A 144,179-nucleotide genomic window follows, 5' to 3' on the forward strand; every position below is an offset into this window, starting at 1 on the left:
GAGAGAAAGATCCCTGTGGCCAAAATAGAATTGCCACATCCCTCCCTTTCTCCCTCCCTCTCCCCCATCCTCTCATATAGACAAGCTATAGAGTTAGAGCCAAGTATAAATATATAATTCTTCCTTGATCTCACCAATCAGGGATAACCAGTTTTAATATCTAGTCAGGAGCTGCTTCTACAACTCAGATTTTTATGTGTATGAAATAAAGATTTATTGAGAAGGACTGAGTTCACATTGTCTTTAATCAGCATAAACTGTGGGTGCTAACCTCAGTCTGTTTCTCCTCATGCAAAGCACTTTCATTGGCTCTTAGTCATTTCTTCTACCCTCCTTGAAAGGCCATCTGCAGCCCAGCTCCCTGACCTTGGGGCTTTGTCTATATGCAGCAGCTATGTTCTCTGAGTAGGACCAAATTTCTCCAGGACACTGCGAAGAAGTTAGAGGGAAGATGGGGTCCTTTCTGTGTGAGAGCTTTGAGTCTGAACTGAAGAAGAAACCCTGACTTGCCCAGTGCCGCAAGCCTTCCTGGGTAACCTCATCCTCAGGTAGTATTAGTGCAGAGCACGCTCTCTCACCAAGGACAATTGGGTGCTCCCAAGCCCTTGTTTGTATCATTGTGATGATTGTAGATATCATTTCATTTTGTTTTATGACACAAGTGATAGCTGCTCCTTACAAATAATTCAGTCATGAAGAATTGGCCAGTGCCACTATCTTTGTCATTATTTAAATCCCAGTATAAGTTAACCCAACTCTGGGTAGACTTAACGCTTGGCGATAATGGTGTTGCTAGGTCCACTGAGGGGGGCTACAAGGCATCCCCTCCTGTCCCTCCACGCTCCCCTTCCTCACGTTAGCAGAAAAAAAAGGATGTACCTTTTGTACATCCATTTGCCACAGAGATGACTGTCAAGAGTGGAAACTGGCAGCTGTGCCCAGTGTGAAGTGGAGCAGGTGTCAAGGTCAAGGCCCAGGTGGTGCATGGGCCGAAGGTGAGCTCTGTGCAGACTGTTCAGAAACCCAATGGGAGAAGTATGGGAAATGCTACCTGAGCCAGCTGTGAATGGGACGCACAGACACGAGGCGACGATAAAGCTGTGGTGAGGTGGCAGCTGTGGCTGTGCGGTGGGTGGGATGATGACTCGGCCCATTTCCAATACCTGGAGGAAGGAAAGATTCAGGGTTACATGCTGACCACAGGTGTGTGCTCCAGAGGGAGACAATGGTGGCCAGGAGTGCTCTGGCCTTCTGGCCTCGGGTACCAGCCCTGTGGATCTGGGGATGCGCCCGACCTGGGAGAGTTACTACCCGCAGCCATCACCCTCACCTGAAGTTGGGGGAAATCCCAACAGCCAGCCTTGTGTAGAGAGAGCAGTAGAGGGTGCATGAGGGGTGTCTTTGTTGAGCCCCAACAGCTTGTGCAACCCGTCCCCACCCCATTAGATGGTGGGGAGGAAGCAGGTTTAGAGGTTCGTGAGAAACTCCTAATACTCTCAGTGTCTCTCAGTTAGTAATGCGCTAAGCACCCTTTCCCAGCAATCTGACTTTTGGAACTCATCCTAAAGGTATATTCATCCAAGTAGACTGCAGTAAATACACAACAGTTGCAAAAGTGAAAACTCAAAAGTGCCTGTGTGTTCAGCAATGTACTTGCTCATATGAATTACAGTAAAACTAGACCATGGAAGTTTTGCAGCCCATGAAGAATTAGATAAATTAACATGTATTGTTATAGAATGATATCCGTTAATTAAAGTTAAGTAGTACAAAAAAGGCTTTAGAACACTCTAGTGTGATTCTATGGTTTTAAGCAGATACATGACTGTGTATGTATTTATGTTGATTTGCTCATGGTCTTTTTAATATTGCAAGTAAAATTAGAATGAACATCTTATACTTGTGCTGTGGCATGCTCTTCTCATACTTTCTTAGGATGTATTCCTGGAAATTGAATTGCTAGGTGAAAGGAGAGTGGGCGTTTAAACGTTTTTAATGTGTATTGCTAGATGACTCAAAGAAGTGAGAAACCATTTTACACTCCAGCTTGCGTACAAGAAGTCCTGTTTTCTTCCAACCTTGCAATTGTTGGGTGTAACATTAGTTCTTTTTCTGCTATTCTGATGGACACTAGTATCTGAATTTGCATTATTACAAATAATAAGCTTTAACATTATTATTCAAGTAATGCATGCTCATAGTAAAAACAAAAAGTAAAATTGGGAAGAGAATTAAGAATCAATCTTATAACTCGAGCATCCATTAAAAACCTCTCTGCCATTTTAGTGCATATAGCTACATATATATGTCTCACACATTCATTCTAGATTATCATCCATGCTGCAGCAAACATCCTCATGGATCATTCCCTACCCACTTCCTTAGTTATTTCTTTAGGAAAAATAATCATACATATATGAAAAGGGGCTTGAGAGTATTTCCAACTTGTCCAACATCACACCCTTGTCAAGCTATTCCAGGCATTAAACCTGTGACTTTTTGCTCCCATTGCCTTTGCTTGTTTCTTTACGTTGCTGACTGCTGGTTCCCTTGAATCCCTTAACTCAAGGAAAAGCTTAGCAACCCCATGACCATCATCCATGAGAGGTGATGTGGTGTAAGTACCCACGTGTGCGAGATGTAGCAGTCCCTGAAGGAACATAATGAACTAAGTCATGGAACCTGGCAGGCCCTGACATGCTTGGCAACTTCAGAGGTCACTGAGGCTGGAGACTCAGGCTGTGGGTGAAAGGAGGATCTTTTCTTTGGTGTTCCTGACCAACAGTAGACCACAATGAGTGCACAAGTAGATTGTAAATATAACTATTCTGTGAGGTAATTTTTTGAAATCACTGCCTGGTAAACATGAAGGAAGTTTACATGATTGCAAAGGAACATTCATGTAAATCTCATTGATAAAGTATATGATTTTAAACTTTGACTCCAACAATCTGCAGACTCCTTCAGATACTACACATGGACATTTAGTTGCACACACACTCACATGTATTCAGATAGCTATTACTTAGTGGTGGCATATCTGGGCAATTCACCTGAAGTGGTGGAGAGGAAGGAAGGTTCTTGACAGCTCCATCACCCGAAGGAGTTACCCTTTTCCCTCCCTCTTCCTTATCCAGAAGCCTCCAAGTTTGCCTTTCTATGCCAACTGATCCCAAAATTTTAATTGTGCTTTCAGTCTTTATTGATGGTGTTCAGACTTCTCACCTGGCCTAGAAAGCTCATCTGCCTTTGGACTTCTCTCTCAGGTGAGTTTACTCTTAGGCACATATCCCCCAGTAGTCAGGCAATTAATTGGTAAGGGTACCATGGTCACGCTGGCCTTTGCTGGCTCTTATGCCCCTGCCTGTATGCCTTTGCCAAAAATCAGTTGTCCATATATTTGTGGGTTTATTTCTGGACTCTCTGTTCCATTGATCTATTTGTCTGTCTTTATGCCAATACTACACTACTGTGATGTAGTTTTATAATAATTCTTGAAATCTTGTTTTGTCTAATCTAGGTTCTTTGCATATCCATATAAATTTTAGAATCAGCTTGTCAATTTCTACAAAAAAAGAAAAGAAAGAACTGCTGGGATTTTGATTAAGAGTACGTTAAACTTATAGATCAATTTGGGAAGAATTGCCACATTAACAATTTGGAATTTTCAGACTGATGAACAAGATATAATCTCTCCATTAACTTAGGTCTTAACTTTTAAAAAATAAATTTATTTATTTATTTTTGGCTGCACTGGGTCTTCATTTCTGCGCGCGGGCTTTTCTCTAGTTGCAGCAAGCAGGGGCTACTCTTTGTTGCCGTGCGTGGGCTTCTCATTGCGGTGGCTTCTCTTGTTGCGGAGCACAGGCTCTAATGCACGTCGGCTTCAGTAGTTGTGGCACGTGGGCTCAGTAGTTGTGGCTCGCGGGCTCTAGAGCACAGGCTCAGTAGTTGTGGCACACAGGCTTAGTTGCTCCACGGCATGTGGGATCATCCTGGACCAGGGATCGAATCCATGTACCCTGCATTGGCAGGCAGATTCTTAACCACTGCACCACCAGGGAAGTCCGACTTAGGTCTTAATTTCTCTCAGCAATATATTGTAGTTTTCAGTATACAGATCTTTCACTTCTTTTGTCAGATTTACTCCTGTGTATTTCATGTTTTATGCTCTTGTAAATTGGTTTTTATTTCAATTTTGATTGTTGTTAGTATATAGAAATACAACTGATTTCTTTACATTGAGCTTGTTTCCTGTAACTTCGCTAGACTCACTTGTTGGTTTTAGTAGCTTTTAATTAGATTTAATCACGCTTTCTATGAAAATGATCATGTCATCTGTGGATAGACAGTTTTACTTCTTTATTTCCAATCTGGATGCATTTTATCTCTTTATCTTGCCTGATTACACTATCTAGAACCTCGAGTACAGTGTTGAATACAAGTGGTAAAAGTGGACATTCCTGTCTTGTTCCTGATCTTAGGGCAAAACATTCTGCAGTGTGACAGTCATATGGGTATTTTCTTCTTTAATTTGTTAATATGGTGAATTTCATTGGTTTCTTTTCAAATATTAAACCAGCCCTGCATTACTGAGATAAATTCCAGTCAGTCATGATGGAACATATTGTTAGAGTCAGTTTGTTAAAATCTTGTTTAGAATTTTTGCATCTATATTTATGAGGGATATTGATCTGTAGTTTCCTTTTCTATTAAGGTCTTTAGGTGGTTTTGGAATCTGGGAAATTCTGGCCTCATAGAATGAGTTGAGTAGGAAAGTATTCTTTCCTCTTCAATATTTTGGAATCAGTTGTGTAGAATTGGTATTATTTATTCCTTAAATGTTTGGTAGACTTCTCCAGTGATGTCATCTGGGTTTGGAGTTTTCTTTATGAAAACATATTTTCACTAAATTTTAATTTCTTTACTAGATAAAGAGTTATTCCGGTTTTCTATTCTTAACTGAGCCTTGGTAGTGTGTATCTTTCAGATTGTCTGTTGTATCCTTGCTGATATTCTGCCTATATGTTCTATCCATTATTGAGAAAGGGATATTGAAATCTCAGACTATAATTGTGGATTTGTCTATTTCTCCTTGCAGTTCTATCAGTTTTAGCTTCATGTATTTTTTTTTTTTTTTTTTTTGCGTTACGTGGGTCTCTCACTGTTGTGGCCTCTCCCGTTGCGGAGCACAGGCTCCGGACGTGCAGGCTCAGCGGCCATGGTTCACGGGCCCAGCCGCTCCGCGGCATGTGGGATCTTCCCGGACTAGGGCACGAACCCGTGTCCCCTGCATCGGCAGGCGGACTCTCAACCACTGCACCACCAGGGAAGCCCAGCTTCATGTATTTTTTAGCTATTATTAGGTGCATAAACATTTAAGATTGTTAAGATGTCATGAACATAAATGTAAAAGTCCTCAACAAAATATTAGCAAATTGAATCTAGCAAGATATAAGAAAAATAATACACCACAACTAAAAGAGGTTTATTCCAGGAATACAAGGCTAATTCAATATTCAAAAATCAGCCAATGTAATCCTCCATATTAATAATCTATACAGAAAACCACATGGCCATGTCAATTGATGCAGTAGAAGCATTTGACAAAATACATCCATTCATGATGAAAATTCTCAGCAAACTAGGACCAGAAACTCTTTGAATTTGGTAAAGGGTATCTACAAAAGAATCTACAACTAGCATCTGTTGAAACACTAAATGCTTTCCTCCAAAGATCAGGAATGAGGCTCACATGAGAATGTGAAGCTCTCAGGGGATTCCAAGGGACTCAGCCATGTGGGGTTCCCACCCTCTTGCAGGCTTTTCCTCTAGGAATACCACTAGGTTCACAAGAGAATCCAGAAAAGTTCCCCTGTGGTGCTGGCGGCAAGGGGAGGAGAACAGCCTCTGCCAAAATCCCCTCAGACCCATTTCCCGTCTCTCTTACAGAACATAAAAGCTTAATCTGCAGGTACTGGTAGAATTCTACTGCAACTAGGGGAAAGCAATGGAAACCATCAAGGAAACTTGGCCTATCATCTTCCCTATCATCCCTAAGTAACAAAAGCTTCCATCTTCAGGAGCCAGGGCATCAAAGCTGTAGCCAGAGTGCATGGGTGGACACCCATGCAGCTGGGAGAAGCAAACGGGAAGAAAAGCTCTACCCATGGAGGAAGGAAAGGAACATTCTAAAGGCCACTCCACCAAGACACACACAGTGCTTGCCTAAGAATGAGGCTTAATCAAAACACCAGCGAAGACATTTTCCTCCCACCCCTACTTCCATCAGAACCTTTAACATATTAGCTACAATTATTTTGTCTGATAATTTCATCATCTGTGTTATATCTGAGTTTGGTTCTGATGATTGGTTCTTTAGACTGTTTCTTGCCTTTTTGTATGCATAATAGTTCCATGTGGAAAGTGTGACAGGTTGTATAGGACAGTAGATACTAAAGTAAATATTTTGTATGTTTGGAGAAGAGTGCAGTTATTTCTCCTAGGATTTTAGTATGGGTACTTCTCCTAGGATTTAGTATTAATCTAGTAAGGATTGTACTAAGTTTGAAGTTTGTTCTTGCTATGGTTATTCTCTCTGTTCAGTGAGAGATGTCTGAAATCAGTGGGATTCTGTTTCCAAAAGTTTAAGGCTGAGGTACTCAGGGGTCTGTGTTCGGCATGTGAGGTCTCTGAACTTTGAGAGGATCTGTGTCCCAACTTTTGAATATGAGGTATTTGGGGTCTGTTTTCAGAGTGCAAAGTCTGTGAAATTTTAAAGGGTCTGTGTCCCAAGGATTCAGTTGGAGTTATTTGGGGGTCCATAGTCAGGGTGCAAGGCCACTGAAACTTTGAGCGTCTCTGTTCTAAGATTTGATTCTGAGGGGTTTGGAGGTCTGTGTTCAGGGTGTGAGCTCTCTGACCTCTGTAAGTTCTGTGACTCAAGGTTTTGACTCTAATGTAGTGGTTTGTGTTCACAGTGTGGAGTCTTTGAGGATTTATGTTGCCGAGGTTTGAATCTCAAGTCATTGTGGGTCTCTGTTCAGGGTGAAAGGTCTCTGAAATCTAGGGGGATCCATTTCCAAAAGTTAAGTTTCATGTATTTGGAGTTCTGCATTCATGGCCTGAGGTCCTCTGTACTTTTAGAGGATCTGTGTCCCAAGGATTCAGTTTGTTATTTAAGGGTCTGTATTCAGGGTTTGAGGCCCCTGAGATTTCCAGTTTCTGTTCCCAGGTTTTAGTCTTAGGGATTAGGAGGCTTGAGCTCAAAGGGTGTATGGCCTTTGAACTTTTAGAAGGTCTGGGTCCCACATTTGGATCCAAGGTATTTGGGGGTCTGTGTTCAGGAAGTGAAATCCATGGATTCTTTGAAGGTTTTTGTTCCAGGATTTTTGCCCAGGGTGTTTGGAAGCCCATGTTCAAGGTATGAGGTCTCTTATCTCTCTAAGGGCATATGTTATATGTTTTGAGTCTTAGGTACTTTGAGGTGTATGCTAATGTTCTCTGAAATTTTTCAGGGTCAGTCCAAGTGTTTGACTCTGAGGTAACTGTTGGTCTGTGTTTAGGTGTAAGGTCTCTGAATTTTTTTCAGGGTCTACATTGTAAGGTTTGAATCTGAGGTAATTGGGGACCTATGATCAAGTTGTGAAGTCTTTGAAATTTTAAGCTTGGATCCCAAGTTTCAGAGGTATTTTTGCTCTGCATTCAAAGAGTAAGGTTCTTGAATCTTTTTAAGTTCTGGGTTCCAAGTATTTTTGTCTGAGTTTTTAGACATCCCTGTTCAGGGTGTGAAGTCTCTGAACTCTTTGAGGATCTGTATTCCAAGGTTTAAAATCAGAGGTTCTCAGGGTCTGTGATCAGGGTGTGAGAGGTGTCCAAACTTATTAACTGAGCTCCAAGGTTTGATCTGAAGTCTTTGAGGGTCTATGTTGTAAGATTTGAATGTGAAGTACTTGTGGGTCTCCGTCAGTTTATGAAAGTTTAAATCTGAGATATTTGGGGGTCCGTATTTAGGAAGAAGGGTGTCTGAAATTTTGAAAGTCAGATTTGAATGTGAGGGATTTGGAGGTCAGTGTTATGTATGCACATTCTCTGGACTCGTTGAGGCCTGTGTCCCTAGGTTTGAATATGAGGTATGTGGGGATCAGTGTTTAGGGTGTGAGCTCTCCAAATTCTTTGAGGGTCTGTGTTCAGTGGTCCTGGGGTTTTGTGATCAGGATGTGACAGGTGTCCAAACTTATTAACTGTCTGTGCTCCAAGGTTTGATCTGAAGTATTTGGGGGTCTGCGATCGGGGTATGAGGTCTCTTGGTGCTTTAAGGGCATTAGTACCAAAGTTTGATTGTGTTCTATGGGGCTTTGAGTTCAGAGTTAGATGTTCTGAAACACTTTGATGATCTACCTTCCTAGGTTTCAGTCTGATGTTACAGGGGATCTGGGTTTGTGCGTTAGATCTCTGAAATCATTGAGCATCTCTGTTTTCATGCTTTGAGTCTGAAGTGTTTGGAAGTCTATGAGCGGGGTGTGAAGTCTCTGAATCTTTTGATGGTCTCTGTTGCAAGTGTAGAGTTTGTGGTATTAGGAGATTTGTGTTGGGGATATGAAATTTGTGAAAACTTACATTGACTATGCCCCAACGTTTGAGCTGGAGGAGGTATTAGGTGTCAGTGCTCAAGCTGACATCTCTGTCTGGAATTTTATGGGGTCTGTTTCCCAAGTGTTAATCCTGAGATATTTGGAAGTCTGAGTTTAAAATGTGAGGTCTCTGGGCGTCCCTGGTGGTGCAGTGGTTAAGAATCCACCTGCCAATGCAGGGGACACGGGTTCGAGCCCTGGTCCAGGAAGATCTCACATGCTGTGGAGCAACTAAGCCCGTGTGCCACAACTACTGAGCCTGTGCTCTAGAGCCCACGAGACAACTACTGAGCCTGCGTGCCACAACTACTGAAGCCCGTGCACCTAGAGCCTGTGCTCTGCAACAGGAGAAGCCACCACAATGAGAAGCTCACGCACTGCAACAAAGAGTAGGCCCCGCTCGCCAGAACTAGAGGAAGCCGATGTGCAGCAACAAAGACCCAGCACAGCCAAAAATAAATAAATAAATTTATTTTAAAAAACAATGTGAGGTCTCTGGAGCTTGAGTGGGAGATGTTTATGGTCTTTGTTCAGATGTGAGGTCTGTGAAATCATTCACTGTCTATGTTCCACGGCTGAATCTGAGAGATTTGGGGTTCTGGTTTTAAGCTGCGAAGTCTGTGTTATCACTGCGGGTTTGTCTCCCGTTTTTGAGTATGAAGTATTTTGGACTAAGTGTTCAGAGTAAGGAGTCTCTGAACTCATTGAAGGTCTATTTTTCAAAGTTTCAGTCTGAGGTATTTGGGGAAAGTGTTCAGGGTATGAGGTCTCTGAACCCTTTGAGGGTTTGTGTCCTAAGATCACTTCCATGTTATTTGGTGTGTGAGTTCAGAGATCTTTTTTGAGGTGCAGTATCCTGAGATGTAAGTCTGAGGTGTTTGGAACTCTATTTAGAAAGTGATGTCTCAGAACTCACTGAGGGTCTGTGTCTTAACTTTTTAACTGATGTATGTGGGGATCTGTGTCTAGCGTTTGAGGGCTCTGAAATCATTGAAGGCCTTTGGTATAGATTTTGAATCTGAGCTTTTTGGAAGTTTATATTGAGGATGGGTGAGCACCAAAATCTTTGAGGGTCTGTCTTTCGAGGTTGGAATTTGAGATATTTCGCAGTGTTTGTACAGAATGTGAAGCCTCTGACTTGTTGAAGTACTTTTTACACAGGATTGAGTCTGAGGTGTTGGGTTCTGGGTTTAGAATGTAAATTCTTTGAATTCTATGAGGATCTGGGTACTAAGGGTCAAGTCTGGTATATTTGTAGGTCTGTGTTCAGGGTGTGAGTACTCTGAAACCTTTAAAGGTCTATGTTCCTAATTTGAGTCTCCCGTATTTGGAGTCACTATTCAGGTTGTAAACCTCACAACTCTTTTAGTGTCTGTGTTTTCATATTTTCTCTATCCGTGTTCCAAGGCCAAATCTGAGATTTGAGGTTCTGTATTCAGGGTTAGAAGACTGTGATATCGTTGAGGGTTTGTCTTCCATTGTCTGAGTATGAAATATTTCGGGGTCAGTGTTTAGGATGAGAAGTCTCTGAACTCACTGAGGGTCTATTTTTCAAAGTTTTTATCTAAGGTATTTAGAGCAACTGTTCAAGATGAAGTCTCTGAACTCTTTGAGGGGTTGTGTCCTAAGTTTGCTTCTATGTGATTTGGTATCTAACTCCAGGGCATGAGGTCTTTGATTTTTTTTTTTTTGAGATTCTGTGATCCAACGTTTGAATCTGAGGTATTTGGGACTTTGTGTTTAGAATGCAATGTCTCTGAACTTTGAGGGTCTGTGTCTTAAAGTTTTAGTTGATATATTTAGGGATTTGTGTTTAGAGTGTGAGGGCTCTGAAATCACTGAGGATCTTTGGTATATATTTTGAATCTGGGCTTCTGGGATCTGTATTCAGGGTATGAGATTTCTGAACTCTTTGAGGGTCTGTGTTGCCAGGTAAAGGTCTTAGGTGTTTGGTGCTACATGTTCAGGGTATGAAGTATCTGACTCTTTGAAGATTTTTTTTAATAGTATTGAGTCTGAAGTATTCACACAACTATATTTGGAATGTAAGGTCTTTGAAGTCTATGTCCTATGATAATGAAGTTGATGTATTTGCACACCTGTGTTTAGAGTTTTAGTTTTGTGAAATCTTGTGTGAAATCTTTGTGAGGGTCTGTGTTCCAAGATTTGAGGGTTTTTTTTTTTTTTTTTTTTTTTTTTTTTTTTTTGCGGTACACGGGCCTCTCACTGTTGTGGCCTCTCCCGTTGCGGAGCACAGGCTCCAGACACGCAGGCTCAGCGGCCATGGCTCGTGGACCCAGCCACTCTGCGGCATGTGGGATCTTCCCGGACCGGGGCACGAACCCGTGTCCCCTGCATCGGCAGCCGGACTCTCAACCACTGCGCCACCAGGAAAGCCACTTGAGGTGTTTTATATCTGTGTTCTGAGTGTAAGCACTCACAAATCTTTTAGGGTCTGTGTTTTAATGTTTATATGACATATGTGGGTTATTTTTGAAAGAAGTAAGTTCTCTGAATTCGCTGAAGGTCTGTGGCCCAAGGTTAGAGACTCGGGTATTTGTAAGGTCATGTACTGGGTATGAGGTCTATGAATTCACTGTAGGTCTGGGTTCCAAATTGAATCCCTAGTATTTGGAGGTACGTGTTCAGGTTGTGATGATGCAGAACACTCTCATGGTATGTGTTCCAAGGTTGTAGTCTGAGGTATTTAGGGTTTCTTTTCAAGGTTGGAGAGGTGTCTGACCTCTTTGAGGGTTTGTTTCCCAAGTTTGCTTCTGAAGTTTCTTTTGGTATCATTAAGTTCAGAGCATGAAGTCTCTAGACTTTAGAGGATCAGTGCTCCAAGATTCGTATGTGTGGTTTTTAGGTATTTACCTTTAGGATGTGAAATCTCTGAAATCTTTGAGGGCCTGTGATCCAACTTTAGAATCAAATGTGTTTGGGGGTCTCTGAGCATGGAGTGAGAGGACTCTGAGCTAATTAAGTGTGCTCCAATGTTCGAATGTAAGTTGTTTTGGGGTCTGTGTTCAGAGTGTGAGATCGCTGACTTTTTGAAGGTCTTTTATTTCATAGGGTTGAGTCTGATGTATTTCGTGTTCTGTGTTTAGAGTTTGAGGTCTTGAACTCTTTGAGAGTCTGTGACATAAAATTCTGAGTTTGTTGTATTTGTGGTTCTTCGTTTAGGGTTTTGGCCTCTGAAATCATTGAGGGTATGTGTTTCAAGGTTTGAGTCTGAGGTGTTTGGGGTCTGTATTCACAATAAGCATTTACAAATATTTTAGGGTCTGTGTTTTAATATCTAAGTATGAGGCATACGGGTTCTAGGTTTAGGTTGTGAGATCTCTGAGTTCTTTGAAGATTTGTGTCACAAGGTTGGAGTCTGAGGTGTTTGGTAATTCCTGTTCTGGATGTGAGGTCTATGAACTCTAGAAGGTCTGCATTCCAAATATTGCACTTGAGATATTTTGAGGTGTGTATTAAAGTTGTAGGGTGCAGAACTCTTTCAGGCTCTGTGTTCCAAGGTTAGCATCTGAGGTATTTGGGTTAGTGTTCAGAGTGCGAAGCCTGTGAACTCTTTTAGGGTTTTTGTCCTAAGTTTGCTTCAGAGGTTTTAGTGTCTCTCTTCAGAGTATGAGGTCTCTAAACTCTTTGGGGTTCTATGTTCCAACATATGAGTTTGTGGTGTTTGGGAATTTATATTTATAGTGTGAAGCCTCTGACTTATTTGAGGACCTGTGTTTCAGGGTTTGACTCTGAGATATTTGCAGGACTGTATTCATGGAGTGAAAGGAGTGTTAATTTATTAAGCATCTATGCTCCAAGGTTTGAATCTGAAGTATTTAGGGGTCCAGGTTCAGAGCATGAGGTGTCTGAACTCTTTGAAGTTCTTTTTTTTTTCATAGAATTAAGTCTGAGGTATTTGTGGTCTGAGTAAAGTCTTTGAACTTTGAGTTTGAGGTATTTGAGTTTGAGGTATTTAGGGTATAAGCATTCACAAATCTTTAGGGTCTGTGCTTTCATATTTGAATATGAGGTATATGGGTTCGATGAGCAAGAGTGAGGTCTCTTAACTTGTGAGGGACTGTGACCAAAATTTGAATCTGAGTTATTTGTGGCCTGTGTTCAGTTACAAGGTCTTCTGAATTCTTTCAGGCTTTGTGTCACAATATTCGAGTCTGAAGTGTTTGGAAGGTTGTGTTCTGGATCTGAGGACTATGAACACTTGAGGATTGGCTTCCAAATTTTGGTTGTGTGGTGTTTGGAGGTGTATGAACAGATTGAGTGGTCACAGAACTCTCTCAGAGTCTATACTCCCAGGTTGGAATCTGAGGTGTCTGAGTCAGTGTTCAAGGTGAGAGGTCTTTGAAACTTTTGAGAGTTTATGTCCTAAGTTTTCTTCTGAGGTCTTTTGGCTCTTTGCTCAAGGTGTGAGTTTTCTGAACTCTTAGGGTGTCTATGTGCCAAAATTTGAGTTTGTGGCATTTGGAGATTTACGTTTAGGATGTTAAGTTTCTGAATTCTTTGAGGGCCTGTATTCCAGCATGTGAATCAGATATTTGCAGGTCTGTTTTCAAGAAGTGAGATGTGTGTGAACTTATTGTCTATGCTCCAAGGTTTGAACCTGAAGTATTTGGGGGTTTGTGGTCAGGATGAGAGATCTCTGACCTCTTTGAGGGTGTTTGTCCCAGGGTTTGATTCTGATGTGTAGGGGTGTGAGTTCATGATTTGAGATCTCCAAACACATTGATGATCTGTGCTCCATGTTTGAGTCTGAGGTATTGGGAGATCTGTGTTCAGTGCATTCAGTTTCTATAATCATTGTCTGTATTTCAAGATTTTAGTCTGATGTGTTTCAGGGTCACTGTGCAGAGTGTTAAGTCTCTGAACACCTTGAGGATCTGAGTTCTATATTTTCTGAGGTAATGGGGAGTATGTGTTCAGGTGTGACATCTCTGAATTTTAGAGTTTATGTATTTCAGGTTTGAGTGTGAGCTCTTGGGGGTGTGTAGCCAAAATGTGAGGTCTCTGAACTCTTTGATGGGCTGTGTTCTAAGTGTTGAGTCAGTGGTATTTGGGGATTTGTGTTCAGGCTAGGAAGTCTCTGAAATCTTATAGAGCCTGTGTTGAGTTGGAGGTATTGGTTGTCATTGTTCAAGCTGTGAGGTATGTGAAATTTTATAAAGTCTATTTCCCAAGGGTTGAGCCTAAGATATTTGGGGGTCTGGGTTCAACACATTAGGTCTGAAATTTTAGAGGGCTGTGTCCCAAGGTTTGGGTGTGAATTATTTAGGGTCTGTGTCCAGATTGTGAGGTCTTTGAAATCTTTGCATACCTGTGTTCCACTACTGAGTCTTATGCATTTGGGGTTCTGAATTCAGGGTGTGAGGTCCCTTATCTCATTAAGAATCTGTCTATCAATGTATGAGTCTGAAGTATTTTGGATTCTGTGCTAAGGGTATGTACTCTATGAACTCATTGAGGGTTTATTTTTCAAGGTTTTAGTCTGAGGTGTTTGAAGTGAGAGGTCTCTAACTCCTTGAGGGTCTGTACCCTAAATTTGCTAATGAGTTTCTTTTTTTTTTTTTTTTGCGGTATGCGGGCCTCTCACTGTTGTGGCCTCCCCCGTTGTGGAGCACAGGCTCCGGACGCGCAGGCTCCGGACGCGCAGGCTCAGCGGCCATGGCTCACGGGCCCAGCCGCTCCGCGGCATATGGGATCCTCCCAGACCGGGGCACGAACCCGTATCCCCTGCATTGGCAGGCGGACTCTCAACCACTTGCGCCACCAGGGAGGCCCGCTAATGAGTTTCTTGATATCTCAGTTCAGGATGTGAGACCCTGATCTTTTTGAGGTTCTGTGTCCCAAGGTTTGAGTCTGAAGTTTGGGAGTCTGTGTTTAGACTGTGATTTCTGAGCTCTTTCAAGTTCTGTATATTAAAGTTTTAATTAATGTATTTAGGGAATCTGTATTTAGGATGTGAGGTCTCTGAAATCACTGAGGGCCTGCCATACGAATTTTGAATCTGAGCTGTTTGGGCATCTGTATTCAGGGTGTAAGAGCTCTAAACTCTTTAAGCCTCTCTGTCACAAGATCTGAGGTATGTGTTAGAGTGAGACTCTGACTCTTTGAAGTTCTTTTTTCTTGCAGGATTGAGTCTGAGGTATGTAGGGGTCTTTTTACAGAGTGTGAGGTCTTTGACCTCTTTGAGGATCTATGTCCTAAGAATCTGAGCTTGATGTATTTGCAGACCTATGTTAGGATGTACATTTGGGGAACACTTTGGAATTTTTCAAAGGCCGGTGTTCCAAGATTTGAGTCTGTGGTATTTGACAATCTGTGTTTAGACTGTGATGTCCCTGAACCCTTTGGAAGTCTCTGATTTGACTGATATATTTGGGGATCTGTTTTTAGGATGTGAGGTCTCTGATATCAATTGAGCGTCTGTGTTGCAAGGTCAGAGTCTGAGGTCTTTGAGGGTGTGTGTACAAGGTGTGAGGTCTCTGATTCCTTGAAGGTCTTTTTCTTAGAATTGACTCTGGGGTATTTGGGGACCATCTTTAAAGTCATTTTTGAAGTCTTTGAGGTCTGTGTCTTAAGATTTCAAATTGATGCATTTTCAGGTCTGTGTTTAAGATGTCAGGTCTCTGAGCCCTTTGAGCATCTCTGTTCCATGTTTCGAGCCTCTGGTGTCAGGGTCTGTGTTCAAGGTATAAGCACTCATAAATCTTTTAGATCTGTGGTTTAAAGTTTGAATGTGAGGTATTTGGGTTCTGTGTTCAGTCAGTGAAGTCTCTGAACTCATTAAGGTTTGATGACCCAAGTTTAAATCTCAGATAGTTGAGGGGATCTATGTTCGGGTTTTTAGGTTTCTGATCTCCTTAAGAGTTTTGTCACAAAGTTTGAGTCTGAGGTATTGGGAAATTCACGTTCTGGATATGAGGCCTATGAACTCTTTGAGGGCCTGAGTTCTAAATATTGTGTCTGAGGTATTTGGAGATGTTTTTTCAGGTTGTGAGACTGCAGAACACTGTAGAGTCTGTGTTCTTAGGTTGGAGTCTGAGGTGTTCAGGGTCTGTGTTTGAAATGTGAGACCTATGAACTCTTTGAGGATCTGTGTTCTAAAATCTGAGTGTGTGGCATTTGGGGGTTTGTGTTGAGGGTGTGAAGTCTCTAAATTCTTTGTAGGTCTTTGTTCCAAGTTTTGAATCAGAGGTATTTGAGGTTCTGTGTTCAGGGAGTGGGAGACGTTTTAATTCATTGTATGTTCTAAGGATTGAATCTGAAGGTTTTTGAGGTCTACGTTCAGATGAGAAGTCTCTGAACTCTTTCAATGTGTTTTTCCCAAGGTTTTATTCTGATGTATTGGTATATGCATTCAGGATTAGAAGTTTCTCAACACTTTGATGATCTTTGACCAAGGTTTGACTCAGGTAATGGAGGAAATCTGTGTTCAGTGCATATTGTCTCTGAAGTCATTGATGATCTGTTTTTCAAGGATTTATTCCCAGGTGTCTGGCATTCAGTGTTCAATGTGTACGGTCTCTGAACTCCTTGGCAGCCTGTGTTCCAAAGTTGGAGTGTGAGGTATTTGTTGGTCTGGGCTAAAGGTGTAAGGTCTCTGAGTACTCTGAGGGTCTGTGTTCCAAGATTTGAGTGTTTGGTATATGGAGATTTGTGTTCAGGGTGTGAGTTCTCGTAATTGTTTCAGGGTCTGTATCCCAAGCTTTGAGTTAGATGTATTTGTTTCTGAGTTCAGAGTATAAGGTATCTGAATGTTTGCAGCCTCTGTTCCAAGGTGTGAATCTGGGATATTTGGGTACAGTGTTCAAGAAGTGAAGCATTTGGGGCTAACACAACATTGTAAAGCAGCTATTCTCCAATAAAAATTAATTTAATAAAAATCAAAGCCCTTATAGGATATATTGATCAAGATCTAAAGAAATATTATTTAATATCTAACAGAAATGATTAACTCACACATGATATAAAAACTTATTAAGTCATTTTTGACAACCAAAACCTGCCTCATCTTTAGTTTGATGTCTTTTTAAAGATATACCTTTGTAGAAGAGATGAAGCACAGAATACTGTAAATGTATTCTTTTCTTACTCTTGAAGCTTTTCATATTTCTTGAAAATAGATTATAAGAGGGAGGGCGTATATGAATATTGGACAAGAGCTGACAGGAGAGATTAACCAAATATAAAAATGCTTTGCAGATTTTTATATGGCAAGCACAATAAGTCATGATTGAGGTCTATAATTTTACTAAGTTGAAATAAAGCAAGTTCTAAGAATTAAAAAAAGTGAAGCATTTGGAATTTGATGGGGTCTGTTTCATAAAGTTAAAGTCTGAGATGTTTGGGGATCTGTGTTCCGCATGAACACAGCTCTAAACTTTTAGATGGTCTTTGTCTCAACATTTGAATCTTACATATTTGGGTGTATGAAGTCCCAGAAATCTATAATGTCTGCGTCCCAGTGTTTGAGTCTGAAGTAACTGGAAGTCTGTATTTGGGATATGATTTCTCTGAACTCTTTGGGGGCCTGTGTTCCAAAGGATGAGTGTGAGGTTATTGAGAGTTTAGTTCAGGGAGTGAGGTCTATGAGTTGAGGGTCTGTGTTCTAAAGTTTGAGTCTGAGGTTTAGGTAACTGGGGATCTCTTTTCAGGGTGTGACCTCTCAGATCTTCAAAACTCTCTCCCAAGATTTGAGTTTGAGGTATTTGGTGGTTTGTTTTCAGGGTATAAAGTCTGAATTCTTTCATGTTCTGTGTTCCAAGGTTTGATTCAGAGGTAAGTGGGGAGTTTTCAGCGAGTGAGGTTTCTGAACTCATTTAGGGCCCTTTCCAAGATTTAAATCTGAGATATTTAGGAACTGTGTTCAGAGTACTACTCTCTGAACTTTTAGAGGATCTGTGTTCCAGGTTTGAGTCTGAGGTATTTGTTGAGTCTGTATTCAGGATATGAGGTCTCTGAAATCTTTGAGAGTATGTATTCCAAAGTTTGAGTCTGAGGTATTTGGGCATCTGTGTTTAAGTTGGGAGATCACTGAAATCTGTGGGGGTTTGTGTCTCAAGGTTTGATTCTGAGCTATTTAGATGTCTTTATTCAGAGTGTGAGGTATCTGAATTTTTTGAACACCTTTGTCACATCCCAAGGTTTCAGTTCTGTGTAACTGGAGATCTGGGTCAATGGCATGTAGTACCTGAACTCTTTGAGGGTCTGTCCTAAGGTTTCAGTCTGAGGTCTTTGGTGGTCCGTTTTTAGTGGGTAATGCCTCTGAACTCTTTCAGGTTCTGTATTCTGAGGTTTGATTCTGAGATTTGGTGGGTCTGTATTGGATGTGAGTTCTCTGAGCTCTTTAAGATTCTATGTTCCAAGAGTTGATTCTGAGGTAATTGGGGATCTGTTTTTAGGAAATGAGGTTTCTGACCTCATTTAAAGCCCCTTCCAGGATTTGAGTCTGAGGTATTTAAAGACTCTGTTCAGGATGAAGTCTCTGAACTTTTAGAGGATCTGTATCCCAAGATTTGAATCTGAGGTATTTGGGGTTTGTATTCAGGATGTGTGGTCTCTGAGAGTCTGTGTTCCAAGGTTTGGGTATGAGGTAATTGGGTGTAATGAGGTAATTCAGCGTGGGAGCTGTCTGAATTCTTTCAGGGTTTTTGTCCTAAGTTTGGTTCTGAGGCTTTTGGAGTCTAAATTTAGCATGTGAGGTGTCTTTGGGTTTCTGTCTTCTAAGTTTCTAATCTGAGGTGTTTGGGAGTTCATGTCAAGGTATGAGGTCTCTAAACTCATTGAATATTTGTGTTTTAAGATAGAGTCTTTGGTATTTGTTGGTTTGAATGCGAAGTTGGATGTGACGGGGTCTGTGTTCAGGTATGAGGTCTCTGAATTCTTTGGGATTCTGTGTCCCAAGATTTGTATCTGAGGTAACTGAATGAAGTGCCATCTCCTACTGAGAGCCAAGGGGTAGAGGGAACTTCAGGTTTTTTTACATCATAAGCAATTTCTAACATAGTGTCTGTAAATTAAAATATCCTAAATAAGACTTGCTTGATATAGATTTCCAGTATATCTTCCAAGAAAAAAAAAGTGTTTGTCGTAAAGCTATTCTAGTGGTTGTTTTTAAAATGCAGCACATAATTGACAGGAAAAGTGTTTCTGGGAAAAATATATTGTTTATAGTAGCACAGATATGTCTTCCATTAGCAGTTGTTTTAGAAGAAGACCTCTTGTGTATATCATATTTTTCTAAACCGAATTATACTCTGAGTACATTAAGAAAAAATCAGGACTATGTTTAAAGAACACCTCAAATGCCACATCCTGTACAAAACCTTCCTGATCTTATAGATGCTAAAAATGTTACCTAAAACCTTCCTGGAAATCCAACCCACCCACACACAAACACACCCCACCTCTATCTAAAGACAGACTGAATTGTTTACCCTTCTTCACTCCGGTGGCATTATCATAACACATATTTCATGTGAGACTTCATTTCATGCTATCTGCTGTGCCTCCTCCAGCTGAGGGCAGGGACAGGGACTGTATCTTCTCTCAGTGTCTTTGATTCCTACCATGGTACCTGACCCACAGTGGGTGGTAGATATTAATGCTGTTATTTTTTCATCCATTATTCTAATAAGTCATCTTGCCTTTAATCCTCTTTACTTCAGTCCACTCTGTCATGTCACTGACAGTGTTGATCTGGTTTGAAAAGAACTGTTCCTAAACGGAACTGTGATGGATGCTGTGATGCATCACCCAGATCCCACTTCAGTGAAGGGCTTAGTCCCTCAGCTGCTGTTGGCAGACAGCTGTCAGCCCCTTCAGGGATTGTCTCAACTGCAGAGAGCTGCTTCACTCAAGGTCACACTCTTTCCCCAGGTGGCCCATATTTAATGACTGATCAATGTGGAGGTATAAAGGCACAACCATCTAGACCCAACTTGGGATAACTCTAATGGGCTATTCAAGAGCTCCCCAAGGAGCCAGCCGTGGCAGTAATTGGGCCTGCATCACAGTTTGACTTCTGCCTCCACCCATCCTACCTACGTTGTCAAATTTGTTGGCTGAAAGTTGTTCATTCTGTTTTCTTATTATCCTTTTAATGTCTGTAGGGTCTCTGTTGATAACTCCATATATGTTTCTGATATCAGTGATTTGTTTCCTCTCCTTAGTCGTCGTCTTCAGTCTAGCTAGAGGTTTGTCAGTTTTGTTTATCTTCTCCAAGATTGGAATTTTGGCTTTGTTAATTTTCTCTACTGTCTATTTTCAGTAAAGTTGATTTCTGCTTTTTATTATTTCCTTCCTTCTACTTACCAGGTATTAACTTTGCTCTCCTCTTACTAGCTTCTTAAGGGGAAATCTTAGGTCATTGGTTTTATGTACTTCTTTCCTAATATCATTTAGAGCTGTAAATTACCCTCTAAGCATTCCTTTAGGTCAATCCCATGAATTTTGATCTGTTCTACTTTGTCATTTGGCTGAAAATATTTTCTAATTTCCCTTGTGATTTCATCTTTGACCCTTGAATCATTTAAAAGTATGGTGTGACCACCTAGAGGGGTGGGATAGGGAGGGTGGGAGGAAGGGAGATGCAAGAGGGAAGAGATATGGGAACATATGTATATGTATAACTGATTCACTTTGTTATAAAGCAGAAACTAACACACCATTGTAAAGCAATTATACTCCAATAAAGATGTAAAAAAAAAATTAAGGGCTTCCCTGGTGGCGCAGTGGTTGAGAGTCCGCCTGCCGATGCAGGGGACACGGGTTCGTGCCCCAGTCTGGGAAGATCCCACATGCCACAGAGCGGCTAGGCCCGTGAGCCATGGCCGCTGGGCTTGCGTGTCTGGAGCCTGTGCTCCGCAAGGGGAGAGGCCACAACAGTGAGAGGCCCGCCTACCGCAAAAAAAAAAAAAATAATTAAAAAATTAAAGTATGGTGTGTAACTTCCAGATATTTGGGAGTTTCCAATATATTTGGAGTTTCCATTATAATTGATTTGTAATCTAATTCGACTGTAATCATAGGATATAATCTGTATGATCATGATCCTTTAAGATTTACTGAGATACATTTTAGAGTTCAGTCTATGGGCTGTTGTGGTGAAATGTGCAATGTACACTAAAAAAAAGTATATATTCTGTAATTCTTGGATGGAGTGTTCTATAGATGTCAGTTAGGTCGAGATGGTGGATAGTGGTGTTCAAACCTTCTGTGTATGGTTTTTTAATTTGATCTAGTCATTCCATCAACTAAAGAAGAGTATTAAAATTTCCTATGATTTTGTTAATTTTTGCTTCATGTATATTGAGGCTCTATGATTAGGTGCATACATATTTATAATTGTTATATCTTTCTAAGGAACTGTCTCATCATTATGACATTTCTCTTTTATCTGTGGTAATACTATCTTCAAGTTTACTTTGTCTTATTTATAATATCCACTCCATCCTTCTTACGTTTTTGGTGTGCATAATATCACTTTTCCATTCATTTACTTTTAAACTCTCTGTATCTTTATATTTAAAGTATGTCCCTTGTGTGTAGCATTTAGTAGGGCCTTGCTTTTTATCTACTCTATGCTTCTCTATGTTTTAATTGAATTGTTTATACCTTAACATTTAATGTAATAATTGACATGATTGTACTTAGAGCTATCAGGTTACTAGGAAGAGAGGTTGTTCTGTTTGTCCCCTCTGGGTTTTTGTTTTGTTTTTGTTTGCTTGTTTATCTGTTCCCTTCCCCTTTCCTGCCTTCCTTTGGATTACTTGAATATTTCTGGTCTGCTGCAGAAACCCCAAACTAGGAATGGTATTTAGGATAGCAATGAACAGGCATTAACTTACCTGAACCAGTGAGAGACAGCAATGTGGCAGCATTCATCAAAATTAAAAAATGGTTACTCCACCCTTAGGGATATTTGTCTGTTTGTTTTGTTCACTGATGTTTTCCCAACTCCTAGAACAATCCCTAGCCACACAGTAGGTGCTCAATAAGGTGAACTCTTTGACTAAGCAATCCTACTTCTAAGAATGTATAATAAACCCTCATACACACACACACACACACACACACACACAGATGTGTGCACAAGACAGAAGGAGAAAACAACCTGTAAAAATGTTAAATGTCTATTAGTAGCCAATGCACTTGGAGGGTTAAGGAGTGCCAGAGGTTCATATTATACCATGGAGCACAAGTGACATGCAAAACAGAGTGAGGAGGATGGATCTGTACGGGCCAGAAGGATTTCTCCATGACACATTATTAATGGGGTACAAGTGGGTAATGCTCAGAGTGGGACTTTGTGTGTATGTGTGTACGTGTGCGATATGTGAGTGCAGAGAAAAATGTCTGGAATAAAATAACCATAACTGACCCAGTTTTCACCTGTGAGGTGAGGGAGAATGGGGTAGGTGATAATGGCCTAATGTAGTCCATATACTTAGATATTATTTGAAGCTTCTGTACTAAGCCATATTCATGTATTACCTGTGTGCATATTTATAAAGAGGAGGCACATACTAAAAACAATACTGGCATTACAGGGCTGTGTGAGATTGGGGATTTTAGGAGTGTAGAGGAACAGGGTCTCAAACTCATAGGGACATGTAACTATGAGAGAAATTTTTCATCTCGACTTCCATTTAGACCATGAGCCCTTTGAGAAAAATTCCTATTTTGGAGTTCTTTGCAAAACAGTTCTCTTGTAGTATTCTCCATATCCACAAAAGGTACCACCACCCATCTTATTACCCAACACAGAAACCTGGTCTCAACATTTTACACCTCCCTTTCCTTCACCCCAAGTTCAAATCCTTGCTGAGGTCTGTCCATTTCACTTCCTAAATACCTGTCTCATGTGCCCACTTCTTTCCATGCCCACTGTGGCCACTTAGTCCAAAGCATCTATTACTCTCTCTCCCTTTGCCAAAATAGTCTCGTAGTCTGCTAAGCCTGTTTTAGTTTATTTTCCCCCTAATAATGTGTTTTCTCACATTTGCATTCACTTCCATGTTTCTCTTTAGAGTGATCAAATCGAATCCTGTAATTGATAACTCATTGCTACAACAACTGGTATCATATTTCACTTTCTACTTATGGTTTGACAGATGTTGGGGGGAGAGTTGGGTCTATTTCACTACATATTGATTTCCTATTTTTCCTTTCTCAAACTATAGCCTTCCAAAAATCAAGAAAAGTGGTCCAGGTGATCACATCCTCAGCATTGCCCAGGAAGTAAAAAGTGCACTGGGTGAGGCTTAAACCCACGATATTAGCATTGCTCACAAGCAGTACTGCTTTATGTGAACTGCAGCCTAATCAAATGAGCCACTGGAGCCCGAACTGGGGAAAAGTCTAGGAAGCCTTGATAAAGACACTTGCCTTGACAGTGCACAGCCTCTCCTTAGGGACCTGTGTTTTGCCTATATTGCCCTGGCATTTTCCAGAACACTCACAGGCTTTTGCTGACATTCTATCCCCTCTGCAATCCTTCCCCGCACCAGCAGTCAGTATTGCATCTAAGATCTTTCTTTTTCTGATAATACTACCCCTGGTCACTCACTGATTTCTAACCTGACAAAGATGTCAAAACAATTTGCTACCCTGAAATATTTAGAGGGCTAGGAGAATGAGCCTTTAGAAAAATCGTTTTTTAAATTGTAAACAGAACAACGGATGATTAATGTAAACTAAGAAAATTCAAGGAAGTATTAAAACTGGGAAAAATTATAATTGGAAAATTATCCAGAGTTTCACACTCAAGAATACCATATAATATATGGTATAGTTTCTGTGGGGGAAGAAGAACTTTTTCCCTCCACCCTCTTAGGTTCTTCAACTGCAGCCCTGCAAATTAGATTGACAAAAGACAGATTAGCAAGAAAAAATAAACAGAAGTAATTAACACCTCCATCCAAACACTTGGGAGCCCTCAGCGATGACTACTCAAAGGGGCAGTTAGAATTTGGAGTCTATATACCTAACTTAGTAGGGGAAAGGGATATGGAAAAAGGGCACTTATGGAAAAGCAAATGACTTTTTGGAAAGATAAACGGGCCCTTAGGAGAACAGATGGGAGATATAATAGTCTTGTGATGATGTCTGTTTGGATGTGGACTTCTTTCAGAGAAGAGAAGATAAGAGTTGTTCCCAAGGAGGGTATTTATTACAACTGAGTTCTTTTGAGTTCTTTAGAGAAGCTCTACTTTGAAGCAGATAAGGGATTTCAGAAACCCAGATTCCTTCAGCTCAAAATAATTCTCATACCAAAGCAGCATATTTGGGGGTGGCATACCCTGATCCCCTTCATTTCCTTCTAGGCTTTTGATATGCATTGCTAAACACATGTCTGGCCCATAATAAGCATTAATGAGTCTGGGCTTTTATTCTAATATCCCTTGACTTCTCCTTTCTGCCTTTATTGCTTCTTACCCCCTCCCACTTACCTCCTCATCCCTCTTGCCCTTGCCCCTCACACTCTCATATCCTCCGCTCACATCCACTCAGGTGTTACAAGCTCAGCTCTCTTGGCTCTGTGTTCTGGGATCAAGAACCCTGGGCTACCTGCCGTGCTTCTCCCACCAGGACAGGATTCCTGTTTAATGAAGTGACTTCTGTGAAGTTCCTCCAAAAAAACAAATCCAATTTTAGTTTTGAGTAAAGAAGAGAATGGTTGGATGCATGAATGCACTTCAGGGATGACTGACTGGGGGCAGAGGTGCCTGCTGGGCTTCTGACTTACTTTAGAGGTGAATGGGGAACACAACACTGCAGGAGCTCACACGGTCAGCCCCCATCATTAGAGCAGGGATACAGTTGACTGAACTAGCTGATCTCTGCAGGGAGAGGAATGCAGGGAAGAGTCAGGGATAATGTCATTTATAGGAAGATCACAGATGCTCCAAGTTGGGTTCTAACTTTCATCACACTCCTGTGCTGAAGCCTCACCTCCTTAGTCCTGAAAACTGACCCAGCAACAAAGGCACCAAGGCACCTGAACCAAATCAGTAGCCAATGAAAGCACAGCACTCCAGGGAAGGGGCTAGATGTATGGGGGTTTCCAGAAATCCCCTGCAACTGGGCAGAACTGGGATGTGAATGTTCTTTAGGACCAGTCAGAGCCCAGGCAGGATCATGATTCATGTTCCACTCATCCCAGAGCCAGTGTCTGTCCAGGGACTCAAAATCTTAAGGCCAATTCAAAGTGGGCAAGCAGAGGACGATGGGGACTGAGATCCATGATAGGGGCCGCAGAGTAAGTGGTCACAAAGCTGGAGAGTGGGTGTCTGCCCAGGTGGAAGCTGGGAGGACAGGGTTGTCAGATTCCCATCCCCATGAGGGATGGTGTCAATTTCCCCTCCTCCCTGACCTACAGTTTACAGGTCCAGTGCAGCTCCTCCCCCCAGTGGATTGTTTCCTCCCTGTGTCCCCCCACACTACACTAGCGGAACGCTCCGTCTGCAGCTCCCTTCCCAATCACTCAGTGGAGTCCTCTGTCCACATCAACGCTCACACACCCTGGACTGTCCCTTAATGTTTTGCTATCACAGTACCTGGAAATGAATTGTCCCAAACTCTGAATATTTTGTCAAAATCAAAGGCCAAGTTTCCATTCCCTGGCCTCAGAACTTCCTGGGATGTGGTTGAGAGCCCCTTGCACAGGACTTAAGCCTGGGGCCAAAAGAGGAACCCAGCATTCCTGCCCCAAGGCAGTCAAGTTTCAGAGCCTTTTCACTGGCTGGGCCCTGTGTCTAGTCCACACAGCCCTGCACTTGGCTCATTGCCTACTCTTTTGGGGGGCTCTGTTCAAACCACCTCATCCTAGAATCTTTTCATGATCACCCCAAATGATATACAGTGCCCCACATCATCCCTTGCTGTCCCCTTAAGTATGTTTTATTTTCCCATCTTCCTTCTTCTACCCTCAGCCCTAGAGTAAGAGCCAGGTGCATTGGGGCCAGCCGAAGAAGGTCAGATTTCCACAGGATGGCCCACTAGAGGAGGACTTGTCTGGCCCTTTTACCAACAAGAACATGAACCACATCACTCGAGATTAGGGTTTATCTAGAAGTCCAGGGCCTAAGCCTGAGTGGGGAAGGAGGGCAGACATGGGTGAGACACAGTGGAGGCTCGTGCCTGCTCTAGAGATGGGAATAAAGAGATCCAGAGGCCAGGACTGGGTCCACTAAAGCCTTTGGGGGCTGGGGAACTGTGGGAAAAGCCCCAGAGAATCACCACTCTGTGGAACTTGAGACCTGGGGATTGGCACAGGCTATGGCAGGCAGGTGGGGGAAGGAAGCGTGGCCAGGGATATGGACAGATGTGGACCCCCACATAAACCCTCCCTGACCACCATGTTCTGAGGCACAGCCTTCCTCACAGGGGTGACCCTCCCTGCAGAGCCAGCTCCTGGGGGCTGCATGGTGAGGGCATCCCAGTTTACCTGAGTCCCCATCCACTCCTCCAAGAATAATAATGTCTTGTCACTCAGGGTCATACCTTTGTGTGGACAGGTCCCAGGTCCAGGGGTCTATTTCTGTAAGTCAGAAACAACATCTACAGGAATGGGGGAGGTTTGGTTTACTAGGATCTCCTCTCTCACCCCACCTTCTGAGGGGCCCAACATAAGCCCCTCTTCCCTCAGAGCCCAGAAGGTTTTCTTTCCCTTCCCTGACCAGTCTGGCATTCAGCCAAGTGCAGAGAGGCCCCCCCCCCCCGCCCACCTTTCTGACATGCTTCCATCATCTTGAAGTCTCCAGGCACCAGGGTTGGGCCTGCTTTCACCACCTCACATGGCCACTTTTCCACACAAGACCCTGGGCTCAAAGACTCCCCTCTCAGACCGAAACTCAACAATGATAATAATCTGACTGCTCTGCTTATCACAGAAGATGGGACAATCTGCTTGTTCAGGCATGGAGGATGAGGAACAAATGATGTATTTTCATCCTCACGGTGTGGGGGATCGTGGGCAGTGATTAACATGTGGGCTGTTGGGGAACAGTCTCCAAGGTGCACTGTTCAGTGAAATCACCAAAGGACAGACAGTGTGTCTCCACTTGGGGACAAAGTGGACTGGGAGTGGATGGTAACATGTATGCACACACTAATGTGTGCAGAGACCATCTCAGGAGAGACAAGAAACTGGTCACCATTGACACTGGTCAGGAAAAGGAAGTTTATTTTTACTGTACTGTCTTTTGGTGCATTTGTGGGTTTTGTTATTTTATTGAAGTATATTTGATTTACAATATTGTGTTAATTTCTGCCGTACAGCAAAGTGATCAGTTATACACATGTATACATTCTTTTTCATATTCTTTTCCATTATGGTTTATCACAGGATACTGAATATAGTTCCCTGTGCTGTACAGTAGGACCTTGTTGTTTATCCATTCTGTATATAATAGCTTACATCTGCTAACCCCAACCTCCCACTCCATCTCTCCCCACTCCCTTGGCAACCACCAGTCTGTTCTCTATATCTGTGAGTCTGTTTCTGTTTCCCAGATAAGTTTGTGTCATATTTTAGATTCCACATATAAGTGGTATCATATGGTATTTGTCTCTTTCTGGCTTACTTCATTTAGTATGATAATCTCTAGGTCCATCCATGTTGCTGCAAATGGCATTATTTCATTCTTTTTTATGGCTGAGTAATATTCCATTGTATACATATACCACATCTTCTTTATCCATTCATCTGTCGATGGATGAAGGTTGGAAGGATGGATTTAGGTTGCTTCCATGTCTTGGCTGTTGTGAATAGTGCCGATATGAACACAGGGGTGCATATATCTTTTTGAATTATAGTTTTCTCTGGATATAAGTGAATTTGTGTTTTATCCAATGTATATATGAGTTTATTACCTATCCAAATTATTGTCATTATTTTAGTCCTGACATCAACCTGATGAAACAAAAGAACCCCAGGTCATGCTACAAGAATATGAAAATCTTCACATAAATCCCTGCTTAGGCCCCAGAACCATCCCAGGACTGTTCTTGAGTCCACTGGATACCCCCACTCCCACCCTGACTGGGCCACAGGAAGGATCAGAAGAGGGCATGGGCCTCTTCTTTCCCAGATGGATGAATGGATGGATGTGGGCCCAGACAGGGTGGAGAGGGACAACCACCTGCTGGATAGACACAGATGTCCTTCAGAAGGGCAATGAAGAGCTTTTGCCCACACTGAGGAAAACTTTTCCCACAGACCTATGGGTGCTGATCTCTTCAACAGAGAGGTGAGGGTGAAGGAAACATAATTAAGGGACCCTCTTTGATGAAAGCCAATGAGGTCCTGGGCTGTGTGCCAGGGACTTCACAAAGCTTGGTCACACTTAATCTTCAGAACAGTCACTGTAAGGGGAGTGTGGATTTCTCTGAGTAAAAAATGAGGAAGATAGGCTCCGAGAGGTTAAGGCAACAGAGATGTCACAGAGCAGTGAGGAGATGTCACAGAGCAGTGAGGAGGTGATTGTCATGAAAATATTGTCCATCAGGAGCTGAAGACAAAGAAATTCGTGTCCTCCATTCAGACCCCAAAACAGCTCCTAGACCTCCTACCTTGAGATAAAGACCCTGAAGCAGCTTAGAGACTTCACATTATGGAAGGACACCCCCATAGACCTCACATTGTGGCCACAGATCCACAGATAACACAGAGACCACACACCCGGGACTGGACACAGGCCCCTAAACAGCTGACAGACTTTACACCCAGAATGGAAAGTCCCAAACAGTAAAGAGTCTTCACACCCTGGAACAGACCCTCGAGCAGCCTGCTAACATCACACTTTAGGTCATACATACCCAAAAAGCTCAGAAACCTCACATTTGGTACAAACACCCTCTTAGAGTTCGGCCATTTGACACTAAGGACATAGACCCCTAAGTATCCACAGACCTCACAACCTGGAGAAAAGATCCCCAAAGAGTTCATTGACCTCTGCGCCTAGGTGAAGACCTTTCAAAGGTCAGAGTCCTAAAATCCTGGACACAAATTCCCAAAGACCTCAGAGAGCTATCCAAGCTGCTGTGACAGCTCACACTTGGGACACAGACATTTGAACAGCTCAGAGAACTCATGTCCTAGATGCAGAACACCAAAGAACTCAGGGACCTCACACCCTCAGAACAAACCTCCAAAATATCTCACAAACCTCAACTGAACGGACTCACCAAAAGTTCAGATGCCTCATATCCTGGGGCACAGATCCCCAAACAGCCACAGAAAACACATACTGGAAAAAAGACCATCAAATACGTAGAAAGCTCACAGTGCAGCCTTATAGTTTAGAGCCCTTTACACAGAACCCCTCCAAGAGAACTCAGAGAATCCACACCCTGAACTCAAACCCCCTGAAAGCCACAGAACTCATACCCTAGGAATCAGATCACCAAACAGTAAATAGATCTTACATCCTACACACAGAACTGTATACAGCCTGAAAGACCCCCATGGAACTCAGGGACCTCACCCACAATCAGTCAAGAGACTCAGACAACTAATAAACTCAGAGACCTCGCACCCTGAATACAGGCCCAAAATATCTAAAACCTTGGAACACAGACAACAAAGATTTCATAGACTTTACACACTGAAAACAGACCCCCAGGTAACTCATATTAAGAACTTGAAACACAGGCCCTCCAACAACTCAGAGGACTCACATGTGGTTGAGCACAGACAAAAAAAAAATGCTTCAAATGCAACCTTGGAGTGCTGACCCTCGGAAAGGTCAGAGGACTCACCCCATGAATACAGTTACACAAAAACCTCAGATTCAAACCTTGGGACTGAGACCCCCAAAGAGTTCAGCGAACTCACACTCTGAACACAGACCCACAAATATATCAACTCAAATATTGGGATACAGACCCTCTACAAGTTCACAGACTTGAAATTCTGAACACAGACCACAAATACATCAAAATCATACCTTGGGACACACCCTCAAAGAGTTCAGAAACTTCACACCCTGAACACAGATCCCCAAATACTTCAGACTCAAACATTAAACCCAGATCCTCCAGAATTCAGAGAGACACAGAAAAAGACCCCCAAATGCTATAGACACATACCATGGAACACAGAACCTCAATAGTTCAGAGACATCACACCCTGAATACAAATTCCCAAATATATTGGACTCAGATATTAAAATATAGACCCTCAAAGATACTGGAGCTCTCACAAACCATACACAGACCCCTAAGTACCTCAGATTCAAACCTTGAAACATAAACCCTCAATAAGTGCAGAGACTTATACCTTGAACACACCCCACAAATAGCACCAGCCAAAAAGTAAAAAAGAGACCCTCTAAAAGTCATAGACTTCACACTTTGAATTCAGACACCAAATAATTCATGCTAAAACTTTGGAGCAAAGGTCTTATAAAAATTCAGAGACCCTCACACCCTGAAGTTGACCCACACATACCTCAGACTCAAACATTAGAACACAGACCTCAGTGAACTCAAACAAAACACACCCTGAATATGGACCCCAAGTACTTCAGACTCAAAAATTGTAACAGAGACTTCCAGATACAAACCTTGGGACTCAGACCCTCAAAGAGATCAGAGACCTCAAACCCTGAACAGAGGACCCCCAGGTATCTCAGACTCAATTACTGGGACACAAGGCACCAAAGAATTAAGAGACCTCACACCCTGAATATGGACCTGCATACCTCAGACTCAAATATTGGGATGAGACTATCTAAAAGTTCAGACACCTCAAACTCTGAACATAGGCCCCCAAATACTTCAGATGAAACCTTTGGTACAGACTCTCAGAGTTCAGACACTTCACACCTTGAATACAAACCTGAAAATACCTCAGACTCAAACATTAAAACATGACCCACAAAAATTTGAGGGATCTAGGGGCCTCCCTGGTGGCGCAGTGGTTGAGAGTCCGCCTGCCGATGCAGGGGATACGGGTTCGTGCCCCGATCTGGGAGGATCCCATATGCCGCGGAGCGGCTGGGCCCGTGAGCCATGGCCGCTGGGCCTGCGCGTCCGGAGCCTGTGCTCCACAACGGGAGAGGCCACGACAGTGAGAGGCCCGCATACCGCAAAAAGAAAAAAAAAAAAAAAATTTGAGGGATCTCATACCCTGAATACAGACTCACAAGTACCTCAGATTCAAGCCTTACAACACAGGCTTCAAAGACGTCAGACTTCAGAGACCTCACACCATGAACAGACTCCCTCAGGCTCAAACACTGGGACATGCTTAAGGAGTTGAGAAACCTCAGGCTCCAAACACAGATCCTCATCACCTCACTTCATACCTTGGGACACAGAGCCTCAGAGAATGCAGAGATATCAAACCCTGAAAATAGACTCCTAAATACCTCTGACTTATACAGAGTTGTGACATAGACCTTAGAGAGTTCAGAGACGTCACACCCTGAACATACACCACAAAATACTTAAGGCTCAAACTTTGGAACAAAGTCCCTCAATGAGCTCAGCAATCTCACACCCTGAACACAGAACACAAACACTTTAGACTCAAACTGTGGAACAGAAACCATCAAAGATTTCAGAACCTCATACCTTAAAAACAAATCCCCAAATACCTCAGACTCAAATCTTGGCACACAGACCCACAAAGAGTTTACAGACCTCACACCCTGAACTCAGACCCCTAATACCTCCAACTCAAACTAGTGACACAGACCCTAAAACTTCAGTCATTACACCTTGGAGACCCCACACTACCTCAGACTCAAAATTTGGAAGTAGACTCAATTATTTCAGAGATCTTACATCCTGAACTCAGAACCCCAAATATCACAGACTCAAACTTTGGTACACAGACCCTCTAAAAACTCAGGGACCACAAACCCTGAACACTGACCCCAATAACCTCATGCTAAAACCTTAAGAAAAAGAAATTAGAAGTTCAGAGACCTCACATACTGAACAATGACCCCCAAATACCTGAGATTGAAAGTTAAGGATGCAGATCCTCAAAGAGTCAAGGACCATATGCCCTGAACACTGATCTCCAAACGTCAGACTCAAGTAACGAAACCCAGATCCCTAGAGTTCAGAGACCTAACACTTAAAAAAAAAACCAAACACTACAGACTCATATCGTGGGGCACAGAACCCCAGTAGTTCAGAGACCTCTCACTCTGAATACAGATCCCCCATATGTCACACTCAAACATTAAAATATAGACCATCAAAGATTTGAGAAGCCAAACTACCTGAACACTGTCCCCCAAATACCTCAGACTAAAACCTTGTAACTCATACTCTCAAAGATTTCAGAGACCTCGCACTCTGAGTATGGACCCCCAAATACCTCAGACTCACACACTAGGACACAGTAAAAATCCAGAGACCTGACATCTTGAATACTGACACCCAACCTCCTCGTCTTCAACCTTGGGGCACAGGCCTCAATGCATACAGAGACCACACACCCTGAACACAAATTCCTAAATATCTCGGACTCAAACATAAAACCAAGATTCTCCAAGAGTTCTGATAACTAACAGTCTATAAGCAGACTGCCAAATACTACAAACTCAGCTCCTGGGACACAGACCCTCAATAATTCAGAGGCCATACATCCTGAATATAGATCCCCAAATGCCTCAAACTCAAATATTAAAAGTCAGGCCCTCATGAATTTGAGAGGCCCCATGACCAGAACACTGACACCCCACCAATTTCCTCAGACTCACACCTTGTAAAACAGACTCTCAGTGAATTCAGAGACATCACACCCTAAAACCACAAATACCACCAACCCAAACTTGGGACAGAGACCCTCTAAAAAAAATCTCTGACCTCAAACTTTAAGTAATTCACATTAAAAACTTTGGAACAAAGATTCTAAAAGTTCAGAGACATCTCACCCTGAACATTAGACCCAAATACTTCCAATTAAGGCTTTTGGACACAGAGCTCAATGGGTTCAAGCACAACACACCCTGAACAGGACTCCCAAACACTTCAGACTCAAAAATTGAAACAAAGACCCTCAAATAGGACAGAGAGTCCACTCCTGAACACAGAACCCAAATAACTCACAGTAAAAACTTGGTACAAGGACCCTCTAAAAGTTCGGAGATCTCAGACCCTGACTACAGACCCCCAAATACCTCAGACCCAAATATTGAGGTACAGAAACCTACAAATTCAGACACCTCACACCCTAAAAAATGCCACTAAGTAACCGACTCATAAAACCTTGCTAACCCCTTAAAAGTTCAGAAACCTCACACCTGGACCTCCAAATACAACACTCAAACTTTAAAACACAGACCCTCAAAAGTTTTCAGAGACATCACACCATTAAATATTGACTCTCAAATACCTCAAATTCAAACCTCGATACTCAGACCCTCAGAGAGTGTAGAGATCTCACGTTCTGAACACAAACCTCCAAAAACTTAGACAAAACATTTGGGACACACATCCTCAAAGAGTTCAGAGATTTTATATCCTGAACAGAGATGCTCAAATGCCTCAGACTCAAACCTTGGATCACAAAGTCAAACATTTCAGAGAACTCATACCCTGATCACAGATCCCAAAATACCTCAAACTGAAATCTTGGAATACTGACCAAGTTCAGAGTCTGTATTAATGAGTTCAGAGACCTAGCACTCTGAACACAGACCTCTAAGTACTTCAGAATACAGACCCTGAAAACTTGGAATACAGACCCTTAAAGATCCAGGGTCTCACACCTCGAAGTCAAACCCCAAATACCTCCAACCCAAACTTGGAACACACTCTAAAAATCCAAATACTGCACACCCTAGACACAGATGCTCAAACACCTCAGACTCAACCCGTCAAAAATTCAAGGACCTCACACCCTAAACAGAGGCCTCAAATAACGTACACTAAAACCTTGGAACAAAGGCCCTCTGAAAGTTCAGAGACTTCACAGACTGAACACAGACTGCAAATACCTCCAATTCAAACCTCGTCACCAACCCTCTGATAGTTCAGAGACCTCACGCTCTAAAAGAGACCCCCAAGTATGCTATATTCAAACCCCAAGAAATAGACACTCATAGATTTCAGAGACCACACATCCTGAACAAAGATCCCCCATTGCCTCAAACTTAGATCTTAGAACACAGATCATTCAGGTGTTTAAAATCTCAGATCCTGAACTCAGACCCCAAATACATAGACTCAAACCTTGGGACAAACATCTTCAATGATTTCAGAGACCTCACACCATAAACACAGACTGGAAATACTTCAGATTCAAACTTCGGAACCCAAACCCTTAATGAGTTCAGAGACTTCACACCCTGAATACAGAACTCCAAACACCATAGATTCAAACTTGGAGCACAGACCTTCAAAGAGTTTAGACACTTTACACCCTGAACACAGACGTTGAAATACTTCACACTGATACCTTGAAACACAGACCACCAAAGAGTTCAGAGATCTCACTCCTAAGCACAAATCCCCAAACAGCAGACAGACATTAAACATTTTACAATCAATTTAGAGACCTCATATTCTGAAATGAGGACCCTCAAGCTGCTCAGACAACTCACACTTTAGACACAGACCCCTGAACTGCTCAGAGATCTCATACTCTGGAGAAAGATGCCCACACAGCTCATAAACAGAGGTCTCCAAATAGCTCCGGGGATTCACTCCATCGAACACAGACACCCAAAGTGTTCAGACACATCACCCTCTGGATACAGACTCCCCAAATACCTCAAAGACCTCACAGTCTGAAAATAGATACAGAAACAGCTCAGAGACCTGCAGGCAGACATATCCTAGACACATACCCCAAACTGTCTCACAGATCACACACCAAGAATACATACTCCCAAACAGCCAGAGACCTCATACCTTGGGAGTCAGCCAACCAGTTCAGGGCACTCAAAAACAAAGACTCTAACCAGCTAATAGATCTCACACGTTGACATAGACCCCTAAACATCTCAGAGAACTCACACTCTGAGTTCAGAAACCACAAATCCTGGATGCAGAACCCACAAAGAGTCCAGAGACCTCCAGTCCTGCACACAGACCACACTAAATAGCTAGGAGACCCCAAACCCAGGATATAGACCCTCAAATAGACAGACAGCTCATATGTGAACACAGACCTGCCAATGGCTCAGATACATTGTGACACAGACTCTCCAGGAATGCAGAGATCTCACATCCTGGCATACAGACCTCCAAAAAGCTCAGAAACGTTACAACCAGGGACAAAGACATTCAAGGAACTCAGAGACCTCACACACTGAGAAACAAGCCCCCCAAACTGTTTAGAAACTTCACACGCTAAGAAATCAAAACCACAAAAAGATACCACCTCACACCTGTTAGAATGGCTATCATCAAAAAGTCAAGAGATAACAAGTGTTGGTGAGGGTGTGGAGAAAAGGGAACCCTTGTGCACTGTTGATGGGAATGTAAATTGGTGCAGCTACTGTGGAAAACAGTATGGAGGTTTCTCAAAAAATTCAAAATAAAACTACCCTATGATCTGGCAGTCTCACATCTGGGCATTTATCCAAAGGAAATGAAAGCAGGATCTCAAAGAGATATCTGCACCCCCATGTTCAATTACTGCATTATTCACAATAGCCAAAATATGGAAACAGCCTAAGTGTCCATCAGTGGATGAATGGATAAAGAAGATGTCATAGATGGATAGGTGATAGATGATAGATGACGGATAGATAGATAGATGATAGATAGGTAGATCGATAGAATTCAGCCATAAGAGAGAAGGAAACCTCGCCATTTGCAACAACTTGGATGGAACTTCAGGGTATTATGCTAAGTAAAATAAGTCAGAGAAAGACAAGACAAATATTATATGATATCACATATGTGGAATCTAAAAAAAGCCAAACTCAGAGAAACAGAGAGTAGAATGGTGGTTACCAGGGGCGGGGGTGGTGGGGAGAGATTGGTCAAAGGATACAAAATGCCAGTTATAAGATGAACAATTTCTGGAGATCTAATATACACCATAGTGATTATAGTTAATAATACTGTATCATAAACTTGAAAGTTGCTAAGAGAGTAAAGTCTTAAATGTTCTCACCACAAAAAAGAAATGGTAACTATGTGATGGGATGGAAGTGTTAGCCAACACTATGGTGGTAATCATTTTGCAAAATATAAATGTATTAAATCAACATGTTATACACCTTAAACTTACACAATGTTATATGTCAATTATATCTCAATAAATCTGGGGGGAAAAGAAACCTTATACCCTGAAAAAGATCCCCCCAAATCTCAGAGACCTCATCCACTGGAGGAATGATCCCCCAAATAGCCCAGAGACTTCACCTCCTGGAACACAAACTCCCAAAGCGTTCAGAAATGACATACCCAAGACACAGACCCCATAACCGTTTAGACACTGCAGACTCTGAACAGACACCCTTGAGCATGTCAGGGTCCTTACTACAGTCTGGAGAAAAAACTGCTAAGAGCTCAGGGACCTCACGCCCAAGAGAATAACAGTTGTCCACCACCTAGAACAGTGCTTGGTATACAATACGTGTTCATTAGGCATCTGCTGAGTGAACAAACTACCTTGACTCAGCAATTCCACTTCTAAGAATGTGTCATAAAGAAACACTTGCACACGTGCACAGAGCTGTGTGCACAAGCATAGGAGGAACAAACTGTTTTGCTAATTTTTAATATTATGATTGTTGTCCTTATTATGTATTGATGTGTTTTTCTCCCCCTTGGGATAGAGACCTCACTCCCCTTAGGGTAGGCCCTGTCTGTTCACCTCTGTGGCCCTAGTGTGAGGCCACAGCATGAGGATAGGGGCACTCATCACATAGTTCTAGAAAAGAAAGAAGGGAAACATGCATCCTCCTCCCTCCCAGATCCCCATTTCTGTCAGAAATGCCCAGTCCTGTGGCCCCTAAGAGATGGTGCCCCTGAGATGAGGTGGTGGCCCTGTCCCTTCTGTCAGTTTCAGAGACAGAGAGAGGCCGAGGAGGGTGTAGGTCTCCTGGGGAAGATATGTGGGGACACAGTACCTCTCAAGCGGCAGGTGGGAAAGAGGCCTGGGGTACAAGGAGGCCTCCACTCTGCACACTTGTAAAAAGATAGCCAACTGCGAAGCTAGAGGGAAAATTCCACAAAGGACCACTGTCACTACTAACAGCAATTGCAGTTTCAGAGGGTTTCCCAGACCACCCTCAGTTTCAATCATTTTCTGGAAGGGCTCACAGAGCTCACTGAAAGCTTGTTATACTCATGGTTACAGTTTATTACAGGGAAAGGATACAGATTAAAATTAAAATCAGTTAAGGGAAGAGATGAACAGGGCAGGATCCAGGAGGATATCAAATACAAAGCTTCCGGTTGTCCTCTTTTCATGGAATCAAGACAGCGTTACTCTCCTGGCATTGATGTGTGACAATAGCATGGAATTTTGCCAACCAGGGTACTCACCCAAGCCTTGGTGTCAAGAGCCTCCAATGGGGCCCCATCTTGTAGGCCTAGTTACCTGCCCACTTGGCTGATCTCAGTTTCCAGCCCTCAGGAGGTCAAGCTGCATGACCCAAAGCCCCCACCCTTCATCATGTTTTTGGTGTGGCTCAGAGTCCCCACTGTACATCACATAGTTATCTTCTGGCTGGACCAAGTCCCCCACACTAAATCACACTATTGGTGTGGCTCAAAGCCCCCACTCTAAATCACATAGTTACTATCTGTCCGGACTAAGACTCCCAATCGAACAAAGACATTCCTATCACACATGACATTCCAAGGCCTAGATATTATCTTCCAGAAGCCAAGGGCAAAGGCCAGACCTCTCTTGGGGTGAGGTTAAATTCTTTACTATACGACATCATACACTGTGATAATAATACATGGGAGGGGGCATCGTGGAGAGTTGTTAATAATGGAGAATCACTAATATCAGCTCATATTCATGAAGAATTTCCTACATACCAGAAACTGATCCAAACGCTTTACAACCTCTTAAATCCACAAACAACCCAATGATGGTGGATCTGTTAATATTTTGTTTTGAAGATGAGGAATACTGAGGTATAGAGAAGTTCGTTAAATTTTCCAGGCTCTACAGCTAGTCTGTGGGGGAAGCAGTATTCATATACTTTGTGACCCTGGGTGTTCTGCCCCTAAACAACCTCTATTCTGCCTAGAATAATAGTACCAAATGTCAGTCAATGGTGCCCACATGCCCATACTTTACATAGGATACCTCTAATATCTATGCTGTCATGAATAATAGCAATCTCATGGTAGAAACAGCTGTTTAACCTCTTCATGGACAGAACCTGGAGAGATTCCCTCACTCTCCTCCTTGTAGGACACCTCCACCACCATCAGAGAACAGCCAAGCCCTTTTAGCACAGCATTCAAGATCTGACTCAAGCCAGGCCTAGTTTTCTAGTTATTCCAATCACACTTCTCCTATATTCATTCATTCACTCAGCAACCTAATATTTATTGAGGGTCTTCTATATGCCATGCACTGTGCTACGACCTGGGAAGACAGCTATAAATAAAACAAAGTTCCTGCTTCTACAGGGTTTATATGCTGGAACAGGGGTCAGCCAATTTTTTTCTGTAAAGGGCCAGATAGCAAATAGTTTAAGCTAAGAGGATCATATGGTCTCTGTCACAACTGCTCAACTCTGCTGTTGTACTGGGAAAGCAGCCACAGACAATATGCAAAGGGACAAGTGTGGCTGTATTCCAATAAAACTTTATCTACAAAGACAGACAGTGGGCCAGTTTTGGCCAATGGCTATAGTCTGCCAACCTCTCTTTTAGAGACAGTTATTGAACCAGTATATAATAAATATATACCAGGTGGTGATGAGTGTTATGGAGAGAAATTAAATAGGGTGAGCAGGCAGAGACCGACTGTGGTGTGCAACTATTTTCCAAAGGAAGTGTCTGAGAAGGCCTCACCAGGAAGGAAGTATGAAGCAGAGAAACTTGAAGGAGGTTAGGGACTCAGCCATGGGGCTCTCTGGAGGCAGAGTGTCCCAGGCAGGGGAAGCATCCAGGATAAAAACCCTGAGGTCAGAGTGTGACTCTCTCTAGTATCACTTCCCTCTTGTCTCGGCTCAAATGAACTATCAGTGAGGCCTTCCCTGCCCACATTAAGTACATCCCTCCACCCCACAGTATGCCTTTTCTCCTGACCTGGCCTAATCTTTCTATGTAGCACTTGCTACCCTCTGATGTGCTATATACATACTGACCTACTCTATGAAATTTGGGACCCTGTTGGTTTTGTTCTCTGTGGTATCCCCATCACCTAGGACAGTACTTGGGCACATAGAAGGTGCTCAGAAAATTCTTGTGGAAAGTGGCCAGGAGCCAGGCACTTGGCACATGTCACTAAGGTGCATAGATACCCTCAGAGATGGGCATTTTACTGAGACTCAGAGAGGACAGGTGACTTGCCCAAGGTCATACAACCAGGACTTGAGAGCTCCAGGCTTTGAAATGAGGGCTTCCCGGCTCCAAAACCCACAAGTCCTGGATTATTTGGGGTGCCAGTGAGGCTTGAGGTGAGGTGGACCCCAACATCTCAGGACAAGATGGGCAGATCGTGTCTATCCTCTGAGAGATGGGGACCCATTCTATGGCTGATTTCAAGGGACACAAGAAATTTCCAGCAATTAGATCTCCACAGATCAGTTTGGGGGGATGTGACCCTCTGGACTGTGGGTGTGACCCTCAATCCCAGGGGATAGTCTGAAGGAAGTAGTCACCTACTACTTCCATGTAGTCATCTACATGGTCTAGGCAGCAAGATGTGGATGAGTTTACAAAAAGTCACATCACACCCACCTCTCATGATCTTTTCAGACAGTGAACAGACTGGCTTGTTGAGGAAGGGAACTCATATCTAAAATGTAGTCTTTTATGAAGTTTCTCAGAATAACCTCTTGGAGAGACAGATGAATTCTAGGTGAGGTGAAATTAGTGGATTTGTACCCATCATGTGGCTTCTGTAGAAGCCCTTACTCTCTCTCCTCCGTAAGGGTAATGGTACTAATAATACTGATAGTAGTAGTATAGATACATTATAATAGCTGATAGTTACTGAACATTTCCTCTGTGCCAGATCCTATTTAAGGTCTTTATACTTTCCATGTAGTAACATTCAATTTCTTCCTACCAGGACCCTTACATCTTGTAGCCTTACAAGGCTACATTTAAGAGGTGCCTTCTTCATGAAATCTGCCCTGATCATTGAGCTTGAAAGTGACCTCTTCTTCCTTTGAAAGTTTATGACATTCTCTGTACACCCCTTGGAACTTCTGGATACTTCTTAGTTATTTGTGGCATGCTTCAAAATTATAAAAAAAAATTTTTCCAAGACCTTGTCTCATACATTATTTTCCTTCACCAAACTCACTTGGTGCCTGGAATATCTGACAGTGTCTAGGGTTAAAGACCCTCAGAACATTTGGCCCATCCTCATGTTTCAATTCCCTTTATCTGTCAAATGAAGAGAATAATAGTATCATCCCAGTAGGGTTGTTGTGAAGAATAAATGAGATAATGTATATAAAATGCTTCAGATAGTACTTGGTATATAATTAACACTCAATATTATCTATTTGTTTATTATTGATCATATATTCAGAATGATGAATAAATGGAAATAATAATATACAGCAATAGACACTAAAACTTGAGCGCCTACTATGCACCAGAAGTTTTAAATAGAGTTTTTTTTTTTTTTTTTTGCTGTACGCGGGCCTCTCACTGCTGTGGCCTCTCCCGTTGCGGAGCACAGGCTCCAGACACACAGGCTCCGCGGCCACGGCTCACGGGCCCAGCCGCTCCGCGGCATGTGGGATCTTCCGGGACCGGGGCACGAACCCGTGTCCCCTGCATCGGCAGGCGGACTCTCAACCACTGCGCCACCAGGGAAGCCCTTAAATAGAGTTTTTAATGGAACTCTCCCCATGATATTTCAAGTCAGGTGTGATTATCACTATGTTTCAGTTACGGTTCAGCAAAGCTACATTCACCTAGTAAATGGTGTATTACTCTATAGCCTTTGTTTTCCACATTCACACACTGGATAATTTATGCCTTGGCCTGTCCTCAGAGAGGCCATGACCTTTATCAACGGATACCTAGGGACACCCCAGCCCCACCCCACCCTGTCCCATGTGTTAGAAGGAAGGCACTACTTTCCAGAGGTCCAGCCAGGTTAAATCCGAACACCCCGCACCACCCAGTTTACATTTAAGAATTCTCTGGGGCACTTGTTTAAAACATAGATTCCTGGCATCATCCTAAGTTCTCAGGAGGAACTTAGGAATCAGCTTTTGTAATAAACATCCTAGGTGATTTAATACAAACTGACTTCAAACCACGCTTGACGAAACAATGCAATGGGTGATTGGGTTATATTTAGGTAATTATCTGCCAGAGCTGTATACTCTGCAAGACTTCCCGAACATGAAGCCCAGATTCTGATTCAGTAGATTTGATGTGGGGCTTAAGAACTTGCATCGCTAACAAGCTAAGATGATACTCTGAGGAGCTTGAATAAAGCACTGTGCTCAAGAATCCCGGGTCAGGATTTGGAGGCTGTGCTAGAGTTCAGCTGGAAAGACTGCTATAATAGACTTGCCATGTCCTCCAAGGGAGTAACCATGGAGGCTGCTGGCAGGAATGCCAGGGGTTTCCTATTGTGCCTCCTGGAAATGCTCCATCTTACTCAGGACATGTGAATCAATCATAATGCACAGTGCCACCTTTCCTCTGTAAAGATGAAACAGCTGAACCCCTTTCCATCATCAGCAGAGACTGCATTCTAACTTATCAATAGACTAATGGAGATTGCTTGCCTCATATAACTACATCCACTCCTTTTAGCCAATAGCAACGAGTACTAGAAGCAATTGGTAAAGGTTGGAAGTACCACAATGGCTGAAGGATAGTGAAATTGCATGTGACTTGGATTAGGAACCAGGTGTGCCTAAGAGTTAGGGCTGAATCTTTGAAACCATGTGGAGAATTGGACTGGCAGGAGGGAAGAGGTAGTGTGGAAAAGGAAACAGGTTTCACAAAGTGAAGCAAAACTTCTTTATTTTCATCATTTTGTCCAGGACAACTTTTCTCTGAAAAAAAGAAAAACTGTTATACAAGTAATACGTATTTATTGTTAGAAGGAGAAGAGGAATAAGAAGATCCAGATCAATAAAAAAAGTTCATCCATAATTCCACCATGTATACTCAATATTTCAGAATGAAATCCTGTGAGTACATCGTCATTGCATCTCCATTTCCTTAGAAGTGACACTTCCAAGTTTAAGGGGTATGTACTCCACGTAATAACTGTTTGTACTTGGTTAACTGTCTGTGTCCTTAGCCCACTTTTCTATACTTTTTCTTCTCTGTTAGTAAAGATGCTTTCTATATTCAGTATCTTTGAAAATATGTTCATTGTTAACTCATCTGGGATTTATTCTTCTCTCATCCACATTTATTGAACAATGAAAAGTCCCACTTTAAAAAATCACATTATTGAATCCTCATAACCCTGTGAGGCAGGTACTTTCATTAGCTCAACCCTGCAGATGAGAAAATGGAGGCATAGAAAGAGTGAACAGTTTGGTGAGGAGTGGTGCCAGATTTTATTTTAGAAGCTATCAATAAACTTATTCCTATTAAATAAATGTCAAGCAGATCACTTTATTTTATCCCTCAAACATCATTGATTCCCATAAAGGAGCTGGAGCGTTCTGACTCTAGAGACCCTACTTCCCTAGGGAGAGCAAAGCCAGCAGCCTTATACTAAATGGCTCTTTCTCTCTGACAAAACATTTAAAATATATCATTTATCCCCCCCCCCAAAAAAAAGAGTAATAAGGAGGAAACAGTAGCTTCCTCCTTGGTAGTTTTTTTTTTTCAAATAAAAACTTGTAAATCATGATATTCAATGCTACATTATTAAAAACAAAACAAATGCATCTATGAGAACAGAAGAGGTACAGGTGAAATCTTTTAGAGTCTGCCAAGAAGACCTTCCTGATTCATTCCATAGTGTTCTTATCCTATTACCCTTTCTTTCTGGGGATATATTTTTCTATTATCTAAAACTTTTCTCAGCCCTACTGCCCTAGTCTGAAACCTTCAGTGATTTCCCTTGGCAATAAGGTAAGATCCAAACATTTTCAGTTGTCCTTCAAGGCCATTCACAATGTAGTCCCAACCTGCCTTTCAATCGGATTCTCCACCCCTCTTCAGGAACAGGGTTATGCATGATGTTACTTTTTCTAAGACACATCTTTTTCTACACTTCTGTGTTTAATGCAATAAAGAGATCAAAGGGATTTTAGAACCAAGGCTTTAAGACTTATCTAGTCCAACCGTGACATTTTAAAGAAGAAACTGGTGCCAGACAGTATAACTTGCTCCAGGTCATATAGCATATTAGAGGTTACAGGCAAGCAGAACTTTGGTTTTTCAACTCCTCTTGGAGCTGCTGCCTCCTAAACACATAATCTGTGCTAGGCAAATACTTGCCCATAGCTAGCAAGAGTCTGTGTGGGTGGGGCTTGACCTCCCCCCACTCCCGTTTCCACATCAACCAGAGCAGCAGCTGGGGGTTCATAGGGCAAAAAATAAAGGTTAAAAACCTTTGGTCTAACATCCGGATTTCCAGCTGGGAAGCATAGGGAAGTGTAGGAAGGAAGCACTCCCACTATCTTAAAGACCTAGTCAGACAATGGCAACCATCACTTCTGCTCACATTCCATTGGCAAGGAGTTAGCCATATAGCTCCATTTAACTACAGGAGGAGTAGTACATGTAGTCCCTAGCTAGGTAGCCACATGCCCAGCTATACTAGACTATGGAAAAGGGGAGAACAAATTTAGGTGGAAAATAACAATATCCACCACACCACCATAAAGACAATTGAAAGGCAGAAGGAAAACAGAAAACCTTCATGCAGCAAATATGGAAAAAGGTTGTCATCATTATGACATAAGTCTGTAGAGGAAACAAAAAAGAACCAATGCACCAATAAAAAGTGGGCAAAAGACATAAACAATATAAATGTCCTATAAACATGAAAATTAGCGTTGGTTGTAACATAGCAAATTTAAATGGAGGGCTTCCCTGGTGGCGCAGTGGTTGAGAGTCCGCCTGCTGATGCAGGGGACGTGGGTTCGTGCCCCGGTCCGGGAAGATCCCACATGCCGCAGAGCGGCTGGGCCCGTGAGCTGTGGCCGCTGAGCCTGTGTCTGGAGCCTGTGCTCTGCAACGGGAGAGGCCACAACAGTGAGAGGTCTGCGTACCGCAAAAAAAAAAAAAAATTTAAATGGAAACAATTAAATGTCCTTGTTTATCAATCTAAAAAAAAAAAACCCTTTGGTCTAGGTTTAGGGCAAGGAACTCAGGTAGCAGGATAATTCCACATCTCTCAGTCTCCTGTTGTTCATTACCTTGGAGGACACCCACCTCACACACACACACACACACACACACACACACACACACACACACACACACACACCAATTAACACTCCACTCGTTTTACAGATATGGAGTATAACTTGGTTGGAGTAGGAGATGGGGAGGGGGCCATATCTTGTTTTTAGTCACCTTGTCGGCACTTCAACTTCCAGATGGGTTTGTTCATTTTTAGAGCAGTCATCTTAGGATCTCAATGGTGTTACCAGTACTGAAGCCATTTCTGGAACACTTGTTTTTGAAACTGCCTTCGAATCCCAAAGCATAAGTATCCCAAATATTTACAACCGTGGCAAAAGGGTGTTTTTGACTATGAACTTTCATTATGGGAACTCTTCGGATGATGTTTAGATTCACATCTGGTCCATAGGGTAGGGAATCCAAAGATCAAATACCACTGATCCTTGAACAGGCTATGGCTGGAAAGGGCAGGGCTGATTTCTTTGTGTATTTCTGGAAACCAGCTCTGAAAAAGGAACACAAGGAAGGCTTCATGGTCTGGCTACAGCTTCTGAAAAATAAATACAGCCTCTTAACCAGACCAACTTGAAGGGCCAGCACTTAGTGAGTGGAAATGAGAAACATCTACACATAGGGCAAAGAACAAGTCATTTGAAGCCCAAGAAATTAGAGTTAGGATCGCATCACCACTGCTATCTGTGGGACCTGGATAGTAGCTCCACACATCTGCAACTCAGTTTCCTCACCTGTAAATTGTGTTCAGTAATTCTCACCTTGTGCGATTTTTAGGGAAAATGGACATATCATGTGTAGAGCATCCAGCTCAGCTCTTGGTCATAGCATATACACTAAATAAGTGGTGTATATTATCATTACTATTAGGGTTTTCTCTAAAGCTACCTATAGTTTGCAATTATATTTTTATTGAGCTTGTGTTCTCCATGAAAACAAAGGTTTCTGGCAAACATTTGAGATGCAAAAAAGTAAAGTGGATTTCTGGACAATTCTGGATATATGCCCAGGAGTGGGATTGCTGGATCATATGGCAACTCTATTTTTAGTTTTTTGGGGAACATCTATACCATTTTCCATAGTGGCTGCACCAATTTACATTCCCAACAGCAGTGTAGGAGGGTTCCCTTTTCTGGAGACCCTGATTTTAATCATCAAAGTCTACAGCCTGAGCTGTTTTAGAGAGGGTTTGTTCTCCCAAGTCACAGAGGTTTCAGGACCACACACACCCGGCCCAGAAGTGGGACACCTGGTGTCAGAGGCACCAAGATTTTACAGAAGAGCTAAATGATCTAGGATTAGGTGCACCACTCTCCCTCTTTTGGGTTTTGGCTGGCCCAAAACACTCAGAGATACATTTACCCCCAAAATTCTCTCTCACTTGCTCCATACAGCAGCTTTCCTTTCCTACCTGATTCCTAGTCTCACCAGTGGACCACAGTGCTTTGGCACTGCCTCCGGGAGGCCCAGAATAAATGTTACACTCGCCTGGCAATGACTCCCACTGCACATCTCAGGCAGATTAAACATCTATAAACACTACTCCCCTCGTGTGCCCCAAATCCTCCAACCTTTTCTGCCTAGCTTTTGGGGCCTTCCACAGTCTGTTTTTTTAATCTCTCCAAATCCTATCAATTGTTAAAATCCAGCTCAGTTTTAAAGATCTTCCCCTTTAAGGCCTTTTCAAGCTTTTACTGCAGTTGTCTATTAATTCTTATGACATCAACACCATAACTATCCTGCCTTGTTCACTGTCACTTTAAATGGAGTAGTAATCATTCCCATGCTGGATCTTTAAGTTTTTTAGGGATAGAAACCATGTTCTATAAACTTATATGCCCTTACACCAACCAGTACAGAACTGAGCACCTAGATAATGGGCAATAGAGATTTCATTGATTGAGTAATTGGTTGTTTTACCGTCTCTGGTCTCAGTGATCTCATGTGTGAAATGGCAGGACTGTGAACAGCATCTTCTAGCATTGATGCTCAATAGAGCTATGAAAAAAATCCCCAAACTTTTTTCAGGAAAAGATAATAAATCTTAGCCAGTGGCATCAGTTGGAAGGATCATGTTCTGAGCGTCAACGTTGATGATTTCATAATACTTCTCATCTTCCTTGAAACTCCAAAAACACTGAGTTACTATTTCTCCCTCCACCAAGAGTAGGACATATCAGAACCTCTGAGATGAAATATCACATCACCCAATTAAGGAGGCAACTTCAGGGAGCTTCCCCAAAATGTAGTACACACATTACAAGTTTAATAGTTTGCTGACGGGGCATCACTGTTTTTCACACAATAAGTAATGTGATGAATTCCAGATGCAGGAGGAACTGCCTCTGCTCAAATCTTTTCAAAAGGAGCACTGTACTGCCTCCGTGTAGTCTCAATGTAGGAGATTGGAATTCCTTCCTAGAGTTTGAGGACACTTGTGAAAAAAAATGAAAAATTTAAAAGGCACCTTTCTTCTGCAGTGCTCCATGCCTCCATGATTGGGTTGGACACAGAGCAAGTGCTTAGAAAATCTTGGCCCCACTAAGGGTAGAAAGAAGAGGACTGGAGATGGACAGAGAGCATTGAGGAAAGGTGCAAGATGCCAGAGAAATGTAATTTCCCTTTCTTAAGTTTAGCCCCCAAAAGGCCCCCTCCAACTTCAATTTATTTCTAACTGATCATGAGACATTTCTATTTTATTCTAATCATGAGAAAACATCAGACAAAACCAAATTGGGGGACATTCTACAAGATAGGTGACCACTACTCTTCAAAAATGTCAAGGTCATGAAAGACAAAGTCTGAGGAACTGTCACAGATAGGAGGTGACTAAGGAGACGTGACATTACTAAGGCAACAAATGCAATGTGGAATCCCAGATTGGATCCTGGGACGGAAAAAGTATTTCAGTGGAAAAACTGATGAACTCAGAAGAAATTTTGTAGTTTGGTTAATAGTATTGTATCATGGTTAATGCCTTACTGTTTTTGACATTTTAAAAACCTTTATATGATTATAAATTTAAATTAAAAATGCTCTTAATAGTTGATGCAGAGATAAAGATTTTGAGGAAAGGAACCTTAATTCTTCTTTGTTATTTTTTTTAATTTAAGTATAGTTAATTTACAATGTTGTGTTAGTTTCTGGTGTACAGGAAAGTGATTCAGTTACATATATACATATATATATTATATATATATACTTTTAATTATATATATTCTTTTTCATATTCTTTTCCATTATAGTTTGTTACAAGATATTGAATATGGTTCCCTGTGCTATACAGTAGGTCCTGTTGTTAATCTATCTTATATATAGTAGTGTGTATATGTTAATCCCAAACTCCTAATTTATCCCTCCCCCGCACCTTTCCCCTTTGGTAACCATAAGTTTGTTTTCTATTTCTGTGAGCTTGTTTATGTTTTGTAAATAACTTCATTTTATCACATTTTAGATTCCACATATAAGTGATATCATATGATATTTGTCTTTCTCTTTCTGACTTACTTCACTTAGTATGTTCATCTCTGGGTCCATCCATGTTGCTGCAAATGGCATCATTTCATTCTTTTTTATGTTACTGCCTTACTTTTTTAAAAAATAAATGTATTTATTTATTTATTTATTTATTTATTTATTTTGGTTGCGTTGGGTCTTCATTGCTGCACGCGGGCTTTCTTTAGTTGTGTCAAGCGGGGGCTACTCTTCTTTGGGTGCGCAGTCTTCTCATTGCAGTGGCCTCTCTTGTTGTGGAGCATGGGCTCTAGGTGTGCGGGCGTCAGTAGTTGTGGCACACGGGCTTAGTTGCACTGCAGCCTGTGGGATCTTCCCAGACCAGGGCTCGAACCCCTGTCCCCTGCGTTGGCAGGCAGATTCTTAACCACTGCACCACCAGAGAAGCCCTACTGCCTTACTTTTGATAAATATTCTATGGTTATATAAGATGTTAACATAAGGGGAAGCTAGGGAAAGGACATTAAGAAATTCTACTATTTTCACAACCTTTTTGTAAGTCTAAAACTATCTCAAGGTAAAAAGTTAAAAGGGGGAGCCTGAGACACACTGTCCCCAACGTCAAAAAGACAAAGGTTTCCCTTCAGACACCCTCTTTCCTGACACTTTCTCACTTCCTCTGTGAACCCAACAGTGACTCTTAAAGGCCTTTAGCTGCAGTAACAGCAAGTCAGTTCAGCAATCTGAAGAAATGAGCTGTTTGGACCCGCATTTTCCAAATCATTGAAACAAACTTTTTTGGAAGGCACTATTTCTAGAAAAGCAGTATCCATTTCTGTGTGTTCTTATACAGAGCATGGAAAACACCACTTAATTCTTCATTGTCCACACACGTTAGTATAAACATCTGCTTTTGTACAGTATATAAATAAAAGAGCTCTTGGGGCTGGTCCATGGGGAGAGCTAATTGTACTGTTGGGTATTTTGGTTCTGCTCTGTGGACCTGCACTTTCTCCTCCCCACCGTAAGGCTGCCCCAGTGGTCCTTTAGAGGGAGAGGGGTGGCTTTGAGGTGGCAGCTTGGGGGGTCTGATACCCCAAGGCATCCTTGCAAATCACTAGAGCACAAGTCATGTCCACCACTCTCCAGGTTTTCTGAGATGATGTTGTCATTGTCATTGTCATTGCCATCATTATCATCAGTGTTCTGGGAAGTGACAAGGGCCCACCCTGCAGAGGGCATGTTTTCACAAAAGAGAGCCAGTGAAGTGGCAGCATGAAGGGCCAAAAGAGTCTACAATGCAACCACCATCTGATATATTTGTGTGTCACTGAAGTTCAGGGATCACTGGGGCTAAGGCTTCACTGGGTATAGCAGCCAGAGCACCATGACCCTTGTGGGCTGTCCCGTTGGCACGCACAGATACTGCACACACTCCAGCTCTGTGCCAGACCTCTTTCTTAGACTTGGGAAATGTATTTGTCTCTAAAAAATAAAGGGCTGAATACTTAGTCTTAGGGTCGCTTCCATCTCTAACATTCTTGGAGTCTGCTCTTTGAGATAAATTTTTCTCTTTTATGTGGAATCCTCCAAAGCCATCAAAGAATCATTATCACCACTGCACGGTGCAAATCTCAGCTTTATCAACCAGTCCTCTCTCTTTAAAGTGCATTACCCCAGATCCCTCCAGGTCACACCCTAAAGAGCTCCATGTTGGGAGAAAATGTCAGTATAGATCAACAGCATAAATGGCTCTCTGTGCACCAAACCATTGGGCAAACCTCCTCTGGTGGCATATATGAGCTGTCAGCCTTGGGTGCCCATCCACACAAGGGGAGCTAGTGCCCATTCAATGAATCTCAGAAGCAAATGTGCCCAAGCTGCAGACTTTGGGGAATGCTTGAAGAGATTCCATCAATTTTTTTCCTTCCCTCTGTAGAAGTCTTAACTTGCTTCATCATGATTCCATGCGTAACCCAAAGCCAGATGAAGAAATACAGAAATTCCACCCTAAAAGCTCTTCAACCTACACATCAGCTGGGGCCACAAGGGAGTTCCAGAGAGAAGAGGTCAAGCAGGACCTCAGCAGACAAATTTACTGAGATCTAGAGCACAGGCTCAGGAAGGGGGGGCACCCCTTCCCCCACCCCACTACCAGGCACAAAGTCCAGGAGAACATAGGGCTATACTTCCCACCACCAGCAGGCTAATTTGACTCCTTTGCCCTGGCTTCAAGACCACCACATTCCTAGCCCACATTCTTGTAGCCATGAAGCAGAGGGATGGAGTACAAAGGGTATGGGGTTTGGACACAGATAGACCTGGATTTGCATTTTATCTCTGCCATTTATGAGCTGTTGCACTTTATACATGTTACTGAACAGCTCTGTGACTCAGTCTCCTCATTAAAATGAAGATAATAGTTTCTGACACAAGGTTATTGGGAGAATTAGAGATAATGCACACAAAGGTCCCAAATAACAGTGCTTAGGACATGGTAGTCATGGCAACCAATAAATGGTAGCTGTTTTTCTCTATTCCAAGTGAAAGAAACCAGACACAAAAGGACACATATTGTATGATTCCTTTTATATGAAATGTCCAGAATGGAGAAATCTATAGAGACAGAAAGTAGATTAGTGGTTGCCAGGAGGTGGGGGGCAGGGGGGATGGAGAGTGACTGCTAATGCAAACAGGCTTTCTCTTGGAGGCAATGAAAATGTTCTAGAATTATGTATTGGTGATGGTTTTGCAACATAATGGTTAGACTAAAAATCACTAAATTTTACATTTTAAAAGGGTAAGTTTTACAGTATGTGAATTGTATCTTAATTAAAAATTCTTGGGCTTCCCTGGTGGTGCAGTGGTTAAGAATCTGCCTGCCAGTGCAGGGGACATGGGTTCAAGCCCTGGTCCGGGAAGATCCCACATGCCGCAGAGCAGCTAAGCCCATGCGCCACAACTACTGAGTCCATGCTCTAGAGCCCATGTGCCACAATTACTGAAGTCCGAGTGCCTAGAGCCCGTGCTCTGCACAAGAGAAGCCACCGCAATGAGAAGCCCATGCACCGCAACAAAGAGTAGCCCCCGCTCGCGGCAACCAGAGAAAGCCCACGTACAGCAATGACCCAACGCAGCCAAAAACAAATAAGTAAAATTTTTTAAATTCTTAAAAATAAATTCTCTGTTCCTCAGCTTATAAATATGAATAGAAATGAGTTTTTTAACTGGGGATAACAGTAGTACCAACCTCAGAGGGTTATTGTGAAGATTAAATGAGTTAATTTATTAAAATATTTAGACTAATGCTGGCCCGCTAAATGTCAGCTATAATAATTGCTGTTATTGTCATTATTATGATCATCATTTTTATCACAAGTAGCATAGTCTAGTAGTCAAGATCAGTGAGGTGTAAGTCAAACAGACATGGTTTAAAATTTGGCTTCACAGGAATTCCCTGGCAATCCAGTGGTTAGGACTCCATGCTTTCACTGCCGAGGGCGTGGGTTCAATCCCTGGTTGGGGGAAACTAAGATCCCGCCAGCCGCGCAGTGCAGCCAAAAAAAAAATCTGGCTTCACATTTACCAACATATATTATAATAGTTAATGGTACAGTCATTGGATTCAGACTTTCTTGATCAAAATTCCCACTCCACATATTTATCAGTTGTGTGACTTTAGGCAATTTTCTCAACCTCTTTGTGCCCCTAGTTTCTTCATGTGTAAAATGTGTATAATAATAGTTTGTACCTAATGAGTTGCCATGAGAATTAAATGATGTATCCATTAGGATGTCTTTGGATTTAAGTTTCATAAACCTGTCTCAGTTTGCTTTAAACCAGGTAGATGGGAAAGAAAAAAAAAGGTTAGAAAAGAGAAAACTTAATACAAATCAAGAAAGTAGGGAGAAGACAGGAGAAGTTTATTTTCACCAGCCATTAGTTTGGGGGTTCTTCTCAGAGAGTTCTCTGCCCAAATTTTCCTCCTGGAGTGTTAAGATTGTTATTCCTATGTTTTTAGTGAAACTGCTTCGAAATTTTTGGTAATAGGAACTAAATAAAACAATACTACATATGCCTTATATGCTTGCTAATATCTCTGCTCTCTAGGAGTATAAATCTCATTGAGAAGACTCTGCAAAATATTTTAATAGTGCAACATTTCTGCCCAGTCAATGGTGTCATTCAGAAGAGCATTTTGGATAGCCCAATATGATGCCAGCAGACACTGTAATCAGCAGTTAATGCAGCAGGAAGCTAGAATCCAAAGCCTTGAATTGGAGATTAGATTCCAACGCTAATTGCTTTGGGCCTCTCATAACTTTGCCTGACTTCAAATTCTCCATCACCAAAATGGGAAATGAAAGCAGAATTCACTCTCCAGGTGGCAGCCTAAGTATAGAGGAGCATCTTATTACCATACTTATGATTATAGAATCACAAGATTGGATGGGTCTTTAGTAAAGATGAATTCATTCTCTGGATTAGCGGACGGAGACCCTAAAACAATGAGAGGAAGCCCTTCCCCAGGTCAGACCAGCTGGGTTTCAACAAGGGTTGAACCTACATTCCAGCCTTGTGTTCTACCATGATGTGACACAGACTGATGAGTTTGCGTCTTTTCCCCTCCTTCTGTCCATCATGGCAACTGATCTATCATCTATCTATCTATCATTATAACTTATGTAAACTTTATATATAAGTATATATATACACATGCTGAGTGAAGGGATCACCTGCACCAATTCTGTGTCCCCATGATAAATTCACAAATATTTGTAGAGCCTTTAATGTAAAGGTTGGTACTTGTCTCAAAATGGAAGGTCAAGATTCTCACAGCTTTCTTTTCAGCCTAATTTGGCAAGGATCAGGTTAGCAAAACAGGGTAAAAGTGAGATGGGGACATGAATATTCATTGACTTCTAACTTTTCTAAGTGAGAAGATCAAGGGCTTCTACCAAACCTGGGGATTGTTTCCCTTAAGATGCCAGAAGGAGGATGCGCTAGTCCAGGATCCAGTAAACACTGACCCACATGCCATTTTGAAAAGCCCACGAGATCTACACAATCAGAGTAAGAGAGGAGCATTTCTTTGCATTCCCTTTGGCCTGATTCCCATTCAGCCACCAGGGAGATGACAATCAGTGAGCTCACAGCATTGGGTGTGATGGCTTCCACAGAAGTCTTTGCTGCTATAATTTTTATATCTCATGTTACCTCATTAAGACAGGTCTAGTAGGGAATTTAAATTAGCCCAGCTTGGGACTTCCCTGGCGGTCCAGTGGTTAAGACTCCATGCTTCCACTGCAAGGAGCACGGGTTTGATCCCTGGTGGGGAACTAAGATCCCACATACCAATAAAAAATAAATAAATCAGCCCAGCTTTCCTCTCTATCACACATTCAATTCAAAAGTTTAACGAATATTTCATAAAGGTTTTCTTTTTTTTTTTTTTTTTTTTTTTGCGGTATGCGGGCCTCACACTGTTGTGGCCTCTCCCGTTGCGGAGCACAGGCTCCGGACGCGCAGGCTCAGCGGCCATGGCTCACGGGCCCAGCCGCTCCGCGGCATATGGGATCCTCCCAGACCGGGGCACGAACCCGTATCCCCTGCACCGGCAGGCGGACTCTCAACCACTTGCGCCACCAGGGAGGCCCAAGGTTTTCTTTTTGTAAAAAAAATATGACTGTCTTTTTTTAATATATAAATTTATTTATTTATTTTTGGCTGTGTTGGGTCTTCATTGCTGTGCGCAGGCTTTCTCTAGTTGTGGCGAGCAGGGGCTACTCTTCGTTGCAGTGCGTGGGCTTCTCACTGCAGTGGCTTCTCTTGTTGTAGAACACAGGCTCTAGGCATGCAGGCTTCAGTAGTTGTGGCACACGGGCTCAGTAGTTGTGGCTCATGGGCTCTAGAGCACAGGCTCAGTAGTTATGGCGCACGGGTTTAGTTGTTCCGCAGAATGTGGGATCTTCCCAGACCAGGGATCGAACCCGTGTCCCCTGCATTGGCAGGTGGATTCTCAACTACTGCACCACCAGGGAAGCCCAAGGTTTTCTAATTCTTAGTGACATGGTGAATAGCCTTTGACCTCTAAGTCAAATGACAGAAAAAAAAATTCTTCAGGCAGAAAAAATCGATTCTATTTCTGTTCCTAGATTGGTTATTACACAGTCACCTGGAGTCATGATATCAGAAGCTTTGCTGGCCAGAACAAAGTGCCAGTAATTTCTTGCATGATCAAGAGAAAATACAGCATCTCATTCCCTGTTTTTCCCCCAGGGGATTGTAACTGCAACCCCACAGTCCTACTAGCTCTAAATTCTCCCTTCCTTCCTTCCTTCATTCCTTCTTTCCATCCTCCTTTCTTTCCTTCCTTCCCTCCTTCCTAACCTAGTTCTGTCCATCTAATAACAATATACTAGTAATCCATTAGAAGAGAGAGAGATTACCAGATTAAAGCATTCATCAAATGATGTTTCAAAGCAACCTAGAGCTTTTAGTCTGCCTTGCCCTTCCTCACATCGCCAAAGGGCCAAGAATAGGCCCTTCCTATCCCCCCAGCATATTGTGGAACTAGATCTTTTATTTTTCTGGGAGACTATTCCACTGCTTGTAGTTTTCACTCTGCTATGGACTGAACTGTGTCCCCCCTTCCAAATTCAGATGTTGAAGCCCTAATCTCCAATGTGACTGTATTTGAAAATAGGGCCTACAAGAAGGTATTTAAGGTTAAATAAGGTCATAATGGCAGGGTCCTGATCCGATGGGTTAGTGCCCTTATAAGAAGAGGCACCAGAGAGCTCACCTTCCCTGTCTCTGTGCACTCACAAAGAAGAAGCCATGTGAACACACATCAAAAAATGTGGCAGTATGCAAGCCACATAAAAGAGCTCTTATCAGAAACCAAACCTGCTGACACTTTGATCTTGGACTTCCCAGCCTCCAGAACTGTAAGAAAAGTAATTTCTATTGTTTGAACCATCCAGTCTCTGGTATTTTGTTATAGCAGCCTTTCCCTCCCATCAGCCCCTGCTGCCAGGGGCTCCCTAGCGTTCCCAGAACTGCAAGCTCGTGTGTACTGTCTGTGTGCGTGGGAATGGCTGCCTCCTGCCCTGGCCCCTTGCCCTCCTCTGCCCTCCTCTGCCCTCCTCCCACCTGCACTTCTGCTCTCCTTGCCCTCCCTGCCTAAAATGACCACCATGAAGTCTGATAAGATGCACCTCAACTCCTTTCTGCCCATTTCCTTCTTAGTGGTGCCCTCTACTGCCCTGCAGATTCCTCTTTCGGTATTTACAGCCCTGAGTCAGAGGCACATTCCCAACTCTCCTTAGCAGTTTCCCTGAGCTCTACACACTGTATTCTTTTAACTTCACCTCACTCTTCCAATCCTTTTTCTGGCTCTTGTCCATACTTTGTCTAATTTGAACAAATAAATTACATGTATGGATGAAAAATGTCAAGTCTTTAAACCATCTTGCATCAGCAACTATAAGGTATAAGTACTCAAGCACTCACTGTACCCTCCAGTATAAGCACGTGTGTGTACATGCACACATGCACACTGGATTGTCACATATTTCATGGACAAGGTTAAAATGCTAAAGGCGTTCAGGTTTCTTTAATTCTACCCAAGTAGAAATTCAAAGAGAATCCTGAGTTCCACCTCTCCAATCTTGTCCAAATATTTCCCTTCAATGAGATTTTAGAAACTCATCCAGGGATTGGTTAACGATGGCAAAATGCATAACAGATCTACTTCCTGCTTATTACCGAGCATGACTTTGCTCCATTAAAAAGCATCAGATAGGAGCTTGAGTGGGCTGAGTAACACTCAGAGTCCTTTGTGAGAAAACCAGCTGGCTGTTCTGCTCTTGTTCCCAGCATTTAGACAGAGGTCCCACTGGTAAGCTCCTCTGAGAGGGATGGACTGAATCCAGAGTTATCTAAATGTCAGATGGGATCATTTTGGAAAATAGGCCCTTTAGCTCAGCTGAGGAGAGGATGTTGAATTCACCATCAAAACGTGCACACATTCCTTTCCCTTCAAAGGAGACCTCAGAGCTGAGGCACCAAAGTGGCCTCCAGCAAACAGGAGAATGCAAACAACCCCTACCTCTGTGTTATTGCCTTTGGTATGTAGACAATGAGCTGCTGTGACCCTGACAGCAGCCCAGGTCTCTCCTTGTTGATTTTGGCTGAGGGCCTCATAGGGATGAATCACTGCTACTTGGGCCCACTGTACATTTTAGCACTTTTAGATGCTATGTATTTCAAATGAATTTACTCTAGTGGCGAGGGGTGGGGTAAGCAACTGTCTATAGGACAGAGATTGTGAAGAGGTGGCCACCTCAGCTTCCCTCTGGCACACACACACAACCCAGAACCCTGCAGGCAGAGATACAGAGCTGTCCATGTGAGCCAGCAGGGCTTTGTTCTTATTTATCTTGCCCTCAAAATATGTACACTTAGTATTGCAACTTTTCCTTCCCGTTTGCATCTGTGAGTCCTGGGGAAAAATCATCTCTCTCTATTTATCATCTATCTATGAAAGCTGGTACTGGCTTTCTTCTTCCATTTCAATTGATAGATACAATGCATTAAAAGGAAATTAATGTTGATCCTATTTCACCCAAAGCAATTTCAAGAAACCTTTGGGTCAAAGAAAAATGTTGTCAGCTACTGTTTAGCAGCGTGGTAACTGACAATTTGTGTTCCTGGTGAGATGTAATTACCACACCTGCCATAGTGATTCAGGCCAGATCTTTCTGGGAGAACATTTATAGAGCCGTGTGTTTATCCTGCCGCCACGTGAAGAGGTCTATAGATGCCCCCCATATAACGCATCACAGTCGGTAACTCCATCATATGCAATCTGGGCATGGCATGGGACCATCCACGTGCAGATGCCAGCTCTGCCCGGAGCTGGGGAGAGAGACCAGATGGCTGCTGGGAGGCTTCCTGCCTCTCCTTATGCTCTAGACACACCCAGTTCGGAATGCACTAGCAAATACACATGCTAGTTTATCTGTACATATTGATTGTCCTTCCTTCAGGCAGTGTATTATCTTCCTGTGGCTGCTTTAACAAATTAACAAATTGTTGTTTGGCAACACAAAAAACAACAGAACTTTATTCTCTCACAGTTCTGGAGGCCAGAAATTCGAAATCGAGGTGTCATCAGGACCATGCTCCCTCTGAAGGCTCTAGGGGAGAATCGTTCCTTTCCTCTTCCAGCTTCGGGTGATCCCAGACATTCCTTGGCTTGTAGCAACATAACTCCAGTCTCTGCCTCTGTGTTCACAAGGCTTTCTCCTCTGTGTCTCTGTGTCTCAAATCTCCCTTTCCTTTTTCTTTTATAAGAGACATCAGTCATTGGATTTAGGGTGGACCTAAGATGATCACAACTTAATTACTTCTGCAAAGACCCTGTGTTCTTATAAGTTCATATTCACAAGTACTAAGGATTAAGGCTTGGACATATTTTGGGGAACACAATTCGACCCACTACAGGCAGCATATTTAAGATTCCATGTGGCGCACTGACTCATTACAAATTGCAGCCCTCCCAAGATCACTTTCTTTTTCTTTCTTTACGCCTCAGGAACTGAGACTGAAGACAGGAACTTCAGTGGGAACATGGGCCATACTCAGAGGTTTCAACAAAGCGGGGAGGAAAGGGAATTTACAAGGCCCTGCAATCTGGGCAGGCTGGAAACTCCACACTTGCTTCCACTGAATCCTATAAAATTGAGATTCCTGTGGCCAGACTGCAGACAAGGATACTGAGGCTCAGAATAACCCAGCCAAGTTCTGCCAGCAATCTGAGGGCAGGCCTGGGTCAGAGACTGGGTCTGTTGACCACATGACCTCCTGCACTGTGGGTGTTGCACACACTGAGTGGTACAGCCTCAGAATCAATGTCATTGATAGCTGAATAGAAGAACAGAGTCATTATTCACTTGTACTGTTGGCTTTAGATAGAGGTAGACCAGATGGCAGTGATGTGGCAGCACTGGAAGAGCTCTGGGGAAGACCCAGATCGTTCCCTCCCTGAGCTGCCCCACCAGCTTTTTAGTGCCTGCTTTTCTCTACAGGGAATAATCCTTTACAGTTCCTAAATACAGGTAAGTTTTCAACGAAAATCTTCCAGAGATCAGTAGTACCTGATCTGAAATACATGCCAAGGGTAGACCAGATCCTTTCCAGGGGCAAACTTGAACAGAGGAAGGAAAAATAGAAGAGGGCAAGGGCTGGCTGCAGGTCCCCCTGAAGAAGAAGGAGGTTGGGGACACTCTAAAGACAGACATTGGAAGTTCAGTTCGCCTGCAGCAGCCAGCTGGTGCTGTCTGGTCAATTCTGTGTGGGTGTATGGCAGCTGGGTGATTCTGAGTCAATCAGGTGCCTCTTTTTGCCTCAGGTCTCTAGCTACAAAGTAGGGTTAAACATTTCCACAGATTAGGGATCTAGAATGGCTTCCCTGGATGCTGGCTTGGGCAATGTTTTACATGGAAACACAGGTCAAATACATTGATCCGGGAGACAAAATCAAGTTAGGCCACCAAAAAGACATCGAAGAAGGGAACATATTTTTTTAACCAAAGCTTTTTATTTTTTAAATTTTATTGAAATATAAGTCACATAACAGAAATCTTACCATTTTGAAGTGCACAATTCAGTGGTTTTTAGTATATTCACCATGTTGTGCAACCCTTGCCACTATCTAATTCCAGAATATTTCCCTCAGAGAAGGGAACATTTTGAAAAAGAATTTAAATGTGTAAATATTTTCTCTAAATAGGAAAATAATGAGCAAGGTCTATGGAGAAGAAAATGCCAATTCCAGTAAATAAATTAACATATTCTTTAGGCAGAGCTAGGAAATCAGCAATATAGTTAAAGTCCCAGCACAAAAGTGTTTGAGACAATATTGCTAAACCACTCCCTGACAAGAGAATAACTACACTTGGAGCAGCAAGAAGAAATCTAAGGGGACTGGGCAAAAGCAAACAGGCTAAGAAATAAAGCAAGAGTGACTGCAGTCAGATATGTGGAAGAACTTCCTGACCATCATTGGGATAAAATGTTGATCCAAGGTACCCCTTGACCAGAGATACTCAGAAACAGGACACATATTTCTATTTGGTTTCCTAATTACACAATAGGAGTTTTCTCTTCCTCAGAATCTTTTAAGAGCAAAAATATCCTTCAATATATATTTGACCCTCCAAATTATATACATTAACCCATATTTGTTTTTAACAGTTTTACTTAATAATGACTGGTATTATTTGCCTAGTGTTATAGGTATAATGATTCTTATTTTATAGTAGTATTTACTAATATTTATAGAACATCTCTTAGATGCCACACACAAAAGCTCATAACCACCTGTAAGGCAGTAAAAGACTGAGATGCAATGTGCTCAAGTGATCCATCTCTCTCACGTGCCTAATCAATGATATGACAGGAAGTCAGTGCAAGTTTGCCTGATTTCAAAGCCCAGACTTTCTACTATGCTAAAGTGTCTGACATGCCCAAGGTTTACATTTACAGGTTGTGTCTTTCGAGCATTCTGTAAGCTCCTGGAGGGCAGAAGCTCTGCATTAACTTCTGTCTTTCCCACATCTGCCCCTCCTCCACATCTAATCATCCAGCCAATCGGGTTGACTCTTCCTCCTCCTAAATGTACATTGAAAATGTTAATTGCTCTCCACCCTCAACACCATTACCTTCCAGCCAGCCATCGCCACCTTCACAGGTGGGCATGAAGACCACTAAGTTTCTCTGCCTCCAGGCTTGCCTTTCCATAGTCAACTTTCCACGTTGAAGCCAGAGACAGCTTTCTAAAATGCAAATCTGCTCAGATCCACTCTTCCCTACAACTCTTCTATGGCTTTGCATTGCCTCCCAATGCCCTCTACTCTCATAATACAGTTGCAGGCCTTTTCCCTGCTGCTCCCCCAACCTGGAATGGAACTGCCCTTCTTCACAGGCTAATTAACCCCTACCTGTTGTATGAAGTCCTCATGGGTTCAGCTTAGACACCACCTTATCACCATCCTTATTTGCCCTTATTTGAGACTCCCTCTATACTCCTATAGCACCCTGTGCAGTCACACTGTATCTCACACATGGCTGTTGACTTGTTTCCTCCGTGCAGGACTAAAAGCTGTTCAAAGGCAGTGATCATGAACTTTTCATAAATGACTGACTCTCCAGCAGATACTCACAAGTCATACATTCTCAACAACTATATGAATGGAAAAAATGTATGGTAAGGGTCTGGACTCTAAATCAGTGCTTAATAAATGATCACTAACTAAATGAATGCATTGAAGATCTGCTCCATATTAATTGAGGATTCTCTTCTCTCTGGGCACTCAAACCTCACTTCAGACAGCAGAGCAGAAGTTCCCAGAAATAGAGGATGGGAGTGTTATTCCTCTACAAGCAGGAGAATGTTCCATGGCCACTACATAATTCTCCCTGTTGTTGTCTGAATCCAAAACTTTTCCTGAATAATTCAGGCTTTGGTTAGTCAATGTTAACAAATGTGCTAACTCCCTGTGACAACAGATTAATTTTGGTTTAAGGTTATGAGTACAAAGCAAGAGGTTTGGTACATAATGTGCATTTTAATGATGTCACAGCACAAAGATGAGGAAAATAATTTAATTTGCTTTCTCTGGAAGGTCAGTTCTCCCAAGGAAAAAAATTCTCCCTTAGGGTGTCCATGCCTTTCTTGGCATCTTCCCCTTCTGTTTTGCTCTTCTATGGCTCCTCTTGATCCTTGGGGAGGTGAGCATTTATATTCGAAAGATGATTAGATGATAATGTTGGGAATGTGAGAAAGTTGGTGGAGGTGGGCAGAGGACAATCAGTGCTGTTAAAAGGGAAAACAAAAGCATGTATGTTCCTCCTTTTGATTTCATAAGTGTTTCAGGATGTGTCTTTAAGAAAAGGAAATAAATGGCAACTTGTATGGCCATTTACATACTGCACTTGCCAGTCTTTGGGCACATAAAGAGGTTTCGTGAAAGCAGAAGATGGCCGAGCATCCAGCACAGCTGTCCACACGCCCCCTCTAAAGGACATTGTATGCTAATTGGTCTGACCCTCAGTGGTCAGCTATGCACTCCCTGGCCCTGCATTGGAAGCTCTGGGATCTTAGAAATTAGCAAGGTGAGTAGAACAGGAAGAAGAGGAGATCCAGCAATATGGGTGGGGGGTGACTTCAAATGGACTTGAGGACACGGGGAGGGGGAGGGTAAGCTGGGACAAAGTGAGAGAGTGGCATGGACATATATACACTACCAAATGTAAAACCGATAGCTAGTGGGAAGCAGCCGCATAGCACAGGGAGATCAGCTCGGTGCTTTGTGACCACCTAGAGGGGTGGGATAGGGTGGGTGGGAGGGAGGGAGATGCAAGAGGGAAGAGATATGGGAACATATGTATATGTATAACTGATTCACTTTGTTATAAAGCAGAAACGAACACACCATTGTAAAGCAATTATACTCCAATAAAGATGTTAAAAAACAAAAAAAGCAGTGAAAGCATGAGAAGGATCCCATATTTCCAGGAGTTAGCAGGGATTTTTAAAAATGAAGTACAAAAAATAAACAAAATGCTAGGGGACCAAATTTATTTACTGAAATGCATGACCGAGGTTTTCTGAAGTTCTTGTTAGTTCTTCAAGTAACATAAATCAAGCCCGTTGCCTTTTTTGCAAATTATATGGGACTATTATTCTTCTATGATGATTTCTTGAAGGAGAAAAATAAAATCCACCACTATTATTAGTCTATATAGTCCTAATCTAGCTAAAGTTACAATATGGCAATGTGTAAAGCACAGAAAATGCAATGGCAATGATCTTAAGAATAGAGATTGTGTAGACAAGACTGAAGTGAAAGGTTGGCAGCCATCCTTTCCTAACTTTGGAGTGAAAAGGACATTTAACATAGTGACTATTCAGGATGAAGGAAAAGCCCATCTTATAGAATGTTTTCTCTTGAAGGCTTCATTAAGACTCTTTACTGGTAGGTATAAATAAGAAAAAAATTAAAAAGCACTTTTCCACATTTGCATTTTGTCTAATCGGTTAAATGAGTAAAATTTGATTAATGACATAATGAGTGTCATTGGCCTTCAATTTGGTCGCATAACAACTTCAATGTCATCAACTCTCAGCTACTGATGGCAGTGAGAAATAGAAGAATCATGAAAATGGATCATACCCATACACCCTTGGGCATATCCATAACTGAAAATCCAAAACCTTATCCTTTTCACCATAGGTCAACCTGTGAGAAGGAGAATCCTGGAAGGAGGAATAGGTGGCCACGCACGACAGTATGATTTGAAGTTTAAGAGCCCCCCACTCAAGGGCATCTTTCATCTGGGGCCACCACGTTTGAAGTTCTAAACATCGAGTCAGTCTTTCCATCCCTCTATGTCAGAAAGACTATTGATAAAGAAAGCAGTTCCACAGGAAGATGATCAGGAATTCTTATCTAAAGCAAATAATTTGTAGTAGAGCTTTTCACACTCTTTGGACATAGTGGAATCTGAAAATGACTAACAAGAATCTGATTTTAGCACAGTCTGGTTAAACACTGAGCTAAAACCTTCTAAGCAGATTTTTCTAGACCCTTCCCAGAATCAAGGTTTCCACATTACACAATTCCAAGGAGTGGGATTAAGCCATAGTCTCTGTGAATAGCACCCCCTGGAGTTGTACAGTTCACAACTTGGGAGGCCGTATGTGGCATTCCCTTCCAGACCTCTCTGGTGAAAGAATGATGTTGACCAACCTGCTACAGAGATTTCAAAAGAGAACAGTTTGAACCACTGCAAATGCTTCCTAGTTAGAGGGGTTGTCATATAACCAGTGAAGATGATGAGTAGCACTAATAGGTCCTCTCCAACCTTCAGGGATTTTTTAAGTATTTTTAATCATCTTTGAGGTTTTCAAATCAATCTTTCAGGACTGGAGCTAACCCTGCCCCTAAGAAGACAAGGTAAAAATTACCACTGCTGAGATTACTCTGTTTGATCCTATAATGGTGAATACACGTAATTACATGTTTGTCCAAACCCGTAGAATGCACAATACCAAAAGTGAACCCTAAGGTAAACTGTGGACTTTGGGTGACAATCTGTTAACATAGGCTCATCAAAGCAACTCAGCCCAGAAAGTGGGAATCCATACTGCTGGGCAGCGGAGCTGGAATTACTGCCAGCAATTAAAAATTTAAGGATTAGAGAGAAGCCCTATTTGTACATTTTAGCCATTGATTTTGTGGAGGAGGATCCTGAAAGAAAATGGATGTCTGCAAATTACCTGCAGAGTTCAGTGAACAACTGAATGTCTCTTACCCCATCTCAAGTGATTGAAAATTCTCAGCACACCAAATTCTGTTCTAACCTGAGCTACAGATTGCTCTTTGGGGGAAGATATTTCCTAATTGTAGAACCTTTGGAAGAAACTAGACATTAGGCAAGGGGCTGAAGGACCTCAGATCTGTTCTTACTTTGGGGATCCTGTACTATATGACCCTAGAGAACTCCCTGCTATTAACTTTGGTGGGACCAACCCTCTCTTATGTAAAATGGGAAGTAATATCCATATCTACTTGCCTCACCAAATCATGGCTCAGTAGTTGTGGCACACGGGCTCTAGAGCACGTGGGCTTAGTTGCCTTGCAGCATGTGGGATCTTAGTTCCCCGACCAGGGATCAAACCTGTGTCCCCTGCATTGGAAGGCAGATTCTTAACCACTGGACTACCAGGGAAGTCCCTGAGGAGCTGATTTTATTTGGAATAGAGTGTGAAGTATAGGAGACCAGAAAATGCCACCCCAAAATATGACTTAGGAAACCAGAATATGTCACCCTAAAATATGCCTCTTTGGCATAAGGATTATTTTGAGAACAGCAGACACAGGATAAGCTCTGAAAACAGAGTAGACGTAACCGTTTTGTAAGGGACATTTACATTTACAAAGGAAATCTCCATTTGTAAGAGTGTCTCCCTCTTTGGATCCGGAAGAGAAAGATGACTAAATCATAAGAAATTCTTATCAGTGGAGAAGGCTCTGACTTAAATCTGCATATCAAACCTTATGCTAGTCTACTGTACTTTTCCTGCTCACCTCCCCATAACTGCACCTACACCTCCCTTTCTTTGGTCTTTAGTCGAATATGCTATTTAAGCCTGAGTTCTAAGCCATCTCTGAGAGTTGCTCATTTTTTCCTGGCCATCTCCTATGTATACATGAGGTATGCATGTTAATAAACCTTTGTTTGTTTTTCATTGTAAATCTGTCTTTTGTGGTGAGAACCCCAGCCAAGAACTTAGAATGGTAGAAGGAAAATGTTTTTCTCTCCTACAGGAGGAAATCATGTCTTAAGGTGTAGTCCAAAACAATAACGATCTTACTATCAGACAATTAAGAGAAGACTAATAATCTCATGAAATAATCACCAAAAGATAAAACAGCAAATCAGCCAGAAGTTTAACAGAGAGAAATAGGGAAATAGACAGCTCAAAGGTTCCCTATTATGATCATACTTCTCCCTGGGGGTCATGGAGGTGGTGCATATGTGCCAGGCTGCACCGACTAAAGAGCAACTGAAGTGGGCACTTGAGAGCTACTGGCCTCCACTAGAACATGTGGCAGAATGCAAAGCATTCCCCACACCAATAACAGATCCATCAGCAAAAGCCTAAACCCTCACTGGTGGAGGAGAGAGAAAAGTTTTCCTTGACCCTCTTAGGGTCCTTGGTTGGGCCTGTTAGTTAAACTGACAAAGACAGATTAAGAGGAGAGAAGCATACAAATTTATTTATTTAATATAAGTTTTAGGGAGTTCCCTTGGGGTCCAGTGGTTAGGACTCCAAGTTACCACTGCAGGGGGCAAGGGTTCAATCCCTGGTCAAGGAACTAAGCTCCTGCAAGCCATGTGGTGTGGCCAAAAAACAAAAACAAAAAAAATTTTACATAACACAGAAGGCTTCATCAGAAAATGAAAACCCAGAAAAAAAGACCTGAGGATTTTTATGCTAGGTTTGAGGAAGAGTGGACAGTTGTGGAGAAATATAATAGATCAAAGAGTATGAGTTAAGTGTAGTAAACTGGGAAAACTTAGCAGGGCCTGTTCAAATTCTTTTCAATTCCCTTTGTCTTTATAGACAAGGATGCTCCTTTCCTCTGGGTATAGGGAGGGCACCTCTCACATGAGGCTCTCATGACATACTTCAGGGAGGAAGGGTGAAGGGAAGGTCAGAGTGACATTCTTTGGGGTTTTTTTTTGGTTTTTTTTTTTTTTTGCGGTACACGGGCCTCTCACTCCTGTGGCCTCTCCCCTTGTGGAGCACAGGCTCTGGATGCGCAGGCTCAGCGGCCATGGCTCACGGGCCCAGCCACTCCGAGGCATGTGGGATCTTCCCGGACCGGGGCACGAACCCATGTCCCCTGCATCGGCAGGTGGACTCCCAACCACTGTGCCACCAGGGAAACCCAGAGTGGCATTCTTGTTTCTGCCTTTTTCTCAAATTCCTTCAGCTTTAAAATATTCAACATGCCAAGGTGCCATATTGTGGGGTAGCATGTTCTGATCCCCATTACTGGTCAAGGAGTATAAGCACAACCTCTAAATAATCATTGATTGAATATTAAGCTATGCTTTCCTGGGGCAACTTCTAGGAAGCTAGGCTTAAAAATAAAAACAAGGAGGGAAAAAAAATACTAAGCAGTGGCATCAGAGACTGCACACTGCAAGGGAAATATACTTCACAGAATTCATCCAGGAAAGCTATTAAACAAATAAAAAACAAAAACATCAAGAAGCCTCAGAGGGAGTATGGAGCTAATTAGAATCTAGAGTTATTACAATATATTATCTGAAGTGCCATATGCTCAACAGAAAGTTATGAGACATACAAGAAAACAGGAGAGTGTGATTTTTGTACATTAAAAAAAAAAAAAACAGGCAGCAGAAACCACCTTAAGGGGACCCAGATGTGGGACTTAACAGACAAAGACCTCAAAGCTATTATAAAAATGCTCAAAGAATAAAGGAAACCATGTGTGAACACTTAAAGTTCTATGACAATGATTCATCAAATAAAGAACATCAATAAAAAGAATTAAAAAAAAAAAGAACCAAATGGAAATTCTGGAGTTGAAAAGTACAATAACTGAAATGAAAAAAAAAATCACTAGAGGAGCTCAATAGTAGATTTGATCTGGCAGAAAAAAGAATCAGTGAACTTGAAGATAGATCACTCAAGATTATACAATTTGAAGGACAGAAAGGATAAAAGAATGAAGAAAAATGAGCAGAGCCTCAGAGACCTATGGGACACAATGAAGTGTACCAACACGCACATAATGGGAGTAGAAGAAGGGGAAATGAACAGAAAAATTATCTGAAGAAATAACCACAGAAAATTTCCTAAATATGATGCAAACCATTAATCTATACATCCAAAAAGCTCAACAAAATGCAAGTAGGCTAAACACAGAGAAATCCATGCCTAGGGGACTTCCCTCGCGGTCCAGTGGTTAAGACTTCACCTTCCAATGCAGGGGGTGTGGGTTTGATCCCTGGTCAGGGAGCTAAGATCCCACATACCTTGTGGCCAAAAAACTGAAACATAAAACAGAAGCAATACTGTAACAAATTCAATAAAGACTTTAAGAATGGTCCACATCAAAAAAAAATCTTAAAAAAATAATCCATGCCTAGACATACCATAGTAATAGTGTTGACAGCCATAAGCCAAAAAGAAAATCTTGAAAGCAGCAAAAGAAAAATAAGTGTACTCCACTGTTGGTGGGTATGTAAATTGGTGCAGCCACTATGGAAAACAAACAGTGTGGAGGTTCCTTAAAAAACTAAAAATAGAGCAACCATATGATCCAGCAATCCCACTCCTGGGTATATATCCAGAAAAAATGAAAATACTAATTAGAAAAGATACAGGCACCCCAATGTTCATATCAGCGTTATTTACAATAACCAAGACATGGAAGCAACCTAAGTGTCCATCAGCAGATGACCAGATAAAGAAGATGTGGTATATATATACAATAGAATGCTACTCAGACATAAAAAAGAATGAAATATTGCCATTTGCAGCAGAATATCATACTACATGAAGTAAGCCAGCCAGACAAAGACAAATATTATATGATACCACTTACATGTGGAATCTAAAAAATGATACAAATGAATCTATATACAAAACAGAAACAGACTCACAGACATAGAAAACAGACTTATGGTTACCAAAGGGGAGAAGGAAGGGAGAGGGATAAATTAGGAGTATGGGATTAACAGATGTAAACTATTATATATAAATTAGATAAGCAACAAGGATTTACTGTATAGCACAGGGGAGTATATTCAATATCTTGTAGTAACCTATAATGGAAAATAATCTGAAAAAAATACATATATATAACTGAATCACTTTGCTGTACACCTGAAATTAACACAATATTGTAAATCAACTATACTAATTTAAAAAAATAAGTGTACTCCATTCTCTTGGCAATGCATTGTTTCTCACTGGCCTTGATTCGTCCAGTCTTGGGTAGCTCCGAAGATGGGGCTCCACACACTAGCTGAAACATATGAACTTGTTCCTGGGTACTGTTTTGCGGTCTCTTCTGAGATGGTATCTACTATGGCCATCCTAGAGTTTTGATGCAGCCCTTCTACCTATTGCTGCTCTTTATGGGTTATGTAACTTGGGGCAAGTTGCTTATTAGCCTCTCTGAGCTCATTTTCCAAATCTCTAAGTGCACCTTACATCCCTACCTTGTTTCCTGTTGTGAGAATTAGAAACAATACGTGTGCAGTGTCCTGACTGTGGAAGTTACTGCAGAAATGATGATAGCTGATCTTGGAAGAGAGTAATTATTATGTGGTCAAGTTTGGTGTGGTGCTCCAGCAGATGAACACCACCAGAGAATATGCCAGTGCAGGAGTGCAAACCACGGACTGAGTGAACACCACACATTCATGGCCTCCAAAGGCACAGCAGTGCCTAGCAGCAGAGGTTGTGATAATTTGCCCTAACAATGACCTTTAGCCCTGCTCTGCTTTAGCCCAGGAACTGTCCTTAGGGCCTCCATTTGTGTAAATAAGCCATCTCTACATCTTCTCAATAAACCTGTCTGATAGGTATGGTGATGCCTATTTTAGAGGTAAAATAGAGACATTGAGACTCAAAGGCATGAATTAACCTACACAAGTGTTCACACAAGATGAAATAGTTAGAGCTAGACTGTAAGCTCAGAACCCTTTACTGGCAAATAAAACCTCTTTTCCCATACTCCACTGCCCCTCAGATTCACATTTATCCTGTAATGTGAATACCTCCTGGATGCCAAGCACTTGGGCTACCAGGACTACACTCTGTATTCATTTGGACATGTCCATGTAACATTAGGTTTTGACTTTAGCTAAGCTGTTAAGTGTGTTGATTTTTCTCTTGGTTTGGTTTGGGCTGTGCCCCCAGGAAACATACACAATCTGCTAAGAAGCAGAGCTCAGATGACTTCTTGGTTGTCTGTGACCCACCCCAGAGTTAACCTCCCCAAGATTCCAGAGGATCCAGTGTTAAGTAGTGGTTTAAGTTCTCAGAGCAACCTGTCACATGGATCAAACCCTAAGACTGCACCATGGAGTGACATTCAGAGTTTCAGAGTGGTTCTATGCTGCTCCAATGGGTGTTTTCTCCCATTATTGGTAGGTGCTTTTCATAATTCAGCAGAGAAATACATGTGAGACAAATAGGATAGCCCTCAGGTGAAGATTGGGTCCTTTTTAGATTCATTCTCATGTCACAGACCTTTACTAGACATAGGCCCTCAGGCTCAACCTGAGGACACAGAGCCTCAAAGAATTCATAGACCTCACACCTTGAACACAGACACCTAAATATCTCAGAGTAAAATATTTAGGAAACAGAACAGTACAGAGTGCAGAGACATCATACCTTGAACGTCAACCCCCAAATAACTCAGACTCAAGCGTTGGAACATAGACTATCAAAGGGTTTAGAAATGTCACACCCTGAACAAGACCCTAAAGACCTCAGACTCAAAGTTTAGGATACAAACGCTCAAAGAGTTCAAAGACTTCACACCTTGAACATGGACCCCAAAATCTCAGATTAAAAATTGAAAGAAAGACAATGAAAGAGTTCAAAGACCTCACATTCTGAACTCAGACCCCATATAATTCAAACCAAATTTGGGGGGCTTCCCTGGTGGTGCAGTGGTTAAGAATCAACCTGCCAAAGCAGGGGACATGGGTTCGAGCCCTGATCCGGGAAGATCCCACATGCCACAGAGCAATGAAGTCTGTGGGCCACAACTACTGAGCCCGCGCTCTAGAGCCCATGGGCCACAACTACTGAAGCCCGTGTGCCTAGAGCCCATGCTCCACAACAAGAGAAGCCACCGCAATGAGAAGCCCAAGCACTGCAACAAAGAGTAGCCCCTGCTCACCACAACTAGAGAAAGCCCGCGTGCAGCAACGAAGACCCAATGCAGTCAAAAATTAATTAATTAATTAATTAGTTTAAAAAAAGAAAACCAACTTGAGACACAGAACCTCTAAAAGTTCAGAGAATTTCTCTCCTTAAACATGAACTCCCAAACACCTCATAATCAAACACTGGAACACAGACTCCTGAACTATTTCAGAGATTTCACATCCTGAATATGGACTCACCAAATACCTTAGACTCACCCTTGGGGAAGAGACTCTCTAAAAGTTCAGAGACTTCATGGGTCCCCAACTGCCTCAAACTCAAAACTTGGGGCATAGAATTCCAATGAGATCACAGAACTCCCAGCCTAACCAGAGCACACTAAATACTTAAAACTTGGCACTCCAGAGGACCTGTGCAGAAGGGGAGAGGCAGAACATCCAAAGGAGGGCCTCTGGAATGTGGAGTTCTGGAGTTTGGAGCCATGTGGCTGACAGGGTCTTGGTGCTCTGGCTGGGTGTCAGGCCTGAGCCTCTGAGGTGGGAGAGCCGAGTTCAGGACATTGGACCACCAGAGACCTCCAAGCCCCACATAATATCAATTGGTGAGAGCTCCCCCAGAGATCTCCATCTCAATGCTAAGACCCAGCTCCACTCAACGACCAGCAAGCTCCAGTGCTGGACACCCCATGCCAAACAACTAGCAAGACAGGAACACAACTCCACCCATTAGCAGAGAGGCTGCCTAAAATCATAATTTCACAGACACCCCAAAACACACCACCAGCCACAGTCCTACCCACCAGAAAGACAAGATCCAGCCTCATCCACAAGAACACAGGCACCAGTCCTCTCCACCAGGAAGCCTACACAAGCCACTGAACCAACCTTATCCACTGGGGGCAGACACCAAAAACAATGGGAACTATGAACCTGCAGCCTGTGAAAGGGAGACCCCAAACACAGTAAGATAAGCAAAATGAGAAGACAGAAAAACACACAGGAGATGAAGGAGCAAGGTAAAAACCCACCAGATCTAACAAACGAAGAGGAAATAGTCAGTCTACCTGAAAAAGAATTCAGAGTAATGATAGTAAAGATAATCCAAAATCCTGGAAGTAGAATGGAGAAAATACAAGAAATGTTTAACAAGGACCTAGAAGAACTAAAGAGAAGACAAACAATGATGAACAACACAATATATGAAATTAAAAATTCTCTAGAAGGAATCAATAACAGAATAACTGAGGCAGAATGGTTAAGTGACCTGGAAGATAAAATAGTGGAAATAACTACCACAGAGCAGAATAAAGAAAAAAGAATGAAAAGAATTGAGGACAGTCTCAGAGACTTCTGGGACAACATTAAATGCACCAACATTCGAATTATAGGGGTCCCAGAAGAAGAAGAGAAAAAGAAAGGGACTGAGAAAATATTTGAAGAGATTATAGTTGTTTGAAGAAATTATAGTTTAATACTTCCCTAATATAGGAAAGGAAATAGTCAATCAAGTCCAGGAAGCACATAGAGTCCCATAAAGGATAAATCCAAGGAGAAACATGCCAAGACACATATTAATCAAACTACCAAAAATTAAATACAAAGAAAACATATTAAAAGCAACAAGGGAAAAACAACAAATAACACACAAGGGAATCCCCATAAGGTTAACAGCTGACCTTTCAGCAGAAACTCTGCAAGCCAGAAGGGGGTGGCAGGACATATTTAAAGTGATGAAGGAGAAAAACCTGCACCCAAGATTACTCTACCCAGCAAGGATCTCATTCAGATTTGATGGAGAAATTAAAACCTTTACAGACAAGCAAAAGCTAAGAGAGTTCAGCACCACCAAACCAGCTTTACAACAAATGCTAAAGGAACTTCTCTAGGCAAGAAACACAAGAGAAGGAAAAGACCTACAATAACAAACTGAAAACAATTAAGAAAATGAGAATAGGAACATACATATCGATAATTACCTTAAATGTAAATGGACTAAATGCTCCAACCAAAAGACACAGATTGGCTGAATGGATACAAAAACGAGACCCATATATATGCTGTCTACAAGAGACCCACTTCAGACCTAGAGACACATACAGATTGAAAGTAAGGGGATGGAAAAAGATATTCCATGCAAATGGAAATCAAAAGAAAGCTGGAGTAGCAATTCTCATATCAGACAAAATAGACTTTAAAATAAAGACTACTAGAAGAGACAAAGAAGGACACTACATAATGATCAAGGATCGATCCAAGAAGAAGATATAACAATTGTAAATATTTATGCACCCAACATAGGAGCACCTCAATACATAAGGCAAATGCTAACAGCCATAAAACGGGAAATCAACAGTAGCACAATTATAGTAGGGGACTTTAACACCCCACTTTCACCAATGGACAGATGATGCAAAATGAAACTAAATAAGGAAACGCAAGCTTTAAGTGATACATTAAACAAGATGGACTTAATGGTTATTTATAGGACATTCCATCCAAAATCAACAGAATACACTTTCTTCTCAAGTGCTCATGGAACATTCTCCAGCATAGATCATATCTTGGGTCAGAAATCAAGCCTTGGTAAATTTAACAAAATTGAAATCATATCAAGTATCTTTTCCGACCACAATGCTATGAGATTAGATATCAGTTACAGGGAAAAATCTGTAAAAAATATGAACACATGGAGGCTAGACAATACACTACTTAGTAACCAAGAGATCACTGAAGAAATCAAAGAGGAAATCAAAAAATACCTAGAAACAAATGACAATGAAAACACGATGACCCAAAACCTATGGGATGCAGCAAAAGCAGTTCTAAGAGGGAAGTACTGTACTTAACTGTACACTTAAAAAACTGTACACTTAAAATTTTATGTTACATATACTTTACCACGATTAAAAATATAAGTATTGAGCACTTTAACTGGATTATTCATCTCTGCATTATCTGCTTGATCGTTCACTTTGGACCAACCTATAGCTCCTCCTTAGTACCCTGTCAAGTTGCTTATTTACTGTCACTCAGAGGCAGCATCCATCCCAATGAGTGAGATTTAGAAATTGCAAAGACACTAACACGATTGTGGAGCATCATCTTTGTTTTTGTTTTTGTTCCCTTCCTTAAAGGCAAAGAACAGTGTGTAATGACAATAAGTAGACACAGATACTAAAAAATGAGCATTCTGGGAAAGAGGGGATTGTAAATTAGAGAATCTCTCCAGTTTAACCAAAAGAACCACGGGGGAATACTATTTCTATCACTTTTTCAATTGAGTTCAAATTCCCTTCTGTAAATGATCAAGATTTATTAATCTAGGTATACAAATACCCAGAAAGAATTACAATAATTATTTTAATTGTAACATTAACTCCCATTGCATTTCACACATATATAGTGCTTTACAATATTGTAGAGCTTTTTGTGTGACTTTAGTTCATTTAATTCTTGTATTTCTTCTAACAAGACGACAAGACTGAGTCAAATACCTCTGGCTTAGGATCAGTGCTTATGTGGGCATCTCTGGCTCCTGGGGTCATCATCTCTGCCCTGTGACCTCCAAAACATTGACCTCTGGTAACTGCCTGATCTGTCCTAGTCTTCTATCTTCTCCTCTTGACATTGACCCCTTATAGATTTGGTTTATACTACCTAGTCCCTATAATCTATAATCTGTCACAAAGTTTTACAAAATTTACCTTAATAGTCCATCTAGAGCCCTTCCATTACTCTCAGGCCTTTATCATTTCTCCCTTGTACTGTTATAACATCCTCCCAACTAGTCTCTCTACCTCTATTTTAGCCCCTGGATTTAGTCAGTTTCATGGCAATAAAAAAGATAGTTCGTTCAGAGTGTTTAAATAGAAAGACTTGAATGAATGGGCCACTCACAGAGATTTTAGAAGAGTTAAAAAGGAGCCAGTTAAGGGTGATGAGACATCTGGGGAATAGTAACAGGGAGAAGCCATTACCATCCCTAGATGTGAAAGGGCAAGGGGAGGAAGAGGTGTTTCTGGAACCCAGTGAGAACCAGGGTAGTAGAAGAAGGGCCAAGCAGACAGGAGCAGTGGCTGTAGGTAGAGAACCACAAACATGGATGGATCCACAGCCAGTCATGGAGGGAGTTGTGGTGGGGGTCAGATAAATACCCACAAACTCTCTCTAACCACGCTCTGATCTGCTGGTGCCCACTTCTTCCCACCCACCCATCCCCCCAACACACACACACACACATACATTGTCCAAAATCAAGCAGAAGTCAGAGGACATAGTGATTTAAAAAACATCTTCAAATTCTTTTGCATTCCTCTCATCAAGGGGTGAAATCTAATTTTCCTCCACTTAAATATGGGCTGGCCTTAATGACTCATCTCTAGCAAACAGAATGTGGTGCGAGTAATGCCACATAATTTCTAAGGCTAGGCCATAAAAGGCAATACAGCCTCTGCCTGGCTCTCTCTCTTGGAATGCTTACCCTTGGGACATAGCCATGCTATGAGGAAGCCCAAGCCACCTAGATAGGCCATCTGTGGGCTGTCTTCTGGCAAAAGCCCCTGCAGAGGTCCCAGCTGACAGCCAGTACAACTACCAGGTAAGTAAGTGAGGAAACCTTCAAGATGACTCCAGAAACAGTCAGCCATCTGTCTGGAACCACATGAGAGATCCCCAACTGAGAACTGCCTAACCAAGCCCAGTCATACCCCAGATGTGTGAGAGATAATAAATGATTGTGATCACTTTATGTCACTAGGTTTGGGGTGGTTTGCTATGCAGTTATAGATAACTGTAACTCGGAGAGTCTAATGGATGCAGTCTGTGAAGGCTTAGCCTTTTGGGCACAGAACAAAGCAGAGAAAAAGCATAAAGTGAGTGTAGGGTAATACACGAAGGATAACCAGCATGGCCCCCATAAATCTCTCCTCCACAGTATAGCCAGAAAACCTTTCACAACCATTTCCAGGAACTCCCTGCTCTGTGATTTATTTTAATGGCTGTACTAGATTCTTTGTAATTCTCCCTATACACCATGCTGTTCATTTCCTCCAAGTCTTTGTTTATGACTTTCCTTCTAGAATATCCTTTCCTTTCTATTTTTTTTAAGAAAAGTTTATCAAGAGACTTCCTAGGACTTCCCTGGTGGCGCAGTGTTTAAGAAGCCGCCTGCCAATGCAGGGGACACAGGTTCAAGCCCTGGTCTGGGAACATACCACATGCTGCGGAGCAACTGAGCCCATGCACCACAACTACTGAGCCTGCGCTCTATAGCCTGCAAGCCACAACTACTGAGCCCATGTGCCACAACTACTGAAGCCCGCACACCTAGAGCCCATGCTCTGCAACAAAGAAGCCACCACAGTGAGAAGCCTGTGCACCACACGAAGAGTAGCCCCCACTCGCCACAACTAGAGAAAGCCTATGCACAGCAATGAAGACCCAATGCAGCCAATAAATAAATAAATTTATTTAAAAAATCAAAAACCTCATACTGTAATACTATAAAATGTGGGTGCATTAACGGCCAAAAAAAAAAGAAACTTCCTGTATTGAACAGTGCCAAAATAATGAGAGTAACATCATTAACATGAGCTTACAAATACATCTTTTAGAACCCTCATACACTGTTGGTGGGAATGTAAGTTGGTACAGCCAATATGGAAAACAGTATGGAGGTTCCACAGAAAACTAAAAATAGAACTACCATATGATCTAGCAACCCCACTCCTGGGCATATATCCAGACAAAACTATAATTCAAAAAGATACATGCACCCCTATGTTCATAGCAGCACTATTCACAATAGCCAAACCATGGAAACAACCTAAATGTCCATCAACAGATGAATGGATAGAAGATGTGGTACATATATATACAATGGAATACTACTCGGCCATAAAAAATGAATGAAATAATACCATTTGCAGGAACATGGATGCAACTAGAGATTATCATACTAAGTGAAGTAAGTCAGAAAGAGAAAGAAAAATACCCTATGATATTACTTATATGTGGAATCTAAAATATGACACAAATGAACCTCTCTACAAAACAGACTCACAGACATAGAGAACAGACTTGTGGTTGCCAAGGGGGATGGGAGGGAGGGAGAGGGATAAACTGGGAGTTTGGGGTTGGTAGATGAAAACCATGACATTTAGAATGGGTAAACGACAAGGTCCTACTGTATAGCACAGGGAACTATATCCAATCTCCTGGAATTAACCGTAATGGAAAAGAATATAAAAAAGAATGTCTATATGTGTATAACTGAGTCACTTTGCCATACAGCAGAGATTGGTACAACATTGTAAATCAACTATACTTCAATAAAAGAATAGAATTTAAAAAAAGAAATAGGGAAAAGGGCAAAAAAAAATAAAAACAAATATGCCTTTTAAAAAATGTTACTATTGTTCCTGATATCTTTTATAATAAATGTGATAATACATATATGTTGGCTATTATTAAATTTTATCAATAAGAAAATTAGAGAATAATGACTAGAAACATTGACTATTCAGGATATTTAGCAATTAACAAAATACCTCCCTTTCTTCTTTCTTCACTCCACTCAAAACATACCACATCATCCTCAAAAATGTAACTGTCTACACAGTCTGCTGGGGCAGGTCCAGATTCACTATCAGCTGCACTTATGTTCAGTAGCCTCTCACCCTGAAGTAATGAGTCATGTACCATGTAGATGTGAAAGCAGACACATCTGTGACTATTCCACCTGAGAACTGTCTGATGCAGTTCTAGCTCCATTTCTTAGCCGTGATGCTTTTCTTCTCCTAGTAGAGCGAGGATGTTGCAGACAGACTGGCTTGGCACTGAATTTAAAATCCTAGAGCCCTCAAACTTTGCAGAATTTTCTTTCTTCTCCAAGGTTCTGAGAGCTACAGACCACCTTCTGCATGTTTACCCAAAAATTGAAATGTATACATGGTTTGGCAAAGTAGAATTAGCCAGGGCTTTGGAGAACTGATGCTGTTTCTTTCCTCCAACACTGTATGACTTTCCTTCTAGAATGTTCTTTCCTTTCTATTTTATTAACCTGTCGATCATAAGTGTCACCTCCTTTAAGAGCCTTGGCTGAAAATCCTATACAAATCTTTTTCTTATTTAGACTTTAATGTAATGAAATTATCTCTTTGTGGGTGTGGGTCTGTCTTCCCTACAGCTGAAGCTCCTGAAAGGTGGGGAGGAGCCTTTATTCGTGTGGGTATCTCAGCACTATTTCCATGCATATGCACAATGCAGGCATTAATAAACCTGTCTGATTTTCTCTTGTTAATCTGTCTTTTGTCAGTCTAATTTGCAGGACCCCAGCCAATGAACCTAGGATGGGTAGGAGAAACAGATATTTTTCCTCCCCTACAACAGATTACCAAGAGAAAAGACAGATTTTTATTCATGTACGTATTTACAGGAATTCACAGAAAAATGTGATTCAAGGAGGCATTTAGAATTTGTGGTTTATGTACCATCTTAATAGGGAAAAGGAGGAGAAAAAGAGAACTTAAGGGAAAACAAATAAGTTTTTGGAAAGATAAATGGGCCCTTAGAAAAACAGATGGGAGATATGGTAGTTCTGTAAAATATCTGTTTATGTGCAATGCGGAGGCTTCTCATCTCTGATGATAAGAGTCAATCTTCCCTGGTTGCCCCCGGAAAGAGGATTTACGACAATTTAGTTCTTTGGGGAGGCTCTGCTTTTAGGCAGATAAGAGATTTCAGGATCTCAATTGCCTTCTTCTCAAAATAATTTTAATGCCACAGTGGCTTATTCTGGACTCCATCAAGTGTCAAGACTTTCACAATAGGGAAGAGAGATAGGGCTCAACTCTGAATACAGTGAGGACAACTGGGGATTTATAGCAATGGGTAGAATGAGGGGTCAGTGAATGGAAAACTACTAAGAGGAGACATCAAGGGTAGGAGGATTCTTGCTAAACCAACTCTACAGGATTCTTACTGAAGGCAAGCCAGGGTGATCAGATATCAAGGATGAGGGGATTCTCTTTAAACTGATTTGGTAGGATTTTTGCTACAACTGGACAAGGCAGGCAGAAGACAGGGCCCAAGGATGAGGCCTAGTTGAAAAGAGGTCTCAGAGGAGCCTGCTAAAGTTTGATTACAGAAAGAGTCTTTGTCACTTCTGAGCTCAAACTAAAGCTGACCACAGTATTTATCAGCTGTCATCTGAACTCCAAGGGCACTCTGCAACCATGGTCTAAATGGAGCTGGAGACACAAATGTAGCATTTGAGCCTCTGGCTTTATATCTTAGGTCCATGCTGCTTCCTGCTCTACTCACAAAAAAGAAAGGAGCATCTAATCAGAAATGACCCAGGAAAACTATGGAATAGGAGAAAATATTTGCAAGCCATATATCTGATAAGGGATAATATCCAAAATATATAAAGAACTCACACAACTCAATGACAAAATAAATCCAATTTAAAAATGGGCAGAAGAAAAAAATATCTAATTGAAATGGGCAGAAGAACAGAATAGACATTTTTCCAAGGAAGTCATCGAGATAGCCAATAGGTATATGAGAAGATGCTCAACATCTAATCATCAGGGAAATGCAAATCAAAACCACAATAAGATATCGCCTCGTGCCTGTTAGGATGGCTATCCTTAACAAGACAAGAGAAAACAAGTATTGGTGAGGATGTGGCAAAAAGGGAACTCTTGTGCACTGTTGATGGTACAGCCACCATTCCACAATAGAAAATAGTATGAAGGTTCCTCAGAAAATTAAAATTAGAGCTACTCTAAGATCTAGCAATCCCACTCCTGAGTATGTGTCTGAAGGAAATGAAAATAGGATATTGAAAAGACAGCTACACTGCCATGTTTATTGCATCATTCACAATAGCCAATATATGGAAACAACCTAACTGCCCATCAATAGATGAATGGATAAAGATGTGATATATATACTGTCAGGATGGAAAAAAATTTTCCTCCTATCCTTCTAGGTTCTTTGGCTGGTCTAATAATTAAATTGGACATAAGTCAGATTAACAGGGGAAAAGCAAATTTAATCTCATACATACAGGAGCCCCACAAAAAATGAGGTCCAAAGGCAGACAGGCAATTGAGGCTTATATGCCATCCTGAGCTAAGGAATGGGATAGGCACTCAAAGGAACTTCAAAGGGGAGGAGGGAAATTCACAGGATGATAAGAAGAGCAGATGTTTGCCCTGGCATGCGGGTAAGTCTTTCAGATAAAAACTTATCTCTGATAATAGCTCTCTTTTTGGACCAGATCTCCTGTCTAAATCCTTTTAGGCAGTTAAAAGAGAGGCAAAAGACATTCTTGAGTCTGCTGGGTCTTGATTACCTTCAGCTCAAAATAATCCACAACATGGCACATTCTGGGGTAGCATATTCTGCTCCCCTTCAATATAATGGAATATTATTCAGTCATAAGAATGAAGGAGATCTTGCCATTTGCAACAACATGGATGGACCTTGAGGATATTATGCTAAGTGAAATAAGTCAGACAGAGAAAAACATATACTGTATGATTTCACTTATATGTGGACTCTAAAAAAGCCAAACTTGTAGAAACAGAGAGTAGAATGGTGGTTTCCAGGGGCTGGGAGGTGGGGGAACTGGGGAGACGTTGGTCAAAGGGTACAAAGTTGTAACTAGAAGATGAATAAATTCTGGAGGCCTAATGTACAGCCATAGTGATTATAGTCAACAATACTGTATTATATACTTCAAATTGCTAGGAGAGGGCTTCCCTGGTGGTGCAGTGGTTAAGAATCCACCTGCCAATGCAGGGGACGGGTTCAAGCCCTGGTCCGGGAAGATCTCACATGCCACGGAGCAACTAAGCCCATGCGCCACAACTACTGAGCTTGTGCTCTAGAGCCCACAAGCCACAACTACTGAAGCCCGTGTGCCACTACTACTGAAGCCCATGAGCCTCGAGCCTGTGCTCCATAACAAGCCACCACAGTGAGAAGCCCATGCACCGCAACAAAGAGTAGCCCCCGCTTGCCGCAACTAGAGAAAAACCGCGTGCAGCAGCGAAGACCCAACACAGCCAAAAATTAAATAAATGAATAAATAAATAAATGTATTTTAAAAAAATTGCTAGGAGACTGATCTTAAATGTTCTCATCACAAAAAAGAAATGATAACTATTGATGTGAGAGAGGTGTCAAGTGATGCTATGGTGTTAATCACATTACAATATATAAATGTATCAAATCAATACATTGTACACCCTAAACATACACACTGTTGTATGTCAATTATGTCTCTTTTTTTTAAATGACCCAATGAATGTGCATAAATATCCCTTCAAATCCTATAAAACCTAAGGTTTCTGTGGGGATTCTATAGTAGAAGAAAATATAAAGATTTTTTTTAATAAAAAATATTTCTTAATAAAAAGAGGAATGAAGATTCTTGACTGTGATGGGCATCAGGACGTGCTACCTCATAATTTGGCACCTTGGCATATTGAGTAGTTTAGCTGATGGAACTTGAGAAAACAGCAGAAGCACCTTCCATGCTAAACCATTTGTCATGATGAGCTCTCCTAGCTCTCTTGTCTTTTATGTCTCCCCTCACACCCCCTTGCTTCCCACCATGCTTACCTGTATCCCCATTCCTCTTCTCACCTTATTATCCCCCACTAGCGGCCACCCCTCCTCGGTAACTTGGTCCCTCAGTTCCAGCAGGTGGTTCATACAACTCTGGCCACTCCTTTTGATTCACCAGAGCAAAGTTGTAGCCATTAAAATGATTAAGAAAAAGATTGTGCAGAGGAAAAACTGTCCTGAGGGGAAAATTGAAAAGGAGTACAAAGTTATTTTAAAAATAAAAGTCAACACAGAAAGATAAAATATATCAAATTTCTCATCTCCTGTTTTTATCCATCCCCCATACAGTTCCAAGTTTTCAAAAGTTTTCAACAAACCTCATAATGAACAACTTCAGAGAAGACCCGGTGAAACAGTCTGTAGCCACAGGAACTATAAGCAGCTGGAATCAGCTGATAGGAATCCTCAAGCCATTAGGATCAAATATGCACACACTGGAACTCCATGCATTAAAGATTTAGAGACTCTGTATAAACCACTATGTATAAAATAAATAAGCTACAAGGATATATTGTAGAGCACAGAAAATATAGCCAATATTTTACAATAACTTTAAATGGAGTATAATCTATAAAAATTTTGAATCACTATGTGGTACACCTGAAATGAATATAATATTGGAAATCAACTATATCTCAATTTTTTAACAAAGATTTAGAGAAGCTGAAATCAAACCTTCTCTTTCAAACCCGGGAAAAAAAATCTTTGTGTCTCCTGCTGATCATATTGCAAGTCCAACCAAAGGAGTTAGTTAACCTTTTGTGACTTCCTTACCCTTCCTGCATTCCTATTCTTTAACTTCTCTGCTTTTCACCCCACCATTCACCTTGCCAGAAGCCTTGCAGAGAAATATTTGTGTTTCAATGAGAAAGTCTGCATCGTTTACAGCATGTCCGCCCAGGGTTCTCCTTATGTGATTCTAGCCCTGTTCATTGCCTTTGAGCTACTTTGCAATTCTTTGCAAGCTATATGTAACTGTAGATATGTAAATTCTGTCTTGTTTGGTAGTAATTCTAATTAGCTTCCTTCCCCCAAAATGGAAAAAACATGATTTTTCCATTTGGGGGAACATTTGCAATCCATCTCAACAGTCTTTTATTTCATATAAATCTATGCTGGTTTGACTTTTCCTTTGAACGGTTTATTATAACATCTGCCTGGTTCTCTCATACTGTAGAAGTGACAGACTCTCCTTGACCAAACTTTGGTCAGGCTTCCCTGAGCCATCTTCTCAGCTAGGCCTTGATGTTGGCCCAGCATCCTTGAAGGGCTTGCATAGCCCCGTTATAGCAAGAATCCTGCTGTCATTATAGAGAGAATCCCCCACCCTTGAGATCTCATGGCCCTGGCCTGCCTCCAGCAAGAATCCCGTTAGGTTGGTTTAGCAAGAATCTCCTTGATGTTTCCTCTTAGTAATTTTCCATCCACTGACCCCCCTCATTCTGCTCCTAGGCTATAAATCCACAGCTGTCTTTGATGTATTCGCAATTGAGCCCAGATCTATACTGAGGTCTCTTTTCCCCTAATGCAATAGTTCCTGAATAAAGTATGTTTTTACTGCTTTAACTACCATCAGGCTCTGGTTCTGTTTAATAGGAGTAAAATTAATTCTTTAGCATGTGTTTATTTTTATATCTGTACGAGAGTCGTGAATTTACCTTTCCTGATATCACCAAAGCTTATCTGTCATTTCTTCAAAGGAAAATTGATTCCATACATATCTCTTCCAGGAAATCTTTATGATGTGTTCCTTCAGTGCTGAACCAGGGCATATGTGATGAATGTGTGATATGTTGCCTTGTTCTTAGGAGGATTTACTATCCCACATTAGACTGAGTTCCCAAGAATCCAGAGAGTCATGTGTTTCTTTGATATACCCAGACAAGGGCCTTGCAGAAGACTCTGGTGGAATTTATGTTCACAGAGATGGCCTCCAGGGATGTTGGTCTGACAGCCACATCCACAAAGGCCCATGCTCTAAAGCTGAACTGTTTCATTGCCCTGGGCCCTCGTTTGGTCTTGGAATTCTTCCCCACACACAACACGTACTAACAAGCTTGTTTGTCTAATTCCTTCCTACAGCAGATTAGAAGCAATGACCTAAAAGTGGGCTCTTAGAAACAGGCACGATGACAGAAGGGTAAGGTACAGCTGTGTGGAACTGAGGGAAGAGATTTTTAAAAGAAGTAAATCAAATAAAATGAACCACTATACTGCTGGCCAATTTCAAAAAATAGGAGTCTATAGAAGAGAGTTTGGAACTGTGTATAATATCCTCTGCTAAATGTAAGGCAAAGTATAATAAAATGTACCTCATATATATGAAGTATTTGTATATATGGCATCTCTTCCATTCATTCATCAGATAGATTTGGTATTACTGAAAGATAGAAAATACATCCATATTATTGTTTGGTTAATATTATCATGAATCAACACCAGCTAATACACTTTTATTAGACTCTAATAATTAGAATACTAGAAGAAACCCTGGTCTTCAGAAGAAACAGCTGCTGAAGACATATCTTGTACTCAGGAGCTATTGCTAGACCTCAACTATTGATGAGTTGTATAAGGCCAATGTCCCAGAGCTCCTGCTTTGGGGATTCAAGATGACAGCAGGCCTTTTCTTCCCCTAAGCAAGTCTTAGAGCAAGCCTAACTTTGGGCATTCCTAACTGTGCTAAGCTCTTCCCCTGAAAGCAAACTTCATCAAAAATCAGGGGCTATCATAAGAACATCATTTACATCTCTGGCTCCTGTGGCCAAGCCTCATCTGCCTTGTTTCCATGGTGTAGAACATCAGCTAGACTGCTGGAAGCTACAGCAGACATCTTCTTAGATGTCTTCTCCCTGACCCTAAGGATTCCCTAGGGGTAGAAGCCTTACCACTTCAGAACAACACCCGACATTTGGCAGTCACATTGCCTCCTATGAAATTCTTCTAAGGTCTGCTTCACGCAAAACTGTTCAATGTTGCTCTAATCTAAATGCTGGTGTCCTACTTCCTCTGCAGAATGACTGAATCTCATGACTGTCTAGCAACCATTTAAATTCGAAGTCTTCTTCATCCTGATCTCACTAATGGTCCTTTACAGCAGTGGTTCTCAAAGTGTGGTCCCCAGTATCATCTGGTACTATTTAGAAATGCAATTCTTGGGGCCCACTCCAGATCTTCTGAATCAGAAATTCCAGGAGTGGTGCCCACCAACCCGTGGTTTACTAAGTCCTCCAGATGATTCCGAGGCAAACTAAAGGTGGAGAACCACTGCCCTAGACAACCCTGATATGATGTTTGTTGATGGCTCATATCTTAAGAATAAACAGGGGGGCTTCCCTGGTGGCACAGTGGTTGAGAGTCTGCCTGCCAATGCAGGGGACACGGGTTCGTGACCCGGTCCGGGAAGATCCCACATGCCGCGGAGCGGCTGGGCCCATGAGCCATGGCCGCTGAGCCTGCGCGTCCGGAGCCTGTGCTCCACAATGGGAGAGGCCACAGCAGTGAGAGGCCCGTGTACCGCAAAAAAAAAAAAAAAAAAAAAAAAAAAAAGAATAAACGGGGCATATTTTGTGCTGGCTACGCTATAACTTCTGAATATTCTGGTATTGAAGTTGCTCCTTTGCCTACAGCTCACTCCACTCAAATAGCTGAATGACAGCTACATCACAAGCATGTCATTTTGCTAAAGATTTAAGAGTACACATCTGTACTAATAGATATATCTTTGGAGATGTTCATGATTTTAGTACATTATGGAAACAAAGAGATTTTCTAACTTCTTCAGCCACTCCATATAAAGTGGAAGAAATGTAATCATTTGTTGGAGACAATACAACATCCAACTGAAGTATCAGTTATAAAAGAAGTTACTTCTAAAGATAATACAGTAGGGACTTCCCTGGTGGCACAGTGGTTAAGAATCCGCCTTCCAGTGCAGGGGGACGTGGGCTCGATCCCTGTTCCAGGAAGATCCCACATGCCGCAGAGCAACTAAGCCTGTGCACGACAACTACTGAGCCTGAGCTCTAGAGCCCACGAGCTACAACTGCTGAGCCTGCGTGCCACAACTACTGAAGCCCACGCACCTAGAGCCTGTGCTCCACAACAAGAGAAGCCACTGCAATGAGAAGCCCGTGCACCGCAACAAAGAGTAGCCCTCACCACGGCAACTAGAGAAAGCCTGCACGCAGCAACAAAGACCCAATGCAGCCAAAAATAAATAATAAAAATAAATAAATATATATATTTTTAAAGATAATACAGTAAGTCCCCTACATAAGGACAAGGTCTGTTCTGAGAGGGTGTTTGTAAGTCTAATTTGTTCGTAAGTCCAACAAAGTTAGCCTTCGTACCCAATGAACACAATCGGCTATATAGTACTGTATTGTAATAGGTTTATAATACTTTTCACAAAAACAATACATAAAAAACAAACACAGGGGGCTTCCCTGGTGGTGCAGTGGTTGAGAATCCGCCTGCCGATGCAGGGGACATGAGTGCGTGCCCCGGTCCGGGAAGATCCCACATGCCGCAGAGCGGCTGGGCCCATGAGCCATGGCCGCTGAGCCTGCGCGTCCGGAGCCTGTGCTCCGCAAGGGGAGAGGCCACAACAGTGAGAGGCCCGCATAACGCAAAAAAAAAAAAAAAAAAAAAAAAAAAAAAAACAGGACTTCCCTGGTGGCACAGTGGTTAAGAATCTGCCTGCCAATGCAGGGCACATGGGTTTGAGCCCTGATCCAGGAAGATCCCACATGCTGCAGAGCAACTAAGCCCCTGAGCCACAACTACTGAGCCTGTGCACCTAGAGCCCGTGCTCCACAACAGGAGAAGCCACTGCTGGCTGCAACTAGAGAAAGCCTGCACGCAGCAACAGAAGTCCCAACGCGGCCAAAAAAAAAAAAAAAAAAGAAAGAAAAACACACAAAAAAAATAAAGAAGACATTTTAAATCTCACAGTACAGAACCTCGAAAAGTACAGTAGCACAGTACAACAGCTGGCATACAGGGGCTGGCATCGAGTGAACAGGCAAGAAAAGTTACTGACTGGAGGAGGGAGAGGAGGTGGGAGATGGTAGAGCTGAAGGATCGTCAGCAATGAGAGATGGAGGGCAAGCTGCCATTTCACTCACACCTGACGTTGATGGCACAGGTCCTTGCCGGATTCAGTTCTATCTTCCCTCTTGAAACAAAGGATCCAGTGATGTCTGGGTAGTACTGTACTAGCCACATCACCACTGCTTTTATGCTTGCTTCTGGACATCCTGGGTTTGAAATAAAGATAGAGTACTACTGTACTCTATACAGTACTGTACAGTAAAGTACACAAAAGCACAACCACTTGTAGAGGATGCATGCACGTGACAGTGTACACCAGAAACGTGAACTAACTTATATGATTGGACATGCGAACCCAAGTTCGCATCTTTGAAAGTTTGCAACTTGAAGGATCGTATGTAGGAGACTTACTGTACTTTTAAAGCAAAAGGGAATTTCCTAGCTGACTATTATGTAAAATAAGCAGTCCGTTCTGGTTTTGCTACCATAGGTATTCTAAAGGCACTTGCTGAATCTGATTTCATGAATCCTGAAAGGTTTATTCAAATATGAAAATTGGCCCCCTGAGAAGAAAACAAATAATGGCCATCTCAAAACTGTCAAATATAAACAGAAACAGACTTAGAGAACAAACTTATGGTTATCAGGGGGGAACAGAGCAGGGAAGGGATAGGTTGGGAGTTTGGAAATGACCTGTACACACTGCTATATTTAAAATAAAATGCCTTTCCATGAAAAAAAAAACTGTCAAATATATAATGGGCATCGGCATTGCCAAGACACGTGCTTAATGCCGCCAGAGTCCATCTCCAGACCCTTACTGCTTTCTCTGTGAAATTATTCACAATGGTAATAAATTATTTGTTCAAACTTTACAAAAATATTGGTGAGGAAATTTTACTCAAGGCAGGTGGCCAAATCTTGCCTTATGTGTCATTATCATAACCCAGGAAAAGCTATAAAGAACCCCTGCCTCAAAAACCATTTGAACATTTCCAAATGGATTTCATTCAATTGCTCAAATCACAAAATTCTGAAAAATACTGAAGGGTATTAAGATATGCCAAAATATGCCCCTTTGACATAAGGATTATTTGGAGCTGAAGGCAACTGAGAATCAACAGATGCAGAAAGAAGCCTTCTCAGAGATTCCCTTATCTATCTAAAAGCAGCAACTTTTGGAAACGAGCCTGCCCTAAATTCCCTCTTCAGGGTGGGTCTACTCCCAGGAGAGAGACCAAGAGTAAACCCACCATAAATGCCCTCTCCCGGGAAGTTTCAGCCATGAAGAAGACAGAAAGATGACTCAAACCTACATAAACAAACATCACAAACATATCTCCCATTTGTTCTCCTAAAAACCCATTTGTCTCTTTCCTAAAGAAACCTATTTGTTCTTCCCATAACAGCCTTTTCTCCTCCACCCCTGCCCTTTCCCTACTAAAGCATATAAGCCTCCAATTCTAACCACCCCCTTTGAGTGACTTATCACACAGCATTCCCTCCTGTCTGCACATTGCACATGGAAATAAACTTTTTTCTCTTGCCAATCTGTCTTTTGTCAGTTTAATTCACAAGCCACCTCCCCCCCACCCTGGTACTGAACTAAGAAGATAGAGGAAAAGTTTCTCCTCTCCTATGACACTTTAGTCATGGTTTGTTAGTTTTATGCTTGGGTTGAAGTCTTCCCTTGCGAAAAGGCTAATACCATGCTGCAAAACCAAAACAAAAAAGAGAATAGATAAATTTTGTTTTTCCCACCTGGAGAGTATATTATTACTCTCTAGTGATAGATAATCTCACTTTACAGGTGAAATACTTAAGCAGCTGTGTAAGGTACACCCAATAAAACAAAAACTTCCTGTCCACTTAACCCATAAAATTTTGGCAAAATCTTTTAAAATCCAAATCATCCCAATTTTCAGAAGAGTTTAATCTCCTCTGACTTAAAGTCTAACCATTAGCTCTAATGATAATGCACTCATCACCTCAAAATCCTCAGAGGGGACTTCCCTGGTGGCACAGTGGTTAAGAATCTGCCTGCCAATGCAGGGGACATGGGTTCAATCCCTGGTCCAGGAAGATCCCACATGCCACAGAGCAACTAAGCCCGTGCGCCACAACTACTGAGCCTGCATGACACAACTATTGAAGCCCACAGGCCTAGAGCCCGTGCTCCACAACAAGAAAACTTCCGCAGCGAGAAGCCCGTGCACTGCAAGGAAGAGCAGACCCCGCTCGCAGCAACCAGAGAAAGCCCGCGCACAACAGCGAAGACCCAGTGCAGCCAAAAATAAATAAAATAAATTTTAAAAAATTCTTTGCTCCCCTATAATATGCACCCAGAGGTATGTGCAAGCTGATGTCAATGACACCATAAACAACAGAGCTGTGCCTTTTCAATGTGCACCCCTGGGATTTTCTTTTCGTGTAATCAAATGGATCTCCTATGCTTGTCACATTAAAATATGCCATACACTTTGGTTATACTCATTCAGCCTTTCCAAGCATTCAAAACAGAACTTCCCAGTGCTCTCATTTTATTAACATTGTGACATTTTATCTTATCAAGAGGTATCTAAGACACTATTTCACTGATTTGTACAAGGATTTATACTCTGGCTAGGAGTTCCTGAACTAGATCATGTTATTCATAATCTATATTAGACTCTGGCTCAAATAGCAAAAGAAATAGCTCAAGCATTAGAAGTACAACAGCCCAGCATAAATTTATCAGATACAAGTTTTGTTTGCTCACCAGCCAAGGTGGAGTCTGGGCAATGCGTAACACATCTTGTTGTACTTGAATAAATACCTTAGGAGACATGGAAAAATCAATCCATTATTTAAAAAGCCACTTGCTTACCTAATATTGACCAAATTAATCCTTGCGAATTGCACTCTTGGTCGGACTTAGGCAAACTAAGACATGGGACATAAAGTGGATTCCAATATTTCTTCTTATTGTCATCATCCTTAGGCTTTTTGCCCCCCTCCACTGTCTAACATCCAGGTTCTTAAAATGTTGTTGCACAACCATGATCCCAAAGCAACAGTTAACTCATGATCAGCATCAGAAGGAACCTGCAGCCCTCATGGTCAACCAGACATCTCAAGTTCCGGAATTTAGTGTTTTTCTATGTATGGGGAGATGCAAGAGACTGGGCTCACTGAGATAATTCCTTTGATGTTCACCTCAGCTCTCTGGGGCCAGGATCCTGTGCTTTCTCATCCTGAGTCTCCTCAGAGTGCATTGTTGGGCAGTGGTTGCAGTGACTGAGGGCTTGGCAATGGGCAGGGCAGACCGTTTGTCTCCATCCTGAGTTCCTTCCAGGCTCACTGTCTAGGGTAGCTGTAGTGGCTTGATGGCCGCAACATCCTTTGTTTACTGATATGGCAGGCAATATTTTTATCATTGACATAGGCTAGCTAGACCCCAAAAGACAGAAATTTTTGATTTGGGTTCTCCAAGATAAAAGCCAAGTATCTCCCCCTGCTTTTAGAGTCCACTTGGATTCTGCATTGCAAAGGTAGGCCATCAGGGGAACTGATCTATGAATGAGAACCAACAATCTGACAATATGTGTTAATTGTGAGTCCTTATGGCATTTTGAACAATAAACCCTTTTGGTGACTGAAACCCCTGACAATGGTAATTCATAATTTCTGGATTTTATGTGTTCTGGTGCACATGTAAGTCCAAATGCCACAAATCTCTGTGTTGGGTGGCTTCCTGCATGTTTTTCAAGGTTTCAAAACCTACAGTAACCAAAGCATATTCAGCTCTAGCTTGGGCTGAGATAAGAACTTTCACTGTATAGGAACCTTTGAGGATTCTTTTTAAACAAAAGCCATGTTCCCCTTGGATGAATTGAATTCCTCAATCTTGCAGTGAAATATTGCATTTGTCAGTTTTGATTTATTGTTTCTTTAAACATCACATCTTCCTTTGCATGTTTATTAGTTTCATTAAAAATAGCCTGCTTATCTCTTTCAAAGGTGAAGAAAGGCTCAGTGAGGGGACTTTGGAGCCCCCGTAGGGTCCCCTTCCTCTCTGCTGAGTCCTTCCAGCTGCTTCCTTCCCACTGGGTGCATTGCAAAACAAACCAACAATCCTCTTCCAGCTTTTGCCATGGAGTTTATGAAAACATATATTAAATCGAACAACTTTGGTTATGGTGTTCAAGCATCAGTGGTGATAAATGACTTATCTTGCTGACAAATGTGGTTCATGAAGATCGACACTTACCTTGGGCACTTGGGAAAGATAAACAGGATAATCCAAAAGACTCCTGTGCAGTCATAGGAACCTGGAGCCATCTGGCCAGGACAAAAATAAATCAGCAATGAAGCCTACATGAATCTCCAGGGACCTGGGCAACTGAATTAATATTACTCAGATTGAAGAGCAGAGGAAACTGGCAGTAGAGACCGTTGAAACAACTGTAATTAACACACACGGAGAAAAGGGCTTTTAGAATGAAATGCTTTGTATTGTCTGGGGCTAAAACCCAGACAATAATTTGAAAGTCCCTCAGCTTGATAAAGGCAAATCAAAGCATGTATTGATTGGAGAATAAACTCTGGTCTGGTACAGAAACACAACAAAACAAAACAGAAAAGTCATGTAATTGACACAACAAACCAGAGGGCTCAGCTGGGCAGAATTATTTAGCAGCCTTATTTTGAGAATGCCAGTATCTGATACCACTTTCTGAGTCTCTATGGACTTACATTTTTACATATGCTTAGGGTTCCAGATTAGCAAATAACAATTTTGCAATATTTGGGACATAGTTATGCTTAAAAATTGTTTGTTGTTTACCTGAAATTCATATTGAACTGGGAATCCTATATTTTATCTGGAAACTCTACTGTGGAAATAAAGAAAACCCCAATGAGAAAAAAAGAGGCTATTTATTCAGAGCTTGCTATAGCAAGGGAGTCAGCCATGACCACTTGTGCTTGGCAGAGACTCAAAGGCAGGCAGGGGAGTGGGAAAGCTTTAAGGTGATAAAAGGAAAGATTTCAGGTATGCCTTGTGGAAATAAATGAAGATCAACCAAATGAGAAGAGCAAAGGCTATTTATTCTGAGCTTGCTATAGCAAGGGAGTCAGACGCTGGTACTTTCATTTTGGCAGAGACTCAAAGGCCAGCAGAGAAATAGGAAAGCTTTATAGTGGAAAAAGGGGAAGGATTTGGGTGTGCCCTGATTGGAGGCTGGTGGTGTGGGGAAGCTAGAGACAGGCTAACTAGGAGCTGGGCATCCTATGTGATTGGTTAGGGCTGCCTACTTGGCTTTCTACTGTTGGTCCTAAATTGGAAGCAGGGACGAAAATTAGGGAAGCTGTCAATTATTAATCAAGTCCTTGCCATTTGGGGCTGATTGTTACAGAAGTTTAGCTTCCTGGGCTGTCACTAGAGATAACAATCTGGCTTCCTACAAGTCTGACTTACAGCAGGTGGCTTCCTGGGCTGGTTATTGTAGATAAGGGGTTGACTTCCCCTGGGCAGGTTGCTGCAGGTTGTAGGTCAAATTTCTATTTTTACATATGGTCTGACCATTGTCCTTTTGTATATTTAGTCTCTCAGGCCTGATTGGAGGCTGTTGACAGGGGAAGCTGAAGGTGCACTAATAAGAAGCAGGGCATCTTATGTGGTTGGTTTAGGGAACAGCTTTCTCTGGTTGATCCTGAGTTAAAGCTGGCAGTAATTGATAAAATCCTGATGGTTTAGGGCCAACTGCTGCAGAGGTTGTGGTTTGGCCTGCCCAGTAGGTTGCAACAGAGGTGGTAATTTGGCAAAGGAACTGAATAGACAGTTCTGCAAAGAATTAGTACCAATGACCAACAAGCACATGAAAAGATGCCCAACATCCTTAGTCATCAGGGAAAATGCAAATGAAAACCACAATGAGAAAGCACTTCATACCTACTAGGATGGCTAGAATTCAAAAGACATAATAACAAGTGTTAATGAAGAGGTAGAGAAATGGGAATGCTCATACATTGCTGGTGAGAATGTAGAATGATGCAGCTGCAGTAGAAAACAGTTTAGCAGTTCCTCAAAAGGTTAAACATAGAATTACCATATGATCCAGCATTCCACTCCTAGAGATACACCCAAGAGAAATGAAAATATATATCCACACAAAAAATTGTACACAAGTGTTCACAGCAGCATTATTCACAATAGCCAAAAAGTGGAAATAGGGATGCAGTGTCCTTCACCCCACTTCTGCACATGGCCCACCTGAGCTGAGGTGCTGGCGGCAGCCATTCTGCACTAGGAACTATGGTCGGAAGAGTCAGGTGCAAGGCCTGCACATGGCCCCCTGTGAACAGCTGAAGCCCGACTAAGCACAAAGGAAAAAAAAAAGCCATCTCAGAGCTGTGACTATTTTCAAGGCTACTGTTTTTCTCTGTGTAACACTGCCTGTGAGACAAAACAAGGAAGAAGCAGGTGATTCTAATGTGCAGCACAGAAGGAGAGCCACTGCAGGCCAGCTTCTCCAAATGTGAAGGCACTCCAGCCGTGTGGCTCACAGGGTCTTGGTGCTCCGGCCGGGTGTCAGGCCTGAGCCTCTGACGGGGGAGAGCCGAGTTCAGGACATTGGACCACCAGAGACCTCCCAGCCCCATCAATTGGTGAGAGCTCTGCCAGAGATCTCCATCTCAACACTAAGACCCAGCTCCACTCAACGACCAGCAAGCTCCAGTGCTGGACACCCCATGCCAAGCAACTAGCAAGACAGGAACACAACCCCATCCATTAGCGGTGAGGCTGCCTAAAATCATAATAACTTCACAGACACCCCAAAACACACCACCGGACATGGTCCTGCCCACCAGAAAGGCAAGACCCAGCTTCATCCACCAGAACACAGGCACTAGTCCCCTCCACCAGGAAGCCTACACAAGCCACTGAACCAAACTTAGCCACTGAGGGCAGACACCAAAGACAACAGGAACTACAAACCTGCAGCCTATGAAAGGGAGACCCCAAACACAGTAAGTTAAGCAAAATGAGAAGACAGAGAAATATGCAGCACATGAAGGAGCAAGGTAAAAACCCACCAGACCTAACAAATGAAGAGGAAATAGGCAGTCTACCTGAAAAAGAATTCAGAGTAATGATAGTAAAGATGATCTAAACTCTTGGAAACAGAATGGAGAAAATACAAGAAATGTTTAACAAGGATCTAGAAGAACTAAAGAGCAAACAAACAATGATGAACAACACAATAAATGAAATTAAAAATTCTCTAGAAGATGTAAAACCGGACACTATAAAACTCATAGAGGAAAACATTGGAAGAACACTCTTTGACATAAACCACAGCAAGATCTTTTTTGATCCACCTCCTAGAGTAATGGAAATAATAACAAAAATAAACAAATGGGACCTAATGAAACTTCAAAGCTTTTGCACAGCAAAGGAAACCATAAACAAGATGAAAAGACAAGCCTCAGAATGGGAGAAAATATTTGCAAATGAATCAATGGACAAATGATTAATCTCCAAAATATATAAACAGCTCATGCACCTCAATATTAAATAAACAAACAACCCAATCCAAAAATGGGCAGAAGACCTAAATAGACATTTCTCCAAAGAAGACATACAGATGGCCAAAGAGCACATGAAAAGCTGCTCAACATCACTAATTATTAGAGAAATGCAAATCAAAACTACCATGAGGTATCACCTCACACCAGTTAGAATGGGCATCATCAGAAAATCTACAAACAACAAATGCTGGAGAGGGTGTGGAGAAAAAGGAACCCTCTTGCACTGTTGGTGGGAATGTAAATTGATACAGCCACTATGGAGAACAGTATGGAGGTTCCTTAAAAAACTAAAAATAGAATTACCATATGACCCAGCAATCCTACTACTGGGCATATACCCAGAGAAAACCATAATTCTGAAAGAGTCATGTACCACAATGTTCATTGCAGCACTATTTACAATAGCCAGGTCATGGAAGCAACCTAAATGCCCATCAACAGACAAATGGATAAAGAAGATGTGGTCCATATATACAATGGAGTATCACTCAGCCATAAAAAGGAATGAAACTGAGTCATTTGTTGAGACGTGGATGGATCTAAAGACTGTCATACGGAGTGAAGTAAGTCAGAAAGAGAAAAACAAATATCATGTATTAACACATGTATGTGGAACCTAGAAAAATGGTACAGATGAACCGGTTTGCAGGGCAGAAGTTGAGACACAGATGTAGAGGACAAACGTATGGACACCAACCAGGGAAAGCGGTGGGGTGGTGGGGGTGGTGGTGTGATGAATTGGGCGATGAGGATTGACATGTATACACTGATGTGTATAAAATTGATGACTAATAAGAACCTGCAGTATAAAAAAACAAACAAACAAACAAAAACAACTAATACTAAACTTTTTGGGGGTTATTTGTATGGAAATATGTTAATATAAATGTTTCAGACATTACATGAAATTTCTAAAAATCTTATATGTTCTGGTATAATGTTATAAGTCATAATTCTAGTTATTACTTTAAAATGTATATCTCAGAAACAACTAAATTTCCTTGTCAATTGCATTATTATGAACTTTCATCAAATCTCTAACCATGGTCATTTTTAAGTGTTTTGTCATTAACAGACAGTTCTGGGTGTACTTTGATGCTTTTGCAAAAATGTTCCTATAAAAGGGATCATCTTCAAGGAATTCATGGAAAAGACTCTGCCAAGTACAGGTTTCTGGTAACTGACTATACTGCTGAACTGAATGAATAAGCATTTTCAGAACTCTGACGGAAAACTGATGAATTCATAAAAGTGCTAACAAAAGATCAAGATAAAACAATAATTACATGGGACTGGGTGAACTGATGAGGATGAGTATAATTTATGTGACTTTCTGTTTGCATTAAAAAAAATCCCACAAGGACTCAGAGGCAAAAAATATACAAATCAATTTTCACTGCAAAGTAAAGGAGCTGTTACAGTGGAGGATTACTGGACTGAATGTCAATATTATGACATAGTATGAATGTGTTTCGTGTTTGGTAATTGCAATCATTGTTGCTTTTGTTGTGGTCATCCATTTACAATGCTTGGTGTCAGTTTATTTATCTCTCTTTTTTTTTTTTTTTTTTTTTTTTGCGGTATGCGGGCCTCTCACTGTTGTGGCCTCTCCCGTTGCGGAGCACAGGCTCCGGATGCGCAGGCCCAGCGGCCATGGCTCACGGGCCCAGCCGCTCCGCGGCATATGGGATCCTCCCAGACCGGGGCACGAACCCGTATCCCCTGCATCGGCAGGCGGACTCTCAACCACTGCGCCACCAGGGAGGCCCTATTTATCTCTTATAAAAATAAAATACAGTGTGTGTGTGTGAAAAAAAATAATACTTGGTAATGAGGGAGGTGAAAAAAAAAAAAGAAAACAACCAAGTTTCCTTTGACAAATGAATGGATAAAGAAAATGTAGTGTGTATACAATGGAATACATATATATATATATATACAATGGAATATGTATATACAATATAATGTATGATGTATATACTATATATATATACAATATAATGTATATTGTATATATTGTATATATGCAATATAATGTATATACAATATAATGTATATTGTATATATTGTATATATGCAATATAATGTATATACAATATAATGTATATACAATATAATGTATATACAATATAATGTATATACAATGGAATATTATTCAGCCATTGAAAGAAGGAAACCTTGCTGTTTGTGAAAACGTGAATAGACCTGGAGGGCATTATGCTTACAGAAATATACCAGACAATGAAAGACAATGTATGATCTCACGTTTATGTGGAATCAAAGTAAATCAAACTCATAACACCATAAATTAGAACTGTAGTTGTAAGGAGTAGGTGGTGGAGAAAGTGGGGAGATATTGGTGAGGGGTACAAACTTTCAGTTAAAAGATGAAAAGTTCTAGGTATCTAATATGTATCATGTTGACTATAGCTAATAATGCTGTGTTGTTTTTTTGCAATCTAGTATGAGAGATCTGCTTGTGTTCTCAACACCCAGAAACACACAAATAGAAACTATGGGAGGTGACAGTAAATTAACTTGATTGTGGTAATCATTCACAATGTCTATGTGTATTAAATCATCATTTTGAACATCTTAAAGACACCTTCAATTTTTACAATCTAAATATATGCAGTTTTGTGAATCATACTTCAACAAACTGGAAAAAAGGAAAAAAAACAAAACAAAAAACCAAAAAATGGGCAGAAGACCTAAATAGACATTTCTCCAAAGAAGATATACAGATTGCCAACAAACACATGAAAGAATTCTCAGCATCATTAATCATACAGAAATGCAAATCAAAACTATAATGAGGGCTTCCCTGGTGGCGTGGTGGTTGAGAGTCCGCCTGCCGATGCAGGGGACGTGGGTTCGTGCCCCGGTCTGGGAGGATCCCACATGCCATGGAGTGGCTGGGCCCGTGAGCCATTGCCACTGAGCCTGCATGTCCGGAGCCTGTGCTCCGCAGTGGGAGAGGCCACAACAGTGAGAGGCCTGCGTACTGCAAAAAAAAAAAAAAAAAAAAAACCTATAATGAGATATCATCTCACAGTGGTCAGAATGGCCATCATCAAAAAATCTACAAACAGTAAATGTTGGAGAGGGTGTGGAGAAAAGGGAACACTCTTGCACTGTTGGTGGGAATGTAATTTGATACAGCTACTATGGAGAAGAGTATGGAGGTTCCTTAAAAAACTAAAAATAGAACTACCATATGACCCAGCAATCCCACTACTGGGCATATACCCTGAGAAAACCATCATTCAAAAAGAGACATGTACCAAAATGTTCATTGCAGCTCTATTTACAATAGCCAGGACATGAAAGCAACCTAAGTGTCCATCGATAGATGAATGGATAAAGAAGATGTGGCACATATATACAATGGAATATTATTCAGCCATAAAAAGAAACGAAATTGAGTTATTTGTAGTGAGGTGGATGGACCTAGAATCTGTCATACAGAGTGAAGTAAGTCAGAAAGAGAAAAACAGATACTTTATGCTAGCACATATATGTGGAATCTAAGGAAAAAATGGTCATAAAGAACCTAGGGGCAACACCATTGTGAAGCAATTACACTCCAATAAAGTTGTAAAAAAAAAAAAAAGAAAGAACCTAGGGGCAAGACGGAAATAAAGACACAGACCTACTAGAGAATGGACTTGAGGATATGGGGAGGGGAAGGGTAAGCTGTGACAAAGTGAGAGAGTGGCATGGACATATATACACTACCAAACGTAAAATAGATAGCTAGTGGGAAGCAGCCGCATAGCACAGGGAGATCAGCTCGGTGCTTTGTGACCAGCTAGAAGGGTGGGATAAGGAGGGTGGGAGGGAGGGAGATGCAAGAGACAAGAGATATGGGAGCATATGTATATATATGACTGATTCACTTTGTTATAAAGCAGAAACTATCACACAATTGTAAAGCGATTATACTCCAATAAAGATGTTAAAAAATTAAAAAAAAATTAAATACAAACAAAAGACATTAAAAGCAGCAAGGGAAAAGCAATAAATAACATACAAGGGAATCCCCATAAGAATTACAGCTGAACTTCAGCAGAAACTCTGCAAGCCAGAAGGAAGTGGCAGGACATATTTAAAGTGATGAAAGAGAAAAACCTACAACCAAGATGACTCTACCCAGCAAGGATCTCATTCAGATTTGATGAAGAAATTAAAACCTTTACAGACAAGCAAAAGCACCACCAAACCAGCTTTACAACAAATGCTAAAGGAACTTCTCTAGGCAAGAAACACAACAGAAGGAAAAGACCTACAATAACGAACCCAAACCAATTAAGAAAATGGGAATAGGGACATACATATCGATAACTACCTTAAATGTAAATGGATTAAATGCTCCCACCAAAAGACGTAGACAGGCTGAATGGATACAAAAACAAGATTCATATATATGCTGTCTACAAGAGACCCACTTCAGATCTAGGGACACATACAGACTGAAAGTGAGGGGATGGAAAAAGATATTCCATCCAAATGGAAATCAAAAGAAAGCTGGAGTAGCAATGTTCATATCAGACAAAATAGACTTTAAAATAAAAACTATTACAAGAGATAAAGAAGGACACTACATAATGATCAAGGGATCAATCCAAGAAGAAGATATAACAATTGTAAATATTTATGCACCCAACATAGGAGCACCCCAATATGTAAGGCAAATACTAACAGCCATAAAACGGGAAATCAACAGTAACACAATAATAGTAGAGGACTTTAACACCCCACTTTCACCAAAGGACAAATCAACCAAAATGAAAATAAATAAGGAAACACAAGCTTTAAATGACACATTAAAGAAAATGGACTTAATTGATATTTATAGGACATTCCATCCAAAAACAACAGAATACACTTTCTTCTCAAGTGCTCATGGAACATTCTCCAGGATAGAGCATATCTTGGGTCACAAATCAAGCCTTCATAAATATAAGAAAGTTGAAATTGTATCAAGTACCTTTTCTGACCACAACACTATGAGACTACATATCAATTACAGGAAAAAATCTGTAAAAAATACAAACAGATGTAGGCTAAAAGTACACTACTAAATAACCAAGAGATCTCTGAAGAAATCAAAGAGGATATAGAAAAATACCTAGAAAAAAATTACAGTGAAAACACCATGACCCAAAACCTATGGGATGTAGCAAAAGCAGTTCTAAGAGGGAAGTTTATAGCAATACAATCCTACCTCAAGAAACAAGAAAAATCTCAAATAAACAACCTAACCTTACACCTAAAGCAATTAGAGAAAGAAGAACAAAAACATCTCAAAGTTAGCAGAAGGAAAGAAATCATAAAAATCAGATCAGAAATAAATGAAAAAGAAATGAAGGAAACGATAGCAAAGATCAATAAAACTAAAAGCTGGTTCTTTGAGAAGATAAACAAAATTGATAAACCATTAGCCAGACTCATCAAGAAAAAAAGGGAGAAGACTCAAATCAATAGAATTAGAAATGGAAAAGGAGAAGTAACAACTGACACTGCAGAAATACAAAAGATCATGAGAGATTACTATAAGCAACTCTATGCCAATAAAATGGACAACCTGGAAGAAATGGACAAATTCTTAGAAATGCACAACCTGCCAAGACTGAATCAGGAAGAAATAGAACATATGAACAGACCAATCACAAGCACTGAAATTGAAACTGTGATTAAAAATCTTCCAACAAACAAAAACCCAGGACCAGATGGCTTCACAGGCGAATTCTATCAAACATTTAGAGAAGAGCTAACACCTATCCTTCTCAAACTCTTCCAAAATATAGCAGAGGGAGGAACACTCCAAAACTCATTCTACGAGGCCACCATCACCTTGATACTAAAACCAGACAAGGATGTCACAAAGAAAGAAAACTACAGGCCAATATCACTGATGAACATAGATGCAAAAATCCTCAACAAAATACTAGCAAACAGAATCCAACAGCACATTAAAAGGATCATACACCATGATCAAGTGGGGTTTATTCCAGGAATGCAAGGATTCTTCAATATACGCAAATCAATCAACGTGATACACCATATTAACAAATTGAAGAAGAAAAACCATATGATCATCTCAATAGATGCAGAAAAAGCTTTTGACAAAATTCAACACCCATTTATGATAAAAACTGTACAGAAAATAGGCATAGAGGGAAACTACCTCAACATAATAAAGGCCATATATGAAAAACCCACAGCCAACATCGTCCTCAATGGTGAAAAACTGAAACCATTTCCTCTAAGATCAGGAACAAGACAAGGTTGCCCACTCTCACCACTATTACTCAACATAGTTTTGAAAGTTTTACTCACAGCAATCAGAGAGGAAAATGAAATAAATGACTCCAAATCGGAAAAGAAGTAAAGCTGTCCCTGTTTGCAGATGACATGATACTATGTATAGGGAATCCTAAAGATGCTACCAGAAAACTACTAGAGCTAATCAATGAATTTGGTAAAGTAGCAGGATACAAAATTAATGCACAGAAATCTCTTGCATTCCTACACACTAATCTTTTGCATTCCTATACACTACAAAATTAATGCATAAATCTCTTGCAATCCTATACATTGCAAAAAATCTGGAAGAGAAATTAAGGAAGCACTCCCATTTACCACTGCAACAAAAAGAATAAAATATCTAGGAATAAACCTACCTAAGGAGACAAAAGACCTGTATGCAGAAAACTATAAGACACTGATGTAAGAAATTAAAGATGATACCAACAGATGGAGAGATATACCATGTTCTTGGATTGGAAGAATCAACATTGTGAAAATGACTCTACTACCCAAAGCAATCTACAGATTCAATGCAATCCCTATCAAACTACCAATGGCATTGTTCACAGAACTAGAATAAAAAATTTCACAATTTGTATGGAAACACAAAAGACCCCGAATAGCCAAAGCAATCTAGAGAAAGAAAAACTGAGCTGCAGGAATCAGGCTCCCTGACTTCAAACTATAGCACAAAGCTACAGTAATCAAGACAGTATGGTACTGGCACAGAAACAGAAATATAGATCAATGGAACAGGATAGAAAGCCCAGAGATAAACCCATGCACATATGGTCACCTTATCTTTGATAAAGGAGGCAAGAATATACAGTGGAGAAAAGACAGCCTCTTCAATACTGGTGCTGGGAAAACTGGACAGCTACATGTAAAAGTATGAAATTAGAACACAATACACAAAAATAAACACAGAATGGATTAAAGACCTAAGTGTAAGGCCAGACACCATCAAACTCTTAGAAGAAAACATAGGCAGAACACTCTATGACATAAATCACAGCAAGATCCTTTTTGACCCACCTCCTAGAGAAATGGAAATAAAAACAAAAATAAACAAATGGAAACTAATGAAACTTAAAAGCATTTGCACAGCAAAGGAAACCATAAACAAGATGAAAAGACAACCCTCAGAATGGGAGAAAATATTTGCAAATGAAGCAACTGACAAAGGTTTAATCTCCAAAACATACAAGCAACTCATGCACCTCAATATCAAAAAAACAAAAAACCCAATCCAAAAATGGGCAGATGACCTAAATAGACATTTCTCCAAAGAAGATATACACATTGCCAACAAACACATGAAAGAATGCTCAACATCATTAATCATTAGAGAAATGCAAATCAAAACTACAATGAGATATCATCTCACACCGGTCAGAATGGCCATCATCAAAAAAATCTATAAACAATAAATGCTGGAGAGGGTGTGGAGAAAAGGGAACACTCTTGCACTGCTGGTGGGAATGTAAATTGATACAGCCACTATGGAGAATAGTATGGAGGTTCCTTAAAAAACTAAAAATAGAACTACCATACGACCCAGCAATCCCACTACTGGGCATATATGCTGAGAAAACCATAATTCAAAAAGAGTCATGTACCAAAATGTTCATTGCAGCTCTGTTTACAATAGCCAGGACATGGAAGCAACCTAAGTGTCCATTGACAGATGTATTGATAAAGAAGATGTGACACATATATAGAATGGAATATTACTCAGCCATAAAAAGAAACGAAATTGAGTTATTTGTAGTGAGGTGGATGGACCTAGAGTCTGTCATACGAGTGAAGTAAGTCAGAAAGAGAAAAACAAATACCGTATGCTAACACATATATATGCAATCTAAAAAAAAAGAGAGAAACAGTTCTGAAGAACCTAGGGGCAGGACAGGAATAAAGATGCAGACGTAGAGAATGGACTTGAAGACACAGGGAGGGGGATGGGTAAGTTGAGACAAAGTGAGAGAGTGGCATGGACATATATACACTACCAAATGGAAAATAGATAGCTAGTGGGAAGCACCCGCATAGCACAGGGAGATCAGCTCTGTGCTTTGTGACCAGCTAGAGGGGTGGGATAGGGAGGTTGGGAGGGAGACACAAGAGGGAGGGGATATGGGGATATATGTATACGTATAGCTAATTCACTTTGTTATACGGCAGCAACTAACACAACAATGCAAACCAATTATACTCCAATAAAGATATTTTAAAAAAATACATCTGTAACAAAAACCATAGCAGAAACAAAAATGATTATTTAAATGGAGAAAAATATAACATTTTTTCCTCAGAACCAATAAATGAGTTTCAATTAATCATTAGAAAAAGTTGAAATAGCCTAAATATCCATCAGCTGATGAATGGATAAACAGAATGTCGTATATCATTATATTATTCAGCCATAATAAAGAATGAAGTACTAATACATGGTACAACATGGGTGAACCTTGAAAACTTTATGCAAAGTGAAAGAAGCCAGGCACAAAGGACTACATATTTTATGATTCCATTTATATGAAATGGCCAAAATAAGCAAATCCATAGAGACAGAAAATAGATTAGTGATTGCCAGGGCCTGGGAGGAGGGGAGAAGGGGAAATAACTGTTAATGGGTACTGAGTTTGTTGAGAGGAGGATGAAAATGTTCTACAATAGGTAGTAGTGATGGTAGTACAACTTTGTGAATATACTAAAAAAAACCCACTTAATTGTACAGTTTTTAAAAATCCTATAATTCCCTTTAGGGGCACATTTTCTAGTTACCTCTTGTGATGAGTGAAGCATATCTTTTAACTTTTGAAGCCTTCCGGAATGTACATCCTTCTGGACACCTCTACAAAATGGACCTTCTTCGTGTTTCTTGTCATTGTCCCATGTTCTTCTGCAGACACAGCTTCAATGTCTTCTATCTTGGTATCTTAGTCCATTAATTATGACTGCCAAATGGTGATGGAGGCCCAAATAGAGGAGTTGAGAATGTATCATGGGCCACTTTGTATAATAACCTATTTCAGGTCATATTGTAAGGACTACAAAATACCCTAAATTTAGGAATTGTGTTTTCTTCTTTGCTTCTCTTCTGCTTTCCTCTATGGACTGAGAAAATGTAATTGTCATAGCCTCTGGTTAGTTTTAATCACATGAAGTAAACCCAGAGGCCCAAAATTGCAGTTCTAATGCCCTTTAGCTCTCTCTGCTTCACCATCTACAAATATGTAGCTTGTGTTTGATTTCTCTCAAGCAAGGCTTCCCAAAAGTGTCTGATCTACCAACCTCCAATAAATGGGTTGACTTGAAGATGGTAAGAGCTTCATGTTTTACCTTTCTCACTGCCGCTAACCTTTTACCAAAGGTCTACTGTTAATATATGTTCTAAACCAGCCATCCCCAACCCTAGATACACATTCAAATAACCTGGGAAATAAGTTTTGAATATTGATGCCTGAACCCCAGACCCAATTAATTGGTATAGGTTGGGGCCTGAAAATTGATATGTTTTAAAAGTTCCCCTGGGCAACTCCCGTGGGCAGCTAGGGTTGATGAAAATTGCACTAAGAAAGACTTGAGTATTTCTTAAATTTAGATTTACTAATTATATTTTTATCAAGCAATATAGATATAAAGTTCTAAAAGTCAATTGTACTTACTACAAAGCTTTTTAAGAAAGCAATTTCTGGCTCTTCCCCTTCCCATCCCTGATCCTCATTCCCCAGAGGCAACTACAGTCAACTCTGTTTTTAAAAAATAAATTTATTTATTTAGTTATTTATTTTTGGCTGCATTGGGTCTTTCTTGCTGCACATGGGCTTTCTCTAGTTGAGGCGAGTGGGGGCTGCTCTTCATTGCAGTGTGCGGGCTTCTCATTGTGGTGGCTTCTCTTGTTGTGGAGAATGGGTTCTATGCACGTGGTCCTCAGTAGTTGTGGCACACGGGCTCAGGAGTTGTTGGGCACAGGCTTAGTTGCTTCCCGGCATGTGGGATCTTCCCGGAACAAGGCTTGAACCTGTGTCCCCTGCATTGGCAGGCGGATTCTTAACCACTGTGCCACCATGGATGCCCCATATTCAACCCTTTTAACTATTCCCTTAAATTATTTACATATTTTATCATTATACTGATATTTCTTATTTATTTTTAATTTTATTTATTGTGAGTTGACTACCTACTACAGAAGATGATGATCTACCTCTCCTCTTCCAGCATTCTGCACACAACAGTTTCCCTTCCACCTTCCCAGCATAGTTATAACATGGTTTGGGGTTAAAGCAATATTCGGTGTTGACATATTTATGACTATGTAAATATAATAAAATGGCAGATTTAAGCCCTAACCTATCAGTAATTACCTTAAATATAAACAGTTTAAGTTCACCAATTGAAAGACAGAGATTAGCAAAGTGGATTAAAAAATTTAATCAAACCATATCATGTCTACAAGAAACTCACTTCAAATACAACCACAGAAAAGTAAAAGAATGGAAAAATATATACAACACATTATGTCTTTTTAAAAAGCAAAACTGACTATATTGACATTAGACTCCAGAGCAAAGAAAATTACTAGAAACAAAGAGGGACATTACATAATGATAAAAGGATCAGTTCACCAAGAAGAGATATTGAGGCAGGAAAAGCATCTGCAAAATCCAACATTCATTCATGACTTAAAAAAAAAAACCCTCAATAAACTAGAAATAGAAGGAAATTTCCTCAGCTTGGTAAACAGTACTTACAAAAACTTACAGTTAATATTGTACTTAATTGTGAAAGACTGAATGCTTCCCCTCTAAGATTGGGAACAAGGCAAGGATGTATGCATCTCACCACTCTCATTCAACATTCTACTGGAAGTTCTAGCCAGTGAAATAAGACCCCAAAAATAGAATAAATAAAAGAGATACATATTTTTTAAAAGAAAAAAATAAAACTGTCCTTATTTGCAGATGTCTATACTGTACAAAATCCCAAGGAATCTAAAACAAAACAAAACCCTCCTAGAACTTATTAGTTCAGCAAGGTTTCAGAATACAAGATCAACACTTAAAAATCAATCGCATTTCTATATGTTAACAACATACTTGTGGAAACAAAAATTAAAAACATAATACCAGGGACTTCTCTGGTGGTGCAGTGGTTAAGAATCTGCCTGCCAATGCAGAGGACATAGGTTCAATCCCTGGTCCGGGAAGATCCCACATGCCGCGGAGCAACTAAGCCCGTGCACCACAATTACTGAGCCTGCATGCCACAACTACTGAAGGCCACGTGCTTAGAGCCCGAGCTCCGCAACAAGAGAAGCCACCACAATGAGAAGCCCGTGCACCACAATGAAGAGTAGCCCGTGATCGACTCAACAAGAGAAAGCCCACGGGCAGCAACAAAGACCCAACACAGCCATAAATAAATAAATTTATATATATTTAAAAAATATATCATTTATGGTTTGTGCTAAAGAAAATTAAATAGATATAAACCTAAAAGCATGTACAGGATCTGTATGCTGAAAATTACAAAATGCTGATGAGAGAAATCAAAGGCCTAAATAAATGGAGAAACATATGTTCATAGATTGGAAGACAGAGAATATTGTAGATGTCAATTCTCTCCAAATAGATCTATAGGTTTAATGCAATTCCTACTGAAGTTTTTTTGTAGACACAAACAAGCTTATTCTAAAATGTATATGGAAAGGTACAAGCCCTAGAATAGCAATATTAAAATAAAAATTTAAATAACAAATACCTAATTTTTAATTTTTAAAATATTAAATTAAAATAACCTTTAAAAAGAAGAGTTGGGCTTCCCTGGTGGCGCAGTGGTTGAGAGTCTGCCTGCTGATGCAGAGGACACAGGTTCGTGCCCCTGTCCAGGAAGATCCCACATGCTGCGGAGCAGCTGGGCCCATAAGCCATGGCCGCTGAGCCTGTGCGTCCGGAGCCTGTGCTCCGCAATGGGAGAGGCCACAACAGTGAGAGGCCCGTGTACCACAAAAAAAAAAAAAAAAAAAAGAAGAGTAAATTGGGAGGGATCATACCTGATGGCTTACTATATAGCTGCAGTAATCAAGGTAATTATTGTCTTAGCAGTGAGATGGGCATAGATCAATGGAACAAAATCAAAATCTCATATAGACTCACACAAATACAGCCAGCTGATTTTTGACAAAGATGCAAAAGCAATCCAATCGAGGAAGGATAGCCTTTTCAACAAATGGTGCTGGAGCAATTGGATATTCATAAGCAAAAGAGTGAACCTTGACCTAAACCTCAAACCTTACAAAAATCAACTCAAAATGGATCAAGGAGTGAATGTAAAATGTAAAACTCTAAAACTTTTAGAAACAAAATATAGGAAAAACTCTTTGGGACCTAGGACTAGGTGAAGAGTTCTTAGACTTGACACGAAAAGCACAGTCCTTAAAAGGACAAACTGATGAAGTGGACTTTATCAAAATTAAAGACATTTGTTTCATTGAAACAAAGTTTCAATGAAACGACAAGTTACAGACTGGGAGAAAATATTTGCCAGCCACATATCCAGTGAAGGCCTTATATCTAGAATATATAAAGAACTCTCAGAACTCAACAATAAAAAAAAAGGAAGCAATCCAACTGGGATAGAAACTGGGCAAAAGACATGAACATTCATTTCACCAAAGAGGAGATATGGATGGCAAATAAGTGTCTGAAAAGATATTCAACACCACTAGCCATTAGGGAAATGTAAATTAAGAGTGAAATGAGATATCAGTTGAAATAAAAAATAGTGATAAATAACAAATGCTGGTGAGGACACAGACAAATTGGATCTCTACACATTGCTAGTGGGAATGTAAAATGGTGCAGCCAGTCTGGAGAAGAGTTGGGGGTAGAGTGAATATGTACAAAGAGGTAATATTAGGGGGCTCTTTTGTGGTGATGGGAACCACTTCTGTATCTTGCTTGTGGTAGTGGCATAGAAACACACACACACACACACACACACACACACAGGGTTTTTTAATGGTGAAAATTGAATGCTAAAAACTGAATGTGGTCCATAGTCTAATTAAGAGTAATGTACCAATGTCAGTTTCCTAATTTTGATACTATACTACAGCTGTGATATTGGGGGAAGCTGGGTGAAGGGTGAACTTGTACTATTTTTGCAATTTCCTCTAAGTATATAATTATTTCAAAATAACTTTTTTTAACTTTAAGAAACACATCCCAAAGAAAGTCTTTTTGGTCTTGTAAATATCCCTCAGTGGGGAAAATCCTTAAGCAATTGCTTTCCAGCTATAGCTTTATCCAGCTCATTTTGTTAGGTCATTTCCTGCCCCGAGGGCATGTTGGATTGTATCAGGGGTGCTTCAGAAGACAGAAGGAGGGAGCCCCAGGAAAATGGGGGAGGACCTCACAAGGAGGGGTGCATGTACCAACCACCACCTTCTCTTCAAATGCTTGTCCAACATTAGCCAGCCCTGTCTCAATATCTCTGCCGAGGTCCATTGGCCTCATCCACACACAGAGGTGGCAAGACAGAAGTTAGCCTGCAATTCACAAAGTTTGCTCTGTTCCCACATCTGCCTGATGATTGCTGGGTGCCTAAATTTCTCCTATGGAGAACAGGAGTCATGCCATTGTGTTGTAGTAGCTGGGAATAAATGGGCTAAAGAAGAATTCAAAAGTATCATAATTGTAGTGATGCCAAAAGGAGAAATCTTCTCACTGTGTGTGTCCTCCCATCCTATCCTTCCCCAGATTCAGTTCCTAGGAGACCCTCACAATTTTAACAAGTGCTTTACATAGTTATGAATACCTGAATTGTAACTATATCAAAACGTTATATGAAATGCTTCATGTATAATATAACATTCCTTATTCACAGTTGGAAGGAGGTATGGTAGTTGGCATATGGAGGTTTGAAACACTGCTCATTTTCATTGCCAGAATTTATTTTTGTTATACTATCCCATGAAGTCTAAAAATAAAGATATGATTGTAAAATTATAATAACCTAGAATAAAGAGGATAAAATACTATTTGTGAGTCCATGTCTTGTAAATATTTATCAGTGCTTAATTTGTACAATAAATCCACAAAAACAAAAAAATAATAAAAAGTATCATAATTGCAAGCTTGGATGATTAGAGCAGCTTGGGATTGATGAAGGATTTAGGGTCTGAGCATTTTTTTAAATTTTATTGAAGTATAGTTGATTTACAATGCTGTGTTAATTTCTGCTGTACAGCAAAGTGATTCAGTTATACATATATATACATTCTTTTTCATATTCTTTCCATTATGGTTTATCACAGGATATTGAATATCATTCCCTGTGCTATACAACAGGACCTTGTTGTTTATCCATTCTATGTATAATAGTTTGCATCTGCTAATCCCAAACTCCCAATCCATCCCTCCCCCCTCCCCCATCCCCCTTGGCAACCACAAGTCTCTTCTCTATGTCTAGGAGTCTGTTTCTGTTTCATGGATAAGTTCGTGTCATATTTTAGATTCCACATAAAAGTGATATCACATGGTATTGGTATTTCTCTTTCTGACTTACTTCACTTAGTGTGATAATCTCTACTTGCATCCATGTTGCTGCAAATGACATTATTTCATTCTTTTTTATGGCTGAGTGATATTCCATTCTGTATATGTGTATGTATGTGTATGTGTGTATACACACAGACACACACACACATATAGGGTCTGAGCTTTTGACAGAAAGGCATCTGAATCGGAGACAGGAGTCTCCAAATTCTTTAGCACTCAACAGGCTCCTCCTGTCAGTCTAGATTTTTGCTTCTAAGACACCAGGCTTTAAGAGTCACTGAGAAGTTGTTCCCCTGCCGAACAGACAGAAACACATAGCAAACATCATCCTATTTTTCTTGAGGGGTACTTGTGAATGTCCCAACATCAAGGCAGGAGAAACCCCACCGTTCATAAGGATTCTGGTTCCGACAACAGCAGGCCATTAAACTGGAGACAGAGATCACTGTTACAACTGAATGCTAGAGGCAGGGAAAATGTCAGTCTAACTGCTGACACAGTCTCAGCTACTGGTGGCTAAAACCAGGCCACACAGAGTTTGAGGAGGGAACAAAAGTTTGTCTGGGGAGACCAAGGGTGAGGGGCTGAGGAAAGGGAAATATGTGCATTGTGACCAGGAAGAACTTTCTGGTGAGCAGTATTTCTTACACTCAAATTGCTGTTTTATAGAGCCTGGGCATGAATGGAGCTGGTACATGAAAAAGCAGAGAAGCACCTGTGAAATAAAGCAAGAAGCTCTTTGACAGAAGGTATTAAAGGAGCCTGGAGAGACATACTTGCTGACAGCTTGATGGATGCATAAGTGTGATGGTCCCTTCCTTCAACACTAATTGCAAAGTCATGGGCATTAAGCAACGCACACAAGAGGGGTAATTATGACAAACATGATTTTCAAAGACTAGGAAGGATACGATCAAAGGAAAACCCTGAAGTGATCACAGCCACTGAGGATCATTATTCATTTGCTGAAGCTAATGACAGGTTGGCTCTTAGAAACTAGTGGGGATAGGGCTTCTGGTGGGAAGAGAAGAGAGTATTCAGCTTCTTGTTATGCAAAACCTGTCCCCTGGAAACAGCTAAAACATCCTACTGTGGTTGAATTTAAGCTACAATACACAAATGTTTTATGATACGGTCCTTTTTCATGACACTACTGACTTGGAATGTGCTTGTGTTGGTTTAGAATTTCATTTCTGCCCTTAGGTTGGCATACAGACTGTGCTTTTCAGTAAAATGGCATCATTTGTCAAGGTGTGATTGTGAATTCTGTCCAGATGTGTTAAGCACAACTGTCCTTGGAGAGCCTACTCTGCAGGGTCAAGGGGACAAAGCCACCTTGCTCGAGGACAGAGGAGACTTCTGAGGAAAGCGCTGTGGATAGCTCTTCGAGTGGAAAGGCACTCAGGAGAGAGGAAGCAGATAAACAGGGAAGGAAAGACCCCCACACATGCTCGGCTGCTCGGAGATGAGTGCCAGAACCTAGCATCCATTGGCATGCAGACATGGTAATCCTCAGGCTGTCCCTTGGCCTAGGGTCACGTTGTTGAGCAGGCTGGGAGTATCTCCCTGGCTCTTGATACTCCTCTCTACCCTATTTTGAGACTCTCCCATTTTAGGCTTTCTGACTTGCTCTCCAAAGTGTTCTATGACTTGGGTCAAGAGGAGCACAAGGGGAACCTTTGGAACAAACTCTTCCACACGGAGATGTGACCCAGCATGATACCTTACCCCCACTCCTGCCCCCAATCTTACCTTTCAATTGTCACTGAAGTGAGCAAAAAGGTGTTGGGGATCTAGGCAAATATGCAATACAGCCCCTTTATTCACTTGATCCCTAAAATGGATATCTGACTGTGATTGTTCTAGCTCAGACTCTCTTTGCCCTGCTCTGGTATGAGAATTCCTTTATCCTGCAGAGAACCCATCATCCTTGCAGTTTGGTTGGAGCTGAAACCATCTGCCCCTCCTGACCACAGGGCTGGGCCTCCTGTGACCTAAACTGGCCAACCGGCATCCACCTCCCTCTTAGGCATAGTGCTTGAATGAAGGGAGGGCAAAACAGAGAGCAAGACTTCGGGTACTAAACGCTACTGAAGCCAAAACTTGACCCCATGGGTAATCAGATTGGGAAAAGATGTTAGCATATACTGGAAAGAGACAAACACAGAGCTCTAATCTGAGAGCATCCAGGGGAGAAGACATATCATCATGGTAGATATTCAGGCTGAAGAAATGAGACAAAAGTCTAGTTCTGTGAAATGGACTAGAAAGATCCAGAACCAATTTAGAAGCAAGCAGAGCCCAATGCTGAGCCCAGAATGTTAAAGTGGGGCTCCAGAAGTTTTCACTGCGAACAGACAGTGTTTGCTATAGAGAATGAGGCAAGATTTAGCCTTGAGGTGGGAATTGAGGAGTCCTTTTAGGAGAAAATGATAATAGTGACTAGAAAGCCAGCTGGAAATGTCACTGCAACCATCCTGACACCTCCTTCAGTTTTATGTATGCCACTATTAGAATTGGATTTTGTTTTTAGCAAAGGGCTATTTCATTCCTTATAAGAAAAATTCCTATTAGTATATGGGCCATCATTGAAATGGTTGTCAGCCATTTATACCTTAGTATGAATTTGCTTACATATTTCCTTCTTGAGAGTGGATTTTGATGGAGGCTGGAAGAAATTATTCATATAGCAGAGTCTTACTGAGAGACTAAGGGCCAGGCACTGTGTTATACCCTAGCGGTTCAAAGATGAAGCAAAGCACGTGTGCTTCACCCCTGAAGAATTTTACAGCCTTCTAGATTGAAGGTGGAAAGGAAGCCACTAAAAAGAAAAAGATGTGCAACAGGAAACCTGGATATAGTATAGAGAAATGTTTTATTTTCTAGTGTTTCCAAAGGACTCATTTCTCCATGGAAATCCCACAGATGATCCTCGCCATCTTCCCACAGCCGTTAGCCTCAACTCTTCAAGTAGCATCAGGGCTTCTTGGTCCATGCTTACTGTCAGAAGTAGAGATGCTGGGAAGATCACTTTGGCCAATAGCCTTGGACTTATTAACAAGGAAAACCAGGACCAAAGAGATAAAGCAACTGGAAGAAATTAAGATGGGAGTTCATGACAAAAGTTCATGGGTTCCTCCAAACTTCTCGTCAATGCCATTTCACTGAACCTGCGGTATAAAAATAAATAAATAAATAAAATTTTTTTTTAAAAAAGAGGGTGGTGATGGTGGGATGAATTGGGAGACTGGGGTTGACATACAGACACTGGTATGTATACAGTAGATAACTGATAAGAACCAGTTGTATAAAATAAATAAATAAATAAAATTTAAGATTGGAACCAAGATGGCAGAGTAGAAGGACGTGCTCTCACTCCCTCTTGCGAGAACACCAGAATCACAACTAGCTGCTGGACAGTCATCGACACGAAGACACTGGAACTCACCAAAAAAGATACCCACATCAAAAGACAAAGGAGGGCCTCCCTGGTGGCGCAAGTGGTTGAGAGTCCGCCTGCCGATGCAGGGGATACGGGTTCGTGCCCCGGTCTGGGAGGATCCCATATGCCGCGGAGCGGCTGGGCCCGTGAGCCATGGCCGCTGAGCCTGCGCGTCTGGAGCCTGCGCGTCCGGAGCCTGTGCTCCGCAACGGGGGAGGCCACAACAGTGAGAGGCCCGCATACCGCAAAAAAAAAAAAAAAAAAAAAAAAAAAAAAAAAAAAAAAAAGACAAAGGAGAAGTCACAGTGAGACGGTTGGAGGGGCACAATCACAGTAAAATCAAGTCCCATAACTGCTGGGTAGGTGACTCACAGACTGGAGAACACTTATACCACAGAAGTCCACCCACTGGAGTGAAGGTTCTGAGCCCCACGTCAGGCTTCCCAACCTGGGGGTCCGGCAATGGGAGGAGGAATAACTAGAGAATCAGACTTTGAAGCCTAGTGGGAACTGATTGCAGGACTTTGACAGAACTGGGGGAAACAGAGACTCCACTCTTGGATGGCACAGACAAAGTAGTGTGCACATCAGGACCCAGGGGAAGGAGCAGTGACCCCAGGGGAGACTGAACCAGACCTACCTGCTAGTGTTGGGGGGGTTCCTGCTATGGCAGGGTGTGGCTGTCGCTCACCGTGGGGACAAGGACACTGACAGCAGAAGTTCTGGGAAGTACTCCTTGGCATGAGCCCTCCCAGAGTCCGCCATTAGCCCCACCAAAGAGCCCAGGTAGGCTCCAGTGTTGGGTTGCCTCAGGCCAAACAACCAACAGGGAGGGAACCCAGCCCCACCCATCAGCAGTCAAGGGGATTAAAGCTTTACTGAGCTCTGCCCACCAGAGCAACAGTCAGCTCTACCCACCACCAGTCTCTCCCATCAGGAAACTTGCACAAGCCTCTTAGATAGCCTCATCCACAAGAGGGCAGACAGCAGAAGGAAGAACTACAGTCCTGCAGCCTGTGGAAGAAAAACCACATTCACAGAAAGAGAGACAAGATGAAAAGGCAGAGGGCTATGTACCAGATGAAGGAACAAGATAAACCCAGAAAAACAACTAAATGAAGTGCAGATAGGCAACCTTCCAGAAAAAGAATTCAGAATAATGATAATGAAGATGATCCAGGACCTCGGAAAAAGAATGCAGGCAAAGATCGAGAAGATGTAACAAATGTTTTAAAAAGACCAAGAAGGATTAAAGAACAAACAAACAGAGATGAATAATACAATAACTGAAATGAAAACTACACTACAAGGAATCAATAGCAGAATAACTGAGGTAGAAGAATGGATAAATGACCTGGAAGACAGAATGGTGGAATTCACTCCTGTGGAACAAAATAAAGAAAAAAGAATGAAAAGAAATGAAGACAGCCTAAGAGACCTCTAGGACAACATTAAATGCACCAACATTCGCATTATAGGGGTCCCAGAAGGAGGAGAGAGAGAGAAAGGATCTGAGAAAATATTTGAAGAGATTATAGTCGAAAACTTCCCTAACATGGGAAAGGAAATAGCCACCCAAGTCCAGGAAGCGCAGAGAGTCCCATAAGGATAACCCAAGGAGAAACACGCCGAGACACATAGTAATCAAACTGGCAAAAATAAAACACAAAGAAAAGTTATTAAAAGCAGCAAGGGAAAAATGAGAAATAACATACAAGGGAACTCCCATAAGGTTAACAGCTGATTTCTCAGCAGAAACTCTACAAGCCAGAAGGGAGTGGCAGGATATACTTAAAGTGATGAAAGGGAAGAACCTACAACCAAGTTTACTCTACCTGGCAAGGATCTCATTCAGATTCAAAGGAGAAATCAAAAGCTTAACAGACAAGAAAAGCTGAGAGAATTCAGCACCACCAAACCAGCTCTGCAACAAATGCTAAAGGAACTTCCCTAAGTGGGAAACACAAGGGAAGAAAAGGACCTACAAAAACAAACCCAAAACAATAAGAAAATGGTCATAGGAACATACATATCAATAATTACCTTAAATGTAAATGGATTAAATGCTCCAAACAACAGACACAGGCTTGCTGAATGGATACAAAAACAAGACCCATATATATGCTGTCTACAAAAGACACACCTCAGACCTAGGGACACATTCAGACTGAAAGTGAGGGGATGGAAAAAGATATTCCATGCAAATGGAAATCAAAAGAAAGCTGGAGTAGCAATACTCATATCAGATAAAATAGACTTTAAAATAAAGAATGTTACAAGAGACAAGGAAGGAAACTACATAATGATTAAGGGATCAATCCAAGAAGAAGATATAACAATTATAAATATATATACATCCAACATAGGAGCACGCCCTGATACATAAGGCAACTGCTAACAGCTACAAAAGAGGAAATCAACAGTAACACAATATTATTGGGGGACTTTTAACACCTCACTTACACCAATGGACAGATCATCCAAAATGAAACTAAATAAGGAAACAGAAGCTTTAAATGACACAATAGACCAAACAGATTTAATTGATATTTATAGGACATTCCATCCAAAAACAGTAGATTACACTTTCTTCTCAAGTGCACATGGAACATTTTCCAGGATAGATCACATCTTGAGTCACAAATCAAGCCTTGGTAAATTTAAGAAAACTGAAATCATATCAAGCATCTTTTCTGACCACAAGGCTATGAGATTACAAATCAACTACAGGGAAAAAAAACATAAAAAACACAAACACATGGAGGCTACACAATACTTTACCAAATAACCAAGAGATCAGTGAAGAAATCAAAGAGGAAATCAAAAAATACCTAGAGACAAATGACAATGAAAACCCGACGATCCAAAACCTATGAGATGCAGCAAAGGCAGTTCTAAGAGGGAAGTTTATAGCTATACAAGCCTACCTCAAGAAACAAGAAAAATCTCAAATAAACAATCTAACCTTACACCTAAAGGAAGTAGGGAAAGAAGAACAAACAAAACCCAAAGTTAGCAGAAGGAAAGAAATCATAAAGATCAGAGCAGAAATAAATGAAATAGAAACAAAGAAAACAATAGCAAAGATCAATAAAACTAAAAGCTGGTTCTTTGAGAAGATAAACAAAATGGATAAACCATTAGCCAGAATCATCAAGAAAAAGAGGGAGAGGACTCAAATTAATAAAATTAGAAATGAAAAACAAGTTACAACAGACAATGCAGAAATACAAAGCATCCTAAGAGACTACTACAAGCAACTCTATGCCAATAAAATGGACAACCTGGAAGAAATGGAAAAATTCTTAGAAAGGTATAACCTTCTAAGACTGAACCAGGAAGAAATAGAAAATATGAACAGACCAATCACAAGTAATGAAATTGAAACTGTGATTAAAATTTTCCAACAAACAAAAGTCCAGGACCAGTTGGCTTCACAGGTGAATTCTATCAAACATTTAGGGAAGAGCTAACACCCATCCTTCTCAAACTCTTCCAGAAAATTGAGGAGGAAGGAACACTCCCAAACTCATTCTATGAGGTCACCATCACCCTGATACCAAAACCAGACAAAGATACTACAAAAAAAGAAAATTACAGACCAATATCACTGATGAATACAGATGCAAAAATCCTTAACAAAATACTAGCAAACAGAATCCAACAGCACGTTAAAAGGATCATACACCATAATTAAGTGGGATTTATCCCAAGGATGCAAGGATTCTTCAATGTACGCAAATCAATCAATGTGATACACCGTATTAACAAACTGAAGAATAAAAACCATAGGATAAACTCAAGAGATGTCAGAAAAGCTTCTTGCAAAATTCAACACCCATTTATGATAACCACTCTCCAGAAAGCGGGCATAGAGGGAACCTACCTCAACATAATAAAGGCCATATACAACAAACCCACAGCAAACATCATTCTCAATGGTGAAAAACTGAAAGCATTTACTCTAAGATCAGGAACAAGACAAGGATGTCCACTGTCGCCACTTCTATCCAACATAGTTTTGGAAGTCCTAGCCATGGCAATCAGAGAAGAAAAAGAAATAAAAGGAATACAAATTGGAAAAGAAGAAGTAAAACTGTCACTGTTTGCAGATGACACGATAGTATACATAGAGAATCTGACAGAGGCCACCCAAAAACTACTAGAGCTAATCAATGAATTTGGTAAAGTTGCAGGATACAAAATTAATGCACAGAAATCTCTGGCATTCCTATACACTAATAATGAAAAATCTGAAAGTGAAATTACGGAAACATTCCCATTTACCATTGCAACAAAAAGAATAAAATACCTAGGAATAAACCTACCTAGGGAGACAAAAGACCTGTATGCAGAAAACTATAAGACACTGATGAAAAAAATTAAAGATGATACTAACAGATGGAGAGATATACCACATTCTTGGATTGGAAGAATCAATACTGTGAAAATGATCATATTACCCAAAGCAATCTACAGATTCAATGTAATCCCTATCAAATTACCAATGGCATTTTTTATGAAACTAGAACAAAATATCTTAAAATTTGTATGGAGACACAAAAGACCCCGAATAGCCAAAGCAGTCTTGAGGGAAAAAAACAGAGCTGGAGAAATCAGACTCCCTGACTTCAGACTATACTATAAAGTTACAGTAATCAAGACAAATGGTACTGGCACAAAAACAGAAACATAGATCAATGGAACAAGATAGAAAGCCCAGAGATAAACCCATGTACCTATGGTCAACTAATCTATGACAAGGTAGGCACGGATATACAATGGAGAAAAGACAGTCTCTTCAATAAGTGGTGCTGGGAAAACTGGACAGCTACATGGAAAAGAATGAAATTAGAACACTCCTTAACACCATACAGAAAAATAAACTCAAACTGGATTAGAGGCCTAAATGGAAGACCAGTCATTATAAAACTCTTAGAGGAAAACATAGGAAGAACACTCTTTGACATAAATCACAGCAAGATCTTTTTTGATCCACCTCCTAGAGTAATGGAAATAAAAAAGAATAAACAAATGGGACCTAATGAAACTTCAAAGCTTTTGCACAGCAAAGGAAACCATAAACAAGATGAAAAGACAACCCTCAGAATGGGAGAAAATATTTGCAAACGAATCAAGAGACAAAGGATTAATCTCCAAAATATATAAACAGCTCATGCACCTCAATATTGAAAAAACAAACAACCCAATCCAAAATTGGGCAGATGACCTAAGTAGACATTTCTCCAAAGAAGACATACAGATGACCAAAGAGCACATGAAAAGCTGCTCAACATCACTAATTATTAGAGAAATGCAAATCAAAACTACCATGAGGTATCACCTCACACCAGTTAGAATGGGCATCATCAGAAAATCTACAAACAACAAATGCTGGAGAGGGTGTGGAGAAAAGGGAACCCTCTTGCACTGTTGGTGGGAATGTAAATTGATACAGCCACTATGGAGAACAGTATGGAAGTTCCTTAAAAAACTAAAAATAGAATTACCATATGACGCAACAATCCCACTACTGGGCATATACCCAGAGAAAACCATAATTCTGAAAGACACATGCACCCCAATGTTCATTGCAGCACTATTTACAATAGCCTGGTCATGGAAGCAACCTAAATGCCCATCAACAGACGAATGGATAAAGAAGATGTGGTCCATATATACAATGGAATATTACTCAACCATAAAAAGGAACAAAATTGAGTCATTTGTTGAGACGTGGATGGATCTAAAGACTGTCATACAGAGTGAAGTAAATCAGAAAGAGAAAAACAAATACCGTGTATTAAAGCATATATGTGGAACCTAGAAAAATGGTACAGATGAACCAGCTTGCAGTGCAGAAATTGAGACACAGATGTGGAGAAGAAACATATGGACACCAATGGGGGGAAAGCAGCGGGGGTGGGTGGTGGTGGTGTGATGAATTGGGCGATTGGGATTGACATTTATACAGTGATGTGTATAAAATTGATGACTAATAAGAACATGCTATATAAAAAATTAATTAATTAATTAATTAAATTTTTTTAAAAAGATTCCCTTACTAGGTGCCAAGGCCATACTGATTAGCTATGTATGTGCTGGTATGTTTGTTTTTTTGAAACCTTGAAGAAATGTGTCCCTGACTTGTTTAATGTTCTGTCTTCTGACAAGATATAAAACTGTGCTGAAAACCATGCTTCTTCAGAGCAGTTTCTCAAAGTAATCTGGGAAGCTGGCTTCTGGGCTACAGTCCTCTGTTTGGCTCAAATAAAACTTTTTCCTACTCTTAAAAAATAAAAAATAAAAATAAAAAATTTTAATTTAATTTAAAAAAAGAAAAGAAAAGAAAAAACCCTTTCACTGCATCACAGCATCTCCTAACATTAGGCTGGGAGGTGGGGCTATAATAATAGAGAAACCCCAGGTCACTTGTTCTCCAGTGTCCACTACATAAAATTCAAACCCCTCAGCCTGGCTTTCAAAGCCTTCCATTCTCTTTGTTCTACATAACTGTACTACTTGATCTTTCATTACTCATCTACTTTAATTATCTGACTCATGATTCCCAGCATAGAATCTGTGCTTTCCTATTTCTATGCCCTTGCTCATGCCATCCTCTCCACCAGATGTCCCACTGCTACCATTTCTAAATAAAGAATTTCTATCAATTCTTCAGTGCCGTCCCAGTCACTAAATCATCCCCAATCTCACCCACCAGAAAAGATCGCTAACTATATTTGTGCTTGTACCATTCCAATGTCTATTACCACATACCACCTCAGATGGGTATTTTTTAACTGCCTTATCTATCCTACTGAAAGACAGGGATTCTAACGCATATCCAGAACTCCTCCAGCACTCCTAGCACAGTAAATTCTGGGCATCATAAATATCTGATGAATGAATGAACTGAATTGAATTCATGTCATTGGCAGAAAGGTAAAGACCAAATCAAAGCAATGTTGTTCCAAAGCTTAGCCTGGCTGAGGCAGGCAAATAGGCCAGAGAAGGGGAAACCAGAGGAGCCAAACAAGAGACCTGTGATTATCACAGAGTGAGGAGACAAAGGTAGAGATCCAGACAGTAGAACTGGGCCTGGACAGGAAAGAGCAAACTGGAAAGGAATTTCAAGCCAAGACTTGCAGCCTGTAGGAGATGAAGGATAAGGTTTCATCTTGGGTAACTAAACATGGAGGTGCCCTAGACACAAATAAGCAGAGAGCAATTGCCAAACTGTTTTGTGCTTTTTTTCCTTCTTGATTCAAGGTCTGAGCTTAGTTGATAATCATTCATTTTTTAAAAAATTTTGTTGAGGGCTTCCCTGGTGGTGCAGTGGTTAAGAATCTTCCTGCCAGTGCAGGGGATGTGGGTTCGAGCCCTGGTCTGGGAAGATCCTGCATGCCGCAGAGCAACTAGGCCCGTGGGCCACAACTACTGAGCCTGCACTCTAGAGTCCACGAGCCACAACTGCTGAGCCTGCATGCCACAACTACTGAAGCCCGTGTGCCCTAGAGCCTGTGCTCTGCAACAACAGAAGCCACCATGATGAGAAGCCTGTGCACCACAGCGAAGAGTGGCCCCCCGCTCGCTGCAACTGGAGAAAGCCCACACAGCAATAAAGACCCAACACAGCCAAAAATAAATAAATTAATTAAAAAAATATTTTGTTGAAAGGTCTTGGAAGTCTTTAAGGTGCAGATGTGGAGGTTGTGTTCCTGGGAACCCTGTCCCCCACCTCCTCTCTCCCCATTCATGCTCTGGGTAGACATCTGAAGGCCACCAGGGCTGTCAAGTGGCAGTACAGGCAGGTTTCTGGAACTCCAACTAACCTCACTTCAAGTACTCGACTTCAATTTATCTTGTATTTTGGGGTTTCCTATAAAATGTATCTTGAAAAGAAGATTTTGCTGTTTGAAAAGTGTTTTAGATGACACAGCAATTCCATTTCTTTTGTTCAAGAGAAATGAAAATATATGTCCATGCAAAAACTTGTACATGAATGTTCATAGCAGCACTATTAATAATAGCCAGAATGTAGATGCAAGCCCAATGTCCATCAACTGATGAAGAGATAAAATGTGGTTTATCCATAAAATGGAATATTATTCAGCCTTAAAAAGGAATGAAATACTAGGGATTCCCTGGCAGTTCAGTGGTTAGGACTCGGCACTTTCACTGCGGAGGCCAGGAGTTCAATCACTGGTTGGGGAACTAAGATCCCAAAAGCTGCATGGTGAGGCCAAAAAAAAAAAAAAAAAACAGAAAGAAAGAAATGAACAACTGATACTTTCTAAAAGTGAGTGAACCTTGAAAACATTATGCTACGTGAGAGAAGTCAGTCACAAAAGGTACACATTGTATGATTCCATTCATATGAAATGTCCAGAATAGGCAAATCCATAGAAATAGTTGATTAGTGGTTATCTTGGGGAGGGGGGGAATAGAGACTGACTTCTAAAGGGCATGAAGTTTCTTTGAGGGGGAGGACAAAATTGTTCTAAACTTAGATTGTGATTATGGTTGCTTGACCTTATAAATACATTTTAAAAACCACTTTTAAATGGTGAATTGTAAAAGACAGTCTCTTCAATAAGTGGTGCTGGGAAAACCGGACAGCTACATGGAAAAGAATGAAATTAGAACACTCCCTAACACCACACACAAAAATAAACTCAAAATGGATTAAAGACCTAAATGTAAGACCAGACACTATAAAACTCTTAGAGGAAAACATAGGAAGAATACTCTTTGACATAAATCACAGCAAGATCTTTCTTGACCCACCTCCTAGAGTAATGGAAATAAAAAAGAATAAACAAATGGGACCTAATGAAACTTCAAAGCTTTTGCACAGCAAAGGAAACTATAAACAAGACGAAAAGACAACCCTCAGAATGGGAGAAAATATTTGCAAACAAATCAATGGACAAAGGATTAATCTCCAAAATATATAAACAGCTCATGCAGCTCAATATTAAAAAAACAAACAACCCAATCCAAAAATGGGCAGAAGACCTAAATAGACATTTCTCCAAAGAAGACATACAGATGGCCAAGAAGCACATGAAAAGCTGCTCAACATCACTAATTATTAGAGAAATGCAAATCAAAACTACCATGAGGTATCACCTCACACCAGTTAGAATGGGCATCATCAGAAAATCTACAAACAACAAATGCTGGAGAGGGTGTGGAGAAAAGGGAACCCTCTTGCACTGTTGGTGGGAATGTAAATTGATACAGCCACTATGGAGAACAGTATGGAAGTTCCTTAAAAAACTAAAAATAGAATTACCATATGACCCAGCAATCCCACTACTGGGCATATACCCAGAGAAAACCATAATTCTGAAAGAGTCATGTACCACAATGTTCATTGCAGCACTATTTACAATAGCCAGGTCATGGAAGCAACCTAAATGCCCATCAACAGCCGAATGGATAAAGATATGGTACATATATACCATGGAATATTACTCAGCCATAAAATGGAACGAAATTGGGCCATTTGTAGAGATGTGGATGGACCTACAGACTGTCATACAGAGTGCAGTAAGTCAGAAAGAGAAAAACAAATATTGTATATTAACGCATACACATGGAATCTAGAAAAATGGTACAGATGAACTGGTTTGCAAGGCAGAAATAGAAACAGATGCAGAGAACAAACATATGGACACCAAGGGGGGAAAGTGGGGTGGGGCGGTGGGGGTGGGATGAATTGGGAGATTGGGATTGACATATATGCACTAATATGTATAAAATAGATAACAAATAAGAACCAGCTATATAAAAAAATAAAATAAAATTCAAAAAAATAAAAAATAAGTGAATTGTATAGTATGTGAATTGTATCTCAATAAAGCTTTTTTTAATTTAAACATTTTAGAACATTTTACTCTAGGGCAGGTCCTCAATGGGCAACAAGGAGGTGATTTTTCCCCCAGGAGACATTTGGCAATATCTAGAGACAAATTTGATTGTCATAAGCAGGTAGGTGCCACTGGTATCTAGTGTGTAGAGGCCAGGGATGCTGCTAAACATCCTACAATGCATAGGACAACCCCCACAACAAAGAATTATCTGGCCCAAAATGTCAGTAGAGCCGAGGCTGAGAGACCCTGATCTAGGGTGTAAGGTGCTTTAGAGGGGTGGGATATGGAGGGTGGGAGGGAGGGAGACGCAAGAGGGAGGAGATATGAGGATATATGTATATGTATATGTATAGCTGATTCACTTTGTTATACAGCAGCAACTAACACACCATTGTAAAGCAATTATACTCCAGTAAAGATGTTAAAAAAAACAAAACAAAACAAAAAAACAAACAAAATAAATAAATAAATAAAAATAATAAAGATGGTTGTTCCTAATACTCTTATCAGAGTTTGTTGTTGCTGCTCTTTCATGACACTTGCACCTGCACCCCCTATACAGCTGTTGGACTCTGGAGTTGTTTTGCAAATTTTGCAACCAGCCTCTCAGGCTAAAGTAGCCACTAGGATGCATGAATTCCTGTGTTTATAGCAGCGATCATCTCCTCTCCTGTCACAGTGGTTAGAAACCACTTTAGGATTACAGTCAGAGCTATTGAAAATATTTATGCAGCAAACAATTTTTCAAGATAGTTATGGCTCTATAAAATGGGCACAGGGTATCTTAACATTCTAAATAAAGTATAGTATTTTAGAAATTAAAGAAACATCCATATTTTACAGTCTATAACATGTAAATCTATGCTTTAAAAAGAGACCTTGGGTTTCCCTGGTGGCGCAGTGGTTGGGAGTCCGCCTGCCGTTGCAGGGGACGCAGGTTCGTGCCCCGGTCCGGGAAGATCCCACATGCCACGGAGCGGCTAGGCCTGTGAGCCATGGCCTCTGAGCCTGCGCGTCCGGAGCCTGTGCTCCGCAGCGGGAGAGGCCACAACAGTGAGAGGCCCGCGTACCGCAAAAAAAAAAAAAAAAAAAAGAGAGAGACCTTACGGGCTTCCCTGGTGGTGCAGTGGTTGGGAATCTGTCTGCTAATGCAAGGGACACGGGTTCAAGCCCTGGTCCGGGAAGATCCCACATGCCGTGGAGCAACTAAGCCCGTGCACCGCAACTGCTGAGCCAGCTCTCTGGAGCCCGCGAGCCACAACTACTGAGCCTGCGTGCCACAACTACTGAAGCCCACACGACTAGAGCCCATGCTCCTCAACAAGAGAAGCCACCGCAGTAGGAAGCCCACACACTGCAACAAGGAGTAGCCCCCACTCGCCGCAACTAGAGAAAGCCCGTGCACAGCAAAGACCCAAAGCAGCCAAAAATTAATTAATTAATTAAATTAATTTTTTAAAAAAAGAGAGCCCTTACATGAAATGCATACACAAGTCAGCAAGTTTATCAATATACAGTTTGACAGGGACTTCCCTGGTGGCACAGTGTTTAAGAATCCAGCTGCCAATGCAGGGGACACGGGTTCGAGCCCTGATCCAGGAAGATGCCACATGCCACGGAGCAACTAAGCCCGTGCACCACAACTACTGAGCCTGCGCTCTAGAGCCCATGAGCCACAACTACTGAAGCCTGCGAGCCACAACTACTGAAGCCCACACACCTAGAGCCGGTGCTCCTCAACAAGAGAAGCCACCACAATGAGAAGCCCACGCACCACAACAGAGTAGCCCATGCTTGCTGCAACTACAGAAAGCCCATGCGCAGCAATGAAGACCCAATGCTGCCAAAAATAAATAATAAAATAAATAAATAAATTTTTAAAAAATGAAAAAATATATACAGTTGCCCCTTGAACGACGTGGAGGGTTAGAGGCTCTGACCACCCCAAGCACACTTGAAAATCTGCATAGTCCCACCCTCATCCACGGCCCCATATCCACGGCCCCTGTAGTACTGTAATACTTATTTGTCCAAAAAATTGCATTTAGATGGACCCAAGCAGTTCAAACTCCTGTTGTTCAAGGGTCAACTGACTATTTATACAAAAGGTGCATTATGAAGCTAGCGAATCTGGTGAGACTGGGTATTTATAGACCAGATCCAAATGAGGGCAAATGCTATGGAAAAATTTTGTGACAGGCAAGTTGAAGTTCATGGAGATAAACTCTGTATAGGGGCAACTCTACAACGTTGGGAAACCAGAAACATTTGTCTTTATGTGTCAGAGCCTCCTTTGGCTGCTTTATTGGTTTCCCTCCGGAACACCTCTCAGATGTTAGAAGCCATATTCTTTCCACCTTACCCCCATCACACTTCTAACAAAACCAATTTTCAGAAAAAATTTCTGCCAAGGTCTTCACCTGGAAATGTACATCCTATTGTGAGTATGGGCTTGGGGATGCATATTTCAATGGGATTTGTTAGCAACAGCAACACTTGGACGGGAGTCTGCAACACTGTAGGTCCTGTTCTACGTAATATAAGCAGAATCATGCAGTATTTGTCTTTTTGTGACTCTCTTATTTCACTTAGCATAATGTCCTCAAGTTTCATCCATGTTGTAGCATGTGTCAGGATTTCCAGGGACATATTTTTAATGTGTAAGTCTCCACCGAAGCTGTCACGGACTTGCTCCAGAGCCCCAGGAGTCTGAGTTGGGATTCTCCCACTGAGGCTTACTATAAATTCTCTGCCATCTTTTCCCACCACTGATATTTCCAACAGCCTAATGTCTGCCAGATCATATGTCCCAAGCACTAGAGCTGCTTGAACTGCACCTTGAACCTGATACAGGGCCCTTTCCTGCTCTGGGTTCCAATCAAATGCAACAGCCTTCTATGTCATCTGGCATGTGGGCCAAAGCAATAACCCCAGGTGTCAAATACCCTGCCTGCAAAGTCTGCAGAGGCCCACGAGGCACTATCCTTCCTCTGTGGTGGGAGATGAAAGATGCAATAATTCATCTTTTACTTTGGAAGGGATGTTCTGGAACTGAACTCTGGACCCCTGAACTCCTAACATTTTTAAGCATGTGACAGATTCCTGAATTTTCAATGTTCATCTCCCACCCTCTGGAGCACATGTTTTCCGGTTGTCCAGTGTGCTGGCCGTCTCTTACATGTTAACTGATGTAATGAATCAATATGATGCTCTGTGAAGTGGCCAGACAGTCCTGATTATTTTGTACTAATTACAACAGAAGGCAGGAGAGTTAAAAGAGTTTGGGGACAAAACTGTAAATTAATATTATTGTCCATTCTATGTGATTGTAAACTGTTTTTTATCTTATTTTCTGATAGGGATATAAAAGGGTGCATTCAACAAATCGAGGGCCACATACCATGTACCTGAGGCCATGTTAATCTTCTCTAGCAATGATATCGTATCTGGCTGCCACTGGAACTGCTGTTATTAGGTTGAGCTTGGAGCAGTCCCCTGTCAACCTTCAGAATCCAGTCAGTTTCTGCAGGAGCCAGACTGGCAAATTAGATGGATATACGATGAGGATCACCATTCCTATATCCTTTAGATCCTTAAAGGTGGCACTAATCTCAGCCATACCTGCAAGGATGTAATATTGCTTTGGATTTACTACCTTTGATGAGTGAAGGGTAGTGTTATGGGTTGAACTGTGTCCACCTAAAATTCATATGTTGAAGTCCTAACCCCCAGTACCTCAGAATGTGGCCTTATGTGGAAATAAGATTGTTGCAGATGTAATTAGTTAAGATGAGGTCATACCAGAGCAGGGTGGGCCCCTAATCCAATATGACCTGTGCCCTTATGAAAAGGGGAAATTTAGACACACACACACACACACAAAGGGAGAATGCCATGTGAAGATGAAAGCAGAGATCAGGGTGATGCAGCAGAAGCCAAAGAATGCCAAAGATTTCCAGCAAACCACCAGAAGCTAGGAAGATGCACAGAGAGATTCTCTCTCAGCCTCAGAAGGAACCTTCCCTGCCAACACCTTGATTTCGGACTTCTAGATTTCAGAACCGTGAGATGACAAATTCCTATTATTTAAGCCACCCAGTTTGTGGTACTTTGTTACAGCAGCCCCAGGAAATGAATAAAGGCAGTTCCAGAGGTTTCCACTTAGCCTTCCCCACTATCATAGCTCTTATCCTACAGGCCAAGGAACCAATATAGGAGTTGCACCAACTGCCCATCATGTCAATCCCGATTATACGTTCAAAGTCTGGCAAAATGACCATGGGTTGGGACCATGGACTCAATGCCCCCACCATAAACTAGACAAAGTATCACTGTGAACTGGTCTTGGGACAGGACTCCATTTATTACCTGGTCCTTATACACCCCCACTCTAACAGTGAGGCCATGACACAAAGTTTCCAGATATCAATGTCAACTCAGACCCTATGTCCAACAGTCCTTAAGACATCTGGATATTTCCCTTCCTAGTGTAGTTGTCCACGACCAGTTGCAATGGCAGGGGCTATGGTTCATCCCACTAATCTCCCTCTTCTAAGTTACCCCTCAGGAACAGAGGCCCACCAGTACTTTGGAAAAGCAGCACCTGATCATATGTGGATAAGTAGATCCATGTGATACAAGGGGTGGGCTGTGCAGACACAAACTTGAGCCTCCCAGGCCCGCTTCAAGCTCCTTTGGCATCTGCCTCAGCTTCAGAGAACCACATGGGTTATAGCCTTCCCAGGACAGCACACAAGCAGTGACTGAGGGAGACAGGAAGGATGAAGGCCCAGTCAGCTCCACTCAACACAAGACACTCTGATGAGCATTACCTACTGCAATGGACTGAATGTTTGTTTCCCCCCACCCATATTCATGTATTGAAACCCTAATCTCAATGTGATGGTATTTGGAAGTGAGCCTGTGGGAGGTAAATGGGTCATGAAAGTGGAACCCTCAAGTGGAATTAGTGCTCTTGTAAAAGAGGCCAGACACCTAGCTGGTTCTCTTTCTGCCAGGTGAGGATACAACGATAAATCAGCAGCCTGCGACCCAGAAGAAGGCTTTCACCAGAACCCAGTCATTCTGGCACCCTGATCTCAGACTTCCAGCCTCCAGAACTGTGAGAAATAAATATTGTTGCTGAAGCCCCCTGGCCTATGGTAATTTATTGTTGCAGTCCAAGCAGACTAAGACACTCCGGGGTTCCCTCCTGGATTGGCTGGCCGAGGCTTTGTCAGGCTCTCAATCACAGTTCGACTTCTCCCTCTGCCCACTTCCACTTCTGTAGCCTTCTTTCACAGGTGTTGGTCCTTAATAAATGTCTTGCTCCCAACTGTCTTAGGAGAATATAACATGTGACATATGTGTTCATTCTATATTTGTATCAGAGTCACGTTTGTAACTTTTTGAAAATTGTACTTTAACAGAGATTTCACAGACAGTATAGGGAGTGTTACAAGTGCAAACTCCTGGATGGAATAAAGAATCAGTTCTTTATAAAGAGCTGTGTGAGGTCAATTGATGTTCTTACTTACTTCATCTCAAGCAAAACTGTTATTTTCTGAGTTCCTTTCCTTGGAAACACATGGAGGCCCGTGTAGAGAGGGAGCTACACTAAAGAATATAAATGGAAGGGAACACTTCTCAGTAACGTTGTAAAACGTGTTATGTTCCTTCAGGGTCTTCACTTTTCCTTTGGGCATCCTCCTCCTTCTCCTCCATTAATCATGTGAACTCTCACTGTGACCTGGGTCCCCAGCAAACCTCCAGGACCTTCTCCCCCATTAAACTCCCTTGCCCACCAAAAGTGACCCATTCTTCATTATCCCTGTGGGTCACATCCCCATAGACAAATGCTAAATGACTCATTAATCTGGATCAACCAGACTATTAATAGCTGCTAATAGCAATATAAACAGTCCTATTTCTATGCTTTTTCCAGAAGAGGAGTATAATGCAGGGACTTCAGAGCTATTTTGGGGCCAGTGGGGCACTGTCATAAGTAGAGACAGCTACAAATCATGGCTTCTCAGCAGCCACTTTGACATGGAAAGACAGAGAAAGATCAGAGTGGTATTCTAAGAAAGGGTTAATGACAAGCACCACACTGGGTTATGGCCCTCAGCAGCTAGAGTGATCTGGGCTACTCCAGGGGCTGGAGAAATGGTGAAGGGACCTGGGAGGAAAGTGAGACTACTCCAGCCACCTGCGTACCCAGTTCTGAATCTTGTATTCTGAGGAAATTCCAGACGAGTAACTGATTTAAACATGATGTTTATCCAGTCTGCCTTTGTCTTGGAGAAATTGGCTTCAGATAAATGACAGCATCCTGATTAAAACAAACAGGAATCATTCAGAAATCCTGACAAATAGAAAAGAAGATCGAATTGAATACTGAAGACTATTGAATTGAATACTGGAGCCCTACTGACACAGCCAGAGACAGTTATCTGGAAGAATACTTTTCTCTGTGGGTTTTCAATTTGATCAAGAGTGAGGTTCACTTACCCTCCTTCAGTGTTGGTGGGAATGTAAATTGGTGCAGCCACTATGGAAAACAGTATGGAGGTTCCTCAGAAAACTAAAAATAGAATTATCCTATGATCTAGCAATCCCACTCCTGGGCATATATCCAGACAAAACTATAATTCGAAAAGATACATGCACCCCTATGTTCATAGCAGCACTATTCACAATAGCCAAGACATGGAAACAACCTAAATGTCCATCAACAGATGAATGGATAAAGAAGATGTGGTATATATATGCACAATGGAATACTACTCAGCCATAAAAGAGAACAAAATAATGCCATTTGCAGCAACATGGATGCAGCTAGAGATTATCATAGTAAGTGAATTAAGTCAGAAAGAGAAAGACAAATACCATATGGTATCACTTATATGTGGAATCTAAAATATGACACAAATGCACCTATCTACAAAACAGAAGCAGACTCACGGACATAGAGAACACACTTGTGGTTGCCAAGAGGGAGGGGGTTGGGGGAGGGATGGAATGGGAGGTTGGGGTTAGCAGATGTAAGCTATTATATATAGAATGGATCAACAACAAGGTCCTACTGCATAGCACAGGGAACCATAATCAGTACCCTATGATAAACCATAATGGAAAAGAATATTTTAAAAAGGAATGTATATATATGTATAACTGAATCACTTTGTTGTACAGCAGAAATTCACACAACATTGTAAACCAACTATACTTCAATTTTTTTTAAAAAAGGTTCATCTGTGTATACTTGTATTCACTTTTAGGGTTTGCTTTTCCTCCCATACTTTCACATTTTTACTTTTTGACTATGTAGCTTTCCCCATTTTTCTATGCATCACAAGAGAAAATGTTGGAAATATATGCTGCAAACACAGGTGTTTGCTGTTGTGCTTAGATAAACATTTCTGCTGAGTTTTAAAGCTAGATTGCAGTACGGTTTCAAGATAAACCTGGTTCCAGGCTTAAAGTATTTCTGGAATTAACAGCAAAAAGAAAACCCACATGGGAAAATATTTCATCACAAAAGCACCAACTTCTGGAAACTGGGTTTGTCCAAGGAGCCCTGCTCTGTGGTCCAGGGATCATGGGCCTTCCACCAGGGCAGGATTTCTGCTTAATAAAGTAACTTTTGTGAAATTTCCCTAAATCTCAAATCCGACGATGCAATTTTAGCAATGGAGAAAATGAATGAATGAATGACTGCAAGGAGGTAGAAGCGCTTGCTGGGCTTGTGACTGAGTTTAGGGGCAAATGGGGAACATGAGACTGCAGCTGCTCACACAAGGTCGGCCCCCATCACCGCTGCACTGAGATATAGTTTTCAATTCTGCTACAGGAGAATCTTCAGCACCTTTGACAAGTGAACCGACTGAGTCACGCACACAGGATTCCAACGGATTCTCCATCCCGAAAGCCCCGCCTCCACATCCCGAAACTCTGGCCAAGCCGCCATCGCGCCTGCGCCAAATTAGCGGCCAATTGGAGTTCGGCGCGCGCCTGGGGGCGGGGCTAATGCTCTGGTGCGCACAGAAAAAGCTCAGGATTGGTAAAAACTCGTGTTGACCAATCAGATCCCAAAACGAACCTTGAGACCCGCTCACCTCTGCGTGGATCCAATCGCTTGCTCCTGCACGCTCAAGCCACTGATTCAAAGGTAAAGAAATTGTAGGGTGGATACCGAGAAGTTGCGAAGGAAGCCTGGGCGATGTGGAGGCCTCAGTCCAACAAAAGGTGCCTGCCTGGGACTCGGATAGGAATCGGGAGGATGGGTGGGGGCTGCGAACGGTCAAGGTTCTGACATTCCTGCCTCCATCAGGAGCTTGTGCGGAAACACTTAAGCGGCCCTTAGTGTCCCCTCCAACCCACGCAGTGGTTTGTTCCAAAATAGATGCCACCTACCCAGTGGTACCTCCGAGAACTGACTGTTCCATCTGTGCCTCACGCAGGGGTATAACCTGAGAGGACGGTTCTGTTACCGACTCCTTATCCCTACCTCCCGTAGGCCCCCTAGTGGTGTGATCAAGGAGGCTTCGATGCAAATGCCCTGTGAACCGTTCCTTCCTCAGCCTCCTGCCACTCCCTGGACCCTTCCATCCCTGTCTCCCCACTCCACACCCACGTCCCCAAATGGACCATCCCAGACCCTGACCCGGAAGGTCTTGCAGAGAGCAAAGGCAAAAGAGGACACCCACCTGCCTTAAAGTTCCCGCCCCAGAAGTAGGCCCAGGATGTCAGTAATTGGACAAGTGTGGCAGCATCTATCAAAATAAAAACTGGAACTATGCTCCACTGGAATGTCAGCTCCACCAAAGCAGGAACATGTGGCTTTCTAGTTCCTTGAGTTTCCCCAACGCCTGGAGCAGTGTCTGGCACAGAGTAGCCACTCAGGTTGTTGACTGACTGACCCCTTTGACTCAGCAGTTCCACGTCTAAGATTGTGTGCTAAAGAAACACTCACACATGTGCACATAGCTGTGTGCACAAGGATGATACGAGCAAACTATTGGAGAGGGCCGGGAGGGCTAAATGACCATTTATAGCCAGTAGCTTGCAGAGTAAAATTAATGACTGGGATTCATGTTATACACACAGCATCCACTGGATATGGTACAAAATGAGTGGGACCTATTTGTACCTGCAGGGGCAAGGGGGAGTGCTTTCTACAGGATATGCTATTAACAGAGAACAGCAGGTGGAACAAGTGTGTTGCAGAGAAAAGTGTCCAACCCCAAGAGGCTAGTGCCCGATTCCTGTGGAAGGAATGGGGACTGGGTTTTGTTCACCACAGGTCTGTCTCCACACCACTCACAAGGCAATCTCAGAGGAGGGGCTTGGGGAGGGCTGGCTCAGGAGCCGGGGAGGGGGTGAGCCATTCCTTTGAGTGTCATTCATTTATTCACAAATGCAGTGGGCTGCCAGTTACCTTTAGGACTTGGATGAAGATACAATGAGAAGCTTATCCAGACTGACAGTGGGAGGACAGGAATCCCCAGATTCTAACTGTCTCCAGGAAGTCAGGCCTCCTGGAGTGACCTTCGCGGGCCCCAGAATGAGGCCATGACACCCAGCTAGGCCCTTTCATGGCAGGGAAAGGGGGTTCCATGTCACTTTGGGAAGGTACCCTTGGGAGCCACAGGGAAATCTTGGAGGTGCAATAACAGGAGTGCCATCCAGAGTGGAGGAGACAGGCCCCCTGCTAAGGGATGGAGACTTAGCCCTAGGACTAAGGCTAGGGCTTTCTCAAAGTGAACACATTAAGAAAGTTGTAACAAAATAGGCGCAATAAACTTTGGAGGGTAGTGCTGATATCACCTCCACTTTACATGTGAGGTGACCTTTATGTCTTCTTCCCCTGTGTCCCTTCTTGAACTTCTGTGGGCTGCACTCCTAATTCAATGCTTTAAAATGGTTTCATTAGCAAGCACTTATTGAATGTTTATTATATTCCAGGAACTGTTCAAAATTCTTTACAAATATTAACTCACATAATACTCTCACAACAACCTATTGAGTTAGGCAGTTTTGTTTTCTCCATTTTACAAATGAGGCACCTGGGAATCAGAGAGGTTTAGAAACCTACCAGAGGTCACACAGCTGGGAAATCATGGAGCCAGGATTTGAACCAAGGCCATGTGGATCCAGAGTTCCATCCTCGTAACCACATACTGCAGTGCCTTATTGTTTTCTTTTTGTGCTTGTGTGTGTGTGTGTGTGTGTGTGTGTGTGTACACTAGATCCCCAGGGCTTATTTACGTTATGACTGGAATTTTGTAGCTTTTGAGCCCCTTCACCCATTCCCCAGCCCCCACCCCACCGCCCTGCCTCTGGCAACCACCAATCTGTGCTCTGTTTCTATGAGTTTGGTTTTTTAGATTCCACCTATAAGTGAGATTATTCAGTCTTTGCCTTTCCCTGACTTATTTCACTTAGCATAATGCACTCCAGGGCCACCCATTTTGTTGCAAATGGCAGGATTTCCTTCTTTTTTATGGCTGATCCCAAGCACCTCTTAAGTGCCATCCTACTTCATCCTCACTAGGCCCCTTGGAAGAAAACACTGTCACTCCTGTCAGCGATGAGGACACTCAGGCCCAGAGAAGGCACTTAACCGGCTCCGTCATCCAGCTAGGGCAGGTGCCAAAGCCCACAGGACAGCAGCTGGTACAGTCCTGGCACTTATGCTGCCCCAGCCCCTCCCAGGGTCCCTTCCCTGTCCTCACAGACCCAGCCCTGCACTCTGTCATCCTACCTCCTGCGGGACACCCAGCCCACTCCTGCTCTCAGAGACCCTCTCCCTTTCCCCCCAGCCCTGCGGGAACTGCCCTGGACTCCTGGTCTGGATCTGGATTTCATCTGGATCCTGGAGAGATTTTCAGTCCCGCCCTCACAGGGACTTTTTGAGAGACCCCTGTTTTGTGGGCAGGAGTGAGGTGTCCTGAAGACACCTCTGCCCTTGCAGGGAGCTGGCAGGGTCCTGAAGGAATCCTCTGAGGCCTCCACTGGGTGCTGGGTGAGAGGACACAAATGGGGTGAGGGTGTAACTGAGACCCTGTGAATAGGGCTGGGGGAGGGGGCTAAAGAGGCCCCTGGGTGGAAGGGGAGGCCTGGTGGCAGGCGAGGGGAGGTTTGGGAACACACGTGTTGGGGTGTCCGGAAGTCCTTGTCCAGACACCTGCACCATTCATGGTCTGCTGCCCACCTCCCCCCAGATGCCCACAGGAGACTTTCACTCTCCCAGGCTGCCTCCCGCTCACTCTCAACAACTAGGCCACTTTAATGGCCTAGAATCTTGAGCTGAGGAGATTATCCTGGACAGGAATGTGGAGCTTTGTGTAAGGCATGTCCCACGTGTGTTGAGGGTCATCATCCCCTGAGTTATGTAGATACATAACCCCTGAATTATGTAGATTAAGCCACAAGTATAAGATACCATGCTCTGTGTGTATGTGTGAGCGAGAGACAGACAGAGAGAGAGAGGGAGGGAAGGAGAAACGACAGAATCAGAGAGTAAGACACAGAGAGAGGTGGAGCCAAACAGCCTCTCTGTAGGTTCATAAAAGGTAGTGATCTGGCCACTAGCAAACCCTAAAATCCATCCTACAATTCTAGGTCCATAAATGATCCATTCTGAGGTCTCCCCTGACCTCTGGGGGTCATGGTCATAACTTGAGGCAGTGGCTTAGGGGCACAGGCTGTGGAGAAAGCTGGAGTTCTAACCCTGGCTCCTCCACTACTTCCCATCTGCGTGACACTGGGCAAATCATAGAACCCTGCTGGGCCTCAGACTCTCACTTGTAAAATGGAGACAGTGGCAAGTGTAACTCATGCAAAGCCCTGGCACGTGGCAAGCCTAGTGCAAACAGTACCTGTTATGATCAACATTGTCGCTATTATTATTCTTTTTTTTTTAGATAAGAAGTGGATTTATTTAGAGAGAAACACACTCCACAGACAGAGTGTGGGCCATCTCAGAAGGTGACAAAGGCCACTATTATTCTTAAGGCCATCGACTGTTGCTGGATTTTTCTCCCTTGTAGGATGGGGACCTTGCTACTCTTAGAGGTAAGCCCCATCTGTCCACCTCTATGGACCCATTTGGGGACAGTGACAGTCACCACAAGGGCTTGGGGGCGGGAAAGGAGGTGTGATACACAGAATAATGACCTCCGCAAAGATGTCCACATTCTAATCCCCAGAACCTATGAATGTGTCACCTTACATGGCAGAAGGGACTTGGAGGATGTGATTAAGTTAAGAATCTTGAGCTGGGGAGATTATCCTGGATTATCTGGATGCCCCCTGTGTAATCACAAAGATCCTTATAAGTGGAAGAAGGAAATGTCCATATGATGTCCATAGGACCAAAATTCTGAGTCATAACAAAATCTTAACAAATTTAAAAGAATTGAAATAATGCACAGTATGTTCTCTGGCTGTAATGGAACTAAACTAGAAATCAATGAGAAAAATATCTGGAAAATTTCCAAACGTCTAAAAATGAAAGACACTTGTAAATAACCCATGGGTGCATCAAAGAGTAAGTCACAAAGCAAATTAGAAAATATTTTTAATTAAATGACACTGAAAACACAATGTAACAGAGTTTGTGGTATTCACCTAAAGCAGTGCTTAGAGGAAAAATTATGACATTAAATACTTATGTTAGAAAAGAAGGTTATAGGAGAGGAAAAATTTTCCCTTGACCCTCTTAGGGTCCTTGGCTGGGTCTTAAAAGTAAAATGACAAAGACAGATTAACAGGAGAAAAGTATGCAAATTCATTTAATATAAATTTTACATGACACGGGAACCTTCCTAAGGAAATGAAGACCTGAGGAAACAGACCTGAGTAGTTTTATTCTAGGTTTGATGAAGCCTAGACAGTCATAGAGAAATATGATAGGGTCAGAGAGCATGTGGTAAGTGTAGTAAACTGGGGGAAAGTTAGCAAGGCCTGTTTGTTCAGATTCTTATTAGGGTTCCTTTGTCTTCAGAGATAAGAATGCTCCTTTCCTCTGGGTATATGGAGGGCACCTCTCATATGAGGGTATATGAACTATTTCAGGGGAGAGGGCAGGAGGAAGGTCAGAGTGACCTCCCTGCTTCTGCTGTTTTCTCCACTTCCTTCAGCTTAAAGTTTTCAATATGCCAAGGTGCCATATTTGGGAGCAGCATGTCCTGAACTCCATCAAGTCCTCCTATCAATGATCTAAGCTTCGGGCCTCCCTGGTGGCGCAAGTGGTTGAGAGTCCGCCTGCCGATGCAGGGGATACGGGTTCGTGCCCCGGTCTGGGAGGATCCCATATGCCGTGGAGCGGCTGGGCCCGTGAGCCATGGCCGCTGAGCCTGCGCGTCCGGAGCCTGTGCGTCCGGAGCCTGTGCTCCGCAACGGGGGAGGCCACAGCAGTGAGAGGCCCGCATACCGCAAAAAAAAAAAAAAATGATCTAAGCTTCCACCTCATGAAATTAGAAAAAGACAAAGTTAAGCCAAGCTGAAGGAAGGAAATAATACAGAAAAGGTATCAAGAAAACAGAATAACAAGAGGAAAAAAAATCAATGAAACTAAAAACTAGTTCCTTGGAAAGATCAATGAAACTGATAAAACTCTAGCCAGACTGACCAAAAACACAAACAAACAAAAATCAAAGAGGAGACAGATTACCAATATCAGGAGTGAAAGAGAGACAGAGGGGGAAATGGGGAGGTCATGTGTAATGGGTACAGGGTTTCAGTTTTGCAAAATAAAGAGTTTTGGAGATGGATGATAGTAATCATTCACAGAAATGTAAATGTACTTAATGCCACAGAACTGTACACTTAAAAATGGCTTAAAAGGTAAAATTTGTGTTATGTATCTTTAACCACAATTTTAAAGTAAATAAATAATTGTTTAAATGAAGCAATGGTTGTTACCAGGACCCCAAAGCAAAATGTTTCGTGCAGGAGGGGGAGGCTGCTTACCCACAACTGCTGCAAATGCTTGTCCTTCAAGTACTGGAATTCCAGGTGCCCAAGACCCTGACCGACCTGAGCTGAGCAGCCTGGAGGGGCTCGTGCCTCTTTGAGGAATTCATCACCGGATTCTCAGACTCATGATTCCCAGCAGACACAGCTGGTGGTCTCTGGTCATCCTGAGGCCTTTGTCCCTATGACATAGACCAATTTGTGCAACTATAAGCCTTACCTGGGGCCTAGGTAAGTATCTTTTCTCTAAGGAGCCCTGGCTGAGGGGGGCTGACACCAGTCTTCAGCATGACTTCTGACCCAGCCACACAGTTCCTGACAAAGGTCTGTGATCCAAAGCCTGAGCAATAAAAAGGGATTTCCAAACACCTTTAATGCGTAAACTTGAGTCTAAACTGACCAGATGTCAGGGATTTATCTTCTTCCATAAGAAAAACAAAAACAAAAAACAACTCCCTACATTCTCTCATTCCCTGCATTTTCTGTCATCCTTTGAGTGCCTCTTCACCTGTATTTCTGAATCAAAGACAGTCATCAGGTGACTTGGGGGAAAGAGCAAACATCAGCCAGTTTTCCCTGGCTTTCAGCTCATTGAAAACACTCCAAAGTTGATACAGCCTAAGAATTTCTGCTCCCATGGGCCATCTTTTGTCCTTTACAAAAGGTTATTGTCAAGGCTAGGGGACTCCAGGGTTTGTAAGTCTATGGGCAACACACAACTTCAGTGCTCTTCCACTGGGAAGGGAAAAAAAAATGAATTTCCAAGATTTTGTAGGAATTTGCCAAAATATTGGTTTCAGAACTCAATAAAGAGACCTTAATTGGATTAAGTGTATGTTTATATTTTAATCACCCATTAATTAAGAAAACGTAGAAAAGTACATTTTTTTTTGGCCGCACTGTGAGGCTTGCAGGATCTTAGTTCCCCAACCAGGGATGGAACCCATGCCCCCTGCAGTGGAAGCATGGAGTCCCAACCACTGTACCACCAGGGAATTCCCAAAAAGTAGATTTTTTTGGTTTTTTGTGTTTTTAAATTTTTTATTGAAGTGAAAAAAAATAGATTTCAAAAAAACCTCCTGGAAAGCAGGTAGCTAATATGAAACATTCAATGGAAGGCTTGAAAAAACAAGTTGAGCAAATCTTCCAGAAAGTTGAATAAACAGACAAAAGGAGTGAAATAATTTTTTTAAGTCTTAGTAAAGGTGATCTAGAATTAGAGTTTAAAACTTTCCAGATACTTAGATACTGAGAACAGAGGAAAAGGCAGAGAAAATTATCAAAGAAATAATGCAAGAATGTGCCTTAGAAATGAAGGCCATGTGTATCCAACACAAATGAATAACGACTTAGACAAAGGGATATTACTGTAAAATTTCAGAATACCAAGTAAAAATAAAAATAAATAGTAGATCCTAAAAAAAAAAAAAAAGACAACCCAGGGACTTCTCTGGTGGCACAGTGGTTAAGAATCCGCCTGCCAATGCAGGGGACACGGGTTTGATCCCTGGTTCAGGAAGATCCCACATGCTGCAGAGCAACTAAGCCCATGTGCCCACAACTACTGAGCCTGCGCTGTAGAGCCCATGCGCCACAAGTACTGAAGCCCGTGCACCGCAACTACTGAGCATGCATGCTGCAACTACTGAAGCCCACGCACCTAGAGCCCATGCTCCGTGACAAGAGAAGCCACCACAATGAGAAGCACACGCGCTGCAACGAAGAGTAGCCCCCGCTCACCGCAACTAGAGAAAGCCTGCACACAGCAACGAAGACCAATGCAGCCAAAAAAAAGACAACCCAATGAAACATGTACAAGAAATGTGAATGAAAAATTAGCACATGAAAATAGGCTCAACATGTTGAAATGCAAATTCAAACCCCAAGGAGATGCCACACACTCCTTTTAGAATGGCTAAAATTAAAAAGACTGACCATCCCAAGAGTTAATGAGGATGTGAAGCAACCGTCATACACTGCTGGTGAGAATGCAAAATTGTACAGCCAATTTGAAAAATATTTTGGTTTGGCACTAAAGCTGTAAAAATAAATAAATAAATAAACTCCTGAGGAATTAAAGAGGAAGAATTTATGGGACAAGCAGAGCAAAGAAACATATGTATGGTGAATGTGAATTAAGACAGAAGACAATATTAAAAGCAAATAGATGGTTATAATGAGAAGTACATAGGGGTTCTAAGAGTCCTGGGTTGAAAACTAGCTGCACTGGGGACTAGTGATTTGACCTTGAACAACTTGTCTTATCTTCCATTACTTGACCTATAAAATGAGGATAATAGAACAGTGAGTTTTTTTTTTTTTTAATAAGGGTAGTAACAGAGAGATTGAAATGTACTTACAGTGAAGCAGTACCTAGAGCACTCACATCATCCCCTGGGAGAAGCCATTCCTGACCACCTGGGTTACAGGGCTCTCCTCTGTATACTGAGCATCCCTTGGCTCTCCCCTGCCATGGCTCTCATCATACTTGTTCTATCAATCATTATCTTTTGGATGGTTCTCTACTCATTAACTCTGAGCTCTTTGAGAACTTATATTCTGCCTGAATCAATCATTCCTATGTCCTCAGAGCCTGCCTAGCCCAGAGCAAGGAGCTTGATTCCCAGCAGGGGCTCAGACAAGATTGTTTTTTGTCTCTGGTTTCGGGTTTGGTTTGGTTTGGTTTGGTTGATTGGGGGGTTTTGTCTGAGTGATGACGACACTAGATAATCAAGTTTAGAGGATGATGAAGTTCAGGACACACTACCCCAAAATATGGCACCTTGACATGTTGAATACTTCCAGCTGAAGGAATTTAAGAAATGGCAGGTACAGGCAGGATTTTCTGACCTTTCTCTGAAACAGGTCATAAGACACTCATGTGAGAGGTGCCCTCCCTCTACCCAGAAGAAAGGAGCATCCTTATCTCCAAAGACACAGGGACACTGACAAGAATCTGGACAGGCCTTGATGTTTCCCCTAGTTTATTACACTCGGCTCACATTCTTTTTTATCTTATCATTTTTCCAGGACTTCCCACTCTTCATCAAACCTAGCATAAAACGCTCAGGTTTAACCACTTCTTCGGGTCTTGTAAAACTTATATTAAACAAATTAATATGCTTTTCTCTTGTTATCTGTCTTTTGTTACAGCAGCCCCAGCCAAGAACTTCAAAGGGTAGAGAAAAAAGATATTTTTCCTCCCTACACCATTATTAAACCAGCATTTGGTTATTGGAAATAATACATTATAAACAAGAGATCATAGGAAATATCTCTTTGCAAACTTCTGTTCTCTTAGAGGGGGATGTGCAGGAAAGGGTTACCTAAGTGGGCCTGGGTTGCTCAAATTCTGCACATACCAAAGAAAAGCCTGCCTCCAGGATTGACCCTTGGATGGCTCCTGAGAGATAACTTCTGAGCCCTTCGAATATTTTGCCTGATAAGAGTTTTTGCATGTTTAAGACCTTGGGACATGCTGTACCAGCAGGATCAAGTAAGTTTATCCTAACAGTGTGATTTATGATGACTGTCTGGTTTTGCTCTGGGGAGATATGGTCTGAGTAACTGAGATCAGTCACATGAACTCTGCATGCCTATGTGACTGACTCCCCCAAAAAAACATGGACACCAAGGCTCAGATGACCGTCCCTGGTTGGCAACATTTCACATGTATTGTCCCACACCATTGCTGGGAGAATATATAAGCATGTCCCCATGCAACTCTACTGGGAAGGGACCCCTGAGAAAGGAATCTTGCACCTGGTTTCTCCTGGACTCCATCCCATGCACCTTTTCCCTTTGCTGATTCTAATCTGTATCCTTTCACTGTAATAAACCAAACCATGAGTATAACAGCTTTTGAGTCCTTTGAGTCCTTCTAGCAGATCATCAAGCCTGAGGGTGATCTTGGGAATCTCTGGCACAGGGAGCTTGTGCCCTTTACCCCACACTCTTGCCAGAATCATCTAGTACCAGGGTATTGCCCACATTTATATTTATAATGAACCTTAGTCACTGCTACTTTCTCAGATCAGCCCCCAGGGGCTGCATTGGCTAATTCGCTAAAGCCTTCCCATATACAAAGGGGCTAAGGAAGAGACTAGGCTCTCAATAAATACTTATTAAATAAACACAACACTGCCAATCCGGTTATTTTAGTTTTAAGTAAGGCATAGATGTCACTCAGCCTTATATCAACAGAATCAAGTATGTGAACCCAGTGATCAGTGGGTGTGGGAAGTCCAGTTGGCCTCTTTCACCCTCACGAGTCTCCTCTCCTTGTTTTCCTCCTGCTTTGTGGCCACCCCTCTCATCACTTTTTTTCTAGGTTCCTTCCCTGTGTTCCTCCTTTGCACTTCAACTGCTCTTCTGTTTATGTGTCTTCTCTGCCCCACCAGTGTAATATCCCCCATGGCAAACACCATATGTATCCATATGCTACCTCACTTATTTCACCACAGCAATCATTTAGTGTAAATATTTTAATTCCTATTTTGGAAATGGAGAAACACAACCAAAGGATATAGATACCTTTCCCACCATCACACGGTGCATGTCAGAGGCAGGATCGAAACCAGTGGCTATTTTATGCCATGGCCTATAAGCAGACAGATTAGGTAGGACCCAGGTCGTCTGGCCTCAGCCAGTTGCCCTGCTCCCTTTCCCTCTTCTACCTACATTCTAATCCTTTCATCCAACTCTACAGCCTAGGGACTTCTCACATATTTTGTAGCAAACTGGGATACCCTACGTTTAGTCTTATTTGAACCATAGATTTTCAGTCCTTTTGGGTGAGGAAATATCTTTCAACCTGTATTAAGAGGGAGAAATAACTGCATTTACTGTTCCTTAAACAGGATGGATTCTGAGCAGGGTCTTTTCTTCAGAACTGTTTTTTGGGATGTTAAGATAAAAATGGGAGCTCAGAGATGTAACTTGCTCTCATTGTATATAGTAATAGGGGTATAAGGCTGGAATCAGGCAGTTGGGGGCTTCTGAGTGTGATCTGTGACTGTCAGGCCAATGGAGGATTTTGCAGAGGAGATAAAGGGATTTGTGGCTGCTCCCTCCCCACCTCTGAATAACTTGGAAGGATAGGCATGTTTGCAGGAGATGTTGTGGCATTTTGCCATGAGGCTTGTGGCATAAGTTTTTTTCTCTGTCTCTCCATAAACTGTCCCCAAAAGGTTTAGTGTTCTAGTTATATTTTTCTGTAGCACTATATGATAAGCATGTTATTATTTTTAAATGTTTGTTTTTAATATCAATGATTTCGTCTGGAATACCATCTGGGGCAACGCTTCATCTGCAGTATGTGGTCTGTGTTTCACATATTGGGAAACCCTTCCTTCAAGAGAAGAACAAAGCCTTTTAAGTCAAACAATTTTATATATTTTTAATTTAAATTAAATCTTATAAAAACATCAGATTATAACTGAAGTCATCATATACACCATCAGTTCTGTACTCAACACTTCAGGAGCTTTTACTCTGAGAAAAGAGCAAGGGTTTTGAACTTCAGACTCGAACCCCCAATCTGCTTTTTACTGGAGTCAGAGATTCTCAATTTTGTGAACTCTGACTTTCTTTGTGAGGATCTGATGAGGTCATACCTGTACAGAATCTAGCACACAAAAATGGCTAACAGTACATACTCTATAAATGTGAGTTTTTATAGTAAATCCTATTATTATTAGATAAAAGAACTCAATAGATGAAGCTATGGTCATAATTGTAAACAGCTCCAGCGTTGGTCAGCCATTCGTGACGATACAGGACAGATCAAAATCATCTAGGCAAGTTAACAGAGCCGTGACTTTTAACTTTCTGTGTACAGGAGATTGGTATCAGCATAGAAACAGGAGCAGGTAGCTTTCAGAGTGACAGCACCATTAGAGGTATCTTGCAGGGAAGATGGGCACCTCACAAAGTTTGAAGGGATGGCAACCTAGAGCTGCCCCTTCTGTCTCTACCTTTTAAATAAAGTCCAATCTTCAAAGAGAAAGGCAATTCAGAAACAGCTGATCACAGGAAAGCCCGGCCCTACATTACTCACAGCCTTGAAGCTCTAGAGAATAGAGGAAGAGGTTTTACATCCCAGCTCATTGTATGAAGCTAGCATAACCTTGATACCAAAGTCGAAGAAAGAGAGTACATGAAACAATAGTATAGGCTAGTGTCACTCATGAGGACACATAATCCTAAACAAATTATTAGGACATAGATTACTCATGACCAAACTGTGTTTATTTTAGGAATATAAAATTGGCTTAAACATAGAAACTTATCCATTTAATTCAACCCATTAACATATTAATAGAGGGGAAAATCTTATGATCATCTCAATAAATGCACTTTAAGTGTTTGGTGAAATTCAACACGTAATCAAGATGAATACTCTAAGAAAACTAAGAATAGAAAGACTTTGACAAAGTATATCTACCAAAAGAAAAGCACAGGAAACACCATGGTGAAATATTGAAAATTTTCCATTTCTCATCAGGGAAAAACAAGGATGTCCACTATCACCAGTTCTGTTCAACATCATTTTCCTGGGTAGGTCTATCTACTTTAAAATGAGAAAAGGAAATAAAAGCTATAATGTTTAAAATGGCAGGAACAAAACTTATTATTATTCAAAGATGATATGATTATGTATGTTGAACACTGAAAAGGATCTAAAGATAAACTTTAGGACTTAATAAGCATATTTTAGCAAGGTTGCTGGGTAGAAAAAACAATACACAAAACTTAGGTCTCTATATACCAGATCAAACAAAATATAAAATTTCCAAAAAAAAAGGTACAATTTTCAATAGCATCAAATACCTAGGAATAAATTTAACAAAAGACATGCAAGACTTCTTTGGACAAAACTTCAAAACTTTACTGAGAGAATTTTAACAGTCACATTTGCAACACAAGAACAGCCTGCATGGTTACAGTTTGTCTTCATTTAAACCTGTGGTTGCCCTTCACCTGTAAGATAACGTTTGGGAATATTAGTTAGAACTTTATTCAGATGACGCTAAAGGGATACAAAGGACACTACAGTCTTAGTTTTATAAAATGGACTAAAACCAGAACCCTAAGGGTGACCCTTGGCTTATATACAGTTAAACCTCTGTAGAGACTTTGAAGGTAGACTTTCAGGCACTTTAACAATATTTGCTAAACACATCACTCTTTCTAGTGGTACAGAGAAACAGACTGTTCAAGTTCAGAAGTGATTAAACCCAATGCTTCCATTCAGAGGTAGTTTTAAGTAGAAAGCAACATTTTTTTTACTTTTAGTAAAAATCCAACCAAACAACAAATAAAAAACCTAAGAAACAAAAGAAACTTTTTAAAAGTTCATTTAAATGTTTTGACTTGAAAAAAATATTCTTAATATAGGGTATCTAAAACAGTCATGTCACACTTAGAATTGCTTAAATGGAAAACAGAAAGGCTAGTATTGCATTTGTTTTGGCTCTACTGTGGAAAAGTACAAAACTTTCTATGAGCCAGTTTAGCCCTTACATAGTAGTAGGTTAACCATTTGTCCCTGTTTTCATCCATACTCCTGCTATAATTATGAGTAGTGACTCTCTACACACCTAAAAGCATTCCAGTTTGTATAATAAATTATATGGTTACACTAGTTTTAAGTCACTACCATCAAAAGTAACACATATATATGGAATTTAAGAAAAAAATGTCATGAAGAACCTAGGGGTAAAACAGGAATAAAGACACAGACCTACTTGAGAATGGACTTGAGGATATGGGGAGGGGGAAGGGTAAGCTGTGACAAAGCGAAAGAGAGGCATGGACATATATACAGTACCAAACGTAAGGTAGATAGATAGTGGGAAGCAGCCCTATAGCACAGGGAGATCAGCTCGGTGCTTTGTGACCGCCTGGAGGGGTGGGATGGGGAGGGTGGGAGGGAGGGAGACGCAGGAGGGAAGGGATGTGGGAACAGATGTATATGTATGACTGATTCACTTTGTTATAAAGCAGAAACTAATAAAACACACACACACACACACAAAAATAAATAAATAAAAATAAAAAAATAAAAAAACTTAAAAAAAAAAAGTAACATCACATTGTGAAGGAAAATAGTACCATGTCTCACAGTCCGGAAGAAAAAAAAGGACAGAAGTGGGGTGGAGAGAAAGGAGCCAAATATCTAGATAGACAGATAGATAATATAGTCAATATCTGTGTCTTTTTCATAATCCTTATTGTGTACACTTAGCCTTTTGTCTGTTTTCTGCAAGATTATTTAAACTAGTGGATCTTCTATTCACAAATATTTTCTAAAAGAGCAATCTCATTGATTTATTAGTTGTATTATTTTTCCTTTTCCTAATGATTCATACCTGTCTTTTATTAAGAATCTCCTTCCTTTTCCCCTTAGATTTATTTTGTTGCCTTGTTATTATTTTTCTATATTGGATGCTCAGGTAATTTTATTATCTTTTTTTAATAGCATATGTATTTAAGGCTATGATCTTCCTATGAGTACACTTCAGCCATGTTCAATAGGTTCCTGAAAGTAGCCTGAAAACTATCTTTTAACATAAAGAGTCTGGAATGGACCAGGAATGTAAAGTGAAAATATTTAGAAGACTAATGCAGGGTAATTTCTTCTCTAAACATCAAGTGCTTCCTTTAAATTCAGAAGCTGTGTGATTAATGGTCAGTAATTTGGAAAACACACACGTAAAACACACTTAAATTGATTACTCAGGAAGTGCTTCACTTATGGTCTTTGAAATTCAATCTTAACAATTTGATGCCGCAAGGTGCAAAATTTTCACACATTTGACATGGTTAGAGGTGATTATATCATACTATCCACACTTTATTAGGAACAGTAGCTCATTAAGACTGACAGTGGGGACAGGGAGCGTGCTCAGCACAGGTATCTTACTAACAGTCACCTTGACCATCACTGACTACATGCACTCTCTACTTGATCAGCCACAGAGACCAGAAACTAGACTGTCTCTTGATATTTTATTATTCAGTCATCTGAGGCTTCATTCGGGGAAGGATTTAAAATACAATTGTTCACATTTTTGTCAATTATACATCAATAAAACTGGAAGAAAAAATAAAATGCAATTGTTCTTTAAGAGCCAGATAATTCAGAATTCAACAGAATCTGAGGACAGGCATTCAGAACTCCAACAGAAAAACAAATATCAAGCAAAGTGTTAGTTCATTTTCTTAGTGATGAAACCTCAATTCAAATGTAATTTGACTCAGGTCAGGATTTGACGATTTATGATAAACAAAATCACAAAAAGCAGCTTATCTTTGTATTCTATGCAACAGAACCAGAGTAAGTAAAAATGAGGATTGAAAATAATTTTTAAATATATGATTTGAAGTCACTATTTTTATAAGAGCAAAGATGGGCTTAGAAATTAAGGGATTTGCCCGGAGTCACACAAATTATGTTGGAGCTGGTACTAGAACCTACTTCAGTGCTTCAGCATATTTCATACAAACTGATGTGTGTTACAAATGCATTACACATTTGTTAAATGCAGATCTCTATAAAAGCATCTGAAAATTATTAACTGTTGGTTAAAGGGCTTATACTTAAAAGTAAGAAAATGCTTTCACTTTA

General features: G+C 41.4%; 1 protein-coding gene across 1 annotated transcript in view; it reads right to left on the bottom strand.

The window, feature by feature from the left end:
• Positions 1-141,450: 141,450 nt before the first annotated feature.
• Positions 141,451-144,179, bottom strand: part of LOC132481438 (X antigen family member 5-like) — a gene marked incomplete at its 5' end in the record, with an annotated part of 6,383 nt that continues 3,654 nt past the window's right edge. Inside the window, one exon of the mRNA XM_060086298.1 lies at positions 141,451-141,529. Within this exon, the coding sequence (XP_059942281.1) occupies positions 141,507-141,529 (23 nt within the window). The remainder of the gene's footprint in view (positions 141,530-144,179) is intronic.

This window comes from Mesoplodon densirostris, chromosome X (genome assembly GCF_025265405.1).
Source record: "Mesoplodon densirostris isolate mMesDen1 chromosome X, mMesDen1 primary haplotype, whole genome shotgun sequence".
In the NCBI taxonomy this organism is placed as follows: Eukaryota; Metazoa; Chordata; class Mammalia; order Artiodactyla; family Ziphiidae; genus Mesoplodon; species Mesoplodon densirostris.